At 41.1% G+C, this 141,890-nt stretch overlaps 3 protein-coding genes across 3 annotated transcripts; all 3 read right to left on the bottom strand.

Annotated features, from left to right (window-relative positions):
* Nucleotides 1-70,376: 70,376 nt before the first annotated feature.
* Nucleotides 70,377-85,032, bottom strand: LOC306897116 (uncharacterized protein; the record flags this gene model as incomplete). Its single annotated transcript, XM_079461596.1, has 53 exons — nt 70,377-70,863; nt 71,004-71,152; nt 71,248-71,351; nt 72,250-72,311; nt 72,475-72,596; nt 72,686-72,858; nt 72,974-73,084; nt 73,219-73,283; nt 73,399-73,520; nt 73,665-73,843; nt 73,938-74,057; nt 74,180-74,238; nt 74,314-74,414; nt 74,516-74,667; nt 74,772-74,835; nt 74,922-75,022; nt 75,205-75,266; nt 75,628-75,749; nt 75,853-76,004; nt 76,109-76,172; nt 76,259-76,359; nt 76,541-76,602; nt 76,961-77,082; nt 77,187-77,338; nt 77,443-77,506; nt 77,593-77,693; nt 77,876-77,937; nt 78,296-78,417; nt 78,522-78,673; nt 78,778-78,841; nt 78,928-79,028; nt 79,210-79,271; nt 79,631-79,752; nt 79,856-80,007; nt 80,112-80,175; nt 80,262-80,362; nt 80,543-80,604; nt 80,963-81,084; nt 81,188-81,339; nt 81,444-81,507; nt 81,593-81,693; nt 81,876-81,937; nt 82,296-82,417; nt 82,521-82,672; nt 82,777-82,840; nt 82,927-83,027; nt 83,210-83,271; nt 83,631-83,752; nt 83,856-84,007; nt 84,112-84,175; nt 84,262-84,362; nt 84,544-84,605; nt 84,967-85,032. 53 exons carry the CDS (start codon nt 85,030-85,032, stop codon nt 70,768-70,770), a joined length of 5,415 nt encoding a protein of 1,804 aa, XP_079317722.1. The 3' UTR covers nt 70,377-70,767.
* Nucleotides 85,033-90,539: 5,507 nt separating this feature from the next.
* On the bottom strand, nt 90,540-108,872 carry LOC306897115 (uncharacterized protein; the record flags this gene model as incomplete). The annotated part of the gene is made up of 7 exons (XM_079461595.1): nt 101,077-108,872; nt 99,638-99,772; nt 98,411-98,545; nt 97,361-97,495; nt 94,508-94,642; nt 93,458-93,592; nt 90,540-90,739 (listed from the first exon to the last, which is right to left on the bottom strand). Exons 1-7 carry the CDS (start codon nt 108,734-108,736, stop codon nt 90,540-90,542), a joined length of 8,535 nt encoding a protein of 2,844 aa, XP_079317721.1. The 5' UTR covers nt 108,737-108,872.
* Nucleotides 108,873-109,370: 498 nt separating this feature from the next.
* Nucleotides 109,371-140,959, bottom strand: LOC306897114 (uncharacterized protein; the record flags this gene model as incomplete). Its single annotated transcript, XM_079461594.1, has 10 exons — nt 109,371-109,509; nt 113,863-113,999; nt 116,624-116,799; nt 117,046-117,192; nt 127,139-127,245; nt 130,662-130,732; nt 131,432-131,515; nt 134,291-134,347; nt 137,513-138,123; nt 140,926-140,959. 10 exons carry the CDS (start codon nt 140,957-140,959, stop codon nt 109,371-109,373), a joined length of 1,563 nt encoding a protein of 520 aa, XP_079317720.1.
* Between the last annotated feature and the right edge of the window lie 931 nt (nt 140,960-141,890).

The raw sequence follows: 141,890 nt of genomic DNA, 5'->3' as shown, positions 1-141,890 counted from the left end.
AAGCTCACAGGTTCGCTCAGTTTTTGTTGTGGGAGGTTTCGTTTGGTTCTGAGCTTTGCATCTAGAAAAGCATCTGCAAACTGCATCACACTGCTCTGATTCGGAGAGGTGTACTTTGTGACAAACACCAGCTTAATGTAAATAATCACTTTTCCGAGGCTGCAAAGATGGCAAATGATAGTATTGTAAGAACACATACTGTATATCAAAGGCATCTTACACCATTGATCTTCAAAGATATGGTAATAATAATTAGACTTACGAAGTTCCTTTTGTCGTTGGAGAAACGGTTGTTGTTAAGGCTGCAACAAAATAAAATGCTTAGTTTAGAACCACCATGATGTAAATGTATTTACAGTATTTGGTGTCCGTGAATATGCTTAATGTATTATGCTTTATATTTCATAAAGAATGCTTTTTTTAATTACTTACCCATGAGTGACTGGAGCTTTTGTAGGTAGCTGACTGGTTGTATTGTATCTCCATTTTTTATGATGTAATTGAGAGAGGCATTTATTTGGTCTGGTGAGTTCCTGAAAAATGTTTTTAAAAGCTTAAATTCATGTGTTCAAAAATGTTTCCGAAAACATATTAGAAGTTCAAGTGATGTTGTTTCAATGTCCTGAAATTATGTTTCTTTAAAAATACAATTATGCTGAATTGTGATCTAGAGAAAAAGTTAATTGAACTCTTACGGGAAATTTGTGGAGTTGGGGTTCAAATGTGGTTTGCCTCGTTCATTCAGAAGAGTGTTCACCTAAAGAAAGAAAACACAGATCAAATTCTGAACACGTCTTGCACTGGATAAACACTATTTCACTGAGTTAAAAGTCAATGCTTACTGCATTATTGACAACGCCCTGCAGATTTTTCAAGGTGTCGTTTCTTTGCTCAGGAACCTCTGGCATGCTGATGTTTCTCACAGCAAATGTTAATTTGACATCATACGATGTTTCTGAGATTTCTGTTTTGAAAATAATGATCATTATTTCTTTTAGAATTGATGTTTCAAACTTTGTTTGACTATTACAAAATGTTTAAAACTCAGACACTTACTTTCATATGTGACATTCATCAGCTCCACCGAGTCATTAATTTGTTGTTGTCTTTCATTCCAGAGATCATTGATAGCTTTCCGGACCAGAGCTTCACTGGGTACTAGAGATGAGGAGTTGAACTGTAATATGCTTGTCACCACTGCTGAACTGGATCTGTGAAGGTCACAACTTTCATTTCATATCGTTCATGATTTTTAAATACACGAATGACTCAATGAGTTTGAATTTTTGGAGAGAAAATAAATACTTACACAAGGTGTACAGGTGTTGTCAGGGGTGATACTGATGTAGTGGACAAAACTGTAATCAAAGGTCGATGAAAACATTACAATTAAAAGGGTTTATTAACTACACTAAGATAGTGAAGCTTTTACTGTGATGAAAATCGACGTACCCATGAATGACTGGAGCTTTTGAAGGAAGCTGACTGGTTGTATGGCATCTCCATCTTGGAAGCTGTATTTCATGGTGCCATTTATTTGGTCTGGCATGTTCCTAAAAGAAAGCAAAGAAATAAGTTGCTTTAGTTTATGTATAAAATGTTTTTTTACTAGCTTTCGCAAATTTATATTTCAGGTGTTTTGTGTTTTTTTCCTGAAATGACTTAAAACTGTTATGCAGAATTATAGTTAACAGAGAGCAATACATTTCAAACTTACTGGAAATTTGTGGAGTTGGGGTTCAAATGTGGTTTGCCTCGTTCATTCAGAAGAGTGTTCACCTAAAGAAAGAAAACACAGATCAAATTCTGAACACGTCTTGCACTGGATAAACACTATTTCACTGAGTTAAAAGTCAATGCTTACTGCATTATTGATAACTTCCTGCAGATTTTTCAAGGTGTCGTTTCTTTGCTCAGGAACCTCTGGCATGCTGATGTTTCTCACAGCAAATGTTAATTTGACATCATACGATGTTTCTGAGATTTCTGTTTTGAAAATAATGTTCATTATTTCTTTCAGAATTGATGTTTCAAACTGTGTTTGACTATTACAAAATGTTTAAAACTCAGACACTTACTTTCATATGTGACATTCATCAGCTCCACCGAGTCATTAATTTGTTGTTGTCTTTCATTCCAGAGATCATTGATAGCTTTCCGGACCAGAGCTTCACTGGGTACTAGAGATGAGGAGTTGAACTGTAATATGCTTGTCACCACTGCTGAACTGGATCTGTGAAGGTCACAACTTTCATTTCATATCGTTCATGATTTTTAAATACATGAATGACTCAATGAGTTTGAATTTTTGGAGAGAAAATAAATACTTACACAAGGTGTACAGGTGTTGTCAGGGGTGATACTGATGTCGTGGACAAAACTGTAATCAAAGGTCGATGAAAACATTACAATTAAAAGGGTTTATTAACTACACTAGGATAGTGAAGCTTTTACTGTGATGAAAATCGACATACCCATGAATGACTGGAGCTTTTGAAGGAAGCTGACTGGTTGTATGGCATCTCCATCTTGGAAGCTGTATTTCATGGTGCCATTTATTTGGTCTGGCATGTTCCTAAAAGAAAGCGAAGAAATAAGTTGCTTTAGTTTATGTATAAAATGTTTTTTTAGTGGCTTTCGCAAATTTATATTTCAGGTGTTTTGTGTTTTTTTCCTGAAATGACTTAAAACTGTTATGCAGAATTATAGTTAACAGAGAGCAATACATTTCAAACTTACTGGAAATTTGTGGAGTTGGGGTTCAAATGTGGTTTGCCTCGTTCATTCAGAAGAGTGTTCACCTAAAGAAAGAAAACACAGATCAAATTCTGAACACGTCTTGCACTGGATAAACACTATTTCACTGAGTTAAAAGTCAATGCTTACTGCATTATTGACAACGCCCTGCAGATTTTTCAAGGTGTCGTTTCTTTGCTCAGGAACCTCTGGCATGCTGATGTTTCTCACAGCAAATGTTAATTTGACATCATACGATGTTTCTGAGATTTCTGTTTTGAAAATATTGATCATTATTTCTTTTAGAATTGATGTTTCAAACTGTGTTTGACTATTACAAAATGTTTAAAACTCAGACACTTACTTTCATATGTGATATTCATCAGCTCCACCGAGTCATTAATTTGTTGTTGTCTTTCATTCCAGAGATCATTGATAGCTTTCCGGACCAGAGCTTCACTGGGGACTAGAGATGAGGAGTTGAACTGTAATATGCTTGTCACCACTGCTGAACTGGATCTGTGAAGGTCACAACTTTCATTTCATATCGTTCATGATTTTTAAATACACGAATGACTCAATGAGTTTGAATTTTTGGAGAGAAAATAAATACTTACACAAGGTGTACAGGTGTTGTCAGGGGTGATACTGATGTAGTGGACAAAACTGTAATCAAAGGTCGATGAAAACATTACAATTAAAAGGGTTTATTAACTACACTAGGATAGTGAAGCTTTTACTGTGATGAAAATCGACGTACCCATGAATGACTGGAGCTTTTGAAGGAAGCTGACTGGTTGTATGGCATCTCCATCTTGGAAGCTGTATTTCATGGTGCCATTTATTTGGTCTGGCATGTTCCTAAAAGAAAGCGAAGAAATAAGTTGCTTTAGTTTATGTATGAAATTTTTTTTTACTAGCTTTCGCAAATTTATATTTCAGGTGTTTTGTGTTTTTTTCCTGAAATGACTTAAAACTGTTATGCAGAATTATAGTTAACAGAGAGCAATACATTTCAAACTTACTGGAAATTTGTGGAGTTGGGGTTCAAATGTGGTTTGCCTCGTTCATTCAGAAGAGTGTTCACCTAAAGAAAGAAAACACAGATCAAATTCTGAACACGTCTTGCACTGGATAAACACTATTTCACTGAGTTAAAAGTCAATGCTTACTGCATTATTGATAACTTCCTGCAGATTTTTCAAGGTGTCGTTTCTTTGCTCAGGAACCTCTGGCATGCTGATGTTTCTCACAGCAAATGTTAATTTGACATCATACGATGTTTCTGAGATTTCTGTTTTGAAAATAATGATCATTATTTCTTTTAGAATTGATGTTTCAAACTGTGTTTGACTATTACAAAATGTTTAAAACTCAGACACTTACTTTCATATGTGATATTCATCAGCTCCACCGAGTCATTAATTTGTTGTTGTCTTTCATTCCAGAGATCATTGATAGCTTTCCGGACCAGAGCTTCACTGGGTACTAGAGATGAGGAGTTGAACTGTAATATGCTTGTCACCACTGCTGAACTGGATCTGTGAAGGTCACAACTTTCATTTCATATCATTCATGATTTTTAAATACACGAATGACTCAATGAGTTTGAATTTTTGGAGAGAAAATAAATACTTACACAAGGTGAACAGGTGTTGTCAGGGGTGATACTGATGTAGTGGACAAAACTGTAATCAAAGGTCGATGAAAACATTACAATTAAAAGGGTTTATTAACTACACTAGGATAGTGAAGCTTTTACTGTGATGAAAATCGACATACCCATGAATGACTGGAGCTTTTGAAGGAAGCTGACTGGTTGTATGGCATCTCCATCTTGGAAGCTGTATTTCATGGTGCCATTTATTTGGTCTGGCATGTTCCTAAAAGAAAGCGAAGAAATAAGTTGCTTTAGTTTATGTATAAAAATTTTTTTTACTAGCTTTCGCAAATTTATATTTCAGGTGTTTTGTGTTTTTTTCCTGAAATGACTTAAAACTGTTATGCAGAATTATAGTTAACAGAGAGCAATACATTTCAAACTTACTGGAAATTTGTGGAGTTGGGGTTCAAATGTGGTTTGCCTCGTTCATTCAGAAGAGTGTTCACCTAAAGAAAGAAAACACAGATCAAATTCTGAACACGTCTTGCACTGGATAAACACTATTTCACTGAGTTAAAAGTCAATGCTTACTGCATTATTGATAACTTCCTGCAGATTTTTCAAGGTGTCGTTTCTTTGCTCAGGAACCTCTGGCATGCTGATGTTTCTCACAGCAAATGTTAATTTGACATCATACGATGTTTCTGAGATTTCTGTTTTGAAAATAATGATCATTATTTCTTTTAGAATTGATGTTTCAAACTGTGTTTGACTATTACAAAATGTTTAAAACTCAGACACTTACTTTCATATGTGATATTCATCAGCTCCACCGAGTCATTAATTTGTTGTTGTCTTTCATTCCAGAGATCATTGATAGCTTTCCGGACCAGAGCTTCACTGGGTACTAGAGATGAGGAGTTGAACTGTAATATGCTTGTCACCACTGCTGAACTGGATCTGTGAAGGTCACAACTTTCATTTCATATCATTCATGATTTTTAAATACACGAATGACTCAATGAGTTTGAATTTTTGGAGAGAAAATAAATACTTACACAAGGTGAACAGGTGTTGTCAGGGGTGATACTGATGTAGTGGACAAAACTGTAATCAAAGGTCGATGAAAACATTACAATTAAAAGGGTTTATTAACTACACTAGGATAGTGAAGCTTTTACTGTGATGAAAATCGACATACCCATGAATGACTGGAGCTTTTGAAGGAAGCTGACTGGTTGTATGGCATCTCCATCTTGGAAGCTGTATTTCATGGTGCCATTTATTTGGTCTGGCATGTTCCTAAAAGAAAGCGAAGAAATAAGTTGCTTTAGTTTATGTATAAAAATTTTTTTTACTAGCTTTCGCAAATTTATATTTCAGGTGTTTTGTGTTTTTTTCCTGAAATGACTTAAAACTGTTATGCAGAATTATAGTTAACAGAGACCAATACATTTCAAACTTACTGGAAATTTGTGGAGTTGGGGTTCAAATGTGGTTTGCCTCGTTCATTCAGAAGAGTGTTCACCTAAAGAAAGAAAACACAGATCAAATTCTGAACACGTCTTGCACTGGATAAACACTATTTCACTGAGTTAAAAGTCAATGCTTACTGCATTATTGATAACTTCCTGCAGATTTTTCAAGGTGTCGTTTCTTTGCTCAGGAACCTCTGGCATGCTGATGTTTCTTACAGCAAATGTTAATTTGACATCATACGATGTTTCTGAGATTTCTGTTTTGAAAATAATGTTCATTATTTCTTTCAGAATTGATGTTTCAAACTGTGTTTGACTATTACAAAATGTTTAAAACTCAGACACTTACTTTCATATGTGACATTCATCAGCTCCACCGAGTCATTAATTTGTTGTTGTCTTTCATTCCAGAGATCATTGATAGCTTTCCGGACCAGAGCTTCACTGGGTACTAGAGATGAGGAGTTGAACTGTAATATGCTTGTCACCACTGCTGAACTGGATCTGTGAAGGTCACAACTTTCATTTCATATCGTTCATGATTTTTAAATACACGAATGACTCAATGAGTTTGAATTTTTGGAGAGAAAATAAATACTTACACAAGGTGTACAGGTGTTGTCAGGGGTGATACTGATGTCGTGGACAAAACTGTAATCAAAGGTCGATGAAAACATTACAATTAAAAGGGTTTATTAACTACACTAGGATAGTGAAGCTTTTACTGTGATGAAAATCGACGTACCCATGAATGACTGGAGCTTTTGAAGGAAGCTGACTGGTTGTATGGCATCTCCATCTTGGAAGCTGTATTTCATGGTGCCATTTATTTGGTCTGGCATGTTCCTAAAAGAAAGAGAAGAAATAAGTTGCTTTAGTTTATGTATAAAAATTTTTTTTACTAGCTTTCGCAAATTTATATTTCAGGTGTTTTGTGTTTTTTTCCTGAAATGACTTAAAACTGTTATGCAGAATTATAGTTAACAGAGAGCAATACATTTCAAACTTACTGGAAATTTGTGGAGTTGGGGTTCAAATGTGGTTTGCCTCGTTCATTCAGAAGAGTGTTCACCTAAAGAAAGAAAACAAAGATCAAATTCTGAACACGTCTTGCACTGGATAAACACTATTTCACTGAGTTAAAAGTCAATGCTTACTGCATTATTGACAACGCCCTGCAGATTTTTCAAGGTGTCGTTTCTTTGCTCAGGAACCTCTGGCATGCTGATGTTTCTCACAGCAAATGTTAATTTGACATCATACGATGTTTCTGAGATTTCTGTTTTGAAAATATTGATCATTATTTCTTTTAGAATTGATGTTTCAAACTGTGTTTGACTATTACAAAATGTTTAAAACTCAGACACTTACTTTCATATGTGATATTCATCAGCTCCACCGAGTCATTAATTTGTTGTTGTCTTTCATTCCAGAGATCATTGATAGCTTTCCGGACCAGAGCTTCACTGGGTACTAGAGATGAGGAGTTGAACTGTAATATGCTTGTCACCACTGCTGAACTGGATCTGTGAAGGTCACAACTTTCATTTCATATCGTTCATGATTTTTAAATACACGAATGACTCAATGAGTTTGAATTTTTGGAGAGAAAATAAATACTTACACAAGGTGTACAGGTGTTGTCAGGGGTGATACTGATGTCGTGGACAAAACTGTAATCAAAGGTCGATGAAAACATTACAATTAAAAGGGTTTATTAACTACACTAGGATAGTGAAGCTTTTACTGTGATGAAAATCGACGTACCCATGAATGACTGGAGCTTTTGAAGGAAGCTGACTGGTTGTATGGCATCTCCATCTTGGAAGCTGTATTTCATGGTGCCATTTATTTGGTCTGGCATGTTCCTAAAAGAAAGCGAAGAAATAAGTTGCTTTAGTTTATGTATAAAAATTTTTTTTACTAGCTTTCGCAAATTTATATTTCAGGTGTTTTGTGTTTTTTTCCTGAAATGACTTAAAACTGTTATGCAGAATTATAGTTAACAGAGAGCAATACATTTCAAACTTACTGGAAATTTGTGGAGTTGGGGTTCAAATGTGGTTTGCCTCGTTCATTCAGAAGAGTGTTCACCTAAAGAAAGAAAACACAGATCAAATTCTGAACACGTCTTGCACTGGATAAACACTATTTCACTGAGTTAAAAGTCAATGCTTACTGCATTATTGACAACGCCCTGCAGATTTTTCAAGGTGTCGTTTCTTTGCTCAGGAACCTCTGGCATGCTGATGTTTCTCACAGCAAATGTTAATTTGACATCATACGATGTTTCTGAGATTTCTGTTTTGAAAATAATGATCATTATTTCTTTTAGAATTGATGTTTCAAACTGTGTTTGACTATTACAAAATGTTTAAAACTCAGACACTTACTTTCATATGTGACATTCATCAGCTCCACCGAGTCATTAATTTGTTGTTGTCTTTCATTCCAGAGATCATTGATAGCTTTCCGGACCAGAGCTTCACTGGGTACTAGAGATGAGGAGTTGAACTGTAATATGCTTGTCACCACTGCTGAACTGGATCTGTGAAGGTCACAACTTTCATTTCATATCGTTCATGATTTTTAAATACATGAATGACTCAATGAGTTTGAATTTTTGGAGAGAAAATAAATACTTACACAAGGTGAACAGGTGTTGTCAGGGGTGATACTGATGTAGTGGACAAAACTGTAATCAAAGGTCGATGAAAACATTACAATTAAAAGGGTTTATTAACTACACTAGGATAGTGAAGCTTTTACTGTGATGAAAATCGACATACCCATGAATGACTGGAGCTTTTGAAGGAAGCTGACTGGTTGTATGGCATCTCCATCTTGGAAGCTGTATTTCATGGTGCCATTTATTTGGTCTGGCATGTTCCTAAAAGAAAGCGAAGAAATAAGTTGCTTTAGTTTATGTATAAAATGTTTTTTTAGTGGCTTTCGCAAATTTATATTTCAGGTGTTTTGTGTTTTTTTCCTGAAATGACTTAAAACTGTTATGCAGAATTATAGTTAACAGAGAGCAATACATTTCAAACTTACTGGAAATTTGTGGAGTTGGGGTTCAAATGTGGTTTGCCTCGTTCATTCAGAAGAGTGTTCACCTAAAGAAAGAAAACACAGATCAAATTCTGAACACGTCTTGCACTGGATAAACACTATTTCACTGAGTTAAAAGTCAATGCTTACTGCATTATTGACAACGCCCTGCAGATTTTTCAAGGTGTCGTTTCTTTGCTCAGGAACCTCTGGCATGCTGATGTTTCTCACAGCAAATGTTAATTTGACATCATACGATGTTTCTGAGATTTCTGTTTTGAAAATATTGATCATTATTTCTTTTAGAATTGATGTTTCAAACTGTGTTTGACTATTACAAAATGTTTAAAACTCAGACACTTACTTTCATATGTGATATTCATCAGCTCCACCGAGTCATTAATTTGTTGTTGTCTTTCATTCCAGAGATCATTGATAGCTTTCCGGACCAGAGCTTCACTGGGTACTAGAGATGAGGAGTTGAACTGTAATATGCTTGTCACCACTGCTGAACTGGATCTGTGAAGGTCACAACTTTCATTTCATATCGTTCATGATTTTTAAATACACGAATGACTCAATGAGTTTGAATTTTTGGAGAGAAAATAAATACTTACACAAGGTGTACAGGTGTTGTCAGGGGTGATACTGATGTCGTGGACAAAACTGTAATCAAAGGTCGATGAAAACATTACAATTAAAAGGGTTTATTAACTACACTAGGATAGTGAAGCTTTTACTGTGATGAAAATCGACGTACCCATGAATGACTGGAGCTTTTGAAGGAAGCTGACTGGTTGTATGGCATCTCCATCTTGGAAGCTGTATTTCATGGTGCCATTTATTTGGTCTGGCATGTTCCTAAAAGAAAGCGAAGAAATAAGTTGCTTTAGTTTATGTATAAAAAATTTTTTTACTAGCTTTCGCAAATTTATATTTCAGGTGTTTTGTGTTTTTTTCCTGAAATGACTTAAAACTGTTATGCAGAATTATAGTTAACAGAGAGCAATACATTTCAAACTTACTGGAAATTTGTGGAGTTGGGGTTCAAATGTGGTTTGCCTCGTTCATTCAGAAGAGTGTTCACCTAAAGAAAGAAAACACAGATCAAATTCTGAACACGTCTTGCACTGGATAAACACTATTTCACTGAGTTAAAAGTCAATGCTTACTGCATTATTGACAACGCCCTGCAGATTTTTCAAGGTGTCGTTTCTTTGCTCAGGAACCTCTGGCATGCTGATGTTTCTCACAGCAAATGTTAATTTGACATCATACGATGTTTCTGAGATTTCTGTTTTGAAAATATTGATCATTATTTCTTTTAGAATTGATGTTTCAAACTGTGTTTGACTATTACAAAATGTTTAAAACTCAGACACTTACTTTCATATGTGATATTCATCAGCTCTACCGAGTCATTAATTTGTTGTTGTCTTTCATTCCAGAGATCATTGATAGCTTTCCGGACCAGAGCTTCACTGGGTACTAGAGATGAGGAGTTGAACTGTAATATGCTTGTCACCACTGCTGAACTGGATCTGTGAAGGTCACAACTTTCATTTCATATCGTTCATGATTTTTAAATACATGAATGACTCAATGAGTTTGAATTTTTGGAGAGAAAATAAATACTTACACAAGGTGTACAGGTGTTGTCAGGGGTGATACTGATGTCGTGGACAAAACTGTAATCAAAGGTCGATGAAAACATTACAATTAAAAGGGTTTATTAACTACACTAGGATAGTGAAGCTTTTACTGTGATGAAAATCGACATACCCATGAATGACTGGAGCTTTTGAAGGAAGCTGACTGGTTGTATGGCATCTCCATCTTGGAAGCTGTATTTCATGGTGCCATTTATTTGGTCTGGCATGTTCCTAAAAGAAAGCGAAGAAATAAGTTGCTTTAGTTTATGTATAAAACATTTTTTTACTAGCTTTCGCAAATTTAAATTTCAGGTGTTTTGTGTTTTTTTCCTGAAATGACTTAAAACTGTTATGCAGAATTATAGTTAACACAGACCAATACATTTCAAACTTACTGGAAATTTGTGGAGTTGGGGTTCAAATGTGGTTTGCCTCGTTCATTCAGAAGAGTGTTCACCTAAAGAAAGAAAACACAGATCAAATTCTGAACACGTCTTGCACTGGATAAACACTATTTCACTGAGTTAAAAGTCAATGCTTACTGCATTATTGATAACTTCCTGCAGATTTTTCAAGGTGTCGTTTCTTTGCTCAGGAACCTCTGGCATGCTGATGTTTCTCACAGCAAATGTTAATTTGACATCATACGATGTTTCTGAGATTTCTGTTTTGAAAATAATGTTCATTATTTCTTTCAGAATTGATGTTTCAAACTGTGTTTGACTATTACAAAATGTTTAAAACTCAGACACTTACTTTCATATGTGACATTCATCAGCTCCACCGAGTCATTAATTTGTTGTTGTCTTTCATTCCAGAGATCATTGATAGCTTTCCGGACCAGAGCTTCACTGGGTACTAGAGATGAGGAGTTGAACTGTAATATGCTTGTCACCACTGCTGAACTGGATCTGTGAAGGTCACAACTTTCATTTCATATCGTTCATGATTTTTAAATACACGAATGACTCAATGAGTTTGAATTTTTGGAGAGAAAATAAATACTTACACAAGGTGTACAGGTGTTGTCAGGGGTGATACTGATGTAGTGGACAAAACTGTAATCAAAGGTCGATGAAAACATTACAATTAAAAGGGTTTATTAACTACACTAGGATAGTGAAGCTTTTACTGTGATGAAAATCGACGTACCCATGAATGACTGGAGCTTTTGAAGGAAGCTGACTGGTTGTATGGCATCTCCATCTTGGAAGCTGTATTTCATGGTGCCATTTATTTGGTCTGGCATGTTCCTAAAAGAAAGCGAAGAAATAAGTTGCTTTAGTTTATGTATAAAATGTTTTTTTAGTGGCTTTCGCAAATTTATATTTCAGGTGTTTTGTGTTTTTTTCCTGAAATGACTTAAAACTGTTATGCAGAATTATAGTTAACAGAGAGCAATACATTTCAAACTTACTGGAAATTTGTGGAGTTGGGGTTCAAATGTGGTTTGCCTCGTTCATTCAGAAGAGTGTTCACCTAAAGAAAGAAAACACAGATCAAATTCTGAACACGTCTTGCACTGGATAAACACTATTTCACTGAGTTAAAAGTCAATGCTTACTGCATTATTGACAACGCCCTGCAGATTTTTCAAGGTGTCGTTTCTTTGCTCAGGAACCTCTGGCATGCTGGTGTTTCTCACAGCAAATGTTAACTTGACATCATACGATGTTTCTGAGATTTCTGTTTTGAAAATAATGATCATTATTTCTTTTAGAATTGATGTTTCAAACTGTGTTTGACTATTACAAAATGTTTAAAACTCAGACACTTACTTTCATATGTGATATTCATCAGCTCTACCGAGTCATTAATTTGTTGTTGTCTTTCATTCCAGAGATCATTGATAGCTTTCCGGACCAGAGCTTCACTGGGTACTAGAGATGAGGAGTTGAACTGTAATATGCTTGTCACCACTGCTGAACTGGATCTGTGAAGGTCACAACTTTCATTTCATATCGTTCATGATTTTTAAATACATGAATGACTCAATGAGTTTGAATTTTTGGAGAGAAAATAAATACTTACACAAGGTGTACAGGTGTTGTCAGGGGTGATACTGATGTCGTGGACAAAACTGTAATCAAAGGTCGATGAAAACATTACAATTAAAAGGGTTTATTAACTAAACTAGGATAGTGAAGCTTTTACTGTGATGAAAATCGACGTACCCATGAATGACTGGAGCTTTTGAAGGAAGCTGACTGGTTGTATGGCATCTCCATCTTGGAAGCTGTATTTCATGGTGCCATTTATTTGGTCTGGCATGTTCCTAAAAGAAAGCGAAGAAATAAGTTGCTTTAGTTTATGTATAAAATGTTTTTTTAGTGGCTTTCGCAAATTTATATTTCAGGTGTTTTGTGTTTTTTTCCTGAAATGACTTAAAACTGTTATGCAGAATTATAGTTAACAGAGAGCAATACATTTCAAACTTACTGGAAATTTGTGGAGTTGGGGTTCAAATGTGGTTTGCCTCGTTCATTCAGAAGAGTGTTCACCTAAAGAAAGAAAACACAGATCAAATTCTGAACACGTCTTGCACTGGATAAACACTATTTCACTGAGTTAAAAGTCAATGCTTACTGCATTATTGACAACGCCCTGCAGATTTTTCAAGGTGTCGTTTCTTTGCTCAGGAACCTCTGGCATGCTGATGTTTCTCACAGCAAATGTTAATTTGATATCATACGATGTTTCTGAGATTTCTGTTTTGAAAATAATGTTCATTATTTCTTTCAGAATTGATGTTTCAAACTGTGTTTGACTATTACAAAATGTTTAAAACTCAGACACTTACTTTCATATGTGATATTCATCAGCTCTACCGAGTCATTAATTTGTTGTTGTCTTTCATTCCAGAGATCATTGATAGCTTTCCGGACCAGAGTTTCACTGGGGACTAGAGATGAGGAGTTGAACTGTAATATGCTTGTCACCACTGCTGAACTGGATCTGTGAAGGTCACAACTTTCATTTCATATCGTTCATGATTTTTAAATACACGAATGACTCAATGAGTTTGAATTTTTGGAGAGAAAATAAATACTTACACAAGGTGTACAGGTGTTGTCAGGGGTGATACTGATGTAGTGGACAAAACTGTAATCAAAGGTCGATGAAAACATTACAATTAAAAGGGTTATTAACTACACTAGGATAGTGAAGCTTTTACTGTGATGAAAATCGACGTACCCATGAATGACTGGAGCTTTTGAAGGAAGCTGACTGGTTGTATGGCATCTCCATCTTGGAAGCTGTATTTCATGGTGCCATTTATTTGGTCTGGCATGTTCCTAAAAGAAAGCGAAGAAATAAGTTGCTTTAGTTTATGTATAAAAAATTTTTTTACTAGCTTTCGCAAATTTATATTTCAGGTGTTTTGTGTTTTTTTCCTGAAATGACTTAAAACTGTTATGCAGAATTATAGTTAACAGAGAGCAATACATTTCAAACTTACTGGAAATTTGTGGAGTTGGGGTTCAAATGTGGTTTGCCTCGTTCATTCAGAAGAGTGTTCACCTAAAGAAAGAAAACACAGATCAAATTCTGAACACGTCTTGCACTGGATAAACACTATTTCACTGAGTTAAAAGTCAATGCTTACTGCATTATTGACAACGCCCTGCAGATTTTTCAAAGTGTCGTTTCTTTGCTCAGGAACCTCTGGCATGCTGATGTTTCTCACAGCAAATGTTAACTTGACATCATACGATGTTTCTGAGATTTCTGTTTTGAAAATAATGTTCATTATTTCTTTCAGAATTGATGTTTCAAACTGTGTTTGACTATTACAAAATGTTTAAAACTCAGACACTTACTTTCATATGTGACATTCATCAGCTCCACCGAGTCATTAATTTGTTGTTGTCTTTCATTCCAGAGATCATTGATAGCTTTCCGGACCAGAGCTTCACTGGGGACTAGAGATGAGGAGTTGAACTGTAATATGCTTGTCACCACTGCTGAACTGGATCTGTGAAGGTCACAACTTTCATTTCATATCGTTCATGATTTTTAAAAACATGAATGACTCAATGAGTTTGAATTTTTGGAGAAAAAATAAATACTTACACAAGGTGTACAGGTGTTGTCAGGGGTGATACTGATGTAGTGGACAAAACTGTAATCAAAGGTCGATGAAAACATTACAATTAAAAGGGTTTATTTACTAGACTAGGATAGTGAAGCTTTTACTGTGATGAAAATCGACATACCCATGAATGACTGGAGCTTTTGAAGGAAGCTGACTGGTTGTATGGCATCTCCATCTTGGAAGCTGTATTTCATGGTGCCATTTATTTGGTCTGGCATGTTCCTAAAAGAAAGCGAAGAAATAAGTTGCTTTAGTTTATGTATAAACATTTTTTTTACTGGCTTTCGCAAATTTATTTTTCAGGTGTTTTGTGTCTTTTTCCTGAAATGACTTAAAACTGTTATGCAAATTAATAGTTAACAGAGAGCAATACATTTCAAACTTACTGGAAATTTGTGGAGTTGGGGTTCAAATGTGGTTTGCCTCGTTCATTCAGAAGAGTGTTCACCTAAAGAAAGAAAACACAGATCAAATTCTGAACACGTCTTGCACTGGATAAACACTATTTCACTGAGTTAAAAGTCAATGCTTACTGCATTATTGATAACTTCCTGCAGATTTTTCAAGTTGTCGTTTCTTTGCTCAGGAACCTCTGGCATGCTGATGTTTCTCACAGCAAATGTTAATTTGACATCATACGATGTTTCTGAGATTTCTGTTTTGAAAATAATGTTCATTATTTCTTTTAGAATTGATGTTTCAAACTGTGTTTGACTATTACAAAATGTTTAAAACTCAGACACTTACTTTCATATGTGATATTCATCAGCTCCACCGAGTCATTAATTTGTTGTTGTCTTTCATTCCAGAGATCATTGATAGCTTTCCGGACCAGAGCTTCACTGGGGACTAGAGATGAGGAGTTGAACTGTAATATGCTTGTCACCACTGCTGAACTGGATCTGTGAAGGTCACAACTTTCATTTCACATCGTTCATGATTTTTAAAAACATGAATGACTCAATGAGTTTGAATTTTTGGAGAAAAAATAAATACTTACACAAGGTGTACAGGTGTTGTCAGGGGTGATACTGATGTAGTGGACAAAACTGTAATCAAAGGTCGATGAAAACATTACAATTAAAAGGGTTTATTTACTACACTAGGATAGTGAAGCTTTTACTGTGATGAAAATCGACATACCCATGAATGACTGGAGCTTTTGAAGGAAGCTGACTGGTTGTATGGCATCTCCATCTTGGAAGCTGTATTTCATGGTGCCATTTATTTGGTCTGGCATGTTCCTAAAAGAAAGCGAAGAAATAAGTTGCTTTAGTTTATGTATAAAATGTTTTTTTAGTGGCTTTCGCAAATTTATATTTCAGGTGTTTTGTGTTTTTTTCCTGAAATGACTTAAAACTGTTATGCAGAATTATAGTTAACAGAGACCAATACATTTCAAACTTACTGGAAATTTGTGGAGTTGGGGTTCAAATGTGGTTTGCCTCGTTCATTCAGAAGAGTGTTCACCTAAAGAAAGAAAACACAGATCAAATTCTGAACACGTCTTGCACTGGATAAACACTATTTCACTGAGTTAAAAGTCAATGCTTACTGCATCATTGACAACGTCTTGCATATTTTTCAAGGTGTCGTTTCTTTGCCCAGGGATTACTGGCATGCTGATGTTACTCACAGCAAATGTTAATTTGACCTCATACGATGTTTCTGAAATTTCTGTTTGGAAATAAATGTTTATTTGTATTTTAGTCTCAGAACTGATAAACTTACATTTTTATGAAGCAATTGCTTCAAATAATGAAACTTACTTTCATATATGACATTAAGCAGCTTAACAGAGTCATTGAGTTGTGACTCTCTGGAGTTTCTGAGGTCTCTAATAGCTTCCAAGACCAGCGCTTCACTGGGGACTGGAGATGAGGAGTTGAATCGCAGAGTGCTTGTCACCACTGCTGTAAAAGATGTGCTGAAGCCAACTGAAGTTGTTCTGGATAGAGGTGTGGTTTGTGTCAATGCTGTTGCTGTATATGTGGTGAGATGTGCAGTGCTGGTTGCTGCAAATGTAGGGATTGCAATGGGCTTTGTAGTTGGAGATGCAGAAGAGTGTTGTGTCACAATCTTTGTAGTGGAAGGCACAATTGGGGTTGCATGTGTTACTTTTGTTGCTGTTGTGGTTGGGGATTTAGTTGATATCCCATTTGGAGCATGTCCATTCGGATTTATTGTTGCAGGGATAATGACTGGTTCTTGTGCAGTTTTGGTTGTTGAATATAGAGATGTAGCTGCTGATGAAGTATGCCCATGTGGAGTTGAAGTTGTATTTATAGGTGTACTTTGGGAAACAGTTCCTGGTGGTAGATGTGAGGTAACTACTGAAGTTGTTCTGGTGAAAGGTGTAGTTTGCGGCAATGCTGTTGTTGTGTATGGGATGAGATGTGCAGTTCTGCTAGCTGCAGTTGTAGTGATTGCAATTGGCTTTGTGGTTGGAGATGCAGAAGAGATTTGATGTGCAGTGGAAGGTACAACTGGAGTTGTGGAGAAGTGTGAAGTAGTTTTAATATCTGTGGAAAATGGGATTATGGTTGAAGTTTTAGGTGTTTTTGTTGAAAGTGAAGTTGATGAAGTTGGATTAATACTTGTTGAGGATGTAGTTCGGATTCTTGGGGACACTCTGACCTGCGAGTTATTAACGGTTGAGGTTCTTGGAGACACTTTGAATATGGGGTAATAAGAGGTTGAGGCTGGATTATTAATTGAGATAGTGGGGGTGTCAGTGCTTGCAGTTGTAGATTTGGTTCTGCGAGACACTTTTAATTTATTGGAGGTTGAGGCTGGATTGCTAGTTGAGATTGTTACTACTGAAGTTGTTCTGGACAAAGGTGTAGTTTGGGGCAATGCTGTTGATGTGTATGTGTTGAGATGTGCAGTGCTGGTTGCTGCAGATGTAGTTGTTGCAAGAGGCTGTGTGGTTGGAGAAGCAGGAGAGTGTTGAGTCGCAATCTTTGTTGTGGAACGCACAACTGGGGTTGCAGATGTTACTTTTGTTGCAGTTGTGGTTGTGGAATTAGTTGATGTCCCATTTGGAGCATGTCCATTCAGATTTATTGTTGCAGTGATAATGACTGATTCTTCTGCAGTTTTGGTTGTTGAATGTAGAGATGTAGCTCCTGAAGAATTATGCAAATGTGGAGTTGAAGTTGTGCTTATAGTTGTACTTTGGGAAATAGTTCCTGGTGGTAGATGTGAGGTCACAACTGAAATCGTTCTGGAGAAAGGTGTAGTTTTGGGCAATGCTGTTGTTGTGTATGTGGTGAGATGTGCAGTGCTGGTTGCTGCAGATGCAGTAATTGCAAGGGGCTTTGTGGTTGGATATGCAGAAGAGTGTTGAGTTGCAGTCTGTGTAGTGGAAGGTACAACTGGAGTTATGGAGGAGTGTGAAGAAGTTTTAATATCTGTTGAAAATGGGATTATGGTTGAAGTAGTTGGTGTGTTTGTTAAAAGTGTAGTTCCTGAAGTTGGATTAATAAATGTGGGGGTAGCAGTGCTTGCAGCTGTAGGTGTTGATGATGTAGCACTGGTTGTTTGAAGCTTTTTGACAGTAGACACATGAGAGGTTGAGGCAGGATTGCTAGTTGAGATTGTTACTACTGAAGTTGTTCTGGAGAAAGGTGTAGTTTGCGGCAATGCTGTTGTTGTGTATGGGGTGAGATGTGCAGTTCTGCTTGCTGCAGTTGTAGTGATTGCAATTGGCTTTGTGGTTGGAGATGCAGAAGAGATTTGATGTGCAGTGGAAGGTACAACTGGAGTTGTGGAGAAGTGTGAAGTAGTTTTAATATCTGTGGAAATTGGGATTATGGTTGAAGTAGTAAATGTTTTTGTTGAAAGTGAAGTTGATGAAGTTGGATTAATACTTGTTGTGGATGTAGCTGTGATTCTTCGGGACACTCTGACCTGCGAGTTATTAACGGTTGAGGTTCTTGGAGACACTTTGAATATGGGGTAATAAGAGGTTGAGGCTGGATTATTAGTTGAGATAGTGGGGGTGCTTGCAGTTGTAGGTGTGGTTCTGCGAGGCACTTTTAATTTATTGGAGGTTGAGGCTGGATTGCTAGTTGAGATTGTTACTACTGAAGTTATTCTGGAGAAAGGTGTAGTTTGGGGCAATGAAGTTGATGTGTATGCGTTGAGATGTGCAGTACTGGTTGCTGCAGATGTAGTGATTGCAAGGGGCTTTGTGGTTGGATATACAGAAACTATTTGATGTGCAGTTTTTGTAGTGGAATTTACAACTGGAGATGTGGAGGAGTCTGAAGAAGTTTTAATATCTGTTGAAGATAGGACTATGGTTGAAGTAGTAGCTGTGTTTGTTGAAAGTGACGTTGCTGAATTTGGATTAATAATTGTGGGGGTAGCAGTGCTTGCAGTTTTAGGTGTTGATGATATAGCACTGGTTGTTTGAAGCTTTTTGACAGTAGACATATGAGAGGTTGAGGCAGGATTGCTAGTTGAGATTGTTACTACTGAAGTTGTTCTGGAGAAAGGTGTAGTTTGGGGCAATACTGTTGATGCGTATTTGGTGAGATGTACAGTGCCGGTTGCTGCAGATGTAGTGGTTGCAAGGGGCTGTGTGGTTGGAGATGCAGAAGAGTGTTGAGTCGCAATCTTTGTAGTGGAAGTCACAACTGGGGTTGCAGATGTTACTTTTGTTGCTGTTGTGATTGGGGATTTAGTTGATGTTCTGGAGAAAGGTGTAGTTTGGGGCAATGCTGTTGATGTGTATGTGGTGAGATGTGCAGTGCTGGTTGCTGCAGATGCAGTTATTGCAAGGGGCTTTGTGGTTGGATATGCAGAAGAGTGTTGAGTTGCAGTCTGTGTAGTGGAAGGTACAACTGGAGTTATGGAGGAGTGTGAAGAAGTTTTAATATCTGTTGAAAATGGGATTATGGTTGAAGTAGTTGGTGTGTTTGTTAAAAGTGTAGTTCTTGAAGTTGGATTAATAATTGTGGGGGTAGCAGTGGTTGCAGCTGTAGGTGTTGATGATGTAGCACTGGTTGTTTGAAGCTTTTTGACAGTAGACACATGAGAGGTTGAGGCAGGATTGCTAGTTGAGATTGTTACTACTGAAGTTGTTCTGGAGAAAGGTGTAGTTTGCGGCAATGCTGTTGTTGTGTATGGGGTGAGATGTGCAGTTCTGCTTGCTGCAGTTGTAGTGATTGCAATTGGCTTTGTGGTTGGAGATGCAGAAGAGATTTGATGCGCAGTGGAAGGTACAACTGGAGTTGTGGAGAAGTGTGAAGTAGTTTTAATATCTGTGGAAATTGGGATTATGGTTGAAGTAGTAAATGTTTTTGTTGAAAGTGAAGTTGATGAAGTTGGATTAATACTTGTTGTGGATGTAGCTGTGATTCTTCGGGACACTCTGACCTGCGAGTTATTAACGGTTGAGGTTCTTGGAGACACTTTGAATATGGGGTAATAAGAGGTTGAGGCTGGATTATTAGTTGAGATAGTGGGGGTGCTTGCAGTTGTAGGTGTGGTTCTGCGAGGCACTTTTAATTTATTGGAGGTTGAGGCTGGATTGCTAGTTGAGATTGTTACTACTGAAGTTATTCTGGAGAAAGGTGTAGTTTGGGGCAATGCTGTTGATGTGTATGCGTTGATTTGTGCAGTGCTGGTTGCTGCAGATGTAGTGATTGCAAGGGGCTTTGTGGTTGGATATACAGAAACTATTTGATGTGCAGTTTTTGTAGTGGAATGTACAACTGGAGATGTGGAGGAGTCTGAAGAAGTTTTAATATCTGTTGAAGATAGGACTATGGTTGAAGTAGTAGCTGTGTTTGTTGAAAGTGACGTTGCTGAATTTGAATTAATAATTGTGGGGGTAGCAGTGCTTGCAGCTGTAGGTGTTGATGATATAGCACTGGTTGTTTGAAGCTTTTTGACAGTAGATGTATGAGAGGCTAAGGCAGGATTGCTAGTTGAGATTGTTACTACTGAAGTTGTTCTGGAAAAAGGTGTAGTTTGGGGCAATACTGTTGATGCGTATTTGGTGAGATGTACAGTGCCGGTTGCTGCAGATGTAGTGGTTGCAAGGGGCTGTGTGGTTGGAGATGCAGAAGAGTGTTGAGTCGCAATCTTTGTAGTGGAAGTCACAACTGGGGTTGCAGATGTTACTTTTGTTGCTGTTGTGGTTGGGGATTTAGTTGATGTTCTGGAGAAAGGTGTAGTTTGGGGCAATGCTGTTGATGTGTATGTGGTGAGATGTGCAGTGCCAGTTGCTGCAGATATAGTGGTTGCAAGGGGCTGTGTGGTTGGAGATGTAGAAGAGTGTTGAGTCGCAATCTTTGTAGTGGAAGTCACAACTGGAGTTGCAGATGTTACTTTTGTTGCTGTTGTGGTTGGGGATTTAGTTGATGTTCTGGAGAAAGGTGTAGTTTGGGGCAATGCTGTTGATGTGTATGTGGTGAGATGTGCAGTGCCAGTTGCTGCAGATATAGTGGTTGCAAGGGGCTGTGTGGTTGGAGATGTAGAAGAGTGTTGAGTCGCAATCTTTGTAGGTGAAGGCACAACTGGGGTTGCAGATGTTACTTGTGTTGCTGTTGTTGTTGGGGATTTAGTTGATGTTCTGGAGAAAGGTGTAGTTTGGGGCAATGCTGTTGTTGTGTATGTGGTGAGATGGTCAATGCTCGTTGCTGCAGATGTAGTGATGGCATAGGGCTTTGTTGTTGGAGATGCAGAAGAGGTTTGATGTGCAGTCTGTATAGTGGAAGGCACAACTGGGGTTGCAGATGTTACTTTTGTTGCTGTTGTGGTTGGGGATTTAGTTGATGTTCTGGAGAAAGGTGTAGTTTGGGGCAATGCTGTTGTTGTGTAAGTGTTGAGATGGTCAATGCTCGTTGCTGCAGATGTAGTGATGGCAATGGGCTTTGTTGTTGGAGATGCAGAAGAGGTTTGATGTGCAGTCTGTATAGTGGAAGGCACAACTGGGGTTGCAGATGTTACCTTTGTTGCTGTTGTGGTTGGGGATTTAGTTGATGTTCTGGAGAAAGGTGTAGTTTGGGGCAATGCTGTTGTTGTGTAAGTGTTGAGATGGTCAATGCTCGTTGCTGCAGATGTAGTGATGGCAATGGGCTTTGTTGTTGGAGATGCAGAAGAGGTTTGATGTGCAGTCTGTATAGTGGAAGGTACAACTGGAGTTGTGGAGAAGTGTGAAGAAGTTTTAATCTCTGTCCAAGATGGGTTTATGGTTGAAGTTGTAGATGCTCTTCTTCGAGACACTCTGAATATCGAGGTACTTCGGGACACTGTGAATTTGGGGTTATAATAGGTTGTAGGTTTTGAGGATGTAGGTTTTGAGGATGTAGGTTTTGAGGATGTAGGTTTGGTTCTTCGAGACACTCTGACTTTGGATCTAGTGGAGGTTGAGTATTGTGGATGTTGTGTATTGGCTTCAGAATATGCCATTTCAGGTGGTACAGACGAAGGAGCACTGGTTGTTGAGTTTGAATTTGTCGTTATAGAAGTTTTATTTTTTGCATTTTGACATTGAGGGCTTCCATTTGATTGGGCTTGATCTGGCAATCTTGGATTTTGAAGACATCCTGATAAATTCGTGCTTTGAGCTTTTGCAGTCGAATGTGCATTCGATCCTCCACAAATAACCCCCCACAAACAAACTGTCAAAAAAATCAATTGAAATATTATATTATATGGAATGTTATTTTCAATGATTGTATAAATAATATTAGGCACGTTGGCTTGATTTTTGATAATGCTAATGTGAAACTTCATATACAATTTCTTAAAATAACTTAATTTACAATTATATAAATAATATATAAGTATGATGATCGAAATGACACATTTCTATTTGTGTGCATGTTGTAGAATTTATCTACAACTTTATTTTAAGGTAAATCCTAGCACATTATAGAGTTTACTTACATGTGAAGAGTAGAACTGTCCATCTGCCATCATTTTTTGAAGTAAAAGACCTCCTAAAATAAAATACATATTTTGTTATTTTGTAATGAATATAAGAGTATATGATTTAACGTAGGTGATAAATTATCTTTGAAGATTTTTTTTTTGTTGCTCATTCAGAATTTAAACATGTCTAAACATTCTGTTTTGTTCTCAGTTTAATTATTAATATGATTGTATTTTCTTTCTTGAGAAAACAAACCATAGTATAGACAATGATTGGGTGTTTATATTTCGAATGCTGTATAATAAAACTGAATTACATAACAATGTTTTTGAATAACAAAAATATACAATCAGTACAAACTGTCAATAAAAGTCTGCATTGTTTTAACTGTCCTGCAGAGGGCGCACACAAGCATACAACACAAGTGCAACACAACTACGTCAAACAGTTAAGGAATAATGAGCTCATACAGTCTGCTTTCCAAAGTCTTAATACAATTCTTTGTGAAACCAAAATTGTTCATCTTTGGCTGCGCTGTGAAAAAAACGTTTAAGTACGTTTATTTTTAAGAGTGTATGACTCCAAATTTGATTCCAAACTGTAATATATGTTATATCTGTGTTACCTTGGCACAAAGACAAAAGAATGAATGCAACAAACCAAGCAAAGTAAAACAGCATGACCATAATAAGAAGTTCACAAGCAAAACTTAAAACTGTAAAAGTGCCAATCAAGTATCAAAAGCTGATTTCTGCCTAATATTGTTGGCTAGTTATTACATTTATCAGCATATTGATACGAATAATTTCAACAAGAAACAACTGATGCTTCCAGGTTAGAAAAACTAGAAAACTGTATAAGACCTCCTCAATTAGGGTAAAACGCATGAAGCAGGGATAAAATATTTTACTTTTGCTATTAGCTATTAAAGCTTTTAAATATTTTATGTAGATTTTTTTGTAAGTAGACCTATTTTACAATTTATAAAGTTTTTACAATTAACATTATCATTAAGGATTCTGAGTTATCTACATGACAGATTCTGTGATGATGCTAAAAGTTGTTCCAAATCTTAAAAGCATGATGTACTATAATCAACTATAACAAATTTTTTATAATTGAACTTGCGTTCATTCCCTTACCTTCTTTGGCGGTTCAAAGTCATAACAGTGTGTTGTGATAATCTCTGTGAATTGTCTCCTTAGATCAAAAGTAACTGACTGAAAAGAAACAATTTGGGTGATCGTATATTAAGGGTGTGTGACGCTTGTAGGGTGTGTCAACAGGTGTAGTTGGGAAACCGATCCCTGTCTTCTTGCAATAGAGAACCATACTGCTGTTATTCGCTATCAACAATAAGGGGTGTAATTGCAACAACACGAATGTGAAGAATTTGTACGAGCCAAAGAATAAAAACTGTTTTGGTTGCAGCAGATGTTTGAATTAACACATAAGAATTTATCAAATAAAACTTGTGGTGCTGTGATTGTACTAACGTTTTTAATGGCACAGATTCCGATTTTAAAACAGATAAATACAGAGAACATAGTGCCATTTTTTTTTAATATATTAATTTACAACGCATATAATGCTTTTATTTTCATTTCGCTATTGTCTTTGTTTTCTGAACAATTTTGGTTTGTACACAAAATGTTAAAGTAAATGAATCACCAGCTGTACTCTTATTTTTTATACCGGTCTGCCGGTCTTAATCGTGGCATTACAGTCAAAATTACTTTTACAAACAATTAACATGATAAATATCAAAATCAAACACTCAAACATCCAACACATAATTCCCCTTATGGAGTAAAGGGTAATTCCTAAAGGAAAAGACTGTTTCACAATAACCTTTATGTTTTAATGAGAGATATATTCACAATGAAGTGTTAACTTATACGCCACAAACTAATGTTAAATGTAAACTTTTGTTGTTTTTCCTTTGGTATCTCGTTTTAAGATTTTTTAGGGCATGAATTACAGTTAAATGCACAGAAAGGCATATGTATATCACGTAAAACAAATAATTATGATCTCATATGTTTTGGGTGTGTCTAACTTGTTTCATGCACAAACATTCAGGCACACAAAGTCTTTATTAAATTGTATGAAACAAAACAATCGCATATGTCAACTAACTTGTTTTATCAGGATAAGTCGTCCGTGTAAAAGTCAGTCAGTACACCTTGTCATGCAAAGGTGCTGCAAAAGGAAAATAGAGTCGAAATTCAAACAATTTCAGATACAATCAGCTGTGTAAATTTGTTGTCAATTTTAGCCGATTTTTAAAAAGGCTCATACCCCATTAATGCTGAGAATTTTTTCATGCGTAACCAACAGATAAGCCAGAGGAATGTAGTCAAGTACACTAACAGTGAAGTTTTACAGCAGTGTACACAGTTATGTTTAGAACTCCTGCCAAGAAGAGATTCAAAGATAAAAATATCTATTATATTTACAGTGATTAATCTACCAAAAAAGACAACGTTTAACTGTTTACTTTTTACACTATAAGGTATATACATTTTCCAAAGTTTTTATTCAAAAGGTCACGTCATAGATTATTTGTCACTGGGAGAATAGGCTACCTTTAAAAAATGTCCTAATATGTACCATTTAGGTACATTTATGTGTTAATTTGCTAATGTGTAGCTTTGAGCTACCTATATGTAGGCTACTCTTCAGGTGCAACATTTTATTTTTTGAAAGGGTTCCATCCCACTGAAAGCCTTTGTATCTTTTTTCTGACAGTCTGTAAATGTTCTCTTAGTATGTGAAATACATATTTTAAAAGTCTCCTCCCACCACATCTGAATTTGCTACAAACCCAGTTTCTTTGACTTGTACCAATAGTTCTAATTACACTTTGTTGACTTGTGTAAATATAGGTTGTTGTGTCTTCAAATGTTTGACTATGACGTCCTTTTCGTTTAATTGGACATACTTACAATACCGACATCCTAATCTGACTTTAATGCCCACCCCAGGGTGGAATCCTACTCATGTCAAGGTTTGACATCAATTCACAGTTTAAACTTTAAGTGTACCTAATTAGTTCTAAGCAGAGAGTGGGTGTGGGGCTACCTGGAACGCAATTATCTTGCTTGGGATGGGCCTGATGAATGTTGTAAAAGTTACAGTTTCACTTCATAAATTTGACATATATGCCTGAGACTATGACATATTTTAAACACAAGCTCCATTCTTTGCTCACGTTTTCACCAAATCACGTGTGACCGATAGTTCTGTGATGGATTGACAACTATACTGACATTTCAACATTATGGAAGGAAGCAAAAAACTTTGCATCACCTTACTTTGTGCAATTAAAGTTTACTTTGAAGTCAGTAAAGAATACAAGGGAGTAGCTTACACTGTGTTCTTTCATGCTATATCATTTTTCGTTTTTACACTATTTACAATTTACTAAACAAATGAGGATTACAATACAGACATTTTGGCTCACTTTAGTGTATGCAGAATATTACAAAGTGAGTAATAATGTCGCATGACAGCAAGAAGTTCCCTGCTTAAAGTCCAGGCTGAATGGTGCCATTCTATGCAGAGTTTGCATGTTCTCCCGGTATTACTGAGGGTTTCCTCCAGGTACTCTGGTATTTCCCCGTAGTCAAAAGATATGCCATCAGCTTGAACTGGAGGTTCTAATATGCCTGTAGGTGTGAAGGGTGAATGTGTTTCTGTCCAGTTCCCTGTACATCAGTGTGGGATATGCTCCAGCGCTCCCTTCGACCCCACATAGAGTGATAAACAGCACAGAGATGTATCTGTGTTGCGAAGTGTCATGGCAGCAACAGTGTTTAATAACATAGATTATGCTGGGTTATTTTCAACGTATTGAATAACCCAATGGTTGAGTTGGTCTTTACATTTTTACATTCATAGCAGTCTTTGTTACATTCATAACTGTCTATGATCACTTGAACACACAATAATGAGGCGCCGTATAGGGTTCAAACTTCGGTTATGAATACATATATAGCACACGTGCACACACTTTTACAAATTACTAAAATATATAGGTATGGTATCGGATGTTCAAGAAAATACATGTAAAAAGCATGTACATACCAGCATATACTAACATATGATAACTTGCTAATGCATGCAAACGTCATGCACATATATACCTATAGACACTCGCGTATACATACAAACACATTACATGCATATACATCTATAAATATTAGCATATACATAGAAACATGATCCATGCACGTACACCTTTAGTTCACTCACACAAAGCCTATGCATGCAGTGTCACTTACAAAACACCCATGCACATATACTTAACAAGAAAGCGTCTTTTGTTTGTATAAATATCCAAGTGATTCTTATGTGTATGTGCGTGAACTTATCAGTGGGCATTTTAGTATAAAAGGAAGTCTGTGTCCAGGGTTGTGGCCAAGGCCTGGTTGTTGCAGCAATTACAAAATCCAGTTCCGTGAAGAGACCTTTAAAGCTCAAGATGGTTACGCTCACATTCCAGCAGGTCTACCTCTGTCTGTTCGCAAAAAGAACACAAACATAAACATTTTGTGTTGGGGTAATCGACCGGAATTTTTTTTTACCAAAGTTTTGAAATTCTTTCTCACTAAAAAACATGTCTCCACACTGGTTAAAGTACGGAGTCTGGGTCATCAACTGAGATAAAAGCAAGATTCGAAAAATGTGACAACAGTTTTGTAATTCGTCCCCTCAGTTAAGAAGCCATACTCAAAGAAGATAAAACTATTCCCTCATTACCAAATTGTGCTCACGGTTTAATAAATTTGACCCCAAATCTGTGCCCTCGATTTTGTACTACAAAACAAATGTATATGTTAACCCGACAATTTAAAGAAGTATGCATGCATTAATTGTATATATATGCTAATGTTTGTAGATACAGTATATGCTTGTAGCGGGTTTGTATGTATGTCTATTGTTTGTGTGCATGAAGTTTACATGCACATGCAAGTTATTCACAAGTGTACAGCATATGCATGCATTAATAACAAAAGATGTATTGGTGTGGATTTTATATTAGCATACGCATGTATTTCCCATGTATCTACTAGAAACATCCGATAGTATACCTATATTAATGTATATATGTGTATGCACATGTTTTATATATGTATTCATATGTAACGTTTGAATTAAACCCTATAGGGCGCCTCATACACGATACTCAAAGCCTATAGTGTAACTGCCCCTTTAATGAGAGCATGCTCTTAAACAAATTGCAGCGTTTTTAACATTGTTTACCATGGGTATACTATAATATGGGTTTTTGGCTGTCTTAAAAACAATCAAATGGGCTTTACAATTAATTTAAAATGACTATTTTAAACATCCTAATATTACAAAGAAATAGACAAAAAGGCCCTGAATTATTTTCAACCCAGCTTTGGCTCAAAAAAGGGATAAACCCAGCCGTCGAGTTACATGAACCCAGAAGACAATGTTAAAAGCAATGCAATTTGTTTTAGAGCATGCTCTCATTAAAGGGGCAGTTACACTATAGGCTTTGAGTATCGTGTATGAGGCGTCCTATAGGGTTTAATTCAAACGTTGCATATGAATTTTACATTTGATGCAACAATGGATTAAAGAACCCAGCATAGGTTCTTTTACAACCTAGTGGTTGGGTGCGTCCCTTCTTGACCCCATGCTGGGTTGAAAATAACTAAATTCTAGTAATTTCAAATTGATTTTATTAGTAGCAACGCACAGAAAAAATAAGATGCCAGTCACACAGGAACAAACACACATGGACAGAGAAATGGCACACTGGGCTCAAGAAGCCATTTTTCAAACTGGGAATACATTTGCTTTTATGCTTTCATCCAAAGTAATTGTAAAAGTTGACATGGGATTAATGTGGATCATAATGGTTCAATACTGGATTCCCAGTGGTGTTACAGAATGATACAGGTTAGTTGAAAATTACAGTGCATACTCTGAGCTCCAAAGAAAGGAATTTTAATAGTCTGCTAATTACATACGACAAAATATGAGGAGCCACCACATTACCAAACTAGTTTTTTGACTTTGAAAGGTTTATATATATACACTACTTGATTTAATTCTGAGAAACAACAATGCTTGTTTCTGTAAATTGACCTGTGCACGTTATCCTCCCAGAAAACAACTGGATGTTCTCGCCATTCAACAAGGTAAGGCGCAGCCGATTTAAACACACACCTTACTATTCAAGATTTTTGGTTTCTTACTGAGAAGCTGTTCTTTATAGTCAAGTGTAGTTTAAACTCTGCTAGATTCTGCTAGGAGATACAGCAATACGTCTCAAGTCAGTGAACTGCAGTTTTTAATCCATTGGCATTTTGTCACTGAACCAAAGTCTGGGGGTTCCTCATTGGTTGTTATGGAATAATTTACTAGTCTCGGGACTAGTTTCGCGTACTGAAGGTCTGGGAACTTTGGCCTCTTTCTTTTGACAAGTCCCACCCAAGAGGCCATACGACTGACATGTAAAGTTTTGTGCCATGTCATGTCATGTTTACAGGTGTGGACAAGTCCCCATAGTTACAGATCGTGTACAGCATGAATGTGTTAAGAGTTAACAGCAACAACAATGATAATACGTTTATGCCATGGTCTTTGCATACTTTTAAGAAAAAGTATTTAGTTGATTTTGATGAATTCTTATTGTCACCAACTTCTTCGATCAGATGTTTTTTGCTGTTTCTAGGCAGACTGTTAAAGAAACCGACATGCACGTCTATCGGAAATCCTGTAAAGTTCAACCAATCAGATTACGACTTCGAACGTGCTTAAGTGTTTCCAGAAAAGTGTGCCTTGGCATCAGCCTTTCAGCCAACAGTCCATGGGCATGATGTCTGAGGCTGAGACTACCTCGGGGTGGGCATTCAGAGTTTCAGACAGAAAAGCAGATGTAGTTGGTTAGCATAGCTGCTGTTCATAAAGTTAATTTGCATTCTAGAGTACATGCACTCTACATGCATTCTTTTTTTTAAACCCAATCAAGAGCTGTGTTAGAGAATTCTGAATTTTTACTTATGTGATGGAAAGTATGGTTCTCTTAGTCCAGAGAAATGTGTAGGTTAATGTTATAACTTATTTCCAGTATATTGAATTTCTCAAGGTTACAATTATTACGATAAACCATGTACAATAATCTATTATTGAAGTATGGCATAAGTCAGCCCTAATGCATCATTTGCATTTTCCACAGGAATGTTGACATCTCTGACAATCAGTGTTTATCAACGTTAACCACATATAGTGAAATAGTTCAAGCCTTTATTTCTTCATTTTGATGATTATGGCTTACAGATAATGAAAATCCAAGATTCAGTATCTCAGAAAATCTGAACATTACATAAGATTAATAAAAAAATGGAGCCTATCAGCCTGTGGCACTGCTCAGGTGTAATGGAAGCCCAGTTTGCTTTGATGGCGGCCTTCAGGTCATCTGCATTGTTGTATCTGGTTTCTCTCATCTTCCTTTTGACAATAGCTCAAAGATTCTCTATGGGGTTCAGGTCAGGCGGGTTTGCTGGCCAATCAAGCACAGTTCCACCATGGTCATTGACCTAGCTTTTGGTACCTTTGGCAGTATGGTAAGGTGCCAAGTACGGCTGGTAAATGAAATCAGCATCTCCATAAAGCTTGTCAGCAGAAGGAAGCATGAAGTGCTCTTAAATGTATTGGTAGATGGCAACCTTGTCTGTGGACTTCAAAGTCAATATCCTTACAGAATAAAAGTAACAGCCTCATCCAAAGCATTCTGGGAATCAAAGTAAAAAAATAGAAAGGTTATGTCATGATTCTGCTGCATCATGTCATGCTTCTCTTAGTATAGTGGCAGGATCATGACAGAACCTCATGTTTAATGTGGAGAGAGGCAATTATTGTTGTCTTACATACACTCTCTCTGGTCTCGTCTTTGTTCCCACCTCTCGTTACCCTTGTTATTGATGAATGCCCTTCACCTGTTCCCCTCTTGATTTGGTCCCTTATTTAATGCCCTTGTGTCTTCTGTCGTGTGCTGGTTCATTGCGGTTGTGTGGTGAGTGCATGTGTCTTGTCAAGTCTAGTTCAGTGTATTTGTAGTTCTTGTTTTGAGTTTATTTTAAGTCTTTGTATAGTGTAGTTAGTCATGTTATTGTGTCCATTATTTGTTCCGTTACCCCCTTGTGGGTCTTTGTTTTATTATTTATTAAATTATCTGTTAACCCCTTACCCGTTGTCTGCACCTGGGTCCTCTCCGTGTCTCACCACTCGAGAACCATGACAGGTTATTGTGTATTTCTAGTTCCCAGAATGAGGCTGTTATTTAAATGAGGCTGTTATTTTATAGTTTTTCTCTGTAAAGATAAAGACTTGTTAGTGCTCATTTATCTTTGAACAAACTGTCGCCAATAAATGAGATAAATCTACAGCAAGCACTCTAACAATGGTATAGGCTTAGGACAACGAATCCAAAAAAGTTTTGGTTTCCACAATGACTGATTTTCTGGAAATGTCTGTTTGTCTAAGATCTGGTGTGAAGAAAATCTTTAGGGACCTATCGTACACTCGGCGCAATGCGGCGCAAGGCGAAGCACAATAATTTTTGCTAGTTTCAGCCTGACGCAGTTCTAATTTTCCCAAAAATATGACAGTGGGTATGTACTAGGTATTTACTATGAACAATGTATATAGATGACTATATACTATGAACATACAGGTAAATATATACAGATAATAATTTAGACTAAACAATAGTGCAAGTGACTTAAGTGTGCATACATTATTGACATTAGCTATTAAAGTTGCAATGCAATAGGTGATTTAATGCAGTTGTTGAAGTTACAGTGCAGTGGATGAGTTATGCAGCTATTAAAGTTACGGTGCAGTATACGAGTTAATGCAGTTAATAAGTTGCAGTCCAGAAGATGAGTAAATGCAGTTAATAAGGTTACAGTGCAGTAGATTAGTTAATGCAGTTATTGAAGTTACAGTGCAATAGATGAGTAGATGCAGTTAATAGAGTTACAGTGCAGTAGAAATGTTAGTGCTGTTATGAAAGTGGTCCATTAGTGCAAATGAGCATTCAGTAAAATTCCTGGTGTGCAAGTGAGCAGTGTAGAGTGCAAATTATGCTGTGTGTGTGTAAACAGGTAGAGCAGATAACATGAAGTACTGGTGTTTACAGTTCAGTCATGCATGGCAGGACTATAGTGCAATGTAAACAATGTTATAGCAGCATTGAAGTTAAAGGTAAGAGAGGTAGTGGAATCAGTGGGGGGCAGAGTTCAATAATGAAACAGCTCTGGGAAAAAAGCTGTTTCTTAGTCTGCTGGTTCTTGTCAGGAGGCACCGGAAGCACCTACCGGAAGGCACGAGAGTAAACAGTCTATGAGCGGGGTGAGAGGAATCCTTGAGAATGCTGCGAGCTCGATGCAGACAACGTTTCTTCTGGATGTCCTAAAGGGTAGAAAGTGTAGTCCCTGTGATGCGCTGGGCTGTTTTCACCACCCGCTGCAGTGCCTTGCACTCAGCAACAGAACAGATCCCGTACCAGACTGTGACACAGTTGGTCAGGATGCTCTCTATCGTGCAGCGATAGAAGTTCACCAGGATAGTTGAAGACAGTTGGTTCTTCTTCAGTGTCCTCAGGAAGAAGAGACGCTGGTGAGCCTTCTTGACCAGGCATGAGCCAGTTAAGACCCAGTTGTGCTAGCGCCACGGCGGATTCACATTTTACATGGTTCAATTTGCAAGAGCAAAGACTAGATGCTTCGACATAGAGGAAACACATCTGCTCGTGTGTGAGGTAAAAGCGCAGGAGCAGACCTTATACAGGACAACCTGTATTTTTATCTTTATGTACACAATAATAATCTTTTACCGAGTAATCGTTTAATTTTTTTAACATTTGGCATGTCTGTGTGCTGCTGCGCTTCACTGTGTCTAATAAGTTAAGTGAAGGAGAATAGCAAGGGTCCTAAAGCCGATCCCTGAGGTAATCCATAATTAACTAAAGTTAGATTTGATTATTCCCTATTTAAATGGACAAATTTATATCTGTCTGAAAAGTTAGATCTGAAGTGTAGTGCCTGTCCCTGAATCTTGTAGTGCCTATCCCCGAATACTGGTATAATTGTGTAACCGATCTAAAAGTATGTTATGGTCCACAGTATCAAACGCAGCACTAAGGTCAAGCAGAACTAGGAGTGATATGTTACCTTAATCTGATGCTATAAGAGAACCATTTGTCATTTTAACGAGCGTGCTCGTTGCGGTCTAAAGCCTGACTGAAATATTTTGTGTGTCATTATTTTGTAAGAAAGAGCACACGGTTTAGGAAGCTGATGGAAAAGAAAAAATAACATTAGGCTGCTCTGTATTTTGCACCATACTTTTGGCTGCTCTGTATTTTGCATCATGTTACTTTTGGACTACCTCTTGGTATGTTTTGCTACTTTCCTTACTTGCGTATACATTGGGGCGGTCTTAGTCAAATCACAGTACGAACTGACATAGATATGTGGGGGTGTGGTTACATGAGGCGTTTCTCTTGTTGTGTGTTTCAAACTAGAGTTTCTAGATTACCAGTGTTTGTTGGATTTCAATTAAATCAAACCTCAAGAGTGACATAGTCATCCAACAGCAATGTCCTTCCTTTTGCACATATGACATGGGGCTAGCCGCTCTCGAGAGCCCTTCGCTAAAGGGGTTTCCAGATCGTCACAGAACAAATAAGCAAATAAAGTCAAGACGAAAACAACAGGGGCTTGAGGGAGGGGTGGGGCTCAAGCCACGAATGTTTTTTCAAAAGCCTTAAATCTATCTCATGTTACTAAAATGAATTCATTCAGTACGCTGGGTGGCAGCATTCAGCTTTAAACTAGACCGAAGAAGACGTTCAGATTAAAAAAAGGGAAATTACATGTGTGCAAATTAAAATGTTTAATCTTTTGACAGTAATCACACTTTTCAAATCGGTTGTTATTATGTTGTTATGATGTGAAAACTGTTAGCTGATCCAGCGATTACCGCTAAATGGTTAATGTTAACACTAGGCGAATAGTCTGCCTGCGGGCCATTGCTCAATGTGGGCCGGCCCACTGTTGGGATATAAAGAAATAATAACAGTAATAATTTTTCACCGACTTGTTACTAGCTCTTCTTGTGGCTAGCGCTCGTCAATGTCAAAAAGTTGACCAATCAAATGAGAAAGACTGAGCTTACACAATGCCAGCGAATCAAATTAGAAGCCAAGCAGAATGTCAGCCAATAAGAAGAAGACCGAACTTCAGCCAATCTTACAGAAATCATGTATGAATTCCAGCACAGAGATGACTGTAGAGAGACGCAAGAAGGTAGACATAAAGCCAACTGTTTACAATATAAATTTAAAATGGTGAGATTCATAGATGAAAACTACTTAACAGGGTTCAAGATTCTATATTAGTATAATAATTAACCTAGTCAATCAATTAAACTAATTATCCTTTCTTATGTAACTTAATAATTACAGGCTTACAGCAGACATATGTTGCCTGTTAAGAGAAGAGAAAATGTAATTGTGAAAAAAAATTTTGTTATGGTTTTCCAAATGATAATACAAAGAACATTTAAATAAAATAATATAATATAGCTATCATAAATGGGAAAAAAATTATCCTTGGGGGACCATGCCCATTGATTTGGGCTAAGCTCCCAATGTCTAAATGGTCTGGCTCCGCCCCTGGAAATAAAACCTGAAACAGACCGTTTATTAATGCAGAGACCTTTTGATCTAAGACCAAACAACAAGCATAAAAGCGCTTATTAATAACGAACATGGCAACACTCCAAAAGAGCACAGTGTGATGCAGCCTTTCGAGCATAGACACAACACAGCTCATATCAGCGGTTTAGTTTAAACTGACACACCAAAATATATCGCTATGGTTACCAGTTGGTCCATCATCACAAATGCGGGAGTGTGTACTGTGTGTACATGGCTAAAGTCAATCGTTTAGGTTGAGGTTAAAACAGCAATGATGTTTGCAAATATTTCAAATGCATAACTTCTTAATGAATTCTCGTTCTTTAATTGTGTTTCTATATTCTTTAAATTTGACCTGTTTAAAATAAAAAAACAAGTATCTGCAACTTTTATAATTTTATGTTTATGTTATTACTCAAAAAGTTAAAGGGATAGTTCAGTCAAAACAGGACATTCTCTTATTACTCGTTTACCTTCATGTCATTTCATACCTTAATGCTCTTACATGAAATATAGATTGTATAATATTTGTATAAAAATATTGACCACAAGTTTACTTTTTACTGATGCTGATTATTATGAAAAGACAGATGTGGTTATACATTAGCTATTGTTGTCTAATTTGCACTCTAAAAGTCTTAAAATACACATATACAGACCAAGGAACTCAAACCTGAAATTACGCTCTTAAACTTGTTAGTTTGGTTTAGGCGAGTATTTCAGCAAACTTGCCGCAAGCTTACTTTTTCACATGCAAATTAGGTTTAAATGATTGTGAGTTCCAAAACTTTTGTGGCAAGCAGTTAAGGAAACATTTTATTCACGAGTTCACCTGCGCAGATAACAGTGATGTTGATAGGGATAATAAAGCAAGAGCTTGGTTATGAAGGTTATGCGTATTTGGCGTGCTGTCCGGGAAGCGGGCTCCGAGCTCGCCAGATCTATCCGAACCCGAAACACTACACCTTGGTCAGGGTGAGAGCGGTTTGAGCCCAGAGCACACCCCCATAAAGCAAGAAGTGGAACAGCCGCCGGAGTACGCATACCCCCCCAAACGCGGTGCTGAACAGTATGGAGGCAAGGACTGCGTTCGGGCTAGGACAAGAGGATGATGGCTCCTTAGGAGGTGTGGTTTGAGATGAGGCAAGAATGGGGCAGGGGTTCCTCCATGGATGGTTGAGACTGATATGGAGTGAGGATGTCTGCTGGAGTAATGAGAAGTTGGAACCCATGAGCGGCTGGAAGTAGGCTTAGTGCCCGTAGAGGTTGTAAATATAGGAATTTCGGAAACTATCTAAAATGAACACATCTTCGTGGGTGTCCCTGGGATGAGGACTGATACTGGGAGGAGGCTACTGAAGGAGGTATCGAGCTGAAGTAGAGCACCTGATGGAGGTTCCTGCTGGGGAGAAAGCTGCTGTTCTGCTTGATCCGTAGAAAGTCGTGGATGGCAGAACGCGAGATGGAAGCACTGACCTCAGCGGAGGCGATCGCTGCTGTGACGCTGGCTTCGACGTCTTAGTTGGAAGCGCTGGCCTCTGCGGAGGCGATCGCTGCTGCGATGCCTTAGATGGAAGCGCTGGCCTCTGTGGAGGCGATCGCTGCTGCGACGCTGGCTTCGACGCCTTAGTTGGAAGCACTGGCCTCTGCGGAGGCGATCGGTGCTGCGACGCTGGCGTCGACGCCTTAGTTGGAAGCACTGGCCTCTGCGGAGGTGATCGCTGCTGCGACGCTGGCTTCGACGCCTTAGTTGGAAGCTCTGGCCTCTGCAGAGGCGATCGCTGCTGGGACGCTGGCTTCGATGCCTTCGATGGAAGTTCTGGCTTCTTTGGGTGCTTCTTGTCGCGGTGCTTGCTTCCATGCTTGAAAGGAAGAGCTGTCCCCGGCTCAGGCTGTTGCAATGCTGACTTCTATGCTTGGGATAGAAGCACTGGCCTCTGCTGAGGCTGCTGCGATGTTGGCTTCTGCTGAAGAGTCTGCTGTGGCAGAGCCCGAGACTTTGGCGATGGCCCCTGCGGGTGGGGTCTGAATCCCTGGTGATTGCTGAGGCGGTTGCAGTGGCAGTGAGATCTCCCGCTAGGGAGATGAAGGCTGAAGCGGTGGAGGTTCGATCCCATGTGGGTGAAGGATGGATTCTTTAGATGATTCGGGAAATGAAGGTTCGATGGGCTTCCCTAATGATTGAGAGATCTGACCTGATGTAGCTCTTGAAAGCTTCCGATGTCCACCGCCCTAGTGCTTGGATTTGAGAATGCGATAGACCTTTTTGGGCGGCTGTAGATTGCGCCTATGCGGAAGGAGTGGCAGGAAAAGTGGTCTGCGGGAATGCTGGACATGAGCAATACGGCTTTGAGGTGTTTTTGGAACCAGAAGCGTGTGGCTGGGTGGTTTGATTCATACACGAAGAGAGGGTCGGATGTGGTTTTGATCTGGGATTTCCTGAAGTGAAGGTAGGCTAGAAGGGTCTGATAAGGCTGAATCGGTGACTGGAGGTTGAAAATGTAGATGAAATGTCCCCTCCTGGTTTGGTCCGTCTTGCTTTGTTTGAGAATGAGATCGTCTCTGAATCGAGTACTGATAGGTCCGATAACGTTGGATGGATTACGGGGTTGAAGATGGACGTGGTGGAAATTTCCGAACATCTTAGAAAGCCGAAAAAGGCTAGGATAAACATTGTGTCGAGTGTGCGATCGACGTGCTTGGAGTGATATCCTTTACGGAGGGTTGAAATGCATCTGGTCAGTATATCCAGGGTTATTGGTTGCCTGGCGTCTGGGCGAGCAGGCTGGGTTCTTTGAATGCCCTTGGTGAGCATAGATGTTTGGGAGCTGGCTATGGCTGCGGATGGAGAGTTGAATATGAGCTTGTGGAAGAACTGGACTCCACTCATGTATCCTTTAATTGAGCTAGCTTGGAGGTTTTTTGACGAGTTTAGGAAGGAGATGTAGGAGGTGATGGAGAGGACAGAAAATGTGGGAAAGGGAATGTTGAACGCGTGGTGAAACGACTTGAAGCTTTTCCATGCAGTGAGATAAGATGATGGAGTTTCGAGATGCATCGAGGAGGGTTTTTAGTGGGTGGTTTACCGAAATATCAGCTCCGAATAGGGAATCGGGCGCCAGCTGCCTGAATTTCTGGAAAGCGAAATGAGAAAGGGCATCAGCAATCTGATTTTTTGATCCGGGAATGTGTTTGGCAGTTAGAATGAACTGGTCACAGGCTGAGATCCAGATGAGGCGTCTGAGGAACGGCATTTAAGCGGGGGAGTGAGAGCGGCCTTTGTTAATACAATGAACCGCAGCCTCGTTATCGCAATGTACGATTACACTGGAAGCCGACCACTCTTTCCCCCATAGGGATGCTGCGACGACCAATGGATACAGCTCAAAAAGTGCAGAAGATGAAGGGAATGGCGGCCGCCTGAGCGGCTAGCGGAGTCATGCTCGCGCTAGCAGCGGCTACCAAAGTGGCTGGGAAATGGCCAAGAACTGGCGCCTGCATCGCTAGCTGAGGCAGCCTCGCGCTAGTGGTCGACGGAGGCACCGTGGGCCAAGAGCCAGGGAATGGGTGGTAAAGCACCGGAGCTCCAGGTGCTGGTGAGCTAATGTTTCGATGGCGGCCCGCTACTGCTGGCGGGGTGTTGGCAGGAGGCCGAAGCTGGCCAACGGCGAGCGTGACCGGTGGGTCCGTGGCGATACCTGCGCTCGCAGAAACCCTGCTGTTCCGGCTTCCCCGTGGGCGGCCACGACTAGCCACGGAGGTGGATTGCCCGGGCCGGGAATACGGAGAACCGCGAGCCGTGCCCGGCTTGGCGGCGGACCCCTCCGTAGCGCACTTCGGTGAGGCGGTATCCGCCAGGGAAGAGGTGTAGAGGCAGTAAAGCTCCGCCTTGGTCATCCGCCTGTGGAAGTGGACGTCCGCGTTTGACAGAGCTAGTCGTAAGCCCTGGACGGTCCATTTCTGTATGGCGGGGATCGCGTTGTGAGCGGAGGTGTAGGAAGAAGCCGGGGAAGGAGGTGGACATCTCTTTGGGCCAGGAGATGATGTCGCACCTCTGGCTTTAGCCTTCCGAGGTGTGGAACGGCGGAGCTGGCGGCCTCGTGATGAAGCGGGGGAATCGCTTGATGTATCAGAGCCTGAGCTGGAGCTGAGCGCTCGGCGGCGCTGAAAGATTGTCGTCGATGACGGGGGTCTCAGACATAGCGTCGATGCTTAATCTTAGGTCGAGCAGGTAAGATGGTTTCTCTATTTATGAGCGAGCTCGCTATGGCTGATTGTGTATGTGCGGTGATTGCCGATTGTGGACCAGCCGGCTGATTATATGCTACGACTCCTCCCGAGCTTTGTTAATTAAACATCATTAGTCAGGGCATGATTTTTTGGCCTTTAAGAAATCCCATTAATTCTTGAGTTTAGCAACATGTCTTAATTGTTTTGCAAACAATCAATTAGTATTATATTTACAATATAAAAAACTTCCTTCCTTAAGAAGAGCATCAACCATTGACCAATATTTTTAACTCCTATAACGAATCCGTTATTATAATTTATGGTGTAAACGTGGGTTGAGTTTAGGCTTGTGCCGGTGTGCGGTAAAACGGTACACCAAGGTAATGAAAATGTTTTATTGTGGGCACGACAAATCACTGTGAAGAAAAATGTGCCTTATCTTTTCTTTGACTGGATTAAACAACAATTTGATTATGCTGCATAAGCGTCATATGTACATGCCGTTGTGCACTCGGGTAAACTTGATTTGACAGCAGCCTAGACAACCCTCATGTGGAGAAGAATGGAGAGAAGTGGAGCGCTGCCGTCCTAAGGTAAAATATGAGAAATATCACAGCACTTCTGATATTAATGTGTTTCTAATTACTACATAAAAACAAAAAGCCTAACTAAAGCACCAAAATTGCATGGATTATATATGGCCATTTGCATTCCTGACAGTTGAAGAATAAGGTTGGCTAGCTACGGTAGAGTTTGCATCTCGTAATTTAACCAATAAACTACAGTAATCTGCTATTTGCAGTTACGTTGTTAAAAATTACAGTGTGGCAGAACAATTATCTCAATTTGAAGTTGAAGATATAAATTAAAAGCAACATAATCGTTTCTTGCCACAGAGTGCTGCTTTTATAGCTATATAAGACATCCTACTACTTGCTATCCGAAAAAAAAACATGAATTAGCACATTTGTTGTACTGACACTGACAGGTAATTATTTATAATGAACTGATGTTTCAGTATAAATGACCATGTTAAATACACTATTGTACAGGAAGTAAAGTGGGCATCATTAGCTTAATCATCACCATTACATGTGTTCACTTACTAAAATCTAGTATGGAGTAAAATATATTTAATTAAACACTTGACAAATTACCAATAAGATGTACTTTCTATTTTATTTCGTATTAAATTCTTATTTATTTCTCTACTTGAAAAAGTTATTAAACTTGTTTTTTTCACTTTAACACGGATATTGGCTTACGTTTTTGTAATGCGTTTCATCACGTGATACTGCAGTCTACCGTAATAAGCTTCATCAATTACCGCAACATAAATGTACTAATGGCACAAGCTTAGTTAAGTGTCTGTGCTATGAGGACATTTTGAAGTTTATAATGGCTCTCTTTACTACTGTATGCCTTATTGAGTAAAATAAACATTTAATATTTATTTAAATTATTTTTTATTCTTTAATATTTTAGAACCCAGATGTTTACCTGGGTGATAATAAAATATTGGCAGCAAGAATTACAGAGTAGAAATAGAATAATCATGATATTTTTTATTCACAGTATGATTAATATGTGTCAAAAACATTGAATCCTTAATCGCTAGAGTGCACAGTCATATCTTTTAAGAGAAGGTTTGGAAAGAATTGAGACTTTGATTGGAATATTATGAATATAAAGAAACCAGAGACTGCAAACAATTTGATTTAATGTTATGGGGTTGGTTGTGGCCTAGTCGTTAGAGGGTTGGGCTCGTGATCAGAAGGTTGCTGGTTCAAATCTCAGTGCCAGCAGGTCATGACTGAAGTGCCCTTGAGCAAGACACCTTACCCCTGATTGCTCTGCAGTAATGTGCCACTGTAAAAAAGAAAATAGTACTTGTAAGTCACTTTGGATAAAAGCAAATGAATAAATGTAATGTCTATCATGTTCAGGGACTTGTAACTGGCTCTGGCTCATTATACATTAGGATGACTTATTTTCCAGTGCCAAGTGTGTTCTAAATCCCAAAACCAGGGTCAATGTCAGTTGTTTTCAAAATTAAGATTTATAAATCACCTGAAAGGTGAATAAATAAGCTTTCCATTGATGTATGGTTTGTTGCAAATGGCAAAAAAAGGATAGAAAAGCCCTCAAACAAGTACTTAAGTGCTTGGCTGCTGCAGTGGAGTCCAAAAGAGTGGCAGCAAATGCCATTCCCCAAATGCCTAGGCAACCATTTATACAGGAGGGGCAGAAGCCCTTCAAGACCTTATCCCCAGATTCAGGTCTGCTCAGTATGGTCAGTGATTGGAAAATCCAAGTTGATTTAAACTACTCACTTACTAGCCTTAGCCAACGAGTTTGTTCTTATGGTTGTTTTGAGGTGTGATGCAAGCAACTACCAGCTAAGCAAGCGTTGTTGAGGCTGCAGACCCTAATCTGGATGAACTAATTGAAATGGGAAGGGGGGTTCAGAGGACAGGTCTCGTGGAGGATAATCAAGAACTGGCCAGTGGTGCGGAAACAAGAAGCCACTGGCTGTGGTTGAGGCGGATGGACACAGCATGGGCTGCCAAATGACCATGTAAGAATGAAACACACACCCGGGTTTAAACAACCTGCGGTGGGCATCCCTTAGCTAAGAGTGTCTTGTGATAAAGGGCAGAAACACCCAATGAGGCTAAGGTGCACAACTCACGATGTGTCGCATTGTTGGGAACCATCCAAAGGTCATTGTCTATACATTTCTATAATCATATATTCCCCAAACAAAGTAAAACCTCGGACCTGTTCTTTGTGGAAAACTTCTTAATGGAAGCATCTGACACACACATACATAACATTACATAAAATACATGTAAAATGCACATAAACATAAAATGAAGTCATAACATGACAGTTTATGCCAACTTTGACTTTTGTAGGTTACAAAAACCTTTTAAAAATCACATACCTAAAGCATTTTCAGCTTTTTAAGACATATTAACATATACACCATTGTTGGAGCAGGACAACTTATCTTAGCATAATGACATACAATACTCCTGTAAAAAAGCAAAAAGTAAGCATATGCAACTGCTCAATTGATATAACATTTAAAAATACATATATTGCTGAGAAGAAAAACAGAGACCCCTTGGAACTTCAACCGCATACCCCTGCTGTAAAATGTTTATGTTGCATATGCTTTCCTGTGTGGTACTTGGGAAGAGCAAGAACATGAGAAACGGGACGCATGACGGCATAGCATTCTTAAACCATGTAATTCAAACTGCATGTTGTTATTAAATATGGTAATAAAAAAGGATGTCCTTTCTCTCTCTTCATATTCTTCACAGCTCCCCCATAAGGCATGGGAAATGTCATATTGGGCATTTAAAGTTTGCTTAAGTAGTGGAACTATAACACCTATTCCTATTATGTGAATCATATATTTGGCCAAGATACAACTATTAGAAAACCTGGAATCTGACGGTGCAAAAGGTTAAGAGTTGTTCTACCACTGAAATAATTGAAAGATATTATTTTAAGGTCGAAAAACTACAAAGTTTTGCTTTAAAACCCTAAGGCATTAAAGAAAAATCTACAAATATGACCCATACAATGTAATGTTGCTATTGCTAGAAATGTACCAATGCTACTATGACCAATAAAAGAAAGGGCCATTAAAGTATTTCTGACAGTTTCTAAAGTACATAATGCAAATCCAGACATCCACTTAAGGCAGAATCCAATCAGCCTAGCGACATTTGTTAATGATTATGTTTAAAAACATTTAAATAACTTGCTCGTCAGTGCACTGACTACTGACTACACCCATATTTTTTTCTTGGGTCTTTCAGCTCAAAATCGCTCAAGCCAACTCGCTACACTTCGTTTATCCAAAGTCGATTTTTGATAAATCGACTTTGGAAATGACTAATTGTAAATGTAATCAACTAATTTTTTTAAAAGCGTAAAAAGATGTTGTACATATATTTCATCAAAGTATTTTTTCACAAAGCACTTTGAACAGTATGCAGAATAATCTCAGAAAGACAATAATCCACTTAATTGTTAAGAAATAATTTTCAAGAAATAACACATATGTAATAATGTCCAGCAAGCTATAGTCCAAAACTTGACCTGAAACACTTACTGATCAAGATCCACCACTTATTATTTAACCTACAAAACTGTGATTAAATCTCTAATTTGATATAATTGAACTCCTTCAGGCATAGAGGTCACCAATGGACAGCCCACAAAAAGCCATTTCTTGTGTAGGCAGGGATTTGATGGCAGATCAAGCACTACAGAGGACACTGGTGCATCATCCCATATAATATATTGATCTATCAGATTCAGACTTAAGTGGAAAATAACAAGTGAAAAATCTCTGTAAAAATGTTGAAAGCTTGTGAAAATTGAGCTATAAAAAACACATAGGGAAAACATCTGGACTGAGGTAGTCATACTACATACATATATGAAAGGGTTAATGTACATGAAATGTACATTTTCATTGTTCTGTCATCATGGTAGCTTTCCTTGTGGCCCAGGCCTTAAATTAACACAGCTTGAAATAAGATAAACAGTAAATGATTTACAGGTTCAAGTATACATTGCATCAATGCTGCTATGGGAAGTAACTGTGATATTTTTGATATGGTTAGAAATCTGCAGTAAAAGATAAACATGTGGTATTGTGGTACATTTTATTTACCTGCTTCGGTTCTTTGTTAACCTCGCGTTTGGTTTATTATGGCATTAATGGCATCCACCCTCTGTCATATGTTAGAACTGATTTATTAAAGACTTTTGAATTAATAGTTAAAACGTCACTGTGAAGCATGATCACAAGTTACTCAAATTAGTCATCAGGAGAACGCCTCCTGCAGCGGTACCACACCTGCATTTTGATTATATGACAAAAATATGTAATCATAATGACACTGCCCGAAGCAAGAATGTCCTTGTCTCTGTCAAAACAAGTCCACACTGGACACAAACAACGACGTGCCACAACGTCTCTCCTTTTTACATATTGTGCATCTTTATTGTATAGCACTTCCTCATTGCATCTACATCTGGGACCTAATCATAATGAGTAAAATATTATTTGTCTGAATGAACAATAAGGACACATAGAAGGTGGTTGAGAGACACACAGAGTAGGCTGTTCTTTGTGGAGAACTTCCTAATGGAAGCATCTGACACACATACATAACATTACATAAAATACATGTAAAATGCACATAAACATAAAACCCGTGCCCTGTGTAGGTTACAAAAACCTTTACAAATCACATACTGTAGTGAGGAAGGTGGGACAAGAGCCGGGAGTCGAGGCGTGAGTGATAACAAGCGTCAGCTGTACGCACACGGTCTCGTATCACGGAGGAGATCGGGAGCATAAGAGGACGAGCGACCAGACCGACAGGGAGAGAGGACCAGGCCTTGAATTTATGTTGTGTTTTATTGTGTTTGTATGATATTTTACCTTGTTTGTTTATTTTATTAAAAGTCTTGTTCGCCTGTTCCCGCCTCCTTCCTTCCTTATATTGATCTTGTTACACATACCTAAAGCGTCTTCACCTTTTTAAGACATATTTACATGTCCTGCTCCAACAATGGTGTATATCTTATCTTAGCAAACAATACTCCTGTGCAAAAAATGTCATTTTGAAGCGAATGTAAAAAGAATAATGACCGGTTAAAACATATGATCTTGTCTTTTAATAAGCATATGCAACTGCAAAATTGATATAACATTTAAAAATACATATATTGCTGAGAAGAAAAACAGAGACCCCTTGGAACTTCAACTGCATACCCCTGCTGTAAGATATTTATGTTGTATATGCTTTCCTGTGTGGTACTTGGGAAGAGCAAGAACATGAGAAACATTCATGATTTTGTTTAAATATTAGAAAAGAGAAGTGCTCCTGTTATTCTGCGATAGATACCTCAAAGGACGCATGAAGACATAGCATTCTAAAACCAAAGTTCAAACTGCATGTTGTTATTAAATATGGTATACAATGGATGTCCTCTTTACCAACTGCTGCTGATCACAAACCAATAAACTTTGAACCTGATGTAAGCTCGATGATGTTATCCAAATTAAAATAGGTAAATGTCAACATGTTTTTAATTGACATATGGTATACAAGACTTTAATAATAATAAACAATTATGATAAAATAAATAAATATAGCACAATGCTATAGCTCTATAGGAATATGCAAAATATGGCCACCACTAAACCCGTACTTGTGAGGTGAAAAAAACATGTTTTATTGTATTTAATCTCTTTTGCATCAAATTACTTTGTGGGGAGTATTAGGTGATTATATAAATGCATATGAACTGAATCAACCTAAACATTCACACCCCAAGAAAGACACTGACGATCATACACAGCCTCCTATTGTACCAACTGCACCTTTGCATGGATATTTCACTACAAACGGAATGCTAAATATAGTCAGAAACACGTCATATTCTGGGCGTGTGGCTGAGCATTTTGAAAACCCATCCCGGTTAGGAGATTTTCCATTTATATGCTTTTATGTTATAAACAAAGAGATTTTATTGAGTCATTTAATAACGTGTAAAGGGCAAACCCCACAATTGAATACAATAAAGAATAATTTGCATTGGCATGAGTGTTACAAACCTAATTTCCTTTATCTATATAGACCTACATTATGGTTTAGTTAACAAAATACATATAATACAGCCCAATAAAAAATCACCTTTACAAAATCAGTTTTTATGTTCAAAACAACAGAAACGGTTCTCTATATTCTCTTTCCAGACCTCAAATTCAGCAATTTCATATTCACGTTTTTTTATACAACAATAACATTTGTACAAATGATAAAAAAGATATGTATGCGATAACCTCAACTTTTATTACAGTTTTCCATTGTCTTGTCATGCTGTCAGGCTTTCAAATTGCTGTTGAATGACTTCGGCACTCCCACTGTTTGATTTTGTTGGAATTCAACAGACACTGGACTGGAATGGCCGCAATACATCTAGACATGTTGATTTTACAGTGGTTAAAATAGAGACAGTAAACGGTTTTGTTTGGTTTCCCTTACTTATTAATTGATGTATGTTGTAGTTTTACGCTTAATCTATATGATATATAAAGTCACAGGTTATGTTGTATATGCTTGTTTTCCGACAATTTCTTTCATTGTTCTTTTTTTTTTAACTTGTATACAGTGAAGATTAGGACATATGTTGCCATAGTCACAGGTGATACAGGGATGTAATACCGATTACATCCACCGCGGCACCGACCACACCGTCGTTTTTTATTTCTAAGACCAGAGTGCGCATCTGAACGCGGCAGCTGTATTCACCGTAAACGGAGTAAATTAGAATTTTTACTTCTTGCGATGAGAGTCAAGTAGGCCTACTGACTGACAAAACGACGGTGGAGGCTTTTCTGGAAAGAACATATTAGAATATGTAAGCACTGATCATCAATAGCCGGTTAAATTATACTTTACAAAAGCCGGTGCTTTGCCATTAATTTAGCATAAACGTTTTTTTCGTTTTGTATTCATGTCTTATTTAATTAACATAAACTGTTTTCGATTAGCAAACCGTTTCTTATTAGTTTTTTATTTATTTACTTAACTTAAACGTTTTTGGTTTCATATTATTTTCTTTTCTTTTCGTTTCTTATTTAATTATTTCATCTAAAAGTGTTTCGCTTTGTATTCCTTTTTTAAATTCATCGTTGTACATTTTTATAGTTTTGTGTGTCTTTATAAATTAGTATAAAACTAGTACCCATTATTTCAAGCAATTGCTGTTTCAGAATTGCGGCTATCTTAAAACTGAAAGAAAAGTGCGTCATGCATCTACTTTTGACAACCCCATTGGCAACCCCTCACCCCACCTGTACAACCGGTGTTTCACGAGTTCACCTTAGCGAATAATTAAATAGGCAGCGATTAAGTACGCGGGGAGTATGCGTATTTGGCGTGCTGTCAAGGGAGGGTGAAGTCGGTATTCTTTCCTGAACCCATAGCACTCCCCCTTGTCCAGGGCGAGGCCTGATGTCTGTGATTGGGATACCAATGTGGAAATACAGATAAAGGCAGTCACACCAAACGTATCACATAAACCCGTTGAAGGAATGGAAAGAACCAGTCACTGATGGTGAGGAGGTGGACGATGAGGACAAGGATGAGTCCTCTACAGAAGTGCGACCTTCAAGACACCCTGCAATGGTGAACTTAACCCATCTGAAGGATCCTTACAGGCTGACGCGCAAGCTCTTCTGAAAAACCTTCCATTACTGAGTTGAGGAAATGTTGTTTGTTCCTTGCGGCTCCTGGGCATTTGTGGGTTACTGCTGTGTGTGTAGTACAATGTTCAAAGGGTAGTAAGTTTATGCTAATGAACAGAGTAAGCAGCCTTGTTTTATGGAGTACACGTTAATATTAGACAATAATACAGTTTCAGTTCATAGGATGTTGCGCCAATAGACATGTTTATTATTGAAGTTTATGGATTCGACAGAGACCTGGATGGACAGATCTGGAACAGCACACATCCACCTTATAGATACAACCCCTTCATGGCAGTGACCGTAACGAATACCAGAGAGACAATTGAAACCCTTGAAAGATGAAATTGAGGTTATGAAGCAGCTGTGTGTTATCGAACCATCTAACAGCGAAAAGAGTTGCCCCCTCCTCGTCATAGTCCTGAAGAAAGATGGATCCTTGCATGTCTGTGTTGACTTCCGTAAGCTTAACGCCCAGTCAAGGTTTGATGCATACCCGATGTCTAGGATGGATGACTTGCTGGAACAGATAGGACAGGGTCGATATATCACTACCTTGGACCTATGTTAATGATACTGGCAGTTGCCCCCTGATCTGAGGTCCAAACCATACACAGCGTACCCGGACGTTGTTGGGCCTATTCCAGTTTACGGTCCTTCCCTATGGGCTGCACAGGGCACCTGTGACCCATGGATCAAGTTCTCTAGGGCTGCGAAGGGTTGTCTGCAGCTTACTTGCATGATGTAGTGATCTACAGCAACACCTGGATAGACCACTTGGAACATCTACGCAAAGTCTGGGATTCAAGCCGCGGGCCTGTCTTTGAAAATGCGAGAGGGCTTGGCAAAATGCGAGAGGGCTTGGCAAGAGACCTACGACACCAGCAGGAAGCAACTCGGCATAGTCCCCAACCTAGGATGAAAAAGGAGATGAGAACATTACCAGTCCTGGTGGGCTGGTACCACAGATTCATCCCGGACTCATCCCGGTTGCTAACATTGCAACACCAGTAACGGAAGAACCCGGTGGCAGGGACTGACGACTGTGAGAAAGCGTTAAGTACCCTAAAAGGGAACTGGACCATAGGGCATTGACATGAATTCACACAATGAAGGAACATAACGCCTGCATCACGAGGGTGGTACCTAGCTATCCAGCCATAAAGTTTTAAGATGCATCATCGACCTGGGAGGCTTAACCTAGTTGCAGACTACCTGTCCCGTTATCAGGACAGCTCGTGGCTTGGAGAAGGGGGAGGTGATGTGAAGAGATCTTCACCACTTTGAACGGCAGTACTGTACGCGCACCTGTCTCGTATCATGGAGGAGTTTGGGTGCATAAGAGGACGAGCAATCAGACACTCAGTGAGAGAGGACCAGGCCTGGACTTTATGTTGTGTTTTATGTTTGCATTTTAAGTTCGTGTTATTGTTTGTTTTTGTTATATTAAAAGTTTGTTACATTCTCCTTCCTTCCTTTTATTGAACCTTGTTACAGGCACATTGTCAATAAAAGTCAGACGTTATTTACTTCTACGGGTCAAGCCATCCTGCAAGGCTATACAACCACTCCAGCTGGTTCAGGTCTTCCAACAGCCCAAAAGGGCTCATGTGACACCCCTTAGCATCTCTCTCCACTATACCGGTAAAAGCCTGTATCAGACCAAGTCACTAATTCATGCCTAAAGGTCTATCACTGGATCTGCACAGGCATACTTTAACACACTCCTACACATCTACAAACCATGAAGAACCCACTCTTTCCCACTCATTCTCCTTCACAACTCCTTCCTGGTGGAACATTCTTCCTAACTCAGTCCGGTCAACCACATCTCTCACCACATTCAAAATACTGTTTAACACCCATCTCTTCTGTGAATAGTTGACAGACAAATGAGAAAATAATAAATAAATAAAATAAAATAAAAAACCTCTCTCTTTCTAGTAACTTGGTATTAGCACCTATTATTGCTCCTGTATGACATATTGCTTTATTACTCCCTGAACTCCCTGTTGCTTTGAATAAAAGTGTCTGCTAAATGACTAAATGTAAATCCTTGTTTTTTTGTGTTTATTAAGAACTTCTTTACAACAAATGATAAAATATGTGATACTCACAAAAGAAGTGTTTTGTTGCGATTGTTACGTTTCCTTTCCTTTGATTACAATTTGATTTTATTATATTCTTATTTATAGAATTGAATACTAATGAGAGATAACAGAGAAGCACACAATGACATGGGCTGTTTCATAAAATGAACACAGGGTGGCAGCACCCAACAGCAGCGTCACTCTGGGACCCTAAGCAATGCGCAGAGCAATGTGAGCTCCTTATCCGAAAGAATGGAGAATTACCAACTGTTGTCCTGCGTCGCGGATTTCTGTCTAATATTTCCAGGTTAGTTACACACCTTTTATGTCACTACAGATGTTTATAAGCTTACACGAATCCCAGGTGATGTGTTGTCTGTAAACTAAAAGTATGTCAAGTGTGTTTATTCCTTGCGGCTCCTGCGGGCATTTGTGGGTTATTGCTGTGTTTGTGGAAAGCAGCTTTGTGTGCAGTAGGCTACAATGTTCAAAGGATAGTAAGTTATAATAATGTACAGAGTAAGCAGCCTAGCTTTATGGAGTACAAGTTAATATAAGACAATAATACAGTTTCAGTTCATATGTGGCGCCAATTTATGAGATAGACATGTTAATTACTGAAGTTTGTGTTCATATAGTGTAAATATAGTTATACAGTTTAACTGCAAATGCGATTTATTCTGTTGTATAAAGTGAACACTTATAAAATGTACAGTTATTACAAAAATACTCTTTCGAAGAGAGGACAAAGATGACAGGTGTTTAAAGGGAGAAGAGCAGACATGATTGATGATAGACAGAAAATGTGATTTAAAGGGAAAATGTTTGTTTTTGGTTTCATACAAATGTTGATAAGTTAATGTTTGGAAAATATATGAGGAGACATTTATGTGAAAACAGACTTTTGAAGAAGATATGGGTTCATGTTATCCAAATGTGGATATAACCTGTGCTTCAGGGGCGTCACTAGGCCCTTTTAGGGGGGCTTCAGAAATGGTTAAATACACACATCATTGTCTGAAAGCAACAAATGGCACAGAGAGAGAAACATCATGTGGAGTTATTTTGTTTTGTAATATTAAATATTTTTTTGTATTAAGTAATAATGAATCATTAGTGTATCATGATACATTCGAGTAAGAGTAGAGTAAAGGGATTTCTGTTTTATTTTAAGTAATTGATTTATAGAAGTGGCAAATTGATAATTCATGTTGTTATTTTTAATAAATAGAAATAAATATAGAACAGATTAAACATTTTTCCAATAGACAATTACATTAATACATGTTTGTCTATATTCTTATACATACACTTCTCGAATACAATGAAATAGTGGATAGCAATAAGGTTAGTAGTATACAAACCTACCCTAATAGTCAAATAATATTTTTTTAATCATACCCTTATTGGGGGCTGAGCCCCCCTAAAATGAAAATCCTAGAATCGCCCCTGCTGTGCTTCAATGCAAAGCAGACAAAATTACAGAAAATAATTCATGATTGCAGTAACAAATTTAAAATGAAGATGAAAATAAACATAATCCGAATGAATGAAGAATGAGCAACTGTTGTCCTGCTTCTGTCTAATATTTCCAGAGCACTCCTATCAGAGGATTATCTATACATTTACATACATACAGTATACTTACTCTCTGCTGTTCTGGAGTTTTGATTTATATACATTACGAATATTCAGAGGTAACGCGCTACATTTACATTTGGAAAAATATGTACTTTTAAAGTAAAATTAAAAGTGGGTACTATTACTCTTACTTGAGTATATTTCTAATAGAACATCTGTACCTTTACTTCGTTACATTCCTTCATTTTAAAATATGCATTATAAACGCGTTGTTTATTTCGAGGTTATCGTCTCTTTTCACGGGCATTGCCGAGTGATTGATTCATTTGAGTCGATTCTTTTGAAAGCATTAATTTAACAATGTTCAAAACCGTCTGAATAGGTTCAGGAATCAGTTCAAATGATTTGTTCAGTTCGCAGCACGATCTGATTCATCTGAAGTGGCGGATTAGGCAAGTCAAGGCAAGGCAAGTTTATTTATGTAGCACATTTCATACACAGTGGTATTTCAAAGTGCTTTACATAGAAGACATTAAAATATCCATTTGATAGAACAATGAGGAAATAAGAAAAATAGAACTTTACCAGTCAAGAATAAAAAATAAAATACTGTTTAGAATAGAAAATAAATAAAATAAAGTACAGCACAAACAGTCGGACGGTCAGAGGCACAGTGCACATTCATTAAATGCAAAATTAAACAGATGTGTTTTGAGTCTGGATTTGAATGTGACTACTGTGGGAGCACATCTGATCTCTTCTGGAAGCTGGTTCCAGCTGTGGATGGTATAATAGCTAAATGCAGACTCTCCTTGCTTAGAGTGAACCCTTGGTATTTCTAGCTGATGCAATCCTAATGACCTAAGTGTTCTTTTGGGTCTATATTCAATGAGCATATCTGCAATATATTGAGGTCCTAGGCCATTGAACGATGTGTATATACCAGTAATAATATACTTTAAGATCTATCCCATATGTATGTAACTGGTAGCCAGGTGTTATGAGGACTGGTGTTATATGTTCATATTTTCTGGTTCTTCTCAGAAGCCTTGCCACAGCGTTCGGTATGAGCTGCAACTGTCTTGTGGTCATTTTGGGGAGGCCAGTTAGGAGCCCATTACAATAATCCGCCATGCTGGTGATGAAAACAAGTTTCTCTAAATCTTGACTGGAAACAAAGCATCTAATTCTTGCAATATTTTTCAGGTGATAGTATGCTGATTTAGATATTGCTTTGACATGACTACTGAAGCTAAGGTTTGACTCTAGAGACACACCGAGATTTCTGACTTGATTTTTAGTTGTTTGACCTTTAAATTGAAGGTACGCGTTCACCTTGAGAACTTCATCTTTATTTCCGAACGCAATGTCTTCAGTTTTGTCTTTGTTTTACTGAAGAAAGTTTCGGCACATCCAACTATTTATTTCATCAATGCATTTGAGCAGGGAGTCAATGGGACTGTAATCGTTAGGTGATAGGACTAAGTATATCTGTGTGTCGCCTGCATAGCTGTGGTAAGCAATTTGGTTATTTCAAATTATTTGGTTCAGTGGGAGGCTGGGAGCATGTAGAGGTTGAATAGGAGAGGCGCAAGAATTGAGCCTTCAGGGACTCTGCATGTCATGGATGTCCACTCAGACTCAGGGTCACCTATACTCACATAATAACCTCTCGCTTCTAAGTATGACCTGAACCATTTTAGGACTATCCCAAAAGCCCCACGCAGTTTTCCAGCCTGTCTAGAAGTATGTTGTGATCGACCGTGTCAAATGCAGCACTCATTTGCCTTTTTTTGTCTGTTTGTTGTTGTCTCTGTGTACTGGAAGCTTATTTCACAAAAACAAATTCCTTGTATGCGCAAGCATACTTTGCAATAAAGCTCTTTCTGATTCTGATTTCTTTTGCAGAGAAAGGGGAAATTAAGCCTAATTTTGCGTTTAAATCAACTTTAAATGCTGCTTTGATGTGAGTTTATGCAACGCTCGTGACACTCTTGTTCTCTTTTGCTGCAACTCTACCCTTAAGTTCCCTTGTGCCCTATAGTGACGCCTTCCAATAAAACAAAAGGGCAAGCGGTCATTACACATTTTTGAATACTGTAACAACCAGGCAAATGGAAGTCAGAGACCAAACACCACAGGAAACAGTATGAAAGCTTTATTTCATTAAAACCGTAAAAACACAGTCATAAGGCACCTTACCCCCCTTTAGTCAAGGCTTGCTAAAATCTCCCAGACGCCAGATTCCCGAAGACAGGAGACACGGAGCTCGATCTCGCACTGGTTCAGGCAATAATCGAGGTTTTGTTGGCACCCACACAGTGAATGCGCAGCTCTAGTAGTCTCGCCCGTGGTCAGGAGCTCTCCTAACCAACAAAGCAGGCCCTCACTAACTAGCTCTATTGGGTTTTTATGTTTATCCTATTATTAATGTCTTGTTTGTTACCCCGTAAATGGCCTCAGACCAAATGGTATCAGACGAAACCGCCTCAGACTAAACGGCATCAGGTCTCATACAGGCATTGAAACGGCTCAGAATGAAAATTGTCAGGCGGAACGGCCTCAGACAGAACGGCATCAGATGATCATACCCGTGGCCCTGCCCCCTCATGACCTCACGATTGCAAACCATTCTCAAGCACTTTTGAGACAGAGACAGGTGGAGTGTAAGGTAAGACGGCTCTCACTAAATCCTTGGTGTTTCCAGTCTGATGTCATCTCGCTACTATATTTTTTGGCAAGTTTAACAATCATAGGTAGTTTAGATGGTTAGGGTTAAGGTTTCATAAGACTTGAAACACCAAGGATTTACTCAAAACCAACAAGCTCAAACCACACCCCCGGATCAGACTCAATTGCATATCATCTAACTTTATTCATGACGCTTGTGATGTGAGCTGAAGTTTATGCAAATAGCATGTTTAAATGGTGTCTCTGTCTTAAAACTATTCATATTATATTGCCGTGTGTGCGCGTGCGTGCAAGTGTGTTCGGCAGTCAATCAAGAATTGATATAGTATCCTACAATTAAAATTTGTAGCTGTCCAGAACACTGCTATAACTAAACATATTGCAAGGTGCACTTTATATACTATATATTTTATTACCTCTTGTTGATAGATACTATGTTTAGATCTGTTCCAAGAGATTTAGTAGTGTTTTTGTGTACATTTTCTTTTTTTCACTGAATTGAACATAATTGAATGTGTCGGCAAAGTTTAAATCAGTGCAAATTAATTTATAATACCTTAATTTTAAGTACATGAAATTATACAATTCGCAGGAGCCTTTCACTGCTCCGCTCACACTTATAACACGGAAACTCGTCTTTCGTGCCTTGTAACTCCCACATTTGTGCGATTAGACACATAACAGAGTTAACAAACGATACAACCGTAACTCCTGTGTCTACGCTACTTTTTAGCCTAGTCATGCATGTGATCACTTTTGGTTCATTACTGCACAACTGGAAAGGGGGTCACGTTTGACCCTTTGTTTTATTTGTACATATTTTCTTCTTACATTTTAATTTGTACCAATTATTGTGCTGGCTGTACCTCTTAATTATTGACATGAGGAAATTAATACATGTAAGGTTGTATAAATGTTTAGAGTGGTTACTGTATTGTTTCTTGTCTATCCTATTATATTCTTTAGAGAGCTGACATTCTTTAACAGTATGTTGAAGAGAACATGGATCAAATAATGTCAGGTTAAGTTTTATGTGAGGAATTTATTTTCTTTAAAATGTTTCACAGGTGTTAAATTATTCTAATATCTAAAAATATGGCAGCTGTACATATGCAGTGGGTACGGAAAGTATTCAGACCCCCTTAAATGTTTCACTCTTTGTTATATTGCAGCCATTTGCTTAAATAATTTAAGTAAATTTTTTTCTCATTAATGAAAACACAGCACCCCATATTGACAGAAAAGCACAGAATTATTGACATTTTTGAAGATTTATTAAAAAATAAAATCAGAAATATCACATGGTCCTAATAGTGTGTTCACACCAAACGCGAATGAAGCGTTAACCCCGAGTGATTTACATGTTAAGTCAATGCAAAGACTCGATGACCTACTTGTGGTGCGATTCGTGCGAATGAGGCGGCGCGAATGACGCGAATCGTGTGATTTGCGCAAGTGGAAAAATCTGAACTTTAGCGAAAATTTGCGGTGCGTTAACAAATCAGGAGCTTGCTTTAGTAGGGCCGAGAGCGAGCGGCAGAAGCCCCTCCCTTGACGCTAATTCGCGTCTGTAATGAAGCGAATTTCACTCGCAAATGATGTGAGTAAACTCAAAATGTTCAAGCGTCCAACTACACACGATTTACCGCGTTTGGTTTGAACACTGTATTATGCAGATCTCAAGAGTGTATATTTTATTTATTCAGATGTTATATGTTAGCTTTCCTGTAGCTCAGTGGTTAAAGCATGCTAGCAATGTCAAGGTCATGGGTTCGATCCCTGGGTATTGCACATACCCATATACAAATGTATAATTGTATATAATTAATAAAATGATGCCACCCTATATGGATAATAAAACCCCCTTTATTTTAAAACTTTTCAGCCAGTTTTCTAATCTTGTCCTCATTTTATTGAAAATAATGGCCTTTATGATGTGATGTCATGGTAAAGGGGAAGAAAGGGGAGTTCGGCAAAAACTCTGGTCTGTGGTATCTAAACTTTCGGAAAGCTGCTTAAAAACCGCTTACTCGCCACAGAAGGCGATGGTCGAACACTTTTTTATTTCAATCAGAAACTGGTGGACAGTGTTAGGTCCTGTTGTGAAAAGGCGGCATATTTCAATGTAAATGGACACTTTGATCATGATAATTTAATAAAGAAGACTTAAAAAGTAATGATGTATAACTATTTAAACACTATAAAGTAGGCTACTAGCTTTTCAAATACAAGAAACAGTACTTTTATGAATATAAAAAAGTTTCTATTTAAAAAAAGTAATTCAGTCTAATAATTAGAGGCATGGAAATGTTCTGCCACTAAACCAGAAAATCAAGACAAAAGAGGGCAGAACCATGACAGACAGTTAAAGATCAGATCAATAAAAGAGCTAAACAATACACAATATGTTAGACATGGTAGGTTGTGAAAAGTATATGTGTGTGTGCCATTTGAAACATTTTGAACTGTACATTTTCCCTTGACCTTTTCCATATAATTCTTTCAATTGCATTAATAAAAGTTTTGTGAATTAAAGTAACAGATTGTTGCCACAACTGTCAGTTACATAATTAAAAAAACTAAATAGCTGGAATAAGTCAATGAATGTTTTATATTGTTTTATAATAAGATGTTTTAGATTGTTCACAGTGTGTAACTGGAACAGCTCTGAAGATCTTTTGCCACAACCGTTATAGGAACAGATAACAGAGGAGTGTTCAGGTCTTGATGCTGGGTCATACTGTAACATCATTGCAATAAAACTGTATTTCTTACACAGGTGCCCTAGAGCAGGTGGCTGCACATTTTCCATCATCAAGGTGCACAACTCCTTTTGGTTTTTGGCTGTCATTAACTTTGTGAAAATCTCTAGGTATGTTGCTCCTAAAGACCAAATGTCAGAGATCCTGCAGCTTCTTCGAATTCAGTGAAGACATTCAGGAGTCATGTAAAGAAAGTTTAATAACTGAGGAAAACGCTTGGGAATAGCGTGCCACTGCCCCCTAGAGGAACAGGGGCGCAGTTGCTCTGAGTTTGATATTCAGCATTGGGGATAAATTAATTAATAATACACAGATTCTGACATGTCAACCTCAAAGAGTGTGTCTTCTTACTGGTTCATATAACAACATTTTGATGTCGGTTTCATGCACATAACTATAACTATAAATGCCAACAAATATATATTTTTATTTCCAATAAATAGAAGCCCAGTTCCAAAGATCGTGTCTTGTTACCGGGTCCTTGACAAAAATGTTGATGTTAGTTTATTTCATAAAAGTGTAAAACAACAAAAGCCATTGAAATGTGAAAAAGGTAAAAGAGCTCTGGAAGCTTTATAAAAAGTGTGCAGTACAGCGCCCCGTAGAGGAACATAAAACAGTTGCTATGACCGAGTTTGACGTTGAGCATTGTGTATAAATATATAAAAAATAAACTCTTGTCATGTCATGTCAACCTCAAAGTGTGTGTCTTGTTACTGGTTCACAGAAACAAAAATGTATGTTGTTTTTTTGAAGTATGACAAGATGACAAAATATAATAAAAAACAGGAAAACGGATTAAACAGATCAAACAGCAAAAAGAGAAGTATATTGCAGAACATTTAAAGCAAAATGTAGCAAGTCCAACAGCTGTCAAGTACGAGTATGCCAGAGCAGACTCTGTCCAGTTTAAAGGTGTGCTGATGATGAACAGAAGTATAATCCATTCAGTTTAATTTGTTTGATTTTTATTAAACCGTTCAACTCAGCTCTGAATTCAGTGGTTATATTTACAAAATCTTCGAGTCGTCTGTCACTACAAGTGTAATCCACGTTGTGAGATTTGAGTTACTCTCCCATTCAGTGCTAGAATTGAATCAAGTCTTATGGGGGTCCCCACCATAAGTGTTTTTTGGCTGGGGATGGGGGTAAGTCTCGCAATATACAATTTATACAAAATACATAATATATTTGATCATACTATGCATAACTATATACTATTTATTAAAAACACGCTTACATTAAAAAACATACTGCTTCTAATACTGTATTTTGGATCAAATCAATGCAGGCTTGGTGAACAGAAATGACTTTTGAACAGTAGTGTATGTCCATGGAATAAATTTTAGCTTTAGTTACTTTTATGTAGTATTTTCCCTAAAAACAACTGGATGATTGACACTAAGTGATAATAATGTTTGTTCCAAAAGACTTGTTTAAATGCAATAAACTAGTTTACTAGATATTACAAATATAAATTGTGACAAGACAAGCTATCTGTGTGTTAGTGTTGTAAGGATTTTTCACCGATTTCAGTGCTGTTTACATAGTTATGTCCAGTAGGTCGCGGGAAGAGACTGTTATGAGTCTGTCAGTCAGCAGACAACCATTTCAGTCCAAAAGTCTGCTTTATTCAGGATCTAGCTATGGCTATCATTATGTCAATCGTAGCTATTTCAACAGTGAATCCCACATTTATATTACTTTGCAGCGTGTATGTGGCCATTGGTCGTATAGCAGCATGAAAAACATGTTTTATACAATTCTGAATGAATTATATAGCACAGAAAACGCACAACGAGCTCTCCCTTTAAAATTACAGAAAAACTGTCAGTCATCTTCATCGAGATCTATAGCACCTCAGAACCAGGCCTAATAATCATTTACGCAAGGAATTCAAAAGCCCTGACATGGAGTTGATAAAACAGTGGAAATACAGAGAGAGAGAGAAAATTACCCCTCAAAAAAGTAGAATCTTCCTCTTCCCGACTGCGAGTGGAGGTTTGTTATTCTAAATTATTTAGCTGAAGTTAGCTTATTTCCAGTCGAATAACACAGGATGGGAAAAGTAGGACAGCAATTATGGTTGTTTTTAGATAAAATAAGAAAGTGGTAAACAAGCAATATGACAGAAAACGTACTCGGTTACTTACGTAACCTCGGTTCCCTGAGATACGGGAACGAGTACTGCGTAGCAGGACGCTATGGGGAAAACTCCTTTTTCTCCGATGACTGAAGCAATTCAAAAGCGCAGTGAAAACTGCACGGTGATTGGTTGGAAAAAAGCAGAGCTTTAAACCAATCGTAGCGGAGCTGCCGGACCAATGGCGATGGCACCCGCCAAAATGGGCGGGGCTTATGGCTATATAAGCAGACACATCGCCGTAGGGTCTTCAGGTTACTTCGACTGAAGCGACGACACAGCAGCTCGTAGCACGGCAAGGAACGCAGTACTCGTTCCGTATCTCAGGGAACCGAGGTTACGTAAGTAACCGAGTACGTTCCCTATCGATACTTCACTCGTACTGCGTAGCAGGACGCTATGGGGAACCAGTATAATCACGCCGTGCTACGGGTGGAACGAAAAACGTAAATAGTCTCAGAGGCTGGCTCGGAGACGGAGAAAGCAGGGAAACCCTGGAAACGGTAGAGGCCAAGCTAGAAGGTGGCCTAGACCGGTTATCGTCCCAAATTAGTTAAGTGCTGGCGTGGCCATAGCCATGGCTCAGCGACCTAACTCAAGCAGAAAGGACCCGGGCCTGAAGGGCCGGTACGTCCAGATTGTAAAATCTTGTAAAAGTGGAAGGCGAAGCCCAGCAGGCCGCCGCACAGATATCTCTTATAGAGACACCGCTATACCATGCCCAGGAAGAGGCAACGCCTCTCGTGGAATGAGCTCTAACTCCCGTGGGGCATTGAAGGCCCAAGGAAGAGTAAGCTAGTGATATAGCCTCAACTATCCACTTCGATAGTCTATGTTTCGAGACCGAGGACCCTTTGGTGCGGTCGCCGAAGCACACAAAGAGCTGTTCCGACCGTCTAAATAGGGCGGAGCGCTCGATGTATATTCTTAACGCTCTGACTGGGCAGAGCAGACTGAGCTCTGGATCCCGCTCTGAGGAGGGGAGCGCAGAGAGCGAAATAACCTGTGCTCTGAACGGAGTCGAGAGCACCTTAGGTACATAGCCATGTCTTGGTTTGAGAACGACTCTGGCGTCGTTAGGCCCAAATTCCAGACAGGATGAGCTCACAGAGAGAGCCTGTAAGTCACTCACACGCTTCACCGATGCTAAAGCGAGAAGCAGAGCGGTCTTGAGCGTTAGCGGACGGAGGTCTGCAGATAGCAGCGGCTCAAAGGGAGGACCCCTTAGAGCCCTCAGGACCGTGGGCAGATCCCAAGAGGGAACTGTAAGAGGGCGAGGGGGGTGTAGCCGCCTAGAGCCCTTCAGGAAACGAACGATAAGATCGTTCTTGCCCACTCCTTGTCCTCCGATGTGGGTATGTGAGGCTGAAATAGCTGCCACATAGACTTTGAGTGTGGAAGGGGCACGGCCGTTATCCAACAACTCTTGTAAGAATGACAGTATCAGTGATATGTCACAGGACACTGGGTCAGCGCCGCGTGTTGTACACCAGGAGGCGAAGACAGACCATTTGAGGGCGTAGAGGCGTCTAGTAGACGGAGCTCTAGCTTGTGATATGGTGTTCAGTACGCTCTCTGGGAGGTCCGTAGGCTCCCGTCGAGAGGCCAAAGGTGCAGAGCCCACAGCTCTGGCTGGGGGTGCCATATCGTGTTCCCTGCCTGAGAGAGGAGGTCCCGCCTCAGGGGAATGGGCCACGGGGCTGCTATTAGCAGCTGGGAGAGATCTGCGACCCAAGGCTGGTTCGTCCACAGAGGGGCTACCAGAAGCACTCGGTGAGCTTGATCCCTGATTCTCCTGATCGTTTGCTGCAAGAGCGCGATCGGGGGAAAAGCATAGAGGAGCCGGTTGGGCCAAGCGTGGGCCAAGGCGTCCCTGCCCTTCGAAAAGTACGTCGGGCAATGAGTATTGTCTTCTGAGGCGAAAAGGTCGACTTCCGCCTTGCCGAAGATTTGCCAGATTTGCTGAACCGACATGGGGTGGAGCGTCCATTCGTCTGAAGGAACATTGCTCCGAGATAGCATATCTGCTCCCCGGTTCAGCTTGCCTGGAAGATGAGTTGCCCTCAGTGAGCACAGATTGGACTGGGCCCATTCCAAGAGGTGAGAAACTAGGGAAAAAAGGCGTCTTGAGGAGAGGCCTCCCTGGTGATTTATGTAAGATACCACCGTCATGCTGTCTGATCGGACTAAGACGTGACGATCTTTTAGCACCGGTAGGAAGTAGCGGAGAGCCAACCATACTGCCTGCATTTCCAGGTAGTTGATATGGAGGCTTCTTTCCTGGTTCGACCAGAGGCCGAAGGCCGGTTCGCCATCGCACAGAGCCCCCCAACCCGTGTTGGAGGCGTCCGTCGTGACTACTTTCCGGCTGGACGTGGAGCCCAGGGGCACACCCTGCTCTAGCCAAAGGGGATCTATCCACGGGGCTAGGGCGATCACGCAAGTTTGGTCCACCCGAACACGTAGATGTCCAAGACGCCAAGCGTGTGGAGGAACTCTGGGCTTCAGCCAGTACTGTAGGGGGCGCATCCGGAGGATGCCCAGACTCAGTACCTGAGATGCAGAGGCCATAAGACCTAGCATTTTCTGAAAAACCCTGAGGGGGCGTGACACCCCGGGTGTGAATGAGGCCGCAAGCCGTCGAATGACCAGAGCTCGTTCTGGCGAAATTCTGGCGGTCATGCGTTTCGAGTCGAAGACTGTTCCCAGGAACAAAATGTTTTGGCTGGGTGACAGCGCGCTCTTGGCCAGATTGATCCTGAGTCCCAGGCACTCCAGGTGGCTGAGGAGGAGGGATCTGTGAGACCTTAGCTCGTCCTCCGACTGGGCTAGAACAAGCCAGTCGTCGAGGTAATTCAGAATGCGGATTCCCTTCTGTCTGAGAGGGGAGAGAGCCGCATCCATGCACTTCGTGAAAGTGCGGGGAGCTAGAGAGAGTCCGAATGGAAGGACCGTGTATTGATAAGCAATTCCCTCGTAGGCGAATCTCAAGAATCGTCTGTGACGAGGGGCTATCTGAATGTGGAAGTAAGCATCTTCCAGGTCCAGAGAGAAGAACCAGTCCTCTGGGCGAATTTGCGAGAGGATCTGCTTCATCGTGAGCATTCTGAAGCGCCGTTTCATAAGGGCGTGATTCAGATGTCTGAGATCGAGGATGGGGCGGAAGCCGCCGTCCTTCTTTGGTACGAGAAAGTACCGGCTGTAGAAGCCTGACTCGATTTGATCTGGGGGAACCATTTCTATGGCTCTTTTTCCCAGTAAATTCCTCAACTCCGTGCGCAGAACGTGAGAATTCGAGTCCTGCACTCGTGTGGGGACGACCCCGCGGAAGCGCGGGGGTCGACGAGCAAACTGGAGAGAATACCCATGGGATATTATTTCCAGAACCCAGTCTGACACTCCGGGGATGGCTCTCCAGGCCTCGGCCCGGGTGGCAAGGGTTTGTGTGTAAAGGGGAGATGCGCCGCCTTTTGGGGGCTTGACTCCCAGGAACAATGGAAGAGGAAGTTTGCTCTCTTTTTGAAAAAGTTTGTGTTTTATTAAACATTTTGCAGACTGTGGTGTGGGCGTTAGAAAAGGCCCCGCACTTACAACATTGCATTTTATTAAACATATTTTGCCGGCACCCGGAACTGAACGGGGTGACCAGGCAGACATGAGAGCAGTTTTTGAAGGAGGGCCGGCTGGAGCGGGCCCTGTAGCCTTCCTCTTCCTGGCAACGGGCTCAGGACGGGGCCTGAGGCGCAGGGTCCAGCGTGATCTTAGGCCGGGGACCCTGTCGCTGAGGGTGCGGGAAGCGCCTTCCAGAACGGGAGCGCTGACGGCTGTCAGCTCCCGAAGCCTTCTGAGCAGCAGGGGTTCTCACCGGCTGTTGCGTCGAGGCGGGTTTAGGATGGGTCGCCGCTGGCCGAGATCCGGGTCTTTTAGGCAGAAAATGTCTCATGGCTTGCGAAGACTTCTGCGCTGCCGTGAAACGCTCTGCGAAACCCTCCACCGCCGGTCCGAAGAGGCCGGTCGTGGAAATAGGAGCATCCAGGAAGGGGACCTTATCCGCATCCTTGATCTCCGTGAGCGTCAGCCATAGATGACGTTCAAGCACCACCAAGCTGGCCATGGATCTGCCTATCGCCTGGGCCGTGGCCTTGGTGGCGCGTAGAGCAAGATCCGTCGCGCTCCGAAGCTCTCTGAAGAGCGCAGGGTCTGGGTCGGACTCATCCATGCCTTGGAGGAGCTTCGCCTGGTAGACCTGGAGCACTGCCATGGAGTGAAGCGCTGAAGCCGCCTGGCCTGAGGACGAGTATGCGCGTCCAGCGAGGGCCGAGGTGGTCCTGCACGGCTTAGAAGGATGAGATGCTTTAGCCCTCCATCCGATGGCGGCGGGCGGACACAGATGTGCGGCCACAGACTCATCGAGGGGGGGTAGCTTCTCGTACCCTTTTTCCTCAGCGCCGTCCACGGAGGTGAGCGCAGAGGAGGAAGAAGGTCGAAGACGGGCCGAATAGGGGGCGCGCCATGACTTCGTGAGTTCGCCGTGAACTTCCGGAAAGAATGGTGAGTTACGTTGACGAGGAGCCTGACGGCGCCCCGGCAAAAACCACTCATCCAGGCGGCTGCGAGTGGGTTCCTCTGGGGGAGACCACTCCAAACCCAGCTCGTTGACGGCCTTCGTGAGGACCCGGAAGAGCGCCGGGGCCGTGTCCGCTGGGTTCTGGAGACGGCGAGGGGGCGGGGTCATCCAACGAGCCCGCTAACTCCTCCCCGTCTGAAGCCGCTAACGACATGGCCTCGTCATCCTCCGGTTCATTTCCACCGAACGAGATCATGCCACAGGCGGCCGCCAGTGGACGCTGATCTGTTCGGGTGAAACAGACCGGGGAAACATCTCTCTGCGGGGAAGGCGAGGCACGGCGAGCCGGCGTGAGCTCGCGTTTCCCCGAGCGCTTTGCTCCTCTACCCCGCTGCTTCGGTCTCACAGAGTCCTGTGAGAGCAGAGGCGGGGGGGATCGAGGGGCGGAGTCACTCTCTGAAAAGAAAGCTATCCGCGAGCGCAGAGAGGAGAGACTCATACTCTCGCAGTGAGAGCATTCCGTCTCTTTTAGCGCGTTCTCTGCGTGGGAGAGACCCAGACATGAAACGCACTCGTCGTGACCGTCGACGGCGTGCAGGAAAACCCCACACGAGCGACAGGGACGACGCGGCATTGTAGCGCAGTGAAAACTGCACGTAAATGCCGCAGGAAATTTGCTCTAACACTCTCTGAAAAGAAAGTGTGGAAAGTTTTGCTCTTTTAGCGTCGCCGGATAGCGGCAGGGAAAAGACCGGCTGCAAGCGAAGCCGCTCTCACGCGAAGGCGCCAACAGAAACCGCCGGAGCGAAGCCGCTGACGAATCCGCTGGAGCGAAGGCGCTGAGCCGAGGTCGAATCCGCTGCAGGTGCTCTCTCGACGGCGAAGCAGTCAGTCTCGGGCAGCGAAGACGAGTCGTCGCTGAAGGAGAAGAGATCTGAAGACCCTACGGCGATGTGTCTGCTTATATAGCCATAAGCCCCGCCCATTTTGGCGGGTGCCATCGCCATTGGTCCGGCAGCTCCGCTACGATTGGTTTAAAGCTCTGCTTTTTTCCAACCAATCACCGTGCAGTTTTCACTGCGCTTTTGAATTGCTTCAGTCATCGGAGAAAAAGGAGTTTTCCCCATAGCGTCCTGCTACGCAGTACGAGTGAAGTATCGATAGGGAACCTTCTTTACATTGCCAAGTATGTTAAGATGGAACTTTTAAAAAACCTAGCGTTGACCAATGGTAATTTGCATTTGTGAAGTTAATTTGTTTAATGGGAGTTTCTATTTCCTCGAACATACCTTTTAAATGTTTGGATTATTTGTCAACAGTTTGTAGGTTTGTTGTTTATCTATAGTTTTTAATATTTTGTTCATGGTTTCAGGAAATGTATGGTAGTAGTCATAATTAATCATAGTAACCATAGTATACCATACCATACCAAATTACCATAATTTATGTTGCAATACCCATACATTTTCACTATGGTTACTATAGTGTAACCATAATTTTTATTGTAAAACAATGGTAATATTGGTAAAAATTCAGCAAAAAGTAATACTATAATACAACCATGGGCCTGCTAAAGTTTCTGTGAGTGAACAAGTTACATCCTGTTTTCAACGTGCTTTGGTGTGTCGCTGGTTCTGTGTTTCGGTGAAACGGGTTTTTGGAGGATCCTGTGACTGGTGATTACAGAAGAAACAGTCAGTTGAAACTGAAATTGAAAATGTCCATTACATCTTCATAACGCAGCAGACATAGCTTAATAACATGTTGTCAGAAGCAGATTTAGATTACAACTGTAAAAGGAAGGGAATGAATAACGGAGATTGTCAAGAAATTAGGGGAAATGCAATACACAGTATAGAATGTCTATGGGCACAGCAGGCAACCAAGTTTGTATCAACACTTGAAGAGTTTGGTTCCAAAATTAGATTACTCCGTTTTATTAAAAATTCTAAAATATTTTTTTTATTGTGCATTCCAATTAATATCAATCAAACTGCAGTTGGTTTATTTTGAATTAATCCACAATCACTCAAAAAATTCAGCTAACTAACACATCTAAACTACAACTTGCTTATTAGACCCCATACCAACTAAATTATTAAAAGAGTTACTACCTGTTGCAATTGAGCCCATTTATAAAATTATCAACTTGTCAATTAACCTAGGCCATGTCCCAGGACCCTTTAAGATGGCCGTCTTTAAGCCTCTTATCAAGAAACCAAATTTAGATTCAAATGAACTAGGAAACTATAGACCGATTTCAAATCTCCCATACCTGTCTAAAATACTAGAAAAAGTAGTGTCCGCTCAGTTGTGTTCTTTCTTGCAAAATAACGACATACACGAAAAATTTCAGTCAAGCTTTAGACCGCATCACAATACTGAACCTGCTCGTTAAAATGACAAACGATCTGCTTATAGCATCAGATAAAGGTAACATCTCACTCCTTGTCCTGCTTGACCTTAGTGCTGCGTTTGATACCGTAGACCATAACATTGTCCTAGATCGCTTACACAATTATACCTGTATTGAGGGACCGGCACTACAATGGTTCACATCTTACTTGTCAGACAGACATCAATTTGTCCATTTAAATGGGGAATCATCAAATCTAACGCAAGTAAATTTTGGATTACTCAAGGATCGGTTCTGGGACCTGTGCTGTTCTCCATATACATTCTGCCCCTCAGAAACATTATTAAAAAACATTGGAATTAGCTTCCATTGCTGTGCAGATGATACTCAGCTATATATCACATCAAGACCAGATGATTCCTCCCAGCTATCCAAATTGGCAGAGTGCATTGAAGATATAAAACATTGGATGACCTGTAATTTCCTTCTTCTAAAACAAAAATATTACTTATCGATCCAAAGACACGCAAACCGAATATTTCTGATTATAAACTGCAAGTTGAAGGATGTACTGTTACTCCAACAAATACAGTAAAATATCTAGGCATATATTAGACAGCAGCCTGTCATTTCCAAAATCACATCTCAAATGTCACAAAAACATCCTTTTTCCACCTAAGAAATGTTGCAAAGTTACGAAATATTCTATGTGTTGCTGACGCGGAGAAGCTTATTCATGCATTTGTGACCACAAGACTTGACTACTGTAATGCGCTACTTAGTGGTTGTCCTGCATCATCAATAAACAAACTACAGTTAGTTCAGAATGCAGCTGCCAGAGTTCTAATCAGGTCCAGAAAATACCATCACATAACCCCAATGTTATCAACCCTTCACTGGCTACCCATTAAGAATCGTATTGACTTTAAAGTTCTTTTAATCACTTATAAAGCCTTAAAGGGTTTAGCCCCTACCTACCTAACAGAGCTTCTATCACACTACAAGCCACAACGCTCTCTAAGATCTCAAAACTCAGGACTTTTGATAATACCTAGAATAACTAAATCCACCAAAGGGGGTCGAGCTTTCTCATACGTAGCACATAAACTCTGGAATAGCCTTCCTGATATTATTCGAGGATCAGACACACTCGCCCAATTTAAATCTAGATTAAAGACACATCTTTTCAGCCAAGCATTCACTTAATGCAAAATATGCAAAATAAACCACCGGGAGACTGCTGACATTAGATATTATTTACTAGGTCTTTTTTATAACAAGTTAAACTAATCATGTTCTGTGTTTTACCTTTTTTGTGTTTTTCGTTTTTTCCCCCTGTAAAGCTGCTTTGGAACAATGCAAATTGTGAAAGGCGCTATATAAATAACATTTAATTGAATTGAAAGGAACAATAAAATCACGATAACATAATGAAAATATGATTTTAGATGAGTAATCTCATTTTGGAACAAATCTCTTCACTTTTTATCTTCATATTTTACTATCTCTATTACTAATCGAGAGCATATCCTGGGATTAGATGAGCATATGTAAGAGCAGGCATACTGTGCAGTGATGACACTTTAGAACTAGCAAGCTCATCTGAGACGACTACAACAACAGCATAAGATTAGCTGCATTATGATATGGAATTGACATTTAAAAAAAATATTATATAATTGACAAAACAGGGCTAAATTATAAAGCGAAACGGGTCTATTAATGTTTAAAAAAATAAGTTTGGCGGGTGACAGGGATGGGGCTTTGCCGTCTGTTTTGATAAATACAATTTGAAGTATTATTCATGTGACAGCAATACGAACGAATATTAAAAATAACTCAAAAAAGTCAGAAAATCCTCATATTTACTGGACAGGCTGGTTAATTAGTGTGCTTGCACACTGTCTGATGGCAGATACATTTAATCCATGGCTGAATAACAACATTCCAGCATAGGATAAATTATAATTCAAGGGTTGGTTTTGTTCACATTTTCTGCAACAATGGGTTGGGACATCCCAGCATTTTTTAGCATGTACCCCTCTTGGATTTCCCGACACAAGTTTGCAAGCAAGCTCTAAATGATCGGAGACTAACAGATTACAAAAACATGTATCATGGGCCGCGTAAAGTCTTTTATAGTTTTGTTTTAAAATAATAAATATGGTAAATAATAGCTAATTGAGTTCTGTGGCCAAAATGAAAAGAGTTATGCCTAAAGTCGTCAAAAATGCAAGCTGTGATGTATTTCTAAATTAAATGGCTTATGGAATGAGAAAGAAATAGGGTCGAAGGGCAAATAAGAATAAAATATTTTGATAATAGCTGCAATACTTCTTGAAAATTCACAATTACATTTACATCTAGTCATTTAGCAGACGCTTTTATCCAAAGCAACTTACAAATGAGGTAAACAGTGGAAGCAATTGGAACAACATACAGTCAGGACAACAAAAAGCATAAGTGCAAAACAACTGGTCTCATATCGCCTTCCACAGTATACAGGGCTAAGTTAATTTTTAAAGTAGAAAAGAGAAAGAAGTCACAACTGATCTGTCAGGTGTTGACGGAAGAGCCGATTCTTAAAGATGGATAAAGAATCTCCTGATTTTGTAGCAGCGGGCAGATCATTCCACAAATGTGGAACCGATCCAGAGAAGGCACGTGAGAGCGTTTTGGGATGGCACCACAAGACATAATTCGTTTGCGGAGCGTAGGGATCTGGCGGGTAGGTAAATCTGGATTAGGAAGTGAAGAAGGGTTGCCAAATCAGTGGTGGTTTTGTAGGCCAGGAGAAGAGTCTTGAATTTGATGTGAGCGACTATAGGGAGCCAATGTAACTTTATGAAGAGTGGAGTAGTGTGCTCTCTTCTTGTCATTGAAGACTACTCTTGCCGCTGCAATAATAAGCATTGACAGTTTTTGGTAACTTAAATATAGCCCTAAGTAAACTTGTTAATTACTTACCTTTTAATTATCCTTAACCTCATTTCTTTTTTGTAGTTAGATTGAATTAGACACAATCCTGTAGTATTCATTTTTCTTTTCTTTTATTTAATTTTATTACAGCACTGTATTCATTGTAAAAAAATATAAGTCGTCTCATATCATTATTTTGAACATGTTATGTTTACAAGGGTGATAATAAGATTTTGTAATTTATGCGTTTACATTTGAGCCCCTGCCCCTGAGGAACTCTCTGCATGACCCTGGACCTCAGCCTCACCTGATTTACCAAAACAATCTCACAAGAATTTAGGTGACTAATTTGTGTACATCTTATTCCTACATTGTATTACTATTTTGTTTAGTGGAATTTACGGTGAGGTAAGGGGAGGGGCTTCAGTTTTACGTTTTACTAACCGTATATTTGTGTATGATTATTAGAATTCATACGAATTAGCCCCCTTAGAAAATAGAGGTGGACAAAATTGTTGGTTACCTTGGTAACTATGAGCAAAGAAGAACCCGAACAAATATCTGCATTTTTTTCTCCTTTAGATGTTTCAATAAGTGGGAGAGAATCACATTATGACTCAAATGATTCTTTCCATTACACGTTGGCCACAATTATTATAACCTCCATTTGCACGAAAAACATATACCAGCTACATATTCCAGCTAGGAATATGTCTGATGAGGTTGAAGAATACATCTTGATTTTGTGCACAGTAACCCATTTATTTTGTTGATTTTCATGTTTGTTTTGAAACAATGCCCTGATTGAAGATCTAACCACCGACCCATTATAAGATTTCTTGCAAACTAAGTCAGGTCTTGATTTTTTATCTGTTAGTATTTTATTCAATTCATGATGCCATGTATCTGAACAAGATGTCCAGAACCTCCAGTATACAAAATATATTTTTTATAAGGATCCGGCAGTATATTTAACTGTGGACATGGGGAAAGTTTTATCCCGGTGCGCACCAAACCCATCTTGTGTTCTTGCTGCCAAAAAATTATAATATTTTCATTTCCATCAACCCAGTCCTGGTTGAAGTTCCAGTATGTCAAATTAATATGGTGGCGTTTGTTTTTGCATGAGAGCAGAAGATTTGTTTTTTGAAAAGTGTCCTAAACAACTTGAGGTGCAGTTTTCCTCTATTCTGACCCCAAAATTCAGCTGATTTCTGCAATTCCTCACCATAATACTTAAAAGTCTTTGGCCACTCACATAATTCTCCTTGCTGTGCATTAAGAAAATATAGACAGACACACATCCTGTTTCAGGCAGATTTCAGGCTACATCTTCAGTCGATCAAAACTTCTTGCCCTGATGTTGGAAAAGAGAATTTTATTGTTTTAGCTTTATCCTTAAAGCTATTTTCTATTTCGTGTAGCTCAACAATCTTTTGTTGCACATCCAACCTATATTGTTTGGTTTTTCCCAATGTGATGAATAATTACGGAGATTTAGGCTTTGTATCATTTCATATTTATTCTCTTGTGCAACAAGAAATTATGACTGGGCAACATTGTGTTTCTAGTCACCTTGTTGTGCTAAGAAAATGTAAATATCAATTAGAATATACTTGAGAGATATTTTACTCATAAGAATTTCTAGGGGCACAAAACATTTTGGCCAGGGTGTTTAAGAGACTTTCAATTGTTTTGTTTTTTGTTTAATAAATTGTTGGAATATTAGATTTTTAAATAAAAGATCAAAATGATATATTTTCACAGCCTTAGTTGCTCATATTTACTAAGGGTACCAACTTTTTTTGTCCACGTCTTGTTCTGACTAAGGAAACTGATTTGATTTGCAATGCTGTGTCAGTCTGTATTGGGCAGAAACATGGAAAAAAATGTTATAACATTAAATAATTTGACAGCGATGCTATAGAAGCTCTATGTCTTGTTCCTCAACCATTTACTTAGATTTTTTTAATAATGCATTTTTATCTTTTATCATCTCAACAACCTCTTTACACAACAAGGAACCTTTTGTCAAACAGAAAGTTTCTTGTAAAAGGTTCTTTGTGGAACCAGTCACAAATGTCATCCTGAAGCACATTTTTTAAAGTGTACTATTGGTTATCCTTCATGTCTGTCTGTGGATAACATTTATTGTAGGAAACCTTGTATAAACCTTGTCACTAAACATAGTAACTTCACTGGATCCTTTAACTGTCAACTGAATGTCATAACTCCATCCCACATCTATGTCTTCTGTAGCTCAGTGGTTGGAGCATGGCGTTAGTAACTTGTGGGATTGATCCCAGGGAAATGCACGTAGGAACAAATGTAGTATAATGCAATATAAATCGCTTTGGATAAAAGTGTTTGGATAAAAATTTAAATATGTGTTTTACAAAAGTGTTGTACATGTTTTGTACTGTTTTCTGTACTCACAAAACACTGTTTTGCATTTTTGGTTTTGTATCACACAAGAATTTTGAGTCACAGATGTAAAGTGCATAATAAGTTTAATTTGTATAAATAAGTTTATTTTAGTCCCATTTGCCCATTATACTGAAATGTGTAACATTTAATAAATTAATAATTTGGAGAGAAAAAAATCAACCTTATTGTAAACATTGCATAGGTATTAATAAATATTTTTTCATTACATAATACATTTCAGAAAAATAAATCACTTTCATTACAATTTTGTTCAGCTCCTGTCTGTCCAGCAATACAGGAAGAAAATAAATAGTATTATTAAAGCTCTTAGTTACCATAATCATTTCCTCAAGTTAAATATTACTATAAATTAATCAGATACATTTTTATGAGAAACAGAGAAAGTCATTTTGTGTGTTAAAGTTGTGCTTTGCAGTTGCTTGAGTTCTTTAAGTTTATTAGAAGATGCTGTTTCGAGTGGTGTATTGCACATTGTATGATCGTCTTCTGTGCCAGCGTCGTCTTACCCGGGCACAGCAACCACATAGCAAACACTGTGAGAGAGAGAAAGAGAGCATTGAATAATCATTTTCATACTCGTGAACAGTAAAAACTGTTTTATGCCCCCCCGACAATATGAATAGTCTCCAAACATTTCCATACATATTTTAAATTCAGTCATTGTGACACTTACACAGAGTAGAATCCAGCAAGGTATAAGCATGATGGCTATAGCAAAGGGTACGATTATAGCCACGATCCACGTAGGACTTGTGCTGTTGTTTGGTGTAATGTTTACAACTGTGGGAAAGAACGTGGTTGTAGGTGCAGCGGTGGTAGTGTCTATAAACAAATATTTAAGAAAAAAAGGGAAACAACGTTAAGAAAAGGAAAACTTAACAGATATTTAAATTGAAATTTAAAAGAGAATAACATACCACTATTAATATAGAGAAGCTCTTTGATGAAAGGACTGGGAAACCCGAAATCATCATCTGTGAAATTATACTGAACATTTGCCTTAATCACAGAGGTATTGCCCCTGGGGTGGAAAGAAATGCATTATGAACATTGGAAATCCTTTAGTGAATTTTAAACACATGATACAATCACATGTCACTTAACCAATCCCCTGGCCTAAATCAAGATATTTCTGCTGTATTTAAAGCAGTGGTGTAGTCTTGTTTTTTGTAGTGAGTATACTGTGATTTTTTTCATCAGCCTTGTACTCATCCGTCCCAGATTGACACCCCATGAGCACCACCGCACTTACCAATGCATACAGTATGGACCTACATGTAATTATTAAACCCACCCTGCTAAAAAATCTAAACTATCACATCATTTCTAGTGTTTTTTTTATTAAAATAGCATTATGAACCATACATTTTTTTGGGCGTTATTTTTCCAACAGGATTAGGTTCTATTGATTCCCATCTTTATTTCCAACAGGATTATGTTCTATTGATTCCCATCTTTTATTAAAGGATACGCAGTAGATTTAAAAGTAGGAGCGAGAGATCAGCAAATGAAAAAAGTATAATACACCTGCGAACAGAGAAACGTGATCGCGACCCTGGAACACTATCGTGACAAAGGGGCACCAGGTGTATAGCAAAGCATGAGCGTCATCAGGCTCGTTTTCTGTAACACCTAGGCTACTGCAGCATCACCCGAAGCGGCAGTAGCTTCAGGGACAGGCTTTACGAAAGAAACTGTAATAGTGTAGTTTAAATGCTTTCATCATCACATTTTTATTCATATCTCCTAGTTGCACCAAAGGCCCAAAAGTCAGTGCATTGCAATTTTCAGACAAACGCTTTTTTAAGTGGGTATATGGACATTCTAGACCTTTTCTTGTGGATATCTGGCATATACCTGCGTATCACATAGACCTACACCACTGACTTAAATGAAAAAATGATAAAATCACAACTTACGTGAATAGTGCCCTATCAAACGTAAATGGAGTGGCTTTTGGGTCGCGTAAGATCTGGTTTAGCTGAACAAATTGGCAGAAAAATACAGTTAATTATTTTTAATCAATATTAGGCAAAGTTAAATTTTGCGTGTTGAGTTTTATTTAATTCTACCAAGGCAGTTTCTTTTTTAAATTAAAATATGCATTGCATATACTACAACAGTTTCAATAGTCACAGACTCACCAGTTTATTAATGGAATCCTGGATTAGATCATATGTGCTGTTCCTGAGTACAAGTCTCTCAGACATATTAACATTGGTGATTTCAAATCCAAAATCGAGGGCATATGAGTCGTTAAAAAGTTCTTGAAAAAAGCACATATTAGTCATTAGTGAATGGATACATCTTGTCACTTCATTATGGAGTTCTTGTTTCCTGGAGAAGCAAACGTACTTGTATAGGTGACATTCACAGTGCTCACAGGGTCATTGAGTTTTGTCACTTGTCGTTTGGTTCTGAGGCGTGCATCTAACAGAGAGTTGGCTATCTTTAGAACAGCACTCTCAGTTGGTAAGGGGCCTTTCGTTTTAAACACAAGCCGGATGATGATGATTGCTGTTCCAAGTCTGAAAAAGGGGGCGAACAAAAAGAATATTCAGAGAGAAAATTATCCAAAACTGTCCTTTATGCATCATATTTCCCCATTAATTTCAAGCACAATATTAAACGTATTGTGCTTACCTGTTCGGAGTTATGTCTTCTAAAAGTTTGAGGAGAAATTTACTGGGAGCATTGATGTTGCTTTTTGAGACGTTATAAACCACCTTTGCCATGATCGTATCAATGCCATTCCTGGGGTAAGATTAAAATACACATTGATATATAAGAGTATTAATGAGACATGATCTGAGTCTGTTTTCTCCTTACCGAAACATTATATAAAAGTCAGTTTACAAAATCAAAGAGAAAAATCTAAATTTACTTACGTGAAATTGGCATCGTCAAAATTTATCATATCAGCTGATGGGTTTCCATTGAGGATTTCATTTAGCTTAAGAGTTTAGAAACAGATAAACAGATTAGTTTGTGTATTACTTTACTCATGACAATGTTATTAAAATTAGAAATCATAGAGCAAAATGTTCTAAAAAAAGCTTTAAACCCACCAATTTATTTATAGCTTCTTGTATAATTTTGTAGGTGTTTTTCCTGTTTTCACTGTTCTCTGCCATTGAGACGCTCTTAATCTCAAATTCAAAGTCGAGGGCATATGAATTATCAGAAATACCTTAATAAGAAAATATTAAACAAAATTTGTTAGACAAGTTTTACAGAGGTGTTGCCACGTGTGAACATATTTTTGGAAAGTACCTTGTTTGTAAATTAATATATTTCGAACAAAATACAATTTTAAGATAAGAGAAAGACATACTCTGAAAGGACAAGTCCTTCATGCTAACAGGTTCACCAAGCTTTTCTGTTCTCCCATTTTGTTTAGTTGTTAAACGTTGATCCAGCAAAGCAGAAAGCACCCCCAGAATTGCTTTTTCATTAGGTATGGGGCCCAGAGTTTCAACCAGGATGCGAATACGGATTACCGCCTTCCCTTCTCTGAAAAAAGCAAGTAACAGATAAATTATGTAGAAAGAGCTTTATATGTAGAATTTTATATAAAAGAATATAAATTATTGATTTTTGCTCTTACATAAGTTTTGTCTGAGATAATTTTTGTGACTCAAGCTCATTTAGGAAACTGACAGCCGGTTTTCCATCTTTTTCTTGGAAGACATGGTCCATAAAAACCTCAATCTGCTTCTCATTTTTCCTAATAAAAAAATTCTATTTAAACCTTAACTTGCTAGAAACATGTATAAGATGTGTAATGGAACTGTGATCACTTGGTTAATACAAGAATAATTAAAATTTGATTAAAAGTTTGAAATTTACGTGAAATTGTAGAGTGTGGCTTCAAAAGGTTTTCCAGGCTCATTCAGTAAAGTGTTGAGCTGTAAGCAAAACAATAAAACTATTCAACAAATCTATTGTGATTACATTTCTTTGGTCTTGTTATAAATGCTTACCGCAGTGTTTGTACTATTCAGCACTTTCTTGACGGAGTCAGACATGCTGACGTTAGTCAGACTAAATTTAAAGATGACAGCATAGGAGGTGTCTGAGATATCTGCAACACAGAATTGTTTATTTAGCATTTTGTCATTTATGAAATGTTCAAGTTTATTTATATAGTATGAAAGTCTTTGAAAGCAAAACGATAATACATACTTTTATACGTCACATCCTTTAGCTTCACTGATTTATCAAGTTTTGACTCTCTAGAGTTTCTGAGATTCTTGATAGCTTTCAAGACCAGATCTTCACTGGGGACTGAAGATGTGTTGAACACCAGTCTGCTTGTCACCTCTGCTAAACCATATCTTAAAAGGACAACATGTTTGTTTAATACACGTTAGGGGTTTGGATTAACATTATGATTTCTTGACTGACAGTCAGTTCTGCTAAATTAAAAATCGACACTTACGTTTCCGGTACAGATGTCACAGGGAACTTGCTTGCCTGTGGGGGCACCGTTGTAGTGGTCAATCCTACAGAGTCAGACAGAAGCAATAAGATTGAATACTTTTTGCTCAAAAGATAATGTGGTTGCTGAATTTCACCAATATGGACGTACCCATCAGGGAACGAAGCTCATTGAGGTAGCTGACAGGTTTTTTCTCGTTGCTGTCTTGGAAGGTGTACTCTATACTGCCATGGATTTTGTCTGATGTTCTCCTGGAAGAGAAGCAAAAAACTTGAAATGAGCTTCAGTTCTTGTATATGAAACTGTTTAGAGATTTTAGGCAAAAGCAGTTTTTGAGCAGATGTTGCCTTAATAATCCAAAATGTTTGGCCTAAACTTGTCATGAACACAAATAATAATGCATTCAGTAAGAATTTCATAGTTTAAAACTTACGTAAAGTTGGAGGAGGTGGGTTCAAACTTCTCCCTGTTAGGGTCGTTCAGAAGAGTGTTCAGCTGCAACAGGAAAATCAAACCCTTTATTAAACTCTGGAGAATATGTGTACTGGACAAACCAACCCATTCTCACGGCAAAAACACAATGATGTTACGAAGGTGGATCATATTGGATAATTGGTTTGAATTTATATACTCTAGTTCCAACATTTTAGTACAATTTGCTTTTGTGCCAGTGACGGTAGGTATTGGGGGGGCGGGGTTGGGCTGAGGCTTCAGTATTATCTTTTCTAGTAATCGAACGTTTTTGTCTGATTCACAACAAACAAATTCATATGAATGAGCCACCTTGTAAAATGTCTATAAATTCCTGTGAAGTCAGATTGGATAAACTGTTTCACTGTAAATTGTGAATGCTTACCACATCATTGATCATAGTCTGCACTTGTTTGGAAGTACTGTTTCTGAGCTCGGGGGCCTCTGGCATTCTGATGTTACTCAGAGAAAATGTAAAGATGACTGCATAAGAGGTCTCTGAGATTTCTGTTTGTAAAAAAATATTCATTTTAGACCGTAGCAAAGCTTACTGTTTATCACTGTTCATACAGTATATAGATAGCTTTCACCTGGAAATGATGACACTTACTCTCATATGTGACATTTATCCGCTTCACAGAATCACTTATGTTTGATTGTCTTTTGTCTCTGAGATTCTTGATAGCTTTCAGGACCAGATCTTCACTGGGGACTGAAGATGTGTTGAACACCAGTCTGCTTGTCACCTCTGCTAAACCAGATCTGCAAAGGACAACATGTTTGTTTAATACACGTTTGGGGTTTGGATTAAGATTATTACTTCTTGACTGACAGTCAGTTCAGCTAAAGTAAAAATCTACACTTACGTTTCCGGTACAGATGTCACAGGGAACCTGCTTGCCTGTGGAGGCACCGTTGTAGTGGTCAATCCTACAGAGTCAGACAGAAGCAATAAGATTAAATACTTTTTGATGAAAAGATAATGTGGTTGCTGAATTTCACCAATATGGACGTACCGATCAGGGAACGAAGCTCATTGAGGTAGCTGACAGGTTTTTTCTCGTTGATGTCTTGGAAGGTGTACTCTATACTGCCATGGATTTTGTCTGATGTTCTCCTGGAAGAGAAGCAAAAAACTTGAAATTAGCTTCAGTTCTTGTATATGAAACGTTTAGAGATTTTTTGCAAAAGCAGTTTTTAAGCAGATGTTGCCTTAATAATCCAAAATGTTTGCGCTAAGCTTGTCATGAACACAAATAATAATTTATTCATTAAGAATTTCAGAGTTTAAAACTTACGTAAAGTTGGAGGAGGTGGGTTCAAACTTCTCACTGTCAGGGTCATTCAGAAGAGTGTTCAGCTGCAACAGGAAAATCAAACCCTTTATTAAACTCTGGAGAATATGTGTACTGGACAAACCAACCCATTCTCACGGCAAAAACACAATGATGTTACGAAGGTGGATCATATTGGATAATTTGTTTGAATTTATAAACACTCGTCCCAACATTTTCGTACAATTTGCTTTTGTGCCAGTGACGGTAGGTATTGGGGCGGTGTTGGGGTGAGGCTTCGGTATTATCTTTTCTAGTTATCGATCATTTTTGTCTGATTCACAACAAACATATTAATATGAATGAGCCACCTTGTAAAACGGCTATAAATTCCTGTGAGGTCAGATTGAATAAACTGTTTCAATGTAAATTGTGAATGCTTACCACATCATTGATCATAGTCTGCACTTGTTTGGAAGTACTGTTTCTGAGCTCTGGTGCCTCTGGCATGCTGATGTTACTCAGAGAAAATGTAAAGATGACTGCATAAGAGGTCCCTGAGATTTCTGTTTGTAAAAAAAATATTCATTTTAGACCGTAGCAAAGCTGACTGTTTATCACTGTTCATACAGTATATAGATAGCTTTCACCTGGAAATGATGACACTTACTCTCATAGGTGACATTTATCCGCTTCACAGAATCACTTATGTTTGATTGTCTTTTGTCTCTGAGATTATTGATAGCTTTCAGGACCAGATCTTCACTGGGGACTGAAGATGTGTTGAACACCAGTCTGCTTGTCACCTCTGCTAAACCAGATCTTCAAAGGACAACATGTTTGTTTAATATACGTTAGGGGTTTGGATTAACATTTTGACTTCTTGACTGACAGTCAGTTCTGCTAAAGTAAAAATCTACACTTACGTTTCCGGTACAGATGTCACAGGGAACCTGCTTGCCTGTGGAGGCACCGTTGTAGTGGTCAATCCTACAGAGTCAGACAGAAGCAATAAGATTGAATACATTTTGATCAAAAGATAATGTGGTTGCTGAATTTAACCAATATGGACGTACCCATCAGGGAACGAAGCTCATTGAGATAGCTGACAGGTTTTTTCTCGTTGATGTCTTGGAAGGTGTACTCTATACTGCCATGGATTTTGTCTGATGTTCTCCTGGAAGAGAAGCAAAAAACTTGAAATTAGCTTCAGTTCTTGTATATGAAACTGTTTAGAGATTTTAGGCAAAAGCAGTTGTAAAGCAGATTTTGCCTTAATATTCCAAAATGATTGCGCTAAGCTTGTCATGAACACAAATAATAATGCATTCAGTAAGAATTTCATAGTTTAAAACTTACGTAAAGTTGGAGGAGGTGGGTTCAAACTTCTCCCTGTCAGGGTCGTTCAGAAGAGTGTTCAGCTGCAACAGGAAAATCAAACGCTTTATTAATCTCTGGAGAATATGTGTACTGGACAAACCAACCCATTCTCACGGCAAAAACACAATGATGTTACGAAGGTGGATCATATTGGATAATTGGTTTGAATTTATACACTCTAGTTCCAACATTTTAGTACAATTTGCTTTTGTGCCAGTGACGGTAGGTATTGGGGCGGGGTTGGGGTGAGGCTTCAGTATTATCTTTTCTAGTAATCGATCATTTTTGTCTGATTCACAACAAACATATTCATATGAATTAGCCACCTTGTAAAACGGCTATAAATTCCTGTGAGGTCAGATTGAATAAACTGTTTCAATGTAAATTGTGAATGCTTACCACATCATTGATCATAGTCTGCACTTGTTTGGAAGTACTGTTTCTGAGCTCTGGTGCCTCTGGCATGCTGATGTTACTCAGAGAAAATGTAAAGATGACTGCATAAGAGGTCCCTGAGATTTCTGTTTGTAAAAAAAATATTCATTTTAGACCGTAGCAAAGCTTACTGTTTATCACTGTTCATACAGTATATAGATAGCTTTCACCTGGAAATGATGACACTTACTCTCATAGGTGACATTTATCCGCTTCACAGAATCACTTATGTTTGATTGTCTTTTGTCTCTGAGATTATTGATAGCTTTCAGGACCAGATCTTCACTGGGGACTGAAGATGTGTTGAACACCAGTCTGCTTGTCACCTCTGCTAAACCAGATCTTCAAAGGACAACATGTTTGTTTAATACACGTTATGGGTTTGGATTAACATTTTGACTTCTTGACTGACAGTCAGTTCTGCTAAAGTAAAAATCTATACTTACATTTCCGGTACAGATGTCACAGGGAACCTGCTTGCCTGTGGAGGCACCGTTGTAGTGGTCAATCCTACAGAGTCAGACAGAAGCAATAAGATTGAATACATTTTGATCAAAAGATAATGTGGTTGCTGAATTTAACCAATATGGACGTACCCATCAGGGAACGAAGCTCATTGAGGTAGCTGACAGGTTTTTTCTCGTTGATGTCTTGGAAGGTGTACTCTATACTGCCATGGATTTTGTCTGATGTTCTCCTGGAAGAGAAGCAAAAAACTTGAAATGAGCTTCAGTTCTTGTATATGAAACGTTTAGAGATTTTAGGCAAAAGCAATTGTTAAGCAGGTGTTGCCTTAATATTCCAAAATGTTTGCGCTAAGCTTGTCATGAACACAAATAATAATGCATTCAGTAAGAATTTCAGAGTTTAAAACTTACGTAAAGTTGGAGGAGGTGGGTTCAAACTTCTCCCTGTCAGGGTCATTCAGAAGAGTGTTCAGCTGCAACAGGAAAATCAAACGCTTTATTAAACTCTGGAGAATATGTGTACTGGACAAACCAACCCATTCTCACGGCAAAAACACAATGATGTTACGAAGGTGGATCATTTTGGATAATTGGTTTGAATTTATAAACACTCGTCCCAACATTTTAGTACAATTTGCTTTTTGTGCCAGTGACGGTAGGTATTGGGGCGGGGTTGGGGTGAGGCTTCAGTATTATCTTTTCTAGTAATCGAACGTTTTTGTCTGATTCACAACAAACAAATTCATATGAATGAGCCACCTTGTAAAATGTCTATAAATTCCTGTGAGGTCAGATTGGATAAACTGTTTCAATGTAAATTGTGAATGCTTACCACATCATTGATCATAGTCTGCACTTGTTTGGAAGTACTGTTTCTGAGCTCGGGGGCCTCTGGCATGCTGATGTTACTCAGAGAAAATGTAAAGATGACTGCATAAGAGGTCTCTGAGATTTCTGTTTGTAAAAAAATATTCATTTTAGACCGTAGCAAAGCTTACTGTTTATCACTGTTCATACAGTATATAGATAGCTTTCACCTGGAAATGATGACACTTACTCTCATAGGTGACATTTATCCGCTTCACAGAATCACTTATGTTTGATTGTCTTTTGTCTCTGAGATTATTGATAGCTTTCAGGACCAGATCTTCACTGGGGACTGAAGATGTGTTGAACACCAGTCTGCTTGTCACCTCTGCTAAACCAGATCTTAAAAGGACAACATGTTTGTTTAATACACGTTAGGGGTTTGGATTAACATTTTGACTTCTTGACTGACAGTCAGTTCTGCTAAAGTAAAAATCTACACTTACGTTTCCGGTACAGATGTCACAGGGAACTTGCTTGCCTGTGGAGGCACCGTTGTAGTGGTCAATCCTACAGAGTCAGACAGAAGCAATAAGATTAAATACATTTTGATCAAAAGATAATGTGGTTGCTGAATTTCACCAATATGGACGTACCCATCAGGGAACGAAGCTCATTGAGGTAGCTGACAGGTTTTTTCTCGTTGATGTCTTGGAAGGTGTACTCTATACTGCCATGGATTTTGTCTGATGTTCTCCTGGAAGAGAAGCAAAAAACTTGAAATGAGCTTCAGTTCTTGTATATGAAACGTTTAGAGATTTTATGCAAAAGCAGTTTTTAAGCAGATGTTGCCTTAATATTCCAAAATGTTTGAGCAAGCTTGTCATGTACACAAATAATAATGCATTCAGTAAGAATTTCAGAGTTTAAAACTTACGTAAAGTTGGAGGAGGTGGGTTCAAACTTCTCCCTGTCAGGGTCATTCAGAAGAGTGTTCAGCTGCAACAGGAAAATCAAACCCTTTATTAATCTCTGGAGAATATGTGTACTGGACAAACCAACCCATTCTCACGGCAAAAACACAATGATGTTACGAAGGTGGATCATATTGGATAATTTGTTTGAATTTATAAACACTCGTCCCAACATTTTCGTACAATTTGCTTTTGTGCCAGTGACGGTAGGTATTGGGGCGTGGTTGGGGTGAGGCTTCAGTATTATCTTTTCTAGTAATCGAACGTTTTTGTCTGATTCACAACAAAAAAATTCATATGATTGAGCCACTTTGTATAATGTCTATAAATTCTTGTGAAGTTAGATTGGATAAACTGTTTCAATGTAAATTGTGAATGCTTACCACATCATTGATCATAGTCTGCACTTGTTTGGAAGTACTGTTTCTGATCTCGGGGGCCTCTGGCATGCTGATGTTACTCAGAGAAAATGTAAAGATGACTGCATAAGAGGTCGCTGAGATTTCTGTTTGTAAAACAATATTCATTTTAGACCGTAGCAAAGCTTACTGTTTATCACTGTTCATACAGTATATAGATAGCTTTCACCTGGAAATGATGACACTTACTCTCATAGGTGACATTCGTCAGCTTCACTGAATCACTTATGTTTGATTCTCTCTTGTGTCTGAGATTATTGATAGCTTTCAGGACCAGATCTTCACTGGGGACTGAAGATGTGTTGAACACCAGTCTGCTTGTCACCTCTGCTAAACCAGATCTTCAAAGGACAACATGTTTGTTTAATACACGTTAGGGGTTTGGATTAACATTTTGACTTCTTGAATGACAGTCAGTTCTGCTAAAGTAAAAATCTACACTTACATTTCCGGTACAGATGTCACAGGGAACCTGCTTGCCTGTGGAGGCACCGTTGTAGTGGTCAATCCTACATAGTCAGACAGAAGCAATAAGATTGAATACTTTTTGATCAAAGTTAATGTGGTTGCTGAATTTCACCAATATGGACGTACCCATAAGGGAGCGAAGCTCATTGAGGAAGCTGATAGGTTTTGTCTCGTTGGTGTCTTGGAAGGTGTACTCTATACTGCCATGGATTTTGTCTGATGCTCTCCTGGAAGAGAAGCAAAAAACTTGAAATGAGCTTCAGTTCTTGTATATGAAACTGTTTAGAGATTTTAGGCTAAAGAAGTTTTTAACCAGATGTTGCCTTAATATTCCAAAATGTTTGGCCTAAACTTGTCATGTACACAAATAATAATGCATTCAGTAAGAATTTCAGAGTTTAAAACTTACGTAAAGTTGGAGGAGGTGGGTTCAAACTTCTCCCTGTCAGGGTCATTCAGAAGAGTGTTCAGCTGCAACAGGAAAATCAAACGCTTTATTAAACTCTGGAGATTATGTGTACTGGACAAACCAACCCATTCTCACGGCAAAAACACAATGATGTTACGAAGGTGGATCATTTTGGATAATTTGTATGAATTTATACACTCTAGTTCCAACATTTTAGTACAATTTGCTTTTTGTGCCAGTGACGGTAGGTATTGGGGCGGGGTTGGGGTGAGGCTTCGGTATTATCTTTTCTAGTAATCGATCATTTTTGTCTGATTCACAACAAACATATTCATATGAATTAGCCACCTTGTAAACGGCTATAAATTCCTGTGAGGTCAGATTGAATAAACTGTTTCAATGTAAATTGTGAATGCTTACCACATCATTGATCATAGTCTGCACTTGTTTGGAAGTACTGTTTCTGAGCTCTGGTGCCTCTGGCATGCTGATGTTACTCAGAGAAAATGTAAAGATGACTGCATAAGAGGTCCCTGAGATTTCTGTTTGTAAAAAAATATTCATTTTAGACCGTAGCAAAGCTTACTGTTTATCACTGTTCATAGAGTATATAGATAGCTTTCACCTGGAAATGATGACACTTACTCTCATAGGTGACATTTATCCGCTTCACAGAATCACTTATGTTTGATTGTCTTTTGTCTCTAAGATTATTGATAGCTTTCAGGACCAGATCTTCACTGGGGACTGAAGATGTGTTGAACACCAGTCTGCTTGTCACCTCTGCTAAACCAGATCTTCAAAGGACAACATGTTTGTTTAATACACGTTAGGGGTTTGGATGAACATTTTGACTTCTTGACTGACAGTCAGTTCTGCTAAAGTAAAAATCTACACTTACATTTCCGGTACAGATGTCACAGGGAACTTGCTTGCCTGTGGAGGCACCGTTGTAGTGGTCAATCCTACAGAGTCAGACAGAAGCAATAAGATTGAATACATTTTGATCAAAAGATAATGTGGTTGCTGAATTTAACCAATATGGACGTACCCATCAGGGAACGAAGCTCATTGAGATAGCTGACAGGTTTTTTCTCGTTGATGTCTTGGAAGGTGTACTCTATACTGCCATGGATTTTGTCTGATGTTCTCCTGGAAGAGAAGCAAAAAACTTGAAATTAGCTTCAGTTCTTGTATATGAAACTGTTTAGAGATTTTAGGCAAAAGCAATTGTTAAGCAGATGTTGCCTTAATATTCCAAAATGTTTGCGCTAAGCTTGTCATGAACACAAATAATAATGCATTCAGTAAGAATTTCAGAGTTTAAAACTTACGTAAAGTTGGAGGAGGTGGGTTCAAACTTCTTACTGTCAGGGTCGTTCAAAAGAGTGTTCAGCTGTAACAGGAAAATCAAACGCTTTATTAAACTCTGAAGAATATGTGTACTGGACAAACCAACCCATTCTCACGGCAAAAACACAATGATGTTACGAAGGTGGATCATATTGGATAATTTGTATGAATTTATACACTCTAGTTCCAACATTTTAGTACAATTTGCTTTTTGTGCCAGTGACGGTAGGTATTGGGGCGGGGTTGGGGTGAGGCTTCAGTATTATCTTTTCTAGTAATCGATCATTTTTGTCTGATTCACAACAAACATATTCATATGAATGAGCCACCTTGTAAAATGTCTATAAATTCCTGTGAGGTCAGATTGGATAAACTGTTTCACTGTAAATTGTGAATGCTTACCACATCATTGATCATAGTCTGCACTTGTTTGGAAGTACTGTTTCTGAGCTCTGGTGCCTCTGGCATGCTGATGTTACTCAGAGAAAATGTAAAGATGACTGCATAAGAGGTCTCTGAGATTTCTGTTTGTAAATAAATATACATTTTAGACCGTAACAAAGCTTACTGTTTATCACTGTTCATACAGTATATAGATAGCTTTCACCTGGAAATGATGACACTTACTCTCATAGGTGACATTCGTCAGCTTCACAGAATCACTTATGTTTGATTGTCTTTTGTCTCTGAGATTATTGATAGCTTTCAGGACCAGATCTTCACTGGGGACTGAAGATGTGTTGAACACCAGTCTGCTTGTCACCTCTGCTAAACCAGATCTTCAAAGGACAACATGTTTGTTTAATACACGTTAGGGGTTTGGATTAACATTATGACTTCTTGACTGACAGTCAGTTCAGCTAAAGTAAAAATCTACACTTACGTTTCCGGTACAGATGTCACAGGGAACTTGCTTGCCTGTGGGGGCACCGTTGTAGTGGTCAATCCTACATAGTCAGACAGAAGCAATAAGATTAAATACTTTTTGATGAAAAGATAATGTGGTTGCTGAATTTCACCAATATGGACGTACCCATAAGGGAGCGAAGCTCATTGAGGAAGCTGATAGGTTTTGTCTCGTTGGTGTCTTGGAAGGTGTACTCTATACTGCCATGGATTTTGTCTGATGCTCTCCTGGAAGAGAAGCAAAAAACTTGAAATGAGCTTCAGTTCTTGTATATGAAACTGTTTAGAGATTTTAGGCAAAAGCAGTTTTTAACCAGATGTTGCCTTAATATTCCAAAATGTTTGAGCAAGCTTGTCATGTACACAAATAATAATGCATTCAGTAAGAATTTCAGAGTTTAAAACTTACGTAAAGTTGGAGGAGGTGGGTTCAAACTTCTCCCTGTCAGGGTCATTCAGAAGTGTGTTCAGCTGCAACAGGAAAATAAAACCCTTTATTAAACTCTGGAGAATATGTGTACTGGACAAACCAACCCATTCTCACGGCAAAAACACAAAGATGTTACGAAGGTGGATCATTTTGGATAATTTGTATGAATTTATACACTCTCGTCCCTACATTTTAGTACAATTTGCTTTTGTGCCAGTGACGGTAGGTAATGGGGGGGCGGGGTTGGGGTGAGGCTTCAGTATTATCTTTTCTAGTAATCGAACGTTTTTGTCTGATTCACAACAAACAAATTCATTTGAGTGAGCCACCTTGTAAAATGGCTATAAATTCCTGTGAGGTCAGATTGGATAAACTGTTTCACTGTAAATTGTGAATGCTTACCACATCATTGATCATAGTCTGCACTTGTTTGAAAGTACTGTTTCTGAGCTCTGGTGCCTCTGGCATGCTGATGTTACTCAGAGAAAATGTAAAGATGACTGCATAAGAGGTCCCTGAGATTTCTGTTTGGAAAAAATATTTCTTTAAGATCGTCCAACAGCATTCCACTCATCACTGCTTGACAAATTCAGACTGTGTATACATCCCCTTTAACTTACTAAAAAATACATTTTGTAACATTTTCACTTGATTCCCCAAAGCTTTATGTTTATAACTGTCTGACACATTCATATTTTGAAAAGCATTAGGTTTGAAAATAACACTTACGTTGGTATGTGATATTCAACACCTTCACTGACATGTGAAGTTTTGACTCTCTAGATCTTTGGAGATTGCCGATAGCAGTGAGGACCATATCTTCACTAGGTATTGGAGATGTCGAGTTGAACAACAGTTTTGTTATGATTTCAGCAGAACCAATTGTGATTGTTATAGGTAAAAGGGGTGTTACAAGGGTTGCATTTTCAGTGGGCAAATAGTCAGTGATTGGAGATAATGATGTTGCAACATTTGTGGTGATGCCATTCATGTATGTTGTGGTTAAGGGTACACTTTTGCCTGTAACTGAAGAAGTTATTGGCAAGTTTTTAGAAGTCAGGGAAGTAACTGAGATTGCTGTAGTTGTTTTCGTTGAAGTTGTAGTATTGGAAGGCATTTTTGTATTTAATGTCGTTAGAACCGTAGTTTCTGTGGGTGGTGCTGTATTTGTTGATGTTCCAGCTGTTTTTGTTGGGACTTTCATGGTGGTTTCAGATGTTGTGATTTTGAACACCCTAGACGTTGGAGAGACACTTTTTGTTGTTGTGATTGCAGTCATACTTAAGGTTGTTGTATTATTTGTTGTCATTGAAGCTTGAGCAGCTGGAGACTCAGTCTCTATTTTTGCAGCTGTGGTTAGAAGCTGTGGAAGTGTTGTGGTGGTGGAAAGTGCTGTTGTAGCTATCTGAGAAACAGTTGTAGTGGTTGGAGGTGCTCTTGTGCTTATCACGCCCTCAGTCTCTGTTTTTGCAGCTGTACTTGGAGGTCTTGGAAGACTTGTAGTGGTTGGAGATGTTTTTGTACCTGTAAGAAAAACAGTTGTGGTTATTGTAAATGCTGTTCTTATTACAGGAGCCTTAATGGCAATATATCAATGCAGTTGTTGTGGTTATTGGAGATCTGGGCCAGATTTACTAAACAGGGCAAAATAGTGAGAGAGCACAATTTATAAAAAGCGCTGATAGGAGTGGAAATTTCTTCGAGCGTACATTTAAAAACACAGGCGCAATCTACCAAGAGGCAGAGCAAATTTGTTTAAAGCGGAGGTAACATCATGTATTCTAAATTCTTTACACTGTTAAACGTGCTGGCTTATCAAGCTTAACTTGGTCAAAAAAGAGATGCCGGACATGAACCACACGCGGTAAGACTAATTATATCATGTGTCTGTGTTTTGTTTGCAATCGACGTGAACATGAATAATGTAAGAAAGACACAAATACAAGTACAATGACATGCGCAAACCTTAGTAAATTTTGTTGTGTGATTCATTTAAATACTCAAATATTCACTATGTGCCTAAATCCTACCAGTAGTAGTTTTACACCAAAAGATGCATTTGCGCTGCTGCAAGCTGTTAATACATCTGGCACTGGTGTTTGTTTTTGCAGCTGTGGTTGGTATTTTACTGTTGTACTGTTAAAGTGTTGAGGTGGTTAGAGATCAATTTGTAGCTGTCAGTGAAACTGTTGTGGTAAGTGGATATGTTGCTGTGGAAATGGAGTCCTTAGTTTAGCATTTGTGGTGGTTATGGTAGACTTAGCTTTAACCCCTGTGGTAGGGAGTTTAGGGTCAAAAGGGTGGGCTATATTGTTGAATCATTTTGAGAAACAATTTTGGTAGTTAGAGCTGGTGTGTTGGTTATGAAATTGACCGTCTTTGATTTTGCAAATGTGGTTGTACATTTAGGAAGTGTCGTAGTGGAAGGATATATTTATGTACCGGTTGGAGAAAGCTTTGTGGTGATTTGAAACCCTTTTGTGGTCATTGGAGCATTATTTAAAGTATGTGAACAGGTTGTAGAAGTTTTGGGAAAATCAGTGTTTACTTTTACAGGTTTTATTCGGGATTTATTAGTTGTTGAAGATGTTTTTGTACCTCTGATGGACAGTGGTTGCGACTGGAAGGGCTGTGGTGGTTTTTGGAATCTTAATCACTGTGCTTGAAACAATTGTGGTCGCTTTGAGAGACTACGTTTTTCTTTTTGTAACTGTTGTAAAGAATTTGGTAACTGCTATAGTGGTTGGAACTGTTGTCGTAGCTATTTGAGAAACATGTGTAGTATTTGGATGTGTTGTTTGGGCTGTAGAAGCTTTAGTGTCGGAAGTTTAGGAAGTGTAGTAGAGGTTGGAAATATGTTTGGAACTATCATAGAAACAGTTGTGGTGAATGGAAGTGCTTGTGTAGTTATGGGAGCCTTAATCGTAGTACTTGAAGCAGAACTAACAGTGGTTTTACGAGTTTCAGTGTTTATTTTTGCAGTTATAGTTGGGAGATTTTTAACCCTTTAGCTTTTGGCAGTGCTGTTTTGGTTATAGGAGCCTTTACTGTAGAATGTGAAGTCAGTCTCGTGGTGGTTGGAAGTGTAGAAGTAACTTTGCGAAAAACAGCTGTGGTTTTTGGCCGTATTGTTGTGGCTATGAGAATATCACTGATTGTTTTTGGAGTTATTTAGGTGGGTTTTGTCAGTTTTGGACAGTGGTTGGAATTATTATAGCAGTTTCAGAAACTGTTGTGCTTGCTGGAAGTGTCAATGTGGTTATAGTAGCAGCAGTGTCTGTTTTTGCAGCTATGGTGGGGACATTTTTAAGTCGTGTAGCTTTTGGAAATGTTTTTGTAACTGTCTAAGCAACAGTTGTGGTTGTTGGAAGTGCTATTGTGGTTATGAGAACCTTTAGTGTAGAATCTGAAGCAGTTGTTGTGGTGATAGGATGGTCTGTTTTTGGAAATGTCAATGTTGTTAAAGCTATCAAAGAAGCAGTTGCCATTATTTTTGGGGCTGTTGTGGTTATGGGACCCTTAGTTGTAGTATTTGATGCAGTTGTGGTTGTTATCGGAGACTCCGTGTTTGTATTCTATGTTGTGGTTCTGAGTTTTGGAATTGTTTAAGTGGACAGAGGCATTTGTGGTTTTGTGGTTGGTATGGAAGAGTCAGGGTTTGTCCTTGCAGCTGTGGTTAAGAGGTTTGGATCTTGAATGTGTGGTTGAATGTGTTGCTGTAGTTGTCTCAGAAACAGTAATGATAATTGGAAGTGTTGATGTTTTTATGGAAGGTGTTTTTATACAGGAGATTCAGCTGTTTTGGAGTTTTGGAAGTATTGTAGTGGTTGAAAGTTTTGTTTTACCTGTGTGAAAAACAGTTGTGGTGTTTTGAATGGCCGTTGTAACTATGGGAGCCTTAGTTGTCAATCTTGGTGGAGTTGTGATTCTTATAGGAGACTCATTGATGTTTTTGATCTTGTGGTCGGAAGTTTGGGAAGTATTGTAGTGGTTGAAGGTGTTGTTGAAGTTGTCTCAGAAACAGTTGTGGTAATTGGAAGAGGTGTTGTTTTTATGGGAGGCTCTGTGCTTGCTTTTGCTGTTGTGGTTTGGAGTTTTATAAGTGTTATAGTGGTTTGAGAGGCCGTTGTTATTATGGGAGCCTTGGTTGTTGAGCTTGGTGCAGTTGTGGTTGTTATAGGAGACTCAGTGATTGTTTTAACTGTTGTGGTATGGAGTTTTGTGTTTATTGTAGAGGTTGAAGGTATTGTTGTAGGTGTCTACAGTTGTGGTAAGTGGAAAAGCGGTTGTTTTTATTGGAGATTCAGTTTTTTAATAAATTTTTTTGGTTTGGAGTTTTGGAAGTATTGTGGTTGAAGGTGTATCTGTAGTTGTCTCAGAAACATTTGTTGTGGATTTTGGAGACTCACTATTTATTTTTGCACCAGTGGTTGAGGGATTTTGACATTTTGTAGTGCTTAAAATGGGTTTTGTTATTGCTGTCTCAGAAACAGCTAATGTTTTAAGTGTTATGGTTGTTATGGGAGACTCAGTGATTGTTTTAACTGTTGTGGTATGGAGTTTTGGAAGTATTGTAGAGGTTGAAGGTGTTGTTGTAGGTGTCTCAGAAACGGTTGTGGTAATTTTTTGGAGAATCACAATTTATTTTTGCATCAGTGGACATTTGGACGTTTTGTAGTGCTTAAAGTTGGTGTTGTTGTTGCTGTCTGAGAAATGGCTAATGTTTTGGCAAGCGTTGTGGCTGTTATGGTAGATTCAGTGTTTGTTTTGCTGTTGTGGTTTGGAGTTTTGGAAGTGTTGTAGTGTATGAAAGTGTGGTTCTACCTGTTTGCAAAATAGTTGTGAAGTTCTGAATGTCAATTGTAATTTTGGGAGCCTTGGATGGAGAACTTGGTGCAGTTGTGGTTGTTAAGGGATATTCAGAGCTTTTTTTTCCAGTCGGGAGCTTCGGAAGTGTTGTATTGGTTGCCTCAGAAACAGTTGTGGTATTTGGAAGGGTTGTTTTTATGGGGGATTCAGGGCTCATTTTTGTAGCTGTGGTTTGAAGATTTTCAAATGTTGTAGTGGTTGAAGTTGTTGGTGTGCCAGAAACAGTGTTTGTTTGTGCTGATGTGGTTTGGAGTTGTTGAAGTGTTGTAGTAGTCGAATGTGTTATTTTACCTGTCTGCAAATCAGTTCTGGTAGTTTGAAGGACGGTTGTTTTTATGAGAGAGGCAGTGCTTGTTTTATCAGCTGTGGTTGGGAGATTTTGAAGTGTTGTTGTGGTTCTGTTAGAAACTGCTGTGGTAATTGGAAGGTTTGTTGTGGTTCTGGTAGCTTTAATTGTTGAAGTTGAAGCAGTTATGGTTGTTTTTGGAGACTCAGTACTTGTTTTTTTAGCTGTAGTTGGAAAATTTGGAAGTGTTGTAGTGGTCGAAGGTGTTGGTGTAACTGTCTCAGAAACAGATGTTGTGGTTGGAAGTCTTGTTGTGGCTGGAAGTGTTGATGTGGCTTTGGAAGATTCTGTTTTTGTTTTTACAGCTGTTGTTGAGGTATTTAAAAGAGTTGAAGTACTTGAAGGTTCTGTTGTAGCTGTCTGAGGAAAAGCAGTGGTTGTGAGAAGTGTTTTTGATGTTACAGGAGAATTAGTACTTGTTTTTTCAGCTGTGGTTGAGGGATTTGGAAGTGTTGTCTTGGTTGAAGATAGTGTTTTTGATGTCTGGGAAACAGCTGTTTTTGTGGGAAGTGATGTGGTTGTTATGGGATACTGTGTGCTTGTTTCTTTTACTTTAGACGTGAGATTTGGAAGTGTTGTAGTTGTTGAAGGTGTTGTTGTGGTTGTATGATAAAAAGTTGTGGTTATTGGAAAGGCTGTTGTGGTTATAGTTGCCTTAATTGTAGTTGTGGTTGTTATGGGAGACTCAGTAGTTGATTTTGCAGGTGTGGTTTGGAGATTTGCAAGTGTTGCATTGGTTGAAGGTGTTGTTGTAACTGTCTCAGAAACAGATGTTTTGGCTGGTAGTGTTGTTATGGCTTTGGAAAGCTCTGTGTTTGTGTTTACAGCTGTAGATGAGGTATTTGACAGTGTTGTAGTGCTCGATTGTGTTGTTGTAGCTGTCTGCGGAGCAGCAGTGGTTGTTAGAACTGGTTTTAGATTTGAAAGTGTTGTAGCGGTTGAAGGTGTTGGTGTAGTTGTCTGAGAAACAATTGTGTTAATTGGAAGCTTTGTTGTTTCTATGGGAGACTCTGTGCTTGTTTTGTCAGCTGATGTTTGGAGATTTGGAAGTGTTGTAGTGGTTGACAGTGTTGATGTGGTTGTGTCAGAAACCGTTGTGGTAATTGGAAGGGCTGTTGTGGTTATTGTCGCCTTTTTAGTGGAAGTTGAAGAAGTTGTGGTTGTCATGGGAGACTCAGTACTTGATTTTGCAACTTTTGTTGGTAGATTTGAAAGTGTTGTAGCGGTTGAAGGTGTTGGTGTAGTTGTCCGAGAAACAATTGTGTTAATTGGAAGCTTTGTTGTTTCTATGGGAGACTCTGTGCTTGTTTTGTCAGCTGTTGTTGGGAGATTTGGAAGTGTTGTAGTGGTTGACGGTGTTGATGTGGATGTGTCAGAAACAGTTGTGGTAATTGGAAGGGCTGTTGTGGTAATGGTCGCCTTTTTAGTGGAAGTTGAAGCAGCTGTGGTTGTTATTGGAGACTCAATGCTTGTTTTTGCAAGTGTGTTTGGGAGTTTTTGAATTGTTGTATTGGTCGGTGGTGGTGTTGTAGTTATCAACAAAGCATTTGTGGTGGTCGGTGACAGTGTTGTAGATGGAGTTGTTGTTTTGGTTGTCTCTGAAAGAGTTGTGGTAATTGGAAGCATTGTTGTTTGTATTGGAGACTCCGTGCTTATTCTTTTAGATGTTGTTGGGAGATTTGGAAATGTTGTAGTGGTTGAGGGTGTTGGTGTGACTGTCTCAGAAAAGGTTGTTATGGCTGGTAGTGTTGTTGTGGCTTTGGCAGATTCTGTGTTTGTTTTTTCAGGTGTAGTTGAGGGATTTTGAAGTGTTTTAGTGCTTAAAGTTGTTGTTCTAGCTGTCTGAGGAGCAGCAGTGGTTGTGGGAAGTGTTGACATTGTTAAGGAAGACTCAGTACTGTATTTTTCAGCTGTTGTTGGGAAATACGGAAGTGTTGTAGTGGTTGAAGTTGTTGTTGTAGGTGTCTCAGAAACATCTGTGGTACTTGGAAAAGTTGTTGTTTTTATTACAGAATCAGGGCTTATTTTTGCAGGTGTGCTTGGAAGGTTTTGAAGTGTTGTAGTGATCTTATGTGTTGGTGTAACTGTCTCCAAAACAATTGTTGTAGTTGTGAGTGTTGTTGTGGCTTTGGGAGAATCAGAGTTTGTTTTTGCAGCTGTGGTTGAGGGATTTGGAAGTGTTGTTGTGGTGGAAGGGGATGTTGTTGCTGTCTGAGAAACAGCTGTGTTTGTGGGGAGTGATGTGGATGTTATTGGAAACACAGTGTTTGTTTGTGCTTGTATTGTATGGAGTTTTTGAATTGCTGTAGTGGTCGAAAGTGTTGTTTTCCCTTTCTGCAAAACAGTTGTGGTGGTTGGAAGGGCCGTAGTTACTGGAAGCATTGTTGTTTTTATCTGAGACTCAGTGCTTCTTTTTTCAGCTGTAGATGGGAGATTTCGAGGTGTTGTAATGGTTGAAGGTGTGGATGTGACTTTCTTTGAAACAGTAGCTGTGTCTGGAAGTGTTGTTGTGGCTTTGGAAGATTCTGTGTTTGTTTTTACAGCTGTAGTTAAGAGATTTGAAAGTGTTGTAGTGCTTGAATGTGTTGTTGTAGCTGTCTTAGAAGCAGCAGTGGTTGGCGTAGTTGTCTGAGAAACAATTGTGGTAATTGGAAGCTTTGTTGTTTCTATGGGAGACCCTGTGCTTTTTTTGTCAGCTGTAGCTGGGAGATTTTGAAGTGTTGTAGTTGTTGAAGGTGTTGATGTGGTTGTGTCAGAAACAGTTGTGGTAATTGGAAGGGCTGTTGTGGTAATGGTTGCCTTTTTAGTGGAAGTTGAAGCAGTTGTGGTTGTTATGGGAGACTCCGTACTTGTTTTTGCAGGTAGGGTTTGGAGATTTGGAAGTGTTGCATTGGTTGAAGGTGTTGGTTTAACTGTCTGAGAAACAGATGTTGTGGCTGGTAGTGTTGTTATGGCTTTGGAAGATTCTGTGTTTATTTTTACAGCTGTAGTTGAGGGATTTGGAAGTGTTGTCGTGGTGGAAGGGGGTGTTGTTGCTGTCTGAGAAACAAGTGTGTTTGTGGGGAGGGATGTGGATGTTATTGGAAACACAGTGTTTGTTTGTGCTGGTGTTGTATGGAGTTTTTGAATTGCTGTATTGGTCGAAAGTGTTGTTTTACCTGTCTGCAAAACAGTTGTGGTGGTTGGAAGGGCTGTTGTAACTGGAAGCATTGTTGTTTTAATTTGAGACTCAGTGCTTCTTTTTTCAGCTGTATTTGGGAGATTTGGAAGTGTTGTTGTGGTCGAAGGTGTTATTGTGGTCGTCTCAGAAACACTTGAGGTAATTGGAAGGGCTGTTTTGGTTATAGTAGCCTTGATTGTAGAAGTTGAAGCAGCTGTGGTTATAATTGCAGAATCTGCGCTTGTTTTTGCAGCTGTGGTTGGGAGTTTTTGAAGTGTTGTAGTGGTTGAAGGTGTTGTTGTGGTTGTATGAGAAACAGTTGTGCTAATTGGAAAGGCTGTTGTGGTTATAGTTGCCTTAATTGTAGTTGTGGTTGTCATGGGAGACTCTGTACTTGATTTTGCAGGTGTGGTTGGGAGATTTGCAAGAGTTGAAGGTGTTGGTGTAACTGTCTCAGAAACAGATGTTTTGGCTGGTAGTGTTGTTATGGCTTTGGAAAGCTCTGTGTTTGTGTTTACAGCTGTAGTTGAGGTATTTGACAGTGTTGTAGTGCTCAATTGTGTTGTTGTAGCTGTCTGCGGAGCAGCAGTGGTTGTTAGAACTGGTTTTAGATTTGAAAGTGTTGTAGCGGTTGAAGGTGTTGGTGTAGTTGTCTGAGAAACAATTGTGTTAATTGGAAGCTTTGTTGTTTCTATGGGAGACTCTGTGCTTGTTTTGTCAGCTGTTGTTGTGAGATTTGGAAGTGTTGTAGTGGTTGACGGTGTTGATGTGGATGTGTCAGAAACAGTTGTGGTAATTGGAAGGGCTGTTGTGGTAATGGTCGCCTTTTTAGTGGAAGTTGAAGCAGCTGTGGTTGTTATTGGAGACTCAATGCTTGTTTTTGCAGGTGTGTTTGGGAGTTTTTGAATTGTTGTAGTGGTTGCTGTCTGAAAAACAGCTGTGTTTGTGGGGAGTGATGTGGATGTTATTGGAAACACAGTGTTTTTTGTTTGTGCTGGTGTTGTATGGAGTTTTTGAATTGCTGTAGTGGTCGAAAGTGTTGTTTTACCTGTCTGCAAAACAGTTGTGGTGGTTGGAAGGGCTGTTGTAACTGGAAGCATTGTTGTTTTAATTTGAGACTCAGTGCTTCTTTTTTCAGCTGTAGTTGGGAGATTTGGAAGTGTTGTTGTGGTCGAAGGTGTTATTGTGGTCGTCTCAGAAACACTTGAGGTAATTGGAAGGGCTGTTTTGGTTATAGTAGCCTTGATTGTAGAAGTTGAAGCAGCTGTGGTTGTAATTGCAGAATCTGCGCTTGTTTTTGCAGCTGTGGTTGGGAGTTTTTGAAGTGTTGTAGTGGTTGAAGGTGTTGTTGTGGTTGTATGAGAAACAGTTGTGCTAATTGGAAAGGCTGTTGTGGTTATAGTTGCCTTAATTGTAGTTGTGGTTGTCATGGGAGACTCGGTACTTGATTTTGCAGGTGTGGTTGGGAGATTTGCAAAAGTTGAAGGTGTTGATGTAACTGTTTCAGAAACAGATGTTTTGGCTGGTAGTGTTTTTATGGCTTTGGAAAGCTCTGTGTTTGTGTTTACAGCTGTAGTTGAGGTATTTGACAGTGTTGTAGTGCTCGATTGTGTTGTTGTAGCTGTCTGCGGAGCAGCAGTGGTTGTTAGAACTGGTTTTAGATTTGAAAGTGTTGTAGCGGTTGAAGGTGTTGGTGTAGTTGTCTGAGAAACAATTGTGTCAATTGGAAGTTTTGTTGTTTCTATGGGAGACTCTGTGCTTGTTTTGTCAGCTGTTGTTGGGAGATTTGGAAGTGTTGTAGTGGTTGACAGTGTTGATGTGGTTGTGTCAGAAACCGTTGTGGTAATTGGAAGGGCTGTTGTGGTTATTGTCGCCTTTTTAGTGGAAGTTGAAGAAGTTGTGGTTGTCATGGGAGACTCAGTACTTGATTTTGCAACTTTTGTTGGTAGATTTGAAAGTGTTGTTGCGGTTGAAGGTGTTGGTGTAGTTGTCCGAGAAACAATTGTGTTAATTGGAAGCTTTGTTGTTTCTATGGGAGACTCTGTGCTTGTTTTGTCAGCTGATGTTGGGAGATTTGGAAGTGTTGTAGTGGTTGACAGTGTTGATGTGTTTGTGTCAGAAACCGTTGTGGTAATTGGAAGGACTGTTGTGGTAATGGTCGCCTTTTTAGTGGAAGTTGAAGTAGCTGTGGTTGTTATTGGAGACTCAATGCTTGTTTTTGCAGGTGTGTTTGGGAGTTTTTGAATTGTTGTATTGGTCGGTGGTGGTGTTGTAGTTATCAACAAAGCATTTGTGGTGGTCGGTGACAGTGTTGTAGATGGGGTTGTTGTTTTGGTTGTCTCTGAAAGAGTTGTGGTAATTGGAAGCATTGTTGTTTGTATTGGAGACTCCGTGCTTATTCTTTTAGATGTTGTTGGGAGATTTGGAAATGTTGTAGTGGTTGAGGGTGTTGGTGTGACTGTCTCAGAAAAGGTTGTTATGGCTGGTAGTGTTGTTGTGGCTTTGGCAGATTCTGTGTTTGTTTTTTCAGGTGTAGTTGAGGGATTTTGAAGTGTTTTAGTGCTTAAAGTTGTTGTTCTAGCTGTCTGAGGAGCAGCAGTGGTTGTGGGAAGTGTTGACATTGTTATGGGAGACTCAGTACTGTATTTTTCAGCTGTTGTTGTGAAATACGGAAGTGTTGTAGTGGTTGAAGTTGTTGTTGTAGGTGTCTTAGAAACATCTGTGGTAATTGGAAAAGTTGTTGTTTTTATTACAGAATCAGGGCTTATTTTTGCAGGTGTGCTTGGAAGGTTTTGAAGTGTTGTAGTGATCTTATGTGTTGGTGTAACTGTCTCCAAAACAATTGTTGTAGTTGTGAGTGTTGTTGTGGCTTTGGGAGAATCAGCGTTTGTTTTTGCAGCTGTGGTTGAGGGATTTGGAAGTGTTGTCGTGGTGGAAGGGGATGTTGTTGCTGTCTGAGAAACAGCTGTGTTTGTGGGGAGTGATGTGGATGTTATTGGAAACACAGTGTTTGTTTGTGCTGGTATTGTATGGAGTTTTTGAATTGCTGTAGTGGTCGAAAGTGTTGTTTTCCCTTTCTGCAAAACAGTTGTGGTGGTTGGAAGGGCCGTAGTTACTGGAAGCATTGTTGTTTTTATTTGAGGCTCAGTGCTTCTTTTTTCAGCTGTAGATGGGAGATTTCGAGGTGTTGTAATGGTTGAAGGTGTGGATGTGAATTTCTTTGAAACAGTAGCTGTGTCTGGAAGTGTTGTTGTGGCTTTGGAAGATTCTGTGTTTGTTTTTACAGCTGTAGGTAAGAGATTTGAAAGTGTTGTAGTGCTTGAATGTGTTGTTGTAGCTGTCTTAGAAGCAGCAGTGGTTGGCGTAGTTGTCTGAGAAACAATTGTGGTAATTGGAAGCTTTGTTGTTTCTATGGGAGACCCTGTGCTTTTTTTGTCAGCTGTAGCTGGGAGATTTTGAAGTGTTGTAGTTGTTGAAGGTGTTGATGTGGTTGTGTCAGAAACAGTTGTGGTAATTGGAAGGGCTGTTGTGGTAATGGTTGCCTTTTTAGTGGAAGTTGAAGCAGTTGTGGTTGTTATGGGAGACTCTGTACTTGTTTTTGCAGGTAGGGTTTGGAGATTTGGAAGTGTTGCATTGGTTGAAGGTGTCGGTTTAACTGTCTGAGAAACAGATGTTGTGGCTGGTAGTGTTGTTATGGCTTTGGAAGATTCTGTGTTTATTTTTACAGCTGTAGTTGAGGGATTTGGAAGTGTTGTCGTGGTGGAAGGGGGTGTTGTTGCTGTCTGAGAAACAAGTGTGTTTGTGGGGAGTGATGTGGATGTTATTGGAAACACAGTGTTTGTTTGTGCTGGTGTTGTATGGAGTTTTTGAATTGCTGTAGTGGTCGAAAGTGTTGTTTTACCTGTCTGCAAAACAGTTGTGGTGGTTGGAAGGGCTGTTGTAACTGGAAGCATTGTTGTTTTAATTTGAGACTCAGTGCTTCTTTTATCAGCTGTAGTTGGGAGATTTGGAAGTGTTGTTGTGGTCGAAGGTGTTATTGTGGTCGTCTCAGAAACACTTGAGGTAATTGGAAGGGCTGTTTTGGTTATAGTAGCCTTGATTGTAGAAGTTGAAGCAGCTGTGGTTGTAATTGCAGAATCTGCGCTTGTTTTTGCAGCTGTGGTTGGGAGTTTTTGAAGTGTTGTAGTGGTTGAAGGTTTTTTTGTGGTTGTATGAGAAACAGTTGTGCTAATTGGAAAGGCTGTTGTGGTTATAGTTGCCTTAATTGTAGTTGTGGTTGTCATGGGAGACTCTGTACTTGATTTTGCAGGTGTGGTTGGGAGATTTGCAAGAGTTGAAGGTGTTGGTGTAACTGTCTCAGAAACAGATGTTTTGGCTGGTAGTGTTGTTATGGCTTTGGAAAGCTCTGTGTTTGTGTTTACAGCTGTAGTTGAGGTATTTGACAGTGTTGTAGTGCTCGATTGTGTTGTTGTAGCTGTCTTCGGAGCAGCAGTGGTTGTTAGAACTGGTTTTAGATTTGAAAGTGTTGTAGCGGTTGAAGGTGTTGGTGTAGTTGTCTGAGAAACAATTGTGTCAATTGGAAGTTTTGTTGTTTCTATGGGAGACTCTGTGCTTGTTTTGTCAGCTGTTGTTGTGAGATTTGGAAGTGTTGTAGTGGTTGACGGTGTTGATGTGGATGTGTCAGAAACAGTTGTGGTAATTGGAAGGGCTGTTGTGGTAATGGTCGCCTTTTTAGTGGAAGCTGAAGCAGCTGTGGTTGTTATTGGAGACTCAATGCTTGTTTTTGCAAGTGTGTTTGGGAGTTTTTGAATTGTTGTAGTGGTTGCTGTCTGAAAAACAGCTGTGTTTGTGGGGAGTGATGTGGATGTTATTGGAAACACAGTGTTTTTTGTTTGTGCTGGTGTTGTATGGAGTTTTTGAATTGCTGTATTGGTCGAAAGTGTTGTTTTACCTGTCTGCAAAACAGTTGTGGTGGTTGGAAGGGCTGTTGTAACTGGAAGCATTGTTGTTTTAATTTGAGACTCAGTGCTTCTTTTTTCAGCTGTAGTTGGGAGATTTGGAAGTGTTGTTGTGGTCGAAGGTGTTATTGTGGTCGTCTCAGAAACACTTGAGGTAATTGGAAGGGCTGTTTTGGTTATAGTAGCCTTGATTGTAGAAGTTGAAGCAGCTGTGGTTGTAATTGCAGAATCTGCGCTTGTTTTTGCAGCTGTGGTTGGGAGTTTTTGAAGTGTTGTAGTGGTTGAAGGTGTTGTTGTGGTTGTATGAGAAACAGTTGTGCTAATTGGAAAGGCTGTTGTGGTTGTAGTTGCCTTAATTGTAGTTGTGGTTGTCATGGGAGACTCGGTACTTGATTTTGCAGGTGTGGTTGGGAGATTTGCAAGAGTTGAAGGTGTTGGTGTAACTGTCTCAGAAACAGATGTTTTGGCTGGTAGTGTTGTTATGGCTTTGGAAAGCTCTGTGTTTGTGTTTACAGCTGTAGTTGAGGTATTTGACAGTGTTGTAGTGCTCGATTGTGTTGTTGTAGCTGTCTGTGGAGCAGCAGTGGTTGTTAGAACTGGTTTTAGATTTGAAAGTGTTGTAGCGGTTGAAGGTGTTGGTGTAGTTGTCTGAGAAACAATTGTGTTAATTGGAAGCTTTGTTGTTTCTATGGGAGACTCTGTGCTTGTTTTGTCAGCTGTTGTTGGGAGATTTGGAAGTGTTGTAGTGGTTGACAGTGTTGATGTGGTTGTGTCAGAAACCGTTGTGGTAATTGGAAGGGCTGTTGTGGTTATTGTCGCCTTTTTAGTGGAAGTTGAAGAAGTTGTGGTTGTTATGGGAGACTCAGTACTTGATTTTGCAACTTTTGTTGGTAGATTTGAAAGTGTTGTAGCGGTTGAAGGTGTTGGTGTAGTTGTCCGAGAAACAATTGTGTTAATTGGAAGCTTTGTTGTTTCTATGGGAGACTCTGTGTTTGTTTTGTCAGCTGTTGTTGGGAGATTTGGAAGTGTTGTAGTGGTTGACAGTGTTGATGTGGTTGTGTCAGAAACCGTTGTGGTAATTGGAAGGGCTGTTGTGGTTATTGTAGACTCAATGCTTGTTTTTGCAGATGTGTTTGGGAGTTTTGGAATTGTTGTAGTAGTCGGTGGTGGTGTTGTAGTTGTCACCAAGGCATTTGTGGTGGTCGGTGACAGTGTTGTAGATCGGGTTGTTGTTGTGGTTGTCTCTGAAAGAGTTGTGGTAATTGGAAGCATTGTTGTTTTAATTTGAGACTCAGTGCTTCTTTTATCAGCTGTAGTTGGGAGATTTGGAAGTGTTGTTGTGGTCGAAGGTGTTATTGTGGTCGTCTCAGAAACACTTGAGGTAATTGGAAGGGCTGTTTTGGTTATAGTAGCCTTGATTGTAGAAGTTGAAGCAGCTGTGGTTGTAATTGCAGAATCTGCGCTTGTTTTTGCAGCTGTGGTTGGGAGTTTTTGAAGTGTTGTAGTGGTTGAAGGTTTTTTTGTGGTTGTATGAGAAACAGTTGTGCTAATTGGAAAGGCTGTTGTGGTTATAGTTGCCTTAATTGTAGTTGTGGTTGTCATGGGAGACTCTGTACTTGATTTTGCAGGTGTGGTTGGGAGATTTGCAAGAGTTGAAGGTGTTGGTGTAACTGTCTCAGAAACAGATGTTTTGGCTGGTAGTGTTGTTATGGCTTTGGAAAGCTCTGTGTTTGTGTTTACAGCTGTAGTTGAGGTATTTGACAGTGTTGTAGTGCTCGATTGTGTTGTTGTAGCTGTCTTCGGAGCAGCAGTGGTTGTTAGAACTGGTTTTAGATTTGAAAGTGTTGTAGCGGTTGAAGGTGTTGGTGTAGTTGTCTGAGAAACAATTGTGTCAATTGGAAGTTTTGTTGTTTCTATGGGAGACTCTGTGCTTGTTTTGTCAGCTGTTGTTGTGAGATTTGGAAGTGTTGTAGTGGTTGACGGTGTTGATGTGGATGTGTCAGAAACAGTTGTGGTAATTGGAAGGGCTGTTGTGGTAATGGTCGCCTTTTTAGTGGAAGCTGAAGCAGCTGTGGTTGTTATTGGAGACTCAATGCTTGTTTTTGCAGGTGTGTTTGGGAGTTTTTGAATTGTTGTAGTGGTTGCTGTCTGAAAAACAGCTGTGTTTGTGGGGAGTGATGTGGATGTTATTGGAAACACAGTGTTTTTTGTTTGTGCTGGTGTTGTATGGAGTTTTTGAATTGCTGTATTGGTCGAAAGTGTTGTTTTACCTGTCTGCAAAACAGTTGTGGTGGTTGGTAGGGCTGTTGTAACTGGAAGCATTGTTGTTTTAATTTGAGACTCAGTGCTTCTTTTTTCAGCTGTAGTTGGGAGATTTGGAAGTGTTGTTGTGGTCGAAGGTGTTATTGTGGTCGTCTCAGAAACACTTGAGGTAATTGGAAGGGCTGTTGTGGTTATTGTAGACTCAATGCTTGTTTTTGCAGATGTGTTTGGGAGTTTTGGAATTGTTGTAGTAGTCGGTGGTGGTGTTGTAGTTGTCACCAAGGCATTTGTGGTGGTCGGTGACAGTGTTGTAGATCGGGTTGTTGTTGTGGTTGTCTCTGAAAGAGTTGTGGTAATTGGAAGCATTGTTGTTTGTATTGGAGACTCTGTGCTTATTTTTTCAGATGTTGTTGGGAGATACGGATGTGTTGTAGTGGTTGAGGGTGTTGCTGTGACTGTCTCAGAAAAATTTGTTATGGCTGGTAGTGTTGTTGTGTAAGATTCTGTGTTTTCTTTTTCAGTAGCAGTTGAGGGATTTGGAAGTGTTTTAGTGCTTGAAGTTGTAGCTGTCTGAGGAGCAGCAGTGGTCGTGGGAAGTGTTGGCATTGTTATGGGAGACTCAGTACTGTGTTTTTCAGCTGTGGTTGTGAAATACGGAAGCGTTGTAGTGGTTGAAGTTTTTGTTGTAGTTGTCTCAGAAACATCTGTGATAATTGAAACAGTGGTTGTTTTTATATCAGATTCAGGGCTTATTTTTGCAGGTGTGGTTGCAAGGTTTTGAAGTGTTGTAGTGGTTTTAGGTGTTGGTGTAACTGTCTCTAAAACAATTATTGTGGTCGTGAGTGTTGTTGTGGCTTTGGGAGATTCAGTGTTTGTATTGGCAGCTGTGGTTGGAGAATTTGGAAGTGTTGTAGTACTTGAAGGTGTTGTTGTCGGTGTCTGTGAAACCTTTTTCGTTGAGGTTGTGTAAAGTGTTGTGGTTGTTATGGAAGACTCAGTGTTTTTTTTTGTAGTTTGTAGTTTTGCAAGTGTTGTTGTGGGCAAAGGTTGTGTTGTACCTGTCTGGTAAATAGTTGTGGTGGTTGGACGGGCTGTTGTGTTTATGGTAGCCTTTATTGTAGAGCTTGATGCAGCTATAGTTGTTATTGGAGACCCTGTACTTGTTTTTGGAGCTGTGGTTGGAAGTTTTGGATTTGCTGTTGTGGTTGATGGTGGTGTTGTAGCTGTCACAGAAACAGTTGTGGTAGTCGGTGACCGTGTCGTTCTTGGAGCTGTAGATGGAGCTGTTGATGTAGTTGTTTTCGGAATTGTTGTTGTGGTAGTTGAAGCCTCAGTTGTTGAGGTTGGAACTGTTGTTGTGGTAATTGGAGCCTTTGTTCTGGTTGTTGTAGCTGTAGTTGTTGTAGTTGGAGATGTTGTTGCGGTTGTTGGAGCCTCAGTTGTGGTAGTTGGAGATGTTGTTGCGGTTGTTGGAGCCTCAGTTGTGGTAGTTGGAGCTGTTGTTTTAGTTGTCGGTATTGTTTTTGTGGTAGTTCGTGCCTCAGTTGTGGTTGTTGGAGCTATAGTTTTGGAAGTCGGAGCTGTTGTTTTAGTTGTCTGTATTGTTGTTGTGGTATTTGGTGCCTCAGTTGTAGTTGTTGGAGCCAGAGTTGTGGTTTTTGGAGCAATTGTTGTTGTTGTTGTTGGAACCTCAGTTGTTGTTGTCAGAGCCTCATTTGTAACTGTTGGAGCTGTTACTGGGGTAGTTGGAACCTCAGTTGTGGTTGTTGGAGCGGTTTTTGTTGATGTCTGTATTGTTGTTGTGGTAGTTGGAGCCTCAGTTTTAGATGATGGAGCTGTTGTTGTGGTAGAATTAGCTGTTGTTTTGGAAGTTGGAGCGTCGGTTGTGGTTGCTGGAGCTGTTGTTGTAGTAGTTGGAGGTGTCCTTGTGGTTGTTGGAGCCTCAGTTGTGGTTGTTGGGACTGTTTTTGTGGTAGTTGGAGTCGTTGTTTTGCTAATTGGAGCTTCCGTTGTGGTTGCTGGAGCTATTGTTATAGTTGGAGGTGTTGTTGTGGTTGTTTGGGTCTCAGTTGTTGTTGTTGTTGCTGTAGTTGTGTTTGTTGGAGCTGTTGCTGTGGTGGTTGGGGCCTCAATTTTGGTTGTTGAAGACTCAGTTGTTGTAATTAGATCTATTGTTGTCGAAGTTGGAGCCTCAGTTGTTGGAGCTGTTTTTAGGGCCCTAGTTGTTTGAGCTTTTGTTGTTGTATTTGGAACCTCAGTTGTTCTTTTTGTTGGAGCTGTTGTTGTGGTAGTCGTAGGTGTCGTTTTGGTTGTTTTGGTTTCTGTTCTGGTTGTTGGAGCTGTAGTTTTAGTTGTCTGTATTGTTGTTATGGTATTTGGAGCCTCAGTTGTTGTTGTTGTTGGAGCAGTTGTTATCATTGTTGGAGCCTCAGTTGTTGTCGGAGCCTCATTTGTGACTGTTGGAACTGTAGTTGTGGAAGATGAAGCTGTTACTGGGGTAGTTGGAACCTCAGGTGTGAATGTTGGAGCTGTTTTAGTTGATGTCGGTTTTGTTGTTGTGGTGGTTGGAGCCTCGGTTTTGCTCGTTGCATCTATTGTAGTGGTAGTTGGAGGTGTCATTGTGGTTATTGGGTTCTCATTTATGGTTGTTGGTGCCTCAGTTGTGGTTGTTGGTGCCTCAGTTGTCGGTATTGTTGCGGTAGTTTGAGGGGTCGTTTTGCTTGTTGGGGCCTCTTTTGTGGTTGTTGGAGTTGAAATTGTTGTTTTTGGTATTGTTGCTGTGGTAATTGGAACCTCCGTTGTCGTTGTTGGAGCTGTTGTTGTGGTAGTTGGATGTGTCGTTGGGGTTGTTGGGGCCTCAATTGTGGTTATTGGAGTTGTTATTGTGGTCGTTGTTGTTGGAGCAGTTGTTGTGGATGTTAGGTCTAATGATGGAATTGTTGGTGCTGTTGCTGTGGTTGTAGGACCCATAATTGTGGTTGTTAGAGCTGATGTTGTGGTTGTCGGTATTGTTGTTGTGGTTGTTGGAGCCCCAGTTGTTGTTGGTGGTACAGTAGTTGTGGTGGAAGGAGCTGTTGTTGTGGTGGTTGGGGCTTCAGTTGTGGTTGTTGCAGCTGTTGTTGTGGTTGTGGGTATTATTGTGGTAGTTGGAGCTGTTTTTTTGGTTGTTGGGGCCTCATTTGTGGTTGTTGAATGTGTAATTGTGGTTATTGGAGCTCTTATGGTGGTAGTATGAGCCTCAATTGTTGGAGTCTCTGTTGTCGTTGTTGGAGCTGTTGTTTTGGTAGTTGGAGGTGTTGTTGTGGTTGTCTGTATTGTTTTTGTGGTAGTTGCAGCCTCAGTTGTTGGAACCACAGTTGTGGTTGCTGGAGCTGTTGTTGTGGCAGTTGGAGCTGTTGTTGTGGTAGTTGGAGCTGTTGTTGTGGTATTTGGAGCTGTTGTAGTAGTTGGAAGCTCAGTTGTGGTTATCGGAACTGTTGTTGTGGTAGTTGGAGTGTCAGTTCTGGTTGTTGGAGCAGCAGTAGTTATAGTTGCAGCCTCAGTTGTGGTTTTAGGAGCTGTAATTTTGGAAGTTGGAGCTGTTGTTTTAGTTGTCTGTATTGTTGTCATGGTATTTGGAGCCTCAGTTGTTGTTGTTGTTGAAACAGTTGTTGTCATTGATGGAGCCTCAGTTGTTGTTTTCGGAGCCTCATTTGTGACTGTTGGAACTGTTGTTGTGGAAGATGAAGCTGTTACTGGGGTAGTTGAAACCTCAGTTGTTAATGTTAAAGCTGTTTTTGTTGATGTCGGTATTGTTGTTGTGGTGGTTGGAGCCTCGGATTTGCTTGTTGCAGCTACTGTAGTGGTAGTTGGAGGTGTCATTGTGGTTGTTGGAGCCTCAGTTGTGGTTGTTGGAGCGTTGTTTGCTGGTATTGTTATGGTAGTCGGAGGGGTCGTTTTGCTTGTTGGGGCCTCAGTTGTGGTTGTTGGAGTTGAAATTGTTGTTGTTGGTATTGTTACTGTGGTAATTGGAACATCAGTTGTCGTTGTTGGAGCTGTTGTTGTGGTAGTTGGATGTGTCGGTGTGGTTTTTGGGGCCTCACTTCTGGTTATTGGAGTTGTTATTGTGGTCGTTGTTGTTGGAGCAGTTGTTGTGGTTGTTGGAACCTCAGTTGTGGATGTTTGGTCTAATGATGGAATTGTTGGTGGTGTTGCTGTGGTTGTTGGACCCATAGTTGTGGTTGTTAGAGCTGTTGTTGTGGTTATCGGTATTGTTGTTGTGGTTGTTAGAGCCCCAGTTGTTGTTGGTGTTACAGTAGTTGTGGTAGAAGGAGCTGTTGTTGTGGTAGTTGGGGCTTCAGTTGTGGTTGTTGCAGCTGTTGTTGTGGTTGTGGGTATTATTGTGGTAGTTGGAGCTGTTTTTTTGGTTGTTGGGGCCTCATTTGTGGTTGTTGGATGTGTAATTGTTGTTGTTGGAGCTGTTATCGTGGTAGTATGAGCCTCAGTTGTTGGAGCCTCTGTTGTCATTGTTGGAGCTGTTGCTGTGGTAGTTGGAGGTGTCGTTGTGGTTGTTGGACCCAAAGTTTTTAGTGTTAGAGCTGTTATTGTAGTTGTCTGTATTGTTTTTGTGGTAGTTGCTGCCTCAGTTGTTGTTGTTGGAGCCACAGTTGTGGTTGTTGGAGCTTTTGTTGTGGAAGTTGGAGCTGTTGTTGTGGTAGTTGGAGCTGTTGTTGTAGTAGTTGGAAGCTCAGTTGTGGTTGTCGGAACTGTTGTTGTGGTAGTTGGAATGTCAGTTCTGGTTGTTGGAGTAGCAGTAGTTATAGTTGCAGCCTCAGTTGTGGTTTTTTGAGTTGTTGTTGTGGTAGTTGGAGCGTCAGTTGTGGTTGTTGGAGCCGTTGTTGTAGTAGTTGGAAGCTCAGTTGTTGTTGTTGGAGCTGTTGTTGATGTAGAAGGAACTATTGTTGTGGTAGTTGGAGCCTCAGTTGTGGTTCTTGGAGCTGCTGTTATGGTTTTTGGCGCCTCAGTTGTTGGAGCTGTTGTTGGGGCCATAGTTGATTGAGCTGTTGTAGTTGTGTTTGCAGCCTCAGTTGTTATTTTTGTTGGAGCTGTTGTTGGAGACTCAGATTTGGTTGTTGGCCCTGTAGTTGTGGTAGTTGTGTTAGTTGGAGCTATTGTTTTAGTTGTGGGTATTGTTGTTGTGGTAATTAGAGCCTCAGTTGTTGCAGCCGCAGTTGTGGTTGTTGGAACCAATGTTGTTGTGGTTGGAGCTATAGTTGTTGTTGATGATGTTTTTATGGGAGACTCAGTGATTATTTTTGCAGTTGTGGTCGAGGGATTTGAAAGTGTTGTAGTGCTTGTTGTGGTTGTGTCAGAAACAGTTATGGTAATTGGCAGGGTTGTGGTTATTGTAGCTTTAAGTGTAGAAGGCAACACAGTTGTGGTTGTTATGGTAGTCTCTGTTCTTGTTTTTTCAACTGTGGTAGAGGGATTTGGAAATGTTGTTGTGGTTGAAGGTGGTTTTGTCGCTGTGTGGGAAACAGCTGTGTTTGTGGTAAGTGATTTGGTTGTTATGGGAGATGCAGTGTTTGCTGTTGTGGTTTGGAGTTTTGTTGTGGTCAAAGGTGTTGTTTTACCTGTCTGCATAACAGTTATGGTGGTAGGAATGGACGTTGTAATTGGAAACATTGTTGTTTTTACGGTAGACTCTGTGCTTGTTTTGTCAGCTGTGGTTGAGAGATTTGGAAGTGTTATAGTGGTTGAAGATGTTGGTGTAGTTGTCTGAGAAACAGTTGTGGAAGTTGAAAGCATTGTTGTTTTTATGGTAGAGTCCGTGCTAGTTTTTTCAGATGTGGATGAGAGATATGAATGTGTTGTAGTGGTTGACTGTGTTGGTGTGGTTGTCTCAGAATAAGTTGTAGTAATTGGAAGGGCTGTTGTGGTTATGGTAGACTTAATTAGAGAAGTTGAAGCAGCTGTGGTTGATATTGGAGACTCAATGCTTGTTTTTGCAGATGTGTTTGGGACTTTTGGAATTGTTGTAGTGGTCGATGGTGGTGTTGTAGTTGTCACCAAAGCATTTGTGGTGGTGGGTGACAGTGTTGTAGATGGGGTTGTTGTTGTGGTTGTCTCTGAAAGAGTTGTGGTAATTGGAAGCATTGTTGTTTGTATTGGAGACTCTGTGCTTATTTTTTCAGATGTTGTTGGGAGATACGGATGTGTTGTAGTGGTTGAGGGTGTTGCTGTGACTGTCTCAGAAAAAGTTGTTATGGCTGGTAGTGTCGATGTGTAAGATTCTGTGTTTGTTTTTTCAGCTGCAGTTGAGGGATTTGGAAGTGTTTTAGTGCTTGAAGTTGTAGCTGTCTGAGGAGCAGCAGTGGTCGTGGGAAGTGTTGACATTGTTATGGGCGACTCAGTACTGTGTTTTTCAGCTGTGGTTGTGAAATACGGAAGCGTTGTAGTGGTTGAAGTTTTTGTTGTAGTTGTCTCAGAAACATCTGTGGTAATTGGAACAGTGGTTGTTCTAATCACAGATTCAGGGCTTATTTTTACAGGTGTGGTTGCAAGGTTTTGAAGTGTTGTAGTGGCTTTAGGTGTTGGTGTAACTGTCTCTAAAACAATTGTTGTGGTCGTGAGTGTTGTTGTGGCTTTAGGAGATACAGTGTTTGTATTTGCAGCTGTGGTTGAAGGATTTGGAAGTTTTGTAGTACTTGAAGGTGTTGTTGTAGGTGTCTGTGAAACTTTTTTCGATGTGGTTGTGTAAAGTGTTGTGGTTGCTATGGAAGACTCAGTGTTTGTTTTTGTAGTTTGTAGTTTTGCAAGTGTTGTTGTGGACAAAGGTTGTGTTGTACCTGTCTGGTAAATAGTTGTGGTGGTTATTGGAGACCCTGTACTTGTTTTTGGAGCTGTGGTTGGAATTGCTGTTGTGGTTGACGGTGGGGTTGTAGCTGTCATAGATACAGTTGTTGTGATCGGTGACTGTGTCGTTCTTGGAGCTGTAGATGGAGCTGTTGACGTAGTTGTTTTTGGAATTGTTGTTGTGGTAGTTGAAGCCTCAGTTGTTGTTGTTGTTGGAGCCTCAGTTGTTGTTGTTGTTGTTGTTGTTGTTGGAGCCTCAGTTGTTGTAGTTGGAACTGTCGTTGTGGTTGTTGGGGCCTCTGTTTTGGTTGTTGGAGCTGTAGTTTTGGAAGTTGGAGCTGTTGTTTTAGTTGTCTGTATTGTTGTTGTGGTATCTGGTGCCTCAGTTGTAGTTGTTGGAGCCAGAGTTGTGGTTGTTGGAGCCTCAGTTGTAACTGTTTTTGTGGTAGCTGGAGCTGTTACTGGGGTAGTTGGAACCTCAGTTTTGGTTGTTGGGGCCTCTGTTCTGGTTTTTGGAGCTGTAGTTTTGGAAGTTGGGGCTGTTGTTTTAGTTATCTGTAATGTTGTAATGGTATTTTGAGCCTCACTTGTTGTTGTTGGAGAAGTTGTTGTCATTGATGGAGCCTCAGTTGTGACTGTTGGAACTGTTGTTGTGGAAGATGAAGCTGTTACTAGGGTAGTTGGAACCTCAGTTGTGAATGTTGGAGCTGTTTTTGTTGATGTCGGTATTGTTGTAATGGTATTTGGAGCCTCACTTGTTGTTGTTGGAGAAGTTGTTGTTGTTGGAGCCTCATTTGTGACTGTTGGAACTGTTGATGTGGAGAATGAAGCTGTTACTAGGGTAGTTGGAACCTCAGTTGTGAATGTTGGAGCTGTTTTTGTTGATGTCGGTATTGTTGTTGTGGTGGTTAGAGCCTCGGTTTTGCTTGTTGCTGCTATTTTAGTGGTAGTTGGACGTGTCATTGTGGTTGTTGGGATCTCATTTGTGGTTGTTGGAGCCTCAGTTGTTGTTGTTAGAGCTGTGGTTGTCGGTATTGTTGTGCTAGTTGGAGGGCTCGTTGTGCTTGTTGGGGCCTCGGTTGTGGTTGTTGGAGTTGAAATTAATGTTGTTGGTATTGTTGCTGTGGTAATTGGAAGCTCAGTTGTCATTGTTGGAGCTGTTGTTGTGGTAGTTGGATGTGTCGTTGTGGTTGTTGGAGCCTCACTTGTGGTTATTCGAGTTGTTATTGTGGTCGTTGTTGGAGCAGTTGTTGTGGTAGTTGGAACCTCAGTGGTGGATGTTAGATCTAATGATGGAATTGTTGGAGCTGTTGCTGTGGTTGTAGGACCCATATTTGTGGTTGTTAGAGCAGTTGTTGTGGTTGTCGGTATTGTTGTTGTGGTTGTTGGAGCCCCAGTTGTTGTTGGTGGTACAGTATTTGTGGTAGAAGGAGCCGTTGTTGTGGGTATTATTGTGGTAGTTGGAGCTATTTTGTTGGTTGTTGGGGCCTCATTTGTGTTTGTTGGATTTGTAATTGTGGTTGTTGGAGCTGTTATCGTGGTAGAATGAGCCTCAGTTGTTGGAGCCGTTGTTTTGGTAGTTGGAGGTGTTGTTGTGGTTATTGGAGTGTCAGTTCTGGTTGTTGGAGCAGCAGTAGTTATAGTTGCAGCCTCAGTTGTGGTTTTTGGAGCTGTTTTTGTGGTAGTTGGAGCCTCAGTTGTGGTTGTCATTGCTTTGGTAGTTGGAGCCTCCGTACTGGTCATTGGAGCTGTTTTTGTAGTAGTAGGAGTTGTTGTTGTAGTAGTATGTGCATCAGTTGTGGATTTTGGAGCTCTTGTTGTGGTAGTCGGAGCTGTTGATGTGGTAGTAAGAGATTCAGTTGTGGTTGTTGGAGCTGTTGTTGTTGTAGAAGGAGCTGTTGTTGTGGTAGTTGGTGCATCAGTTGTGGTTACTGGAGCTATTATTGTAGTAGTTGGAGCTGTTGTTGTGGTTTTTGGAGCTGTTGATGTGGTAGTTAGAGCTGTTGATATGGTAGTTTGAGCGTTAGTTGTGGTTGATAGAGCTGATGTTGTAGTAGTTGGTGCACCAGTTGTGGTTGTTGGAGCCTTTGTTGTGGTAATTAAGGCTGTTGTTGTGGTTGTTGGAGCCTCTGTTTTGGTTGTTGGAGCTGTTGTTGTGGTAGTTAGAGCTGTTGTTATGGAAGTTGGAAGCTCAGTTGTGGTAGTTGGAGCATCAGTTGTGCTTGCTGGAACTGTTGTTGTAGTAGGAGCTGTTGTTGTGGTTGTTAGAAACTCAGTTGTCGTAGTTGGAGCATTATTTGTGGTTGTTGGAGCAGTCGTTGTGGTTGTTGGAACTGTTGTTGAGGTAGTCGGAGCTGTTGTAGTGGTTGTTGGAGCCTCAGTTGTGGTTGTTGGAGCTTTTGTTGAGGTAGTAGGAGCTGTTGTTGTTGGAGCTGTTATTGTGGTAGTTGGAGCTGTTTTTGTGGATGTTGGAGCTGTTGTTGTGGTTGTTGGAGCTGTTGTTGTTGTAATAAAGACTGTTGTGGTTGATAAAGCGTCATTTGTGGTTGTTAAAGCGTCATTTGTTAATAGAGCTGATGTTGTGATAGTTTGAGCGTCAGTTGTAGTTGTTGGAGCTATTTTTGTGGTAGTTGGGGCCTCAGTTTTGGTGGTCATAACCATTGTTGTTGTAGTTGGAACCTCAGTTGTGGTTGTTGGATCCGTTGTTGTAGTAGGAGCTGTTGGTGTGGTAGTTAGAAGCTCAGTTGTTGTTGTTGGAGCTGCTGTTGTGGTAGCTGGAGCTGTTGTTGTGGTTGTTTGAGCTGTTATTGGAGCCTCAGTTGTTGGAGCTGTTGTTGAGGTAGTTGGAGCTGTTGTTGTTGTTTGAGCAGATGTTGTGGTAGTAGGAGCTGTTGTTGTGGTTGTTGAAGCCTCAGTTGTGGGTGTTGGAGCTGTTGTTGTAGTTGTTGCAACCTCAGTTGATGTTGTTGAAGCTGTTTTTGTGGTAGTTGGAGCCTCTGTTTTGGTTGTTGGAGCTGTTGTTGTGGTAGTTAGAGCTGTTGTTATGGTAGTTGGAAGCTCAGTTGTGGTAGTTGGAGCATCAGTTGTGCTTACTGGAATTGTTGTTGTTGTAGTAGGAGCTATTGTTGTGGAAGCTAGAAACTCAGTTGTGGTAGTTGGAGCATTATTTGTGGTTGTTGAAGCTGTTGTTGTGGTTGTTGGAACTGTTGTTGAGGTAGCCGGAGCTGTTGTAGTGGTTGTAGGACCCTCAGTTGTTATTGTTGGAGCCTCAGTTGTGGTTGTTGGAGCTGTTGTCGTTGTACTTGGAAAATCAGTTGTAGTATTTGAAGCGTCAGTTGTGGTTGTTGGAGCTGTTGTTATTGAAGTTGGAGCTGTTGTTGTCGTATGAGGTACATCATTTGTGGTTGTAGGAGCTGCTTTTGGGGTTGTCGGAGCTGCAGTTGGGGTTGTCAGAGCTGTTGTAGTTGTTGGAGCCTCAGTTGTGGTTGTTGGAGCTGTTGTTTTTGTAGTAGGAGCTGTTGTTGTGGTAGTTCGTGCATCAGTTGTGGTTGTTGGAGCTGTTGTTGTGGTTGTTGGAGCCTCCGTTGTGGTTGTTGGAGCTGTTGTTGTGGTAGCTGGAGCTGTTGTTGTCGTAGTTGGAGCCTCACTTGTGGCTGTTTGAGCTGTTGTTGTGGTAGTTGGATGCTCAGTTTTGGTAGTTTGAGCATCAGTTGTGGTCGTAAGAGCTGCTGTTTTGGTTGTCGGAGCTGTTGTTGTGATAGTTGAAGCTGTTGTTGTGGTTGTTGGAGCCTCAGTTGTGGTTTTTTGAGCAGTTGTTTCGGAAGTAGGAGCTGTTGTTGTAGCCTCAGTTGTGGTAACTGTTGTTAAGGTAGTTGGAAGCTCAGTTGTGGTAATTGGGGCATCAGTTGTGGTTTTTGGAGCTGCTGTTGTGGTTATTAGAGTTGTTGTGGTAGTCGGAGCTGTTGTTGAGGTAGTAGGAGCTGTTTTTGTTGTACTTGGAAGATCAGTTGTTGTAGTTGTAGCATCAGTTGTGGTTGTTGTTGTGGTAGTAGGCGCTGTTGTTGTGGTTTTTGGAGCCTCAGTTGTGGTAATTGTTGTTGAGGTTGTTGGAAGATCAGCTGTAGTTGTTGGAGCGTCAGTTGTGGTAACTGTTGTTGAGGTTGTTGGAAGCTCAGTTGTGGGAGTTGGTGCATCAGTTGTGGTTGTTGGAACTGTTATTGTGGTAGTCGGAGCTGTTGTTGTTGTAGTTTGTGAATCAGTTGAGGTGGTTGGACCTGCTTTTGTGGTTGTTAGAGCTATTGTTGTGGTAGTTGGAACTGTTGTTGTGGTAGTTGGAAGCTCAGTTTTGGTAGTTTGAGCATCAGTTGTGGTCGTTGGAGCTGCTGTTTTGGTTGTCAGAGCTGTTGTTGTGATAGTTGAAGCTGTTGTTGTGGTTGTTGGAGCCTCAGTTGTGGTTTTTTGAGCAGTTGTTGTGGAAGTAGAAGCTGTTTTTGTAGCCTCAGTTGCGGTAACTGTTGTTAAGGTAGTTGGAAGCTCAGTTGTGGTAATTGGGGCATCAGTTGTGGTTTTTGGAGCTGCTGTTGTGGTTGTTAGAGTTGTTGTGGTAGTCGGAGCTGTTGTTGAGGTAGTAGGAGCTGTTGTTGTTGTACTTGAAAGATCAGTTGTTGTAGTTGTAGCATCAGTTGTGGTTGTTGGAGTTGTTGTTGTGGTACTAGGCGCTGTTGTTGTGGTTTTTGGAGCCTCAGTTGTGGTAACTGTTGTTGAGGTTGTTGGAAGCTCAGTTGTGGTAGTTGGTGCATCAGTTGTGGTTGTTGGAACTGTTATTGTGGTAGTCGGAGCTGTTGTTGTTGTAGTAGGAGCTGTTGTTGTGGTAGTTTGTGAATCAGTTGAGGTGGTTGGACCTGCTTTTGTGGTTGTTAGAGCTATTGTTGTGGTAGTTGGAGCTGTTGTTGTGGTTATTGGAACTGTTGTTGAGGTTGTCAGAGCTGTTGTTGTTGTACTTCGAAGCTCAGTTGTTTTGGTTATTGGAACTGTTGTTGAGGTTGTCAGAGCTGTTGTTGTTGTACTTGGAATCTCTGTTGTTGTAGTTGGAGAATCAATTGTGGTTGTTGGAGTTGTTGTTGTGGTAGTAGGCGCTGTTGTTGTGGTTTTTGGAGCCTCAGTTGTCGTAACTGTTGTTGAGGTTGTTGGAAGCTCAGTTGTTGTGGTTGTTGGAACTGTTGTTGAGGTTGTCAGAGCTGTTGTTGTTGTACTTGGAAGCTCAGTTGTTGTAGTTGGAGAATCAGTTGTGGTTGTTGGAGCTGCTGTTGTTGTAGTAGAAGCTGTTGTTGTGGTAGTTGGAAGCTCAGTTGTGGTAGTTGGAGCGTCAGTTGAGGTTGTTGGAGCTGTTGTTATTATAGTCGGAGCTGTTGTAGCCTTAAGTGTAGAAGGCAACACAGTTGTCGTTGTTATGGTAGTCTCTGTTCTTTTTTTTTCAACTGTGGTAGAGGGAATTGGAAATGTTGTTGTGGTTGAAGGTGGTTTTGTCGCTGTGTGGGAAACAGCTGTGTTTGTGGTAAGTGATTTGGTTGTTATGGGAGATGCAGTGTTTGTTTTTGCTGTTGTGGTTTGGAGTTTTGTTGTGGTCAAAGGTGTTGTTTTACCTGTCTGCATAACAGTTATGGTGGTAGGAATGGACGTTGTAATTGGAAACATTGTTGTTTTTATGGTAGACTCTGTGCTTGTTTTTTCAGCTGTGGTTGAGAGATTTGGAAGTGTTTTAATGGTTGAAGATGTTGGTGTAGTTGTCTGAGAAAGAGTTGTGGAAGTTGAAAGCATTGTTGTTTTTATGGTAGACTCCGTGCTAGTTTTTTCAGCTGTGGATGAGAGATATGAATGTGTTGTAGTGGTTGACGGTGTTGGTGTGGTTGTCTCAGAATAAGTTGTAGTAATTGGAAGGGCTGTTGTGGTTATGGTAGACTTAATTGTAGAAGTTGAAGCAGCTGTGGTTGATTTTGGAGACTCAATGCTTGTTTTTGCAGATGTGTTTGGGACTTTTGGAATTGTTGTAGTGGTCGATGGTGGTGTTGTAGTTGTCACCAAAGCATTTGTGGTGGTGGGTGACAGTGTTGTAGATGGGGTTGTTGTTGTGGTTGTCTCTGAAAGAGTTGTGGTAATTGGAAGCATTGTTGTTTGTATTGGAGACTCTGTGCTTATTTTTTCAGATGTTGTTGGGAGATATGGATGTGTTGTAGTGGTTGAGGGTGTTGCTGTGACTGTCTCAGAAAAAGTTGTTATGGCTGGTAGTGTCGATGTGTAAGATTCTGTGTTTGTTTTTTCAGCTGCAGTTGAGGGATTTGGAAGTGTTTTAGTGCTTAAAGTTGTTGTTCTAGCTGTCTGAGGAGCAGCAGTGGCCGTGGGAAGTGTTGACATTGTTATGGGAGACTCAGTACTGTGTTTTTCAGCTGTGGTTGTGAAATACGGAAGCGTTGTAGTGGTTGAAGTTTTTGTTGTAGTTGTCTCAGAAACATCTGTGGTAATTGGAACAGTGGTTGTTCTAATCACAGATTCAGGGCTTATTTTTACAGGTGTGGTTGCAAGGTTTTGAAGTGTTGTAGTGGTTTTAGGTGTTGGTGTAACTGTCTCTAAAACAATTGTTGTGGTTGTGAGTGTTGTTGTGGCTTTAGGAGATTCAGTGTTTGTATTTGCAGCTGTGGTTGAAGGATTTGGAAGTTTTGTAGTACTTGAAGGTGTTGTTGTAGGTGTCTGTGAAACTTTTTTCGATGTGGTCGTGGTTGTGTAAAGTGTTGTGGTTGCTATGGAAGACTCAATGTTTGTTTTTGTAGTTTGTAGTTTTGCAAGTGTTGTTGTGGACAAAGGTTGTGTTGTACCTGTCTGGTAAATAGTTGTGGTGGTTATTGGAGACCCTGTACTTGTTTTTGGAGCTGTGGTTGGAATTGCTGTTGTGGTTGATGGTGGGGTTGTAGCTGTCATAGAAACAGTTGTTGTTATCGGTGACTGTGTCGTTCTTGGAGCTGTAGATGGAGCTGTTGACGTAGTTGTTTTTGGAATTGTTGTTGTGGTAGTTGAAGCCTCAGTTGTTGTTGTTGTTGTTGGAGCCTCAGTTGTTGTAGTTGGAACTGTCGTTTTGGTTGTTGGGGCCTCTGTTGTGGTTGTTGGAGCTGTAATTTTGGAAGATGGGGCTGTTGTTTTAGTTGTCGGTATTGTTGTAATGGTATTTGGAGCCTCACTTGTTGTTGTTGGAGAAGTTGTTGTCATTGATGGAGCCTCAGTTGTTGTTGTCGGAGCCTCATTTGTGACTGTTGGAACTGTTGTTGTGGAAGATGAAGCTGTTATTAGGGTAGTTGGAACCTCAGTTGTGAATGTTGGAGCTGTTTTTGTTGATGTCGGTATTGTTGTTGCGGTGGTTGGAGCCTTGGTTTTGCTTGTTGCAGCTATTTTAGTGGTAGTTGGACGTGTCATTGTGGTTGTTGGTATCTCATTTGTGGTTGTTGGAGCCTCCGTTGTTGTTGTTAGAGCTGTGGTTGTCGGTATTGTTGTGCTAGTTGGAGGGATCGTTGTGCTTGTTGGGGTCTCGGTTGTGGTTGTTGGAGTTGAAATTAATGTTGTTGGTATTGTTGCTGTGGTAATTGGAAGCTCAGTTGTCATTGTTGGAGCTGTTGTTGTGGTAGTTGGATGTGTCGTTGTGGTTGTTGGAGCCTCATTTGCTGTAGTTGGAGCTGCTGTTGTGGATGTTGGAGCTGTTGTTTTGATAGTTGGATTTGTTGTTGTGGTTGTTGGAGCTGTTGTTGTGGTTGTGGGAGCATCAGTTGTGGTTGTTGGAGCTGTTGTTGTGGTAGCTGAATCCTCAAATGTGGTTGTTGGAACTGTTGTTGAGGTAGTTGGAGTAGTTGTTTTTGTAGTTGGAGCGGCAGTTGTGGTTGTTGGAGCTGTTGTTGTTGTACTTGGAAGCTCAGTTGTTGTAGTTTTAGCATCAGTTGTGGTTGTTGCAGATGTTGTTGTGGTAGGAGGAGCTGTTGTTGTGGTTGTTGGAGCCTCAATTGTGGTTGTTGGAGCTGTTGTTGTGGTTGTTGGAGCCTCAGTTGTAGTTGTTTGAGCCTCAGTTGTTGGAGCTGTTGTTGTAGTTGTTTCAACCTCAGTTGTGGTTGTTGGAGCTGTTGTTGTGGTTGTTGGAGCTGTTGTTGTTGTAGTAGGAAATGTTGTTGTGGTATTTGGTGCATCAGTTGTGGTTGTTAGAGCTGTTGTTGTGGTAGTTGGAGCATCAGTTGAGGGTGTTGGAGTTGCAGTTGTGGTTGGTGGAGCTGCTGTTGTGGTTGTTTGAGACTCAGTTGTGGTAGTTGCAGCTGTTGTTGTGGTTGTTGGAGCTGTTGTTGTGGTAGTAGGAGCTGTTGTTGTGGGAGCCTCAGTTGTGGTTGTTGCGGCTGTTGTTGTTGGAACCTCAGTTATGGTTGTTGGAGCTGTTGTGGTAGTTGTTGGAACCTCAGTTGTGGTTTTTGGAGCTGCTGTTGTGGTTGTCTGAGCTGTTGTGGTTGTTGGAGCCTCAGTTGTGGTTGTTGGAGCTGTTGTTGTGATAGTTGGAGCTGTTGTTGTGGTAGTTGGAGCTGTTGTTGTTGTAGTTGGAGATGTCGTGGTTGTTGGTGCCTCAATTGTGGTTGTTCGAGACGTAGTTGTGGTTGTTGGAGCTGTTGTCGTAGTTGTTGGAGCTGTTGTTGTTGGAACCTCAGTTGTGGTTGTTGGAGCCTCAGTTATAATTGTTGGAGCCTCAGTTGTGGTTGTTGGAGCCTCAGTTATAATTGTTGGAGCATCAGTTGTGGTTGCTAGTGCTGCTGCTGTTGTAGTGGTTGGAGTCTCAGTTGTGGTTATTGGAGCCTCAGTTGTTGTTGTTGGAGATTTTGTTGTTGTTGTAGTAGGAGCTGTTGTTGTGGTAGTTGGAGCATCGGTTGTGGTTGTTGGAGTTGCTGTTGTGATTGTTAGAACTGCTGTTGTGGTAGTTGGAGCATCAGTTGTGGTTGTTTGGGCTGTTGTTGTTGTAGTTGGAAGGTCAGTTGTGGTGGTTGGTGCCTCATTTGTGGTTGTTGGAGCATCAGTTGTGGTTGTTGGAGCTGTTGTTGTGGTTGTTGTGCTAGTTGGAGCATCAGTTGAGGGTGTTGGAGTTGCAGTTGTGGTTGGCGGAGCTGCTGTTGTGGTTTTTTGAGACTCAGTTGTGGTAGTTGCAGCTGTTGTTGTGGTTGTTGGAGCTGTTGTTGTGGTAGTAGGAGCTGTTGTTGTGGGAGCCTCAGTTGTGGTTGTTGCAGCTGTTGTTGTTGGAACCTCAGTTATGGTTGTTGGAGCTGTTGTGGTAGTTGTTGGAACCTCAGTTGTGGTTGTTGGAACCTCAGTTGTGGTTGTTGGAGCCTCAGTTGTGGTTTTTGGAGCTGCTGTTGTGGTTGTCTGAGCTGTTGTGGTTGTTGGTGCCTCAATTGTGGTTGTTCGAGACGTAGTTGTGATTGTTGGAGCTGTTGTCGTAGTTGTTGGAGCTGTTGTTGTTGGAACCTCAGTTGTGGTTGTTGGAGCCTCAGTTATAATTGTTGGAGCCTCAGTTGTGGTTGTTGGAGCCTCAGTTATAATTGTTGGAGCCTCAGTTGTGGTTGCTAGTGCTGCTGCTGTTGTAGTTGTTGGAGCTTCAGTTGTGGTTGTTGGAGCTGTTGTTGTGGTAGTCGGAGCTGTTGTGGTTGTTGGAGCCTCAGTTGTTGTTGTTGTTGGAGCTGTTGTTCTTGTAGTAGGATCTGTTGTTGTGGTTATTGGAGCTGTTGTTGAGGTAATGGGAGCTGTTGATAAGGTAGTTGGAGTTGTTGTTGTTGGAGCTGTTGTTGTGGTTGTTGGAGCCTCAGTTGTGGTTGTTGGAGCTGTTGATGTGGTTGCCTGAGCTGTTGTGGTTGTTGGAGCCTCGATTGTGGTTGTTTGAGCTGTTGTTTTGGATGCCGGAGCTGTTGTGGTTGTTTTAGCCTCAATTGTGGTTGTTGGAGCTGTTGTTGTGGTAGTTGGAGCTGTTGTTGTGGTTGTTGGAGCCTCAGTTGTGGTTGTTGGAGCTGCAGTTGTGGTTGCAGGAGCTGATGTTGTGTTAGTTGGAGCTGTTGTTGTGGTTGTTGGAGCTGTTGTTGTGGTTGTTGGAGCTGTTGTTGTGGTTGTTGGAGCTGTTGTTTTGGTTGTTGGAGCCTCAGCTGTGGTTGTTGGAGCTGTTGTTGTGGTAGTAGGAGCTGTTGTTGTGGTAGTTGGAGCATCAGTTGTGGTTGTTGGAGCTGCAGTTGTGGTTGCCGGAGCTGTTGTTGTGGTAGTTGGAGCTGTTGTTGTGGTTGTTGGAGCTTCAGTTGTGCTTGTTGGAGCTGTTGTTGTGGTAGTAGGAGCCTCCGTTGTGGTTGTTGGAGTTGTTGTTGTGGTTGTCGGAGCTGTTGTGGTTGTAGTTGGAGCATCAGTTGTGGTTGTTGGAGCTGCAGTTGTGGTTGCCGGAGCTGTTGTTGTGGTAGTTGGAGCTGTTGTTGTGGTTGTTGGAGCCTCAGTTGTGGTAGTTGAAGCTGTTGTTGTGGTAGTTGGAGCTGTTGTTATGGTAGTTGGAGCTGTCGTGGTTGTTGGTGCCTCAATTGTGGTTGTTCGAGACGTAGTTGTGATTGTTGGAGCTGTTGTCGTAGTTGTTGGAGCTGTTGTTGTTGGAACCTCAGTTGTGGTTGTTGGAGCCTCAGTTATAATTGTTGGAGCCTCAGTTGTGGTTGTTGGAGCCTCAGTTATAATTGTTGGAGCCTCAGTTGTGGTTGCTAGTGCTGCTGCTGTTGTAGTTGTTGGAGCTTCAGTTGTGGTTGTTGGAGCTGTTGTTGTGGTAGTCGGAGCTGTTGTGGTTGTTGGAGCCTCAGTTGTTGTTGTTGTTGGAGCTGTTGTTCTTGTAGTAGGATCTGTTGTTGTGGTTATTGGAGCTGTTGTTGAGGTAATGGGAGCTGTTGATAAGGTAGTTGGAGTTGTTGGAGCTGTTGTTGTGGTTGTTGGAGCCTCAGTTGTGGTTGTTCGAGCTGTTGATGTGGTTGCCTGAGCTGTTGTGGTTGTTGGAGCCTCGATTGTGGTTGTTTGAGCTGTTGTTTTGGATGCCGGAGCTGTTGTGGTTGTTTTAGCCTCAATTGTGGTTGTTGGAGCTGTTGTTGTGGTAGTTGGAGCTGTTGTTGTGGTTGTTGGAGCCTCAGTTGTGGTTGTTGGAGCTGCAGTTGTGGTTGCAGGAGCTGATGTTGTGTTAGTTGGAGCTGTTGTTGTGGTTGTTGGAGCTGTTGTTGTGGTTGTTGGAGCCTCAGCTGTGGTTGTTGGAGCTGTTGTTGTGGTAGTAGGAGCTGTTGTTGTGGTAGTTGGAGCATCAGTTGTGGTTGTTGGAGCTGCAGTTGTGGTTGCCGGAGCTGTTGTTGTGGTAGTTGGAGCTGTTGTTGTGGTTGTTGGAGCTTCAGTTGTGCTTGTTGGAGCTGTTGTTGTGGTAGTAGGAGCCTCCGTTGTGGTTGTTGGAGTTGTTGTTGTGGTTGTCGGAGCTGTTGTGGTTGTAGTTGGAGCATCAGTTGTGATTGTTGGAGCTGCAGTTGTGGTTGCCGGAGCTGTTGTTGTGGTAGTTGGAGCTGTTGTTGTGGTTGTTGGAGCCTCAGTTGTGGTTGTTGAAGCTGTTGTTGTGGTAGTTGGAGCTGCAGTTGTTGTTGTTGGAGCCTCAGTTGTGGTTGTTGCAGTTGTTGTTGTGGTTGTTGGAGCTGTTGTTGTGGTAGTATACGCCTCCGTTGATGTTGTAGGAGCTGTTGTTGTAGTTGTTGGAACCTCATTTATGGTGGTTGGAGCTGTTGTTGTAGTTGTTGGAGCTGTTGTTGTGGTAGTTGGAGCTGTTGTTGTGGTAGTTGGATATGTCGTGATTTTTGGTGCCTCAATTGTGGTTGTTCGAGACGTAGTTGTGGTTGTTGGAGCTGTTGTCGTAGTTGTTGGAGCTGTTGTTGTTGGAACCTCAGTTTTGGTTGTTGGAGCTTCAGTTATAACTGTTGGAGCCTCAGTTGTGGTTGTTGGAGCCTCAGTTATAATTGTTGGAGCCTCAGTTGTGGTTGTTGGAGCCTCAGTTGTGGTTGTTGGAGCCTCAGTTATAATTGTTGGAGCCTCAGTTGTGGTTGCTAGTGCTGCTGCTGTTGTAGTTGTTGGAGATGTTGTTGTGGTAGTTGGAGCCTCAGTTGTTGTTGTTGGAGCTGTTTTTGTTGTAGTAGGATCTGTTGTTGTGGTTATTGGAGCTGTTGTTGAGGTAATGGGAGCTGTTGATAAGGTAGTTGGAGTTGTTGTTGTTGGAGCTGTTGTTGTGGTTGTTGGAGCCTCAGTTGTGGTTGTTGGAGCTGTTGATGTGGTTGCCTGAGCTGTTGTGGTTGTTGGAGCCTCAATTGTGGTTGTTTGAGCTGTTGTTCTGGATGCCGGAGCTGTTGTGGTTGTTTTAGCCTCAATTGTGGTTGTTGGAGCTGTTGTTGTGGTAGCTGGAGCTGTTGTTGTGGTTGTTGGAGCCTCAGTTGTGGTTGTTGGAGCTGCAGTTGTGGTTGCCGGAGCTGATGTTGTGGTAGTTGGAGCTGTTGTTGTGGTTGTTGGAGCTGTTGTTGTGGTTGTTGGAGCCTCAGCTGTGGTTGTTGGAGCTGTTTTTGTGGTAGTAGGAGCTGTTGTTGTGGTAGTTGGAGCATCAGTTGTGGTAGTTGGAGCTGCAGTTGTGGTTGCCGGAGCTGTTGTTGTGTTTTTTGGAGCCTCAGTTGTGGTTGTAAGTGCTGCTGTTGTAGTTGTTGGAACTTCAGTTGTAGTTGTTGGAACTTCAGTTGTGGTTGTTTGAGCTGTTGTTGTGATAGTTGGAGCTGCAGTGTTGGTTACCGGAGCAGTTGTTACAGCTGTTGTTGTGGTTGTTAAAACTGTTGTTGTGGTAGTAGGAGCCTCTGTTGTGGTTGTTGGAGCTGTTGTTGTAGTTTGAACCCCAGTTGTAGTTGTTGGAGTTGTTGGAACCTCAGTTGTTGGAGTTGTTGGAACCTCAGTTGTGGTTGTTGGAGCCTCAGTTGTGGTTGTTGGAGCTGTTGTTGTGGTTGTCGGAGCTGTTGTGGTTGTTGGAGCCTCAGTTGTGGTTGTTGGAGCCTCAGTTTTGGTTGTTGGAGCTGTTGTTGTGGTAGTTGGAGCTATTGTGGTAGTTGGAGCTGCTGTTGTGGTAGTTGGAGCCTCAGTTGTGGTAGTTGCAGCTGTTGTTGTGGTACTTGGAGCTGTTGTTTTGGTAGTTGGAGATGTTGTACTTGTTAGTGCCTCAATTTTGGTAGTTGGAGCTGTTGTTGTGGTAGTTGGAGCTGTTGTTGTGGTAGTTGGAGCTGTTGTTGTGGTAGTTGGAGCCTCAGTTGTGGTTGTTGCAGCTGTTTTTGTGGTAGCAGGAGCTGTTGTTGTGGTAGTTGGAGCATCAGTTGTGGTTGTTGGAGCTGCAGTTGTGGTTACCGAAGCTGTTGTGGTTACCGAAGCAGTTGTTGTGGTTGTTGGAGCTGTTGTTGTGGTTGTTGGAGCCTCAGTTGTGGTTGTTGCAGCTGTTGTTGTGGTAGTAGGAGCTGTTGTTGTGGTTGTAGGAGCCTCCGTTGTGGTTGTTGGAGCTGTTGTTGTAGTTGGAACCTCAGATGTGGTTGTTGGAGCTGTTGTTGTAGTTGTTGGAAACTCAGTTGTGGTTGTTGGAGCCTCAGTTGTGGTGGTTGGAGCTGTTGTTGTGGTAGTTGGAGCTGTTGTTGTGGTAGTTGGAGATGTTGTTGTTATTGAAGCCTCAGTTGTGGTTGTTGGAGCCTCAGTTGTTGTTGTCGGAGCTGTTGTTGTGGTAGTTGGAAGCTCAGTTGTGGTTGTTGGAGCCTCAGTTTTGGTTGTTGGAGCTGTTGTTGTGGTTGTCGGAGCTGTTGTTGTGGTTGTCGGAGCTGTTGTGGTTGTTGGAGCCTCAGTTGTGGTTGTTGGAGCTGTTGTTGAGGTAGTTGGAAGCTCAGTTGTGGTTGTTGGAGCTATTGTTGTGGTTGTCGGAGCTGTTGTGGTTGTTAGAGCCTCAGTTGTGGTTGTTGGAGCTGTTGTTGTTGTAGTTGGAAGCTCAGTTGTGGTTGTTGGAGCCTCAGTTGTGGTTGTTGGAGCTGTTGTTTTTGTAGTTGTTGCATCTGTTGTGGTTGTTGGAGCCTCGGTTGTGGTTGTTGGAACCTCAGTTGTGGTAGTTGGCGCTTCAGTTGTGGTTGTTGGAGCCTCAGTTGTGGTTGTCGGAGCTGTTGTTGTGGTTGTCGGAGCTGTTGTTGTGGTAGTTGGAGCTGTTGTGGTTGTTGGAGCCTCAGTTGTGGTTGTTGGAGCCTCAGTTGTGGTTGTTGGAGCTGTTGTTGTGGTTGTCGGAGCTGTTGTGGTTGTTGGAGCCTCATTTGTGGTTGTTGGAGCTGTTGTTGTGGTAGTTGGAAGCTCAGTTGTGGTTGTTGGAGCCTCAGTTGTGGTTGTTGGAGCTGTTGTTGTAGTTGGTGCATCAGTTGTGGTAGTTGGAGCTGTTGTTGTGGTTGTTGGAACCTCAGTTGTGGTTCTTGGAGCTGTTGTTGTAGTTGTTGAAACCTCAGTTATGGTTGTTGGAGAAGCAGTTGTGGTTGTTGGAGCTGTTGTTGTGGTTGTCGGAGCTGTTGTTGTGGTTGTCGGAGTTGTTGTGGTTGTTGGAGCCTCAATTGTGGTTCTTGCAGCTGTTGTTGAGGTAGTTGGAAGCTCAGTTGTGGTTTTTGGAGCCTCAGTTGTGGTTGTTGGAGCTGTTGTTGTGGTTGTCGGAGCTGTTGTGGTTGTTGGAGCCTCAGTTGTGGTTGTTGGAGCTGTTGTTGTGGTAGTTGGAAGCTCAGATGTGGTTGTTGGAGCCTCAGTTGTGGTTGTTGGAGCTGTTGTTTTTGTAGTTGTTGCATCTGTTGTGGTGGTTGGAGCGTCTGTTGTGGTTGTTGGAACCTCAGTTGTGGTTGTTGGAACCTCAGTTGTGGTTGTTGGAGCTTCAGTTGTGGTTGTTGGAGCCTCAGTTGTGGTTGTCGGAGCTGTTGTTGTGGTTGTCGGAGCTGTTGTTGTGGTTGTCGGAGCTGTTGTGGTTGTTGGAGCCTCAGTTGTGGTTGTTGGAGCTGTTGTTGTGGTAGTTGGAAACTCAGTTGTGGTTGTTGGAGCCTCAGTTGTGGTTGTTGGAGCTGTTGTTGTAGTTGGTGCATCAGTTGTGGTTGTTGGAGCTGTTGTTGTGGTTGTTGGAGCTGTTGTTGTAGTTGTTGGAGCTGTTGTTGTAGTTGTTGGAACCTCAGTTATGGTTGTTGGAGACGCAGTTGTGGTAGTAGGAGCTGTTGTTGTGGTAGTTGGAGCTGTTGTTGTAGTTGTTGGAACCTCAGTTGTGGTTGTTGGAGACGCAGTTGTGGTAGTAGGAGCTGTTGTTGTGGTAGTTGGAAGCTCAGTTGTGGTTGTTTGAGTCTCAGTTGTGGTTGTTGGAGCTGTTGTTGTGGTAGTTGGAAGCTCAGTTGAGGTTGTTGGAGCTGTTGTTGTGGTAGTTGGAGCTGTTGTGGTTGTTGGAGCCTCGGTTGTTGTTGTCGGAGCTGTTGTTGTGGTAGCTGGAAGCTCAGTTGAGGTTGTTGGAGCCTCAGTTGTGGTTGTTGGAGCTGTTGTTGTGGTAGTTAGAAGCTCAGTTGTGGTTGTTGGAGCCTCAGTTGTGGTTGTTAGAGCTGTTGTTGTAGTTGGTGCATCAGTTGTGGTTGTTGGAGCTGTTTTTGTTGTGCTAGTAGGAGCTGTTGTTGTGGTAGTCGGAGCTATTGTTGTGGTTGTTGGAGCCGCAGTTGTGGTTGTTGCAGCTGTTGTTGTGGTAATGGGAGCTGTTGTTGTTGTAGTTGGAAGTTCAGTTGAGGTTGTTGGAGCTGTTGTTGTGGTAGTTGGAGCTGTTGTGGTTGTTGGAACCTCAGTTGTGGTTGTCGGAGCTTCAGTTGTGGTTGTTGGAGCCTCAGTTGTGGTTGTCGGAGCTGTTGTTGTGGTTGTCGGAGCTGTTGTTGTGGTTGTCGGAGCTGTTGTGGTTGTTGGAGCCTCAGTTGTGGTTGTTGGGGCCTCAGTTGTGGTGGTTGGGGCTGTTGTTGTGGTTGTCGGAGCTGTTGTGGTTGTTGGAGCCTCTTTTGTGGTTGTTGGAGCTGTTGTTGTGGTAGTTGGAAGCTCAGTTGTGGTTGTTGGAGCCTCAGTTGTGGTTGTTGGAGCTGTTGTTGTAGTTGGTGCATCAGTTGTGGTTGTTGGAGCTGTTGTTGTGGTTGTTGGAACCTCAGTTGTGGTTGTTGGAGCTGTTGTTGTAGTTGTTGGAGCTGTTGTTGTAGTTGTTGGAACCTCAGTTATGGTTGTTGGAGACGCAGTTGTGGTAGTAGGAGCTGTTGTTGTGGTAGTTGGAAGCTCAGTTGTGGTTGTTTGAGTCTCAGTTGTGGTTGTTGGAGCTGTTGTTGTGGTAGTTGGAAGCTCAGTTGAGGTTGTTGGAGCTGTTGTTGTGGTAGTTGGAGCTGTTGTGGTTGTTGGAGCCTCAGTTGTTGTTGTCGGAGCTGTTGTTGTGGTAGTTGGAAGCTCAGTTGTGGTTGTTGGAGCTGTTTTTGTTGTGCTAGTAGGAGCTGTTGTTGTGGTAGTCGGAGCTATTAATGTGGTTGTTGGAGCCGCAGTTGTGGTTGTTGTAGCTGTTGTTGTGGTAATGGGAGCTGTTGTTGTTGTAGTTGGAAGCTCAGTTGAGGTTGTTGGAGCTGTTTTTGTGGTAGTTGGAGCTGTTGTGGTTGTTGGAGCCTCAGTTGTTGTTGTCGGAGCTGTTGTTGTGGTAGTTGGAAGCTCAGTTGTGGTTGTTGGAGCCTCAGTTGTGGTTGTTGGAGCTGTTGTTGTGCTAGTTGGAAGCTCAGTTGTGGTTGTTGGAGCCTCAGTTGTGGTTGTTGGAGCCTCAGTTGTGGTTGTTGGAGCTGTTGTTGTAGTTGGTGCATCAGTTGTGGTTGTTGGAGCTGTTGTTGTAGTTGTTGGAACCTCAGTTGTGGTTGTTGGAGACGCAGATGTGGTAGTAGGAGCTGTTGTTGTGGTAGTTGGAGCTGTTGTTGTAGTTGTTGGAACCTCAGTTGTGGTTGTTGGAGACGCAGTTGTGGTAGTAGGAGCTGTTGTTGTGGTAGTTGGAAGCTCAGTTGTGGTAGTTGGAAGCTCAGTTGTGGTTGTTGGAAGCTCAGTTGTGGTTGTTGGAGCCTCAGTTGTGGTTGTTGGACATGTTGTTGTGGTAGTTGAAAGCTCAGTTGAGGTTGTTGGAGCTGTTGTTGTGGTAGTTGGAGCTGTTGTGGTTGTTGGAGCCTTAGTTGTTGTTGTCAGAGCTGTTGTTGTGGTAGTTGGAAGCTCAGTTGTGGTTGTTGGAGCCTCAGTTGTGGTTGTTAGAGCTGTTGTTGTAGTTGGTGCATCAGTTGTGGTTGTTGGAGCTGTTTTTGTTGTACTAGTAGGAGCTGTTGTTGGGGTAGTCGGAGCTATTGATGTGGTTGTTGGAGTTGTTGTTGTCGGAGCTGTTGTGGTTATTGGAGCCTCAGTTGTGGTTGTTGCAGCTGTTGTTGTGGTAGAAGGAGCTGTAGTTGTGGTTGTTGGAGCTGTTGTTGTGGTAGTAGGAGCCTCCGTTGTGGTTGTTGAAGCTGTTGTTGTGGTTGTCGGAGCTGTTGTGGTTGTTGGAGCCTCAGTTGTGGTTGTTGGAGCTGTTGTTGTGGTAGTTGGAGCTGCAGTTGTGGTTGCCGGAGCTCTTGTTGTGGTAGTTGGAGCCTCAGTTGTGGTTGTTGCAGCTGATGTTGTGGTAGTAGGAGCTGTTGTTGTGGTAGTTGGAGCTGTTGTTGTAGTTGTTGGAACCTCAGTTGTGGTTGTTGGAGCTATTGTTGTAGTTGTTGGAACCTCAGTTGTGGTTGTTGGAGACGCAGTTGTGGTAGTAGGAGCTGTTGTTGTGGTAGTTGGAGCTGTTGTTGTGGTAGTTGGAGCTGTTGTTGTGGTAGTTGGAGATGTTGTTGTTGTTGAAGCCTCAGTTGTGGTTGTTGAAGCCTCAGTTGTGGTTGTCGGAGACTCCGTTGTGGTTGTTGGAACCTCAGTTGTGGTTGTTGGAGCTTCAGTTGTGGTTGTTGGAGCCTCAGTTGTGGTTGTCGGACTTGTTGTGGTTGTCGGAGCTGTTGTTGTGGTTGTCGGAGCTGTTGTGGTTGTTGGAGCCTCAGTTGTGGTTGTTGGAGCTGTTGTTGTGGTTGTCGGAGCTGCTGTTGTTGTTGGAGCCTCATTTGTGGTTGTTGGAGCTGTTGTTGTGGTAGTTGGAAGCTCAGTTGTGGTTGTTGGAGCCTCAGTTGTGGTTGTTGGAGCCCCAGTTGTGGTTGTTGGAGCGTCAGTTGTGGTTGTTGGAGCTGTTGTTGTAGTAGGTGCATCAGTTGTGGTTGTTGGAGCTGTTGTTGTGGTTGTTGGAACCTCAGTTGTGGTTGTTGGAGCTGTTGTTGTAGTTGTTGGAACCTCAGTTATGGTTGTTGGAGACGCAGTTGTGGTAGTAGGAGCTGTTGTTGTGGTAGTTGGAGCTGTTGTTGTAGTTGTTGGAACCTCAGTTGTGGTTGTTGGAGACGCAGTTGTGGTAGTAGGAGCTGTTGTTGTGGTAGTTGGAAGCTCAGTTGTGATTGTTGGAGTCTCAGTTGTGGTTGTTGGAGCTGTTGTTGTGGTAGTTGGAAGCTCAGTTGAGGTTGTTGGAGCTGTTGTTGTGGTAGTTGAAGCTGTTGTGGTTGTTGGAGCCTCAGTTGTTGTCGGAGCTGTTGTTGTGGTAGTTGGAAGCTCAGTTGTGGTTGTTGGAGCCTCAGTTGTGGTTGTTGGAGCTGTTGTTGTGGTAGTTGGAAGCTCAGTTGTGGTTGTTGGAGCCTCAGTTGTGGTTGTTAGAGCTGTTGTTGTAGTTGGTGCATCAGTTGTGGTTGTTGGAGCTGTTTTTGTTGTGCTAGTAGGAGCTGTTGTTGTGGTAGTCGGAGCTATTGATGTGGTTGTCGGAGCTGTTGTGGTTGTTGGAGCCTCAGTTGTGGTTGTTGGAGCTGTTGTTGTGGTAGTTGGAAACTCAGTTGAGGTTGTTGGAGCTGTTGTTGTGGTAGTTGGAGCTGTTGTGGTTGTTGGAGCCTCAGTTGTTGTTGTCGGAGCTGTTGTTGTGGTAGTTGGAAGCTCAGTTGAGGTTGTTGGAGCCTCAGTTGTGGTTGTTGGAGCTGTTGTTGTGGTAGTTGGAAGCTCAGTTGTGGTTGTTGGAGCCTCAGATGTGGTTGTTAGAGCTGTTGTTGTAGTTGGTGCATCAGTTGTGGTTGTTGGAGCTGTTTTTGTTCTGCTAGTAGGAGCTGTTGTTGTGGTAGTCGGAGCTATTGTTGTGGTTGTTGGAGCCGCAGTTGTGGTTGTTGCAGCTTTTGTTGTGGTAATGGGAGCTGTTGTTGTTGTAGTTGGAAGCTCAGTTGAGGTTGTTGGAGCTGTTGTTGTGGTAGTTGGAACTGTTGTGGTTGTTGGAGCCTCAGTTGTTGTTGTCGGAGCTGTTGTTGTGGTAGTTGGAAGCTCAGTTGTGGTTGTTGGAGCCTCAGTTGTGGTTGTTGGAGCTGTTGTTGTGCTAGTTGGAAGCTCAGTTGTGGTTGTTGGAGCCTCAGTTGTGGTTGTTGGAGCTGTTGTTGTAGTTGGTGCATCAGTTGTGGTTGTTGGAGCTGTTGTTGTAGTTGTTGGAACCTCAGTTGTGGTTGTTGGAGACGCAGTTGTGGTAGTAGGAGCTTTTGTTGTGGTAGTTGGAGCTGTTGTTGTAGTTGTTGGAACCTCAGTTGTGGTTGTTGGAGCTGTTGTTGTGGTAGTTGGAAGCTCAGTTGAGGTTGTTGGAGCTGTTGTTGTGGTAGTTGGAGCTGTTGTGGTTGTTGGAGCCTTAGTTGTTGTTGTCAGAGCTGTTGTTGTGGTAGTTGGAAGCTCAGTTGTGGTTGTTGGAGCCTCAGTTGTGGTTGTTAGAGCTGTTGTTGTAGTTGGTGCATCAGTTGTGGTTGTTGGAGCTGTTTTTGTTGTGCTAGTAGGAGCTGTTGTTGGGGTAGTCGGAGCTATTGATGTGGTTGTTGGAGTTGTTGTTGTCGGAGCTGTTGTGGTTGTTGGAGCCTCAGTTGTGGTTGTTACAGCTGTTGTTGTGGTAGAAGGAGCTGTAGTTGTGGTTGTTGGAGCTGTTGTTGTGGTAGAAGGAGCCTCCGTTGTGGTTGTTGAAGCTGTTGTTGTGGTTGTCGGAGCTGTTGTGGTTGTTGGAGCCTCAGTTGTGGTTGTTGGAGCTGTTGTTGTGGTAGTTGGAGCTGCAGTTGTGGTTGCCGGAGCTGTTGTTGTGGTAGTTGGAGCCTCAGTTGTGGTTGTTGCAGCTGATTTTGTGGTAGTAGGAGCTGTTGTTTTGATAGTTGGAGCTGTTGTTGTAGTTGTTGGAACCTCAGTTGTGGTTGTTGGAGCTATTGTTGTAGTTGTTGGAACCTCAGTTGTGGTTGTTGGAGACGCAGTTGTGGTAGTAGGAGCTGTTGTTGTGGTAGTTGGAGCTGTTGTTGTGGTAGTTGGAGCTGTTGTTGTGGTAGTTGGAGATGTTGTTGTTGTTGAAGCCTCAGTTGTGGTTGTTGAAGCCTCAGTTGTGGTTGTCGGAGACTCCGTTGTGGTTGTTGGAACCTCAGTTGTGGTTGTTGGAGCTTCAGTTGTGGTTGTTGGAGCCTCAGTTGTGGTTGTCGGAGCTGTTGTGGTTGTCGGAGCTGTTGTTGTGGTTGTCGGAGCTGTTGTGGTTGTTGGAGCCTCAGTTGTGGTTGTTGGAGCTGTTGTTGTGGTTGTCGGAGCTGTTGTGGTTGTTGGAGCCTCAGTTGTGGTTGTTGGAGCCTCAGTTGGGGTTGTTGGAGCTGTTGTTGTGGTTGTCGGAGCTGTTGTGGTTGTTGGAGCCTCATTTGTGGTTGTTGGAGCTGTTGTTGTGGTAGTTGGAAGCTCAGTTGTGGTTGTTGGAGCCTCAGTTGTGGTTGTTGGAGCCTCAGTTGTGGTTGTTGGAGCTGTTGTTGTAGTTGTTGGAACCTCAGTTATGGTTGTTGGAGACGCAGTTGTGGTAGTAGGAGCTGTTGTTGTGGTAGTTGGAGCTGTTGTTGTAGTTGTTGGAACCTCAGTTGTGGTTGTTGGAGACGCAGTTGTGGTAGTAGGAGCTGTTGTTGTGGTAGTTGGAAGCTCAGTTGTGGTTGTTGGAGTCTCAGTTGTGGTTGTTGGAGCTGTTGTTGTGGTAGTTGGAAGCTCAGTTGAGGTTGTTGGAGCTGTTGTTGTGGTAGTTGGAGCTGTTGTGGTTGTTGGAGCCTCAGTTGTTGTTGTCGGAGCTGTTGTTGTGGTAGTTGGAAGCTCAGTTGTGGTTGTTGGAGCCTCAGTTGTGGTTGTTGGAGCTGTTGTTGTGGTAGTTGGAAGCTCAGTTGTGGTTGTTGGAGCCTCAATTGTGGTTGTTAGAGCTGTTGTTGTAGTTGGTGCATCAGTTGTGGTTGTTGGAGCTGTTTTTGTTGTGCTAGTAGGAGCTGTTGTTGTGGTAGTCGGAGCTATTGATGTGGTTGTTGGAGTTGTTGTTGTCGGAGCTGTTGTGGTTGTTGGAGCCGCAGTTGTGGTTGTTGCAGCTGTTGTTGTGGTAATGGGAGCTGTTGTTGTTGTAGTTGGAAGCTCAGTTGAGGTTGTTGGAGCTGTTGTTGTGGTAGTTGGAGCCTCAGTTTTTGTTGTCGGAGCTGTTGTTGTGGTAGTTGGAAGCTCAGTTGTGGTTGTTGGAGCCTCAGTTGTGGTTGTTGGAGCCTCAGTTGTGGTTGTTGGAGCTGTTGTTGTGGTTGTCGGAGCTGTTGTGGTTGTTGGAGCCTCAGTTGTGGTTGTTGGAGCTGTTGTTGTGGTAGTTGGAAGCTCAGTTGTGGTTGTTGGAGCCTCAGTTGTGGTTGTTGGAGCATCAGTTGTGGTTGTTGGAGCTGTTGTTGTAGTTGGTGCATCAGTTGTGGTTGTTTGAGCTGTTGTTGTGGTTGTTGGAACCTCAGTTGTGGTTGTTGGAGCTGTTGTTGTAGTTGGTGCATCAGTTGTGGTTGTCGGAGCTGTTGTTGTGGTTGTCAGAGTTGTTGTTGTCGGAGCTGTTGTGGTTGTTGGAGCCGCAGTTGTGGTTGTTGCAGCTGTTGTTGTGGTAATGGGAGCTGTTGTTGTTGTAGTTGGTTGCTCAGTTGAGGTTGTCGGAGCTGTTGTTGTGGTAGTTGGAGCTGTTGTGGTTGTTGGAGCCTCAGTTGTTGTTGTCGGAGCTGTTTTTGTGGTAGTTGGAAACTCAGTTGTGGTTTTTGGAGCCTCAGTTGTGGTTGTTGGAGCTGTTGTTGTGGTTGTTGGAGCTGTTGTTGTGGTAGTTGGAAGCTCAGTTGTGGTTGTTGGAGCCTCAGTTGTGGTTGTTGGAGCTGTTGTTGTAGTAGGTGCATCAGTTGTGGTTGTTGGAGCTGTTGTTGTGGTTGTTGGAACCTCAGTTGTGGTTGTTGGAGCTGTTGTTGTGGTAGTTGGAAGCTCAGTTGTGGTTGTTGGAGCCTCAGTTGTGGTTGTTGGAGCCTCAGTTGTGGTTGTTGGAGCCACAGTTGTGGTTGTTGGAGCCTCAGTTGTGGTTGTTGGAGCTGTTGTTGTAGTAGGTGCATCAGTTGTGGTTTTTGGAGCTGTTGTTGTGGTTGTTGGAACCTCAGTTGTGGTAGTAGGAGCTGTTGTTGTGGTAGTTGGAAGCTCAGTTGTGGTTGTTGGAGCCTCAGTTGTGGTTGTTGGAGCCTCAGTTGTGGTTGTTGGAGCTGTTGTTGTGGTTGTTGTAACCTCAGTTGTGGTTGGTGGAGCTGTTGTTGTAGTTGTTGGAACCTCAGTTATGGTTGTTGGAGACTTAGTTGTGGTAGTAGGAGCTGTTGTTGTGGTAGTTGGAGCTGTTGTTGTAGTTGTTGGAACCTCAGTTGTGGTTGTTGGAGACGCAGTTGTGGTAGTAGGAGCTGTTGTTGTGGTAGTTGGAGCTGTTGTTGTAGTTGTTGGAACCTCAGTTGTGGTTGTTGGAGACGCAGTTGTGGTAGTAGGAGCTGTTGTTGTGGTAGTTGGAAGCTCAGTTGTGGTTGTTGGAGTCTCAGTTGTGGTTGTTGGAGCTGTTGTTGTGGTAGTTGGAAGCTCAGTTGAGGTTGTTGGAGCTGTTGTTGTGGTAGTTGGAGCTGTTGTGGTTGTTGGAGCCTCAGTTGTTGTTGTCGGAGCTGTTGTTGTGGTAGTTGGAAGCTCAGTTGTGGTTGTTGGAGCCTCAGTTGTGGTTGTTGGAGCTGTTGTTTTGGTAGTTGGAAGCTCAGTTGATGTTGTTGGAGCCTCAGTTGTGGTTGTTAGAGCTGTTGTTGTAGTTGGTGCATCAGTTGTGGTTGTTGGAGCTGTTTTTGTTGTGCTAGTAGGAGCTGTTGTTGTGGTAGTCGGAGCTATTGATGTGGTTGTTGGAGTTGTTGTTGTCGGAGCTGTTGTGGTTGTTGGAGCCGCAGTTGTGGTTGTTGCAGCTGTTGTTGTGGTAATGGGAGCTGTTGTTGTTGTAGTTGGAAGCTCAGTTGAGGTTGTTGGAGCTGTTGTTGTGGTAGTTGGAGCTGTTGTGGTTGTTGGAGCCTCAGTTGTTGTTGTCGGAGCTGTTGTTGTTGTAGTTGGAAGCTCAGTTGTGGTTGTTGGAGCCTCAGTTGTGGTTGTTGGAGCCTCAGTTGTGGTTGTTGGAGCTGTTGTTGTGGTAGTTGGAAGCTCAGTTGTGGTTGTTGGAGCCTCAGTTGTGGTTGTTGGAGCCACAGTTGTGGTTGTCGGAGCTGTTGTGGTTGTTGGAGCCTCAGTTGTGGTTGTTGGAGCTGTTGTTGTGGTTGTCGGAGCTGTTGTGGTTGTCGGAGCCTCAGTTGTGGTTGTTGGAGCCTCAGTTGTGGTTGTTGGAGCTGTTGTTGTGGTTGTCGGAGCTGTTGTGGTTGTTGGAGCTGTTGTTGTGGTAGTTGGAAGCTCAGTTGTGGTTGTTGGAGCCTCAGTTGTGGTTGTTGGAGCCTCAGTTGTGGTTGTTGGAGCTGTTCTTGTAGTAGGTGCATCAGCTGTGGTTGTTGGAGCTGTTGTTGTGGTTGTTGGAACCTCAGTTGTGGTTGTTGGAGCTGTTGTTGTAGTTGTTGGAACCTCAGTTATGGTTGTTGGAGACGCAGTTGTGGTAGTAGGAGCTGTTGTTGTGGTAGTTGGAGCTGTTGTTGTAGTTGTTGGAACCTCAGTTGTGGTTGTTGGAGACGCAGTTGTGGTAGTAGGACCTGTTGTTGTGGTAGTTGGAAGCTCAGTTGTGGTTGTTGGAGTCTCAGTTGTGGTTGTTGGAGCTGTTGTTGTGGTAGTTGGAAGCTCAGTTGAGGTTGTTGGAGCTGTTGTTGTGATAGTTGGAGCTGTTGTGGTTGTTGGAGCCTCAGTTGTTGTTGTCGGAGCTGTTGTTGTGGTAGTTGGAAGCTCAGTTGTGGTTGTTGGAGCCTCAGTTGTGGTTGTTGGAGCTGTTGTTGTGGTAGTTGGAAGCTCAGTTGTGGTTGTTGGAGCCTCAATTGTGGTTGTTAGAGCTGTTGTTGTAGTTGGTGCATCAGTTGTGGTTGTTGGAGCTGTTTTTGTTGTGCTAGTAGGAGCTGTTGTTGTGGTAGTCGGAGCTATTGATGTGGTTGTTGGAGTTGTTTTTGTCGGAGCTGTTGTGGTTGTTGGAGCCGCAGTTGTGGTTGTTGCAGCTGTTGTTGTGGTAATGGGAGCTGTTGTTGTTGTAGTTGGAAGCTCAGTTGAGGTTGTTGGAGCTGTTGTTGTGGTAGTTGGAGCCTCAGTTTTTGTTGTCGGAGCTGTTGTTGTGGTAGTTGGAAGCTCAGTTGTGGTTGTTGGAGCCTCAGTTGTGGTTGTTGGAGCCTCAGTTGTGGTTGTTGGAGCTGTTGTTGTGGTTGTCGGAGCTGTTGTGGTTGTTGGAGCCTCAGTTGTGGTTGTTGGAGCTGTTGTTGTGGTAGTTGGAAGCTCAGTTGTGGTTGTTGGAGCCTCAGTTGTGGTTGTTGGAGCCTCAGTTGTGGTTGTTGGAGCTGTTGTTGTAGTTGGTGCATCAGTTGTGGTTGTTGGAGCTGTTGTTGTGGTTGTTGGAACCTCAGTTGTGGTTGTTGGAGCTGTTGTTGTAGTTGGTGCATCAGTTGTGGTTGTCGGAGCTGTTGTTGTGGTTGTCAGAGTTGTTGTTGTCGGAGCTGTTGTGGTTGTTGGAGCCGCAGTTGTGGTTGTTGCAGCTGTTGTTGTGGTAATGGGAGCTGTTGTTGTTGTAGTTGGTTGCTCAGTTGAGGATGTTGGAGCTGTTGTTGTGGTAGTTGGAGCTGTTGTGGTTGTTGGAGCCTCAGTTGTTGTTGTCGGAGCTGTTTTTGTGGTAGTTGGAAACTCAGTTGTGGTTTTTGGAGCCTCAGTTGTGGTTGTTGGAGCCTCAGTTGTGGTTGTTGGAGCTGTTGTTGTAGTTGTCGGAGCTGTTGTGGTTGTTGGAGCCTCAGTTGTGGTTGTTGGAGCCTCAGTTGTGGTTGTTGGAGCTGTTGTTGTAGTTGGTGCATCAGTTGAGGTTGTTGGAGCTGTTGTTGTGGTTGTTGGAGCCTCAGTTGTGGTTGTTGGAGCTGTTGTTGTAGTTGGTGCATCAGTTGTGGTTGTCGGAGCTGTTGTTGTGGTTGTCGGAGCTGTTGTTGTGGTAGTCGGAGCCTCAGTTGTGGTTGTTGGAGCCACAGTTGTGGTTGTTGGAGCCTCAGTTGTGGTTGTTGGAGCTGTTGTTGTGGTTGTTGGAAGCTCAGTTGTGGTTGTTGGAGCCTCAGTTGTGGTTGTTGGAGCCTCAGTTGTGGTTGTTGGAGCCACAGTTGTGGTTGTTGGAGCCTCAGTTGTGGTTGTTGGAGCTGTTGTTGTAGTAGGTGCATCAGTTGTGGTTTTTGGAGCTGTTGTTGTGGTTGTTGGAACCTCAGTTGTGGTAGTAGGAGCTGTTGTTGTGGTAGTTGGAAGCTCAGTTGTGGTTGTTGGAGCCTCAGTTGTGGTTGTTGGAGCCTCAGTTGTGGTTGTTGGAGCTGTTGTTGTGGTTGTTGGAGCTGTTGTTGTGGTTGTTGTAACCTCAGTTGTGGTTGTTGGAGCTGTTGTTGTAGTTGTTGGAACCTCAGTTATGGTTGTTGGAGACGCAGTTGTGGTAGTAGGAGCTGTTGTTGTGGTAGTTGGAGCTTTTGTTGTAGTTGTTGGAACCTCAGTTGTGGTTGTTGGAGACGCCGTTGTGGTAGTAGGAGCTGTTGTTGTGGTAGTTGGAGCTGTTGTTGTAGTTGTTGGAACCTCAGTTGTGGTTGTTGGAGACGCAGTTGTGGTAGTAGGAGCTGTTGTTGTGGTAGTTGGAAGCTCAGTTGTGGTTGTTGGAGTCTCAGTTGTGGTTGTTGGAGCTGTTGTTGTGGTAGTTGGAAGCTCAGTTGAGGTTGTTGGAGCTGTTGTTGTGGTAGTTGGAGCTGTTGTGGTTGTTGGAGCCTCAGTTGTTGTTGTCGGAGCTGTTGTTGTGGTAGTTGGAAGCTCAGTTGTGGTTGTTGGAGCCTCAGTTGTGGTTGTTGGAGCTGTTGTTTTGGTAGTTGGAAGCTCAGTTGTGGTTGTTGGAGCCTCAGTTGTGGTTGTTAGAGCTGTTGTTGTAGTTGGTGCATCAGTTGTGGTTGTTGGAGCTGTTTTTGTTGTGCTAGTAGGAGCTGTTGTTGTGGTAGTCGGAGCTATTGATGTGGTTGTTGGAGTTGTTGTTGTCGGAGCTGTTGTGGTTGTTGGAGCCGCAGTTGTGGTTGTTGCAGCTGTTGTTGTGGTAATGGGAGCTGTTGTTGTTGTAGTTGGAAGCTCAGTTGAGGTTGTTGGAGCTGTTGTTGTGGTAGTTGGAGCTGTTGTGGTTGTTGGAGCCTCAGTTGTTGTTGTCGGAGCTGTTGTTGTTGTAGTTGGAAGCTCAGTTGTGGTTGTTGGAGCCTCAGTTGTGGTTGTTGGAGCCTCAGTTGTGGTTGTTGGAGCTGTTGTTGTGGTAGTTGGAAGCTCAGTTGTGGTTGTTGGAGCCTCAGTTGTGGTTGTTGGAGCCTCAGTTGTGGTTGTTGGAGCTGTTGTTGTGGTTGTTGGAGCTGTTGTTGTGGTTGTTGTAACCTCAGTTGTGGTTGTTGGAGCTGTTGTTGTAGTTGTTGGAACCTCAGTTATGGTTGTTGGAGACGCAGTTGTGGTAGTAGGAGCTGTTGTTGTGGTAGTTGGAGCTGTTGTTGTAGTTGTTGGAACCTCAGTTGTGGTTGTTGGAGACGCAGTTGTGGTAGTAGGAGCTGTTGTTGTGGTAGTTGGAGCTGTTGTTGTAGTTGTTGGAACCTCAGTTGTGGTTGTTGGAGACGCAGTTGTGGTAGTAGGAGCTGTTGTTGTGGTAGTTGGAAGCTCAGTTGTGGTTGTTGGAGTCTCAGTTGTGGTTGTTGGAGCTGTTGTTGTGGTAGTTGGAAGCTCAGTTGTGGTTGTTGGAGCTGTTGTTGTGGTAGTTGGAGCTGTTGTGGTTGTTGGAGCCTCAGTTGTTGTTGTCGGAGCTGTTGTTGTGGTAGTTGGAAGCTCAGTTGTGGTTGTTGGAGCCTTAGTTGTGGTTGTTGGAGCTGTTGTTTTGGTAGTTGGAAGCTCAGTTGTGGTTGTTGGAGCCTCAGTTGTGGTTGTTATAGCTGTTGTTGTAGTTGGTGCATCAGTTGTGGTTGTTGGAGCTGTTTTTGTTGTGCTAGTAGGAGCTGTTGTTGTGGTAGTCGGAGCTATTGATGTGGTTGTTGGAGTTGTTGTTGTCGGAGCTGTTGTGGTTGTTGGAGCCGCAGTTGTGGTTGTTGCAGCTGTTGTTGTGGTAATGGGAGCTGTTGTTGTTGTAGTTGGAAGCTCAGTTGAGGTTGTTGGAGCTGTTGTTGTGGTAGTTGGAGCTGTTGTGGTTGTTGGAGCCTCAGTTGTTGTTGTCGGAGCTGTTGTTGTGGTAGTTGGAAGCTCAGTTGTGGTTGTTGGAGCCTCAGTTGTGGTTGTTGGAGCCTCAGTTGTGGTTGTTGGAGCTGTTGTTGTAGTTGTCGGAGCTGTTGTGGTTGTTGGAGCCTCAGTTGTGGTTGTTGGAGCTGTTGTTGTGGTAGTTGGAAGCTCAGTTGTGGTTGTTGGAGCCTCAGTTGTGGTTGTTGGAGCTGTTGTTGTAGTTGGTGCATCAGTTGTGGTTGTTGGAGCTGTTGTTGTGGTTGTTGGAGCCTCAGTTGTGGTTGTTGGAGCTGTTGTTGTAGTTGGTGCATCAGTTGTGGTTGTCGGAGCTGTTGTTGTGGTTGTCGGAGCCTCAGTTGTGGTTGTTGGAGCCTCAGTTGTGGTTGTTAGAGCTGTTGTTGTGGTTGTCGGAGCTGTTGTTGTGGTTGTCGGAGCTGTTGTGGTTGTTGGAGCCTCATTTGTGGTTGTTGGAGCTGTTGTTGTGGTAGTTGGAAGATCAGTTGTGGTTGTTGGAGCCTCAGTTGTGGTTGTTGGAGCCACAGTTGTGGTTGTTGGAGCCTCAGTTGTGGTTGTTGGAGCTGTTGTTGTAGTAGGTGCATCAGTTGTGGTTGTTGGAGCTGTTGTTGTGGTTGTTGGAACCTCAGTTGTGGTTGTTGGAGCTGTTGTTGTAGTTGTTGGAACCTCAGTTATTGTTGTTGGAGACGCAGTTGTGGTAGTAGGAGCTGTTGTTGTGGTAGTTGGAAGCTCAGTTGTGGTTGTTGGAGCCTCAGTTGTGGTTGTTGGAGCCTCATTTGTGGTTGTTGGAGCTGTTGTTGTGGTAGTTGGAAGCTCAGTTGTGGTTGTTGGAGCCTCAGTTGTGGTTGTTGGAGCCTCAGTTGTGGTTGTTGGAGCTGTTGTTGTAGTAGGTGCATCAGTTGTGGTTGTTGGAGCTGTTGTTGTGGTTGTTGTAACCTCAGTTGTGGTTGTTGGAGCTGTTGTTGTAGTTGTTGGAACCTCAGTTATGGTTGTTGGAGACGCAGTTGTGGTAGTAGGAGCTGTTGTTGTGGTAGTTGGAGCTGTTATTGTAGTTGTTGGAACCTCAGTTGTGGTTGTTGGAGACGCAGTTGTGGTAGTAGGAGCTGTTGTTGTGGTAGTTGGAAGCTCAGTTGTGGTTGTTGGAGCCTCAGTTGTGGTTGTTAGAGCTGTTGTTGTAGTTGGTGCATCAGTTGTGGTTGTTGGAGCTGTTTTTGTTGTGCTAGTAGGAGCTGTTGTTGGGGTAGTCGGAGCTATTGATGTGGTTGTTGGAGTTGTTGTTGTCGGAGCTGTTGTGGTTGTTGGAGCCTCAGTTGTGGTTGTTGCAGCTGTTGTTGTTGTAGAAGGAGCTGTAGTTGTGGTTGTTGGAGCTGTTGTTGTGGTAGTAGGAGCCTCCGTTGTGGTTGTTGAAGCTGTTGTTGTGGTTGTCGGCGCTGTTGTGGTTGTTGGAGCCTCAGTTGTGGTTGTTGGAGCTGTTGTTGTGGTAGTTGGAGCTGCAGTTGTGGTTGCCGGAGCTGTTGTTGTGGTAGTTGGAGCCTCAGTTGTGGTTGTTGCAGCTGATGTTGTGGTAGTAGGAGCTGTTGATGTGGTAGTTGGAGCATCAGTTGTGGTTGTTGGAGCTGCAGTTGTGGTTACTGGAGCTGTTGTTGTGGTAGTTGGAGCTGTTGTTGTGGTTGTTGGAGCTGTTGTTGTGGTAGTAGGAGCTGTCGTTGTGGTTGTTGGAGCTGTTGTTGTAGTTGTTGGAACCTCAGTTGTTGTTGTTGGAGCTGTTGTTGTAGTTGTTGGAACCTCAGTTGTGGTTGTTGGAGCTGTTGTTGTAGTTGTTGGAACCTCAGTTGTGGTTGTTGGAGACGCAGTTGTGGTAGTAGGAGCTGTTGTTGTGGTAGTTGGAGCTGTTGTTGTAGTTGTTGGAACCTCAGTTGTGGTTGTTGTGGAGGCAGTTGTGGTAGTAGGAGCTGTTGTTGTGATAGTTGGAGCTGTTGTTGTGGTAGTTGGAGCTGTTGTTGTGGTAGTTGGAGCCTCAGTTGTGGTAGTTGGAGTTGTTGTTGTTGTTGTTGAAGCCTCAGTTGTGGTTGTTGGAGCCTCAGTTGTGGTTGTCGGAGACGCAGTTGTGGTAGTAGGACCTGTTGTTGTGGTAGTTGGAGCTGTTGTTGTAGTTGTTGAAACCTCAGTTGTGGATGTTGGAGCTGTTGTTGTAGTTGTTGGAACCTCAGTTGTGGTTGTTGGAGACGCAGTTGTGGTAGTAGGAGCTGTTGTTGTGGTAGTTGGAGCTGTTGTTGTGGTAGTTGGAGCTGTTGTTGTGGTAGTTGGAGATGTTGTTGTTGTTGTTGTTGAAGCCTCAGTTGTGGTTGTTGGTAACTCAGTTGTGGTTGTCGGAGACTCCGTTGTGGTTGTTGGAGCTTTTGTCGTAGTTTTTGGAACCTCAGTTGAGGTTGTTGGAGCTGTTGTTGTGGTAGTTGGAGCTGTTGTGGTTGTTGGAGCCTCAGTTGTTGTTGTCGGAGCTGTTGTTGTGGTAGTTGGAGCCTCAGTTGTGGTTGTTGCAGCTGATGTTGTGGTAGTAGGAGCTGTTGTTGTGGTAGTTGGAGCATCAGTTGTGGTTGTTGGAGCTGCAGTTGTGGTTACCGGAGCTGTTGTTGTGGTAGTTGGAGCTGTTGTTGTGGTTGTTGGAGCTGTTGTTGTGGTAGTAGGAGCTGTCGTTGTGGTTGTTGGAGCTGTTGTTGTAGTTGTTGGAACCTCAGTTGTGGTTGTTGGAGCTGTTGTTGTAGTTGTTGGAACCTCAGTTGTGGTTGTTGGAGCTGTTGTTGTAGTTGTTGGAGCCTCAGTTGTGGTTGTTGGAGCTGTTGTTGTGGTTGTTGGAGCTGTTGTTGTGGTAGTTGGAGCATCAGTTGTGGTTGTTGGAGCTGCAGTTGTGGTTACCGGAGCTGTTGTTGTGGTAGTTGGAGCTGTTGTTGTGGTAGTAGGAGCCTCAGTTGTGGTTGTTGCAGCTGATGTTGTGGTAGTAGGAGCTGTTGTTGTGGTAGTTGGAGCATCAGTTGTGGTTGTTGGAGCTGCAGTTGTGGTTACCGGAGCTGTTGTTGTGGTAGTTGGAGCTGTTGTTGTGGTTGTTGGAGCTGTTGTTGTGGTAGTAGGAGCTGTCGTTGTGGTTGTTGGAGCTGTTGTTGTAGTTGTTGGAACCTCAGTTGTGGTTGTTGGAGCTGTTGTTGTAGTTGTTGGAACCTCAGTTGTGGTTGTTGGAGCTGTTGTTGTAGTTGTTGGAGCCTCAGTTGTGGTTGTTGGAGCTGTTGTTGTGGTTGTTGTAACCTCAGTTGTGGTTGTTGGAGCTGTTGTTGTAGTTGTTGGAACCTCAGTTGTGGTTGTTGGAGACGCAGTTGTGGAAGTAGGAGCTGTTGTTGTGGTAGTTGGAGCTGTTGTTGTAGTTGTTGGAACCTCAGTTGTTGTTGTTGGAGACGCAGTTGTGGTAGTAGGAGCTGTTGTTGTGGTAGTTGGAGCTGTTGTTGTGGTAGTTGGAGCTGTTGTTGTGGTAGTTGGAGATGTTGTTGAAGCCTCAGTTGTGGTTGTTGGAGCCTCAGTTATGGTTGTCGGAGACGCAGTTGTGGTAGTAGGAGCTGTTGTTGTGGTAGTTGGAGCTGTTGTTGTAGTTGTTGAAACCTCAGTTGTGGTTGTTGGAGCTGTTGTTGTAGTTGTTGGAACCTCAGTTGTGGTTGTTGGAGACGCAGTTGTGGTAGTAGGAGCTGTTGTTGTGGTAGTTGGAGCTGTTGTTGTGGTAGTTGGAGCTGTTGTTGTGGTAGTTGGAGCTGTTGTGGTTGTTGGAGCCTCAGTTGATGTTGTGGTAGTTGGAAGCTCAGTTGTGGTTGTTGGAGCCTCAGATGTGGTTGTTGGAAGCTCAGTTGTGGTTGTTGGAGCCTCAGTTGTGGTTGTTAGAGATGTTGTTGTAGTTGGTGCATCTGTTGTGGTTGTTGGAGCCTCAGTTGTGGTTGTTGGAGCCTCAGTTGTGGTTGTTGGAGCTGTTGTTGTGGTTGTTGGAGCCTCAGTTGTGGTTGTTGGATTCTCAGTTGTGGTTGTTGGAGCTGTTGTTGTGGTTGTTGGAGCCTCAGTTGTGGTTGTTGGAGCCTCAGTTGTGGTTGTTGGAGACGCCGTTGTGGTAGTAGGAGCTGTTGTTGTGGTAGTTGGATGCTCAGTTGTGCTAGTTGGATCTTTTGTTGTGGTTGTTGGAGCCTCAGTTATGGCTGTTGAAGCTTCAGTTGTGGTTGTTGCAGCTGTTGTTGTGGTTGTCGGAGCGTCAGTTGTCGTTGTTGGAGCTGTAGTTGTGGTTGTTGGAGCCTCATTTGTGGTTGTAGAGGTTGTTGGAGTAGTTGTGCATTCACAAACAGTCCACCACAAAAACACTATGTAACAATCAATATTAGCATTACATCATTAAATATTTTATTTTAAGAATAATATCATATAGAATGTCATGGTGTACTTACATATGGTGAGGAAAGTTTTCCTTCTGCCATTATATTTAGAAATAAAGGACCTGCTAAAATAAAAATATATATTAATATATATATAAACTAATTATTTTGGAGGATGCAGAAATGAAAATGAAGACTTCGAATGCACAGCATCAATATAGGTCAAACCAAAACGTGACATCAGCCATAATGACACATCAGAAAATTCCTGTCCAAATTCATGGACATGGACCATTTTTCTGCCTCATTTTTTAATGCTTCAAGTACATTACTTGAAGAGAACAGTTAGGGCAGACACAGTAAATTAACATTCAGACAGTACAAAAAAAAAATTAGGAGTTTATTTGCAAAAATTTAGAATTTTAGTTAAAAAAACATTATTGTTTTAGTTTTCTTTATTTTATTTAGTTAAAGTAATTATTACTTAGTCTATTTAACTGAATGCAAAAAATGCACAAAAATATTGATTTTAATTAACTCTTCAATTACGCTCTAAAAAATAAAATACTATACATATTATATTAAGTTTATACTTTTCCACACTGAGCTGACAGGTAGCCTAATGAAGAAGAAACTAAGATTTAAAAGTCTATATCAGATACATATGAATACAGTCATGAGGAAAACATGTAACATCCTTCTGCAATGTCTAATGACTATTATGGGAACATGCTTTGTGTGTCATGACACTGTCTGGTCTACTGTGTCTCAGGATATATGTTAAGTTTTTATGCCTAAACAGAGAATGAGCTGGATGGTACAGCGCATCCGGAGAGAATTCACAGCACTTCACTTTTTCCACATTTTGTCATGTTACAGCCTTTATTAAAATTGATTTAATTAATTAATTTCCTAAAAATTCTACAAACAATCCCCCATAATGACAACGTGAAAGAAGTTTGTTTGAAATCTTTGCAAATTTATTAAAAATAAAAAAATGAAAAAAGTACATGTAGATAAGTCTTCACAGCCTTTGCCATGACACTCAAAATTGAGCTCAGGTGCATAACTTGAGATGTTTCTACAACTTGATTGGAGTCCACCTGTGGTAAATTCAGTTGATTGGACATGATTTGGAAAGGCCCACACCTGTCTATATAAGGTCACACAGTTAACAGTGCATGTCAGAGCACAAACCAAGCCATGGAGTCTAAGGAATTGTCTGTAGACCGCCGAGACAGCAGCACTCCACCAATCAGGCAGAGTATGTATGGCAGAGTGGAGTTTGCCATAAGGCACCTGAAGGACTCTAAGACCATGAGAAACAAAATTCTCTGGTCTGATGAAACAAAGATTGAACTCTTAGGCCTGAATGCCAAGAGTCATTTCTGGAGGAAACCAGGCACCGCTCATCACCTGGCCAATACCATCCCTACAATGAAGCATGGTGGTGGCAGCATCATGCTGGGGGGTGTTTTTCAGCGGCAGGAACTCCGAGACTTGTCAGGATCGCGGGAAAGAGGAATGCAGCAATGTATAGACATCATCGATGAAAACCTGCTCTGGATCTCAGACTGGGGCAAAGGTTCATCGTCCAACAGGACAATGACCCTAAGCACACAGCCAAGATAACAAAGGAGTGGCTACAGGTCAACTCTGTGAATGTCCTTGAGTTGCCCAGACTTAAACCCGATTGAACATCTCTGGAGAGATCTAAAAATCGCTGTGCACCGACGCTCCCCATCCAACCTGATGGAGCTTGAGAGATCTTGCAAAGATGAATGGGAGAAACTGCCCAAAAATAGGTGTGACAACCTTGTAGCATCATACTCAAAAAGACTTGAGGCTGTAATTGGTGGTAATTGGTCAAAGGTGCTTCAACAAAGTATTGAGCAAAGGTTGTGAATACTTATGTACATGTGCTTTCAAACAAAGATTTCAAACAAACTTCTTTCACGTTGTCATTATGGGGTTTTTTTTGTAGAGTTTTGAGGAAAGTAATTAATTGAATCTATTTTTGAATAAGGCTGTAACATGACAAAATGTGCAAAAAGTGAAGCGCTGTTAATACTTTCCGGATGCACTGTAGCTTTATATGTCACTGCTCTGATGCTCTGTGCTTTTCCCTGCAATGTTGTGTGTATAGAGCCTTGTCTATTCAAGTCTTGGTCAATTTAAATATTTATCTGTTTTTTTAGTAAAAAAACCTGCAGTTGCCTCATTTATATAAACCTTTCCTGATATGGCGACTTGTTATTGTAGTAATGGGCCAAATTGCTCACTGTGGTGTCCGTATGTTTATAGTCTATAGCCTATGTATTAGATGTATTAAATCTCCTTGAAACTAATTTCTTTACTGTTCACTCTTTCTTCCACACTCTTCAAATATACCTTATATAGCTTTGTGATCTGCTTTAGTTTTAATGAGCCCAGCTTCATAGTATTTATGTATTGTTGCCTTTATGTTGCTCAAATTGTTTAAATTGTTTGCATCATTTGTACATTGTTTTGGATACAAGCTT

The sequence above is a fragment of the Barbatula barbatula genome (assembly GCF_947034865.1).
Source record: "Barbatula barbatula genome assembly, chromosome: 8".
Taxonomy (NCBI): Eukaryota; Metazoa; Chordata; class Actinopteri; order Cypriniformes; family Nemacheilidae; genus Barbatula; species Barbatula barbatula.
The sequence above is the reverse complement of the archived record's forward strand: the minus strand, read 5'-3'. Positions and strand labels throughout refer to the sequence as shown.